This window comes from Ochotona curzoniae, unplaced genomic scaffold, assembly GCF_017591425.1.
Source record: "Ochotona curzoniae isolate NIBS_2020 unplaced genomic scaffold, NIBS_Ocur_1.0 patch433, whole genome shotgun sequence".
Taxonomy (NCBI): domain Eukaryota; kingdom Metazoa; phylum Chordata; class Mammalia; order Lagomorpha; family Ochotonidae; genus Ochotona; species Ochotona curzoniae.
This window is the reverse complement of record NW_024467010.1, coordinates 895081-1031895: the sequence shown is the minus strand read 5'-3', so window position 1 is coordinate 1031895 and position 136815 is coordinate 895081. Positions and strand designations below refer to the sequence as shown.

At 51.3% G+C, this 136815-nt stretch overlaps 11 protein-coding genes, 1 long non-coding RNA gene and 10 other non-coding genes across 31 annotated transcripts in view; 3 read left to right on the top strand and 19 right to left on the bottom strand.

Moving 5' to 3' along the window:
* The window catches only part of LOC121167854 (putative zinc finger protein 75C), a 27202-nt gene extending 8249 nt beyond the window's left edge, over positions 1-18953 (bottom strand). Inside the window, exons 1-10 of one of the 5 annotated variants that reach the window (XM_040997546.1) lie at positions 18776-18953; positions 12800-13321; positions 11617-11812; positions 10042-10133; positions 9148-9274; positions 7994-8085; positions 7591-7717; positions 5006-5140; positions 4215-4808; positions 3048-3118 (exon numbers count right to left, since the gene is read on the bottom strand). In XM_040997546.1, the coding sequence (XP_040853480.1) occupies positions 3048-3118; positions 4215-4808; positions 5006-5140; positions 7591-7717; positions 7994-8085; positions 9148-9274; positions 10042-10133; positions 11617-11812; positions 12800-13210 (1845 nt within the window). In that variant the 5' untranslated portion in view covers positions 13211-13321; positions 18776-18953. Of the gene's footprint in view, positions 1-2796; positions 4809-5005; positions 5141-7590; positions 7718-7993; positions 8151-9147; positions 9275-10041; positions 10134-11616; positions 11813-12799; positions 13322-16200; positions 16228-18775 lie in introns of those variants that run through there. The other 4 variants (XM_040997544.1, XM_040997545.1, XM_040997547.1 and 1 more) reach the window with 4 other exon arrangements.
* On the bottom strand, positions 10714-10942 carry LOC121167939. Its single transcript, XR_005885660.1, has one exon.
* A 939-nt stretch (positions 18954-19892) lies between the features above and the next one.
* LOC121167853 (zinc finger protein 263) lies at positions 19893-25891 on the bottom strand. 4 transcript variants are annotated; one of them, XM_040997539.1, is made up of 6 exons: positions 25214-25891; positions 24449-24629; positions 23977-24050; positions 23582-23708; positions 22398-22514; positions 19893-21895 (listed from the first exon to the last, which is right to left on the bottom strand). In XM_040997539.1, exons 1-6 carry the CDS (start codon positions 25598-25600, stop codon positions 20727-20729), a joined length of 2055 nt encoding a protein of 684 aa, XP_040853473.1. In that variant the 5' UTR covers positions 25601-25891; the 3' UTR covers positions 19893-20726. The 4 variants fall into 4 exon arrangements, with proteins under 4 accessions (XP_040853473.1, XP_040853474.1, XP_040853475.1 ...); XM_040997540.1 differs by having other exon boundaries at positions 23977-24011; XM_040997543.1 differs by lacking the exon at positions 19893-21895 and having other exon boundaries at positions 22423-22715.
* Positions 25892-35040: 9149 nt separating this feature from the next.
* Positions 35041-45962, top strand: LOC121167865 (pyrin-like). Its single transcript, XM_040997561.1, has 10 exons — positions 35041-35376; positions 37818-38537; positions 39099-39445; positions 39857-39952; positions 41135-41365; positions 41756-41778; positions 44268-44383; positions 44550-44582; positions 44857-44889; positions 45053-45962. The coding sequence occupies exons 1-10, from the start codon at positions 35100-35102 to the stop codon at positions 45601-45603; spliced, it is 2427 nt and encodes an 808-aa protein (XP_040853495.1). The 5' UTR covers positions 35041-35099; the 3' UTR covers positions 45604-45962.
* A 1690-nt stretch (positions 45963-47652) lies between these two features.
* Positions 47653-57014, top strand: LOC121167866 (zinc finger protein 200-like). Of its 3 annotated transcripts, none has more exons than XM_040997564.1 (5): positions 47653-47831; positions 48536-48862; positions 49475-49563; positions 49856-49982; positions 55666-57014. In XM_040997564.1, exons 2-5 carry the CDS (start codon positions 48616-48618, stop codon positions 56379-56381), a joined length of 1179 nt encoding a protein of 392 aa, XP_040853498.1. In that variant the 5' UTR covers positions 47653-47831; positions 48536-48615; the 3' UTR covers positions 56382-57014. The 3 variants fall into 3 exon arrangements, with proteins under 3 accessions (XP_040853498.1, XP_040853499.1, XP_040853497.1); XM_040997565.1 differs by lacking the exon at positions 47653-47831 and adding an exon at positions 53522-53524 and having other exon boundaries at positions 47949-48862; XM_040997563.1 differs by lacking the exon at positions 47653-47831 and having other exon boundaries at positions 47949-48862.
* Positions 57015-64447: 7433 nt separating this feature from the next.
* Positions 64448-65389, bottom strand: LOC121167867 (olfactory receptor 1361-like). Its single transcript, XM_040997566.1, has one exon. The coding sequence runs from the start codon at positions 65387-65389 to the stop codon at positions 64448-64450; it is 942 nt and encodes a 313-aa protein (XP_040853500.1).
* Positions 65390-72571: 7182 nt separating this feature from the next.
* Positions 72572-73510, bottom strand: LOC121167892 (olfactory receptor 1361-like). The gene has a single exon (XM_040997594.1). The coding sequence runs from the start codon at positions 73508-73510 to the stop codon at positions 72572-72574; it is 939 nt and encodes a 312-aa protein (XP_040853528.1).
* Positions 73511-82647: 9137 nt separating this feature from the next.
* On the bottom strand, positions 82648-83580 carry LOC121167890 (olfactory receptor 1F1-like). The gene has a single exon (XM_040997593.1). It carries the CDS (start codon positions 83578-83580, stop codon positions 82648-82650), a length of 933 nt encoding a protein of 310 aa, XP_040853527.1.
* Positions 83581-89334: 5754 nt separating this feature from the next.
* LOC121167850 (olfactory receptor 1F1-like) lies at positions 89335-90273 on the bottom strand. Its single transcript, XM_040997536.1, has one exon. It carries the CDS (start codon positions 90271-90273, stop codon positions 89335-89337), a length of 939 nt encoding a protein of 312 aa, XP_040853470.1.
* Positions 90274-93900: 3627 nt separating this feature from the next.
* TRNAR-CCU lies at positions 93901-93973 on the bottom strand. The gene has a single exon. It is a non-coding gene; the product is annotated as a tRNA-Arg (tRNA).
* Positions 93974-96144: 2171 nt separating this feature from the next.
* Positions 96145-96216, bottom strand: TRNAP-AGG. Its single transcript has one exon. It is a non-coding gene; the product is annotated as a tRNA-Pro (tRNA).
* A 2341-nt stretch (positions 96217-98557) lies between these two features.
* TRNAP-AGG lies at positions 98558-98629 on the bottom strand. The gene has a single exon. It is a non-coding gene; the product is annotated as a tRNA-Pro (tRNA).
* A 2620-nt stretch (positions 98630-101249) lies between these two features.
* TRNAP-CGG lies at positions 101250-101321 on the bottom strand. The gene has a single exon. It is a non-coding gene; the product is annotated as a tRNA-Pro (tRNA).
* Positions 101322-105370: 4049 nt separating this feature from the next.
* TRNAP-AGG lies at positions 105371-105442 on the bottom strand. Its single transcript has one exon. It is a non-coding gene; the product is annotated as a tRNA-Pro (tRNA).
* Positions 105443-106492: 1050 nt separating this feature from the next.
* On the bottom strand, positions 106493-106564 carry TRNAP-UGG. Its single transcript has one exon. It is a non-coding gene; the product is annotated as a tRNA-Pro (tRNA).
* Positions 106565-107142: 578 nt separating this feature from the next.
* TRNAR-CCU lies at positions 107143-107215 on the bottom strand. Its single transcript has one exon. It is a non-coding gene; the product is annotated as a tRNA-Arg (tRNA).
* Positions 107216-107600: 385 nt separating this feature from the next.
* On the top strand, positions 107601-107673 carry TRNAK-CUU. The gene has a single exon. It is a non-coding gene; the product is annotated as a tRNA-Lys (tRNA).
* Positions 107674-108450: 777 nt separating this feature from the next.
* TRNAR-CCG lies at positions 108451-108523 on the bottom strand. The gene has a single exon. It is a non-coding gene; the product is annotated as a tRNA-Arg (tRNA).
* Positions 108524-109053: 530 nt separating this feature from the next.
* On the bottom strand, positions 109054-111376 carry LOC121167889 (putative caspase-16). Its single transcript, XM_040997592.1, has 6 exons — positions 111109-111376; positions 110466-110688; positions 110171-110287; positions 109836-109910; positions 109453-109556; positions 109054-109167 (listed from the first exon to the last, which is right to left on the bottom strand). The coding sequence occupies exons 1-6, from the start codon at positions 111244-111246 to the stop codon at positions 109054-109056; spliced, it is 771 nt and encodes a 256-aa protein (XP_040853526.1). The 5' UTR covers positions 111247-111376.
* An 86-nt stretch (positions 111377-111462) lies between these two features.
* On the bottom strand, positions 111463-112135 carry LOC121167864. The gene is made up of 3 exons (XR_005885655.1): positions 112027-112135; positions 111842-111930; positions 111463-111501 (listed from the first exon to the last, which is right to left on the bottom strand). It is a non-coding gene; the product is annotated as an uncharacterized LOC121167864 (long non-coding RNA).
* A 1735-nt stretch (positions 112136-113870) lies between these two features.
* LOC121167888 (zinc finger protein 213-like) lies at positions 113871-117398 on the bottom strand. Its single transcript, XM_040997591.1, has 4 exons — positions 116871-117398; positions 116150-116264; positions 115611-115835; positions 113871-114759 (listed from the first exon to the last, which is right to left on the bottom strand). Exons 1-4 carry the CDS (start codon positions 117267-117269, stop codon positions 114110-114112), a joined length of 1389 nt encoding a protein of 462 aa, XP_040853525.1. The 5' UTR covers positions 117270-117398; the 3' UTR covers positions 113871-114109.
* Positions 117399-125652: 8254 nt separating this feature from the next.
* LOC121167915 (zinc finger protein 205-like) lies at positions 125653-130972 on the bottom strand. The gene is made up of 7 exons (XM_040997627.1): positions 130938-130972; positions 130429-130543; positions 129002-129188; positions 128649-128740; positions 128002-128122; positions 126960-127049; positions 125653-126769 (listed from the first exon to the last, which is right to left on the bottom strand). The coding sequence occupies exons 2-7, from the start codon at positions 130483-130485 to the stop codon at positions 125739-125741; spliced, it is 1578 nt and encodes a 525-aa protein (XP_040853561.1). The 5' UTR covers positions 130486-130543; positions 130938-130972; the 3' UTR covers positions 125653-125738.
* Between the last annotated feature and the right edge of the window lie 5843 nt (positions 130973-136815).

The following is a 136815-nucleotide window of genomic DNA, read 5'->3' as shown; positions in this document are numbered from 1 at the left end:
ATGCCAGCTTGAATGTCCATCTGCTCAATGGAATCTTCCATTCGGGTCTGGAATGGTCCCAGCACTGTGGCCCTTAGACCATGCAAGCAAATGGGAGGAGCTATGCACTGGGTGAATGAGAGGGTTCTCAGAAGCAATTCTGGAACAACTGCAAGGCTGCTATCAGAATATACTAAGATAAAACACAATCTGCTTTTCTAGAAATCATTTGGTTGTTTCTGGAGGGCATATCTGTGAGAACTTTAATACTAATATCTAAATGTAGGGCTGTGTCCTTCATTTGTAAACCATGCCAAATAGTCTATTTGTTAAACTTTGATCATTTTATCATCTTAGAAATGTTTTATATTAATTTTTTAATAATATATAAAGTAATCCTCATACTGTGCCGGAGCCTGTCCTTGGCAAGCACATATAAGAATCAGGTCTGGATCACCTCAGATGAAGTTTTTTTGGGGATCCCTTCAACTGAACTGCTGATCTCAGAACCCCAGCCATGAAGAGACTATGGCAGCCAGTGGATTCTGAACAGATTTCATCATGTTCGGAGTGGCAAGATTGGCAGCAACTCAGAACTGTTGAACTATCAAAACTGCTTGAGCAGGGCCCTGAGAGCGCGCCCCACGTCGGGGACCTGGGATGGGTGGGAGGCTGGGTGGGGCTTCTCCCTTTGTTTCTCCCCTGACCCCAGATACAGGGAAAAATTAATGTGGAAACAATGGTATTATCCACTTTCCTGTAGCCCTTGACCCTTTGTGCCCTAATCACCCACATAAAGATTATATTAAAAAAACATCATTTGTGACAAAACTGCACAAATCTATTTTTCCAATTTAGACCCCAAATCCCTAGCCCAAGATGCGGTGAGTCAGTGTGTTGATGGTTACTGGCTGTTACTGGAGTCAGCTGGCTCTCTTCTGCCTCTACTCCTCTCCAAGCCTCTCCTAGACCGTACTTCCTGGTCCAGCGAGAGCATCCACCTCCCCCTCTTCTGACCCTCACAAATCTGCTTGTCTTAGCTCTTACCTTCCAAGGTGCGACTCACAGAAGATAGGACAGAGTGGTTCCTGAACCTTTCTCTGAAGCCTCCCACACTCCTGAAGGGAAGGGCAGGCACCCTTTCCCTTCTCCCCAGTCCTTCCATCGCTTTCAGGGCCATCAGGCAAAGGGAAATGACGAATAAGGTAAGTGGGACAGGCTAGGTGGAGAGAAGAGTGGTTGCCTGTCCAGTTGACTTGTCCATCTACTACTCAAGAGCACTATGAGCTCCGAAATCTTCCTTCAGTGTTTCATCAGCTCGACTCTACACCTAGAGGAAAGCAGATCTCCCTGAGGCCCAAAGGCCAGGTGGAATGAAAGAGGAAAAGATCCCGAGCCTTGGTAGAACAGCCATTTCCCCGAAGTGCCATAGCAAGCTCCTTCAAGACAGCCAGGATTATCCGCAGAAACACAACAGCACCAACATCTCAACGGTTTAACACAACAGACATTTTATTTCTCATTCCTGCAAACATCCATGACAGATCCGGGGATTTGGGAAGAGATTTCCAGGTTCCTCCCATATACCTTCTGTGCAGGAAAGGAGAGTACTGGAATTCTGAACTAACAAATAAATGCTTCAGCCCACACCAATGGCCTAAACCATCTCATGACCCTTACCGTAGAAAGCAAAAACAATTTATTCTCCTTTACACTGCTTGCTGAAATACAAGAACCCTGAAGGCATGCGTTATCTCTTGCCCACTGTTATGTCTTCAGAGGCAAGCCAGTGCCTAGCATACCAGGCCCTCATTAAACTGTATGAATGCAAAGCCAAAAAGAAACCCCCACGTAAGTCCTGAAAAAAGAGGAAGAGTCCCAAGAGTCTAAGGCAAAGAAGTGTCAGCTAAGAAGTAGGCAGGGCCTGGTGCAGTGGCCTAGCAGCTAAGGTCCTCACCTTGCACATGCCAAGATCCCATATGGGCACTGGTTCTAATCCCAGTAGCCCCGCTTCCCATTCAGTTCCCTGCTTGTGGCCTAGGAAAGCAGTCGAGGATGGCCCAAAGCCTTGGGACCCTGCACCAGCGTGGGAGACCCAGAAGCAGCTCCTGGCTCCTGGCTTCGGATCGGCGCAACTCTGGCTGTTGCGGTCACTTAGGAAGTGAATCATCGAACAGAAGATCTTCCTCTCTGTCTCTCCTTCTCTCCGTATATTTGACTATCCAACAAAAATATATAAATCTTAAAAAAAATTTTTTTGAAGGAAATAATACTTGGTAGAATTCATTTCAGAGAATAAAAACCCTCTAAAAGCTACAGATGAATAGCTCTTGTGCCAAGCAATGTACAGCATGAAGCCAAAAAGCAAATCAACTCAGGGAACCACAAGGACTCAGCATCTGAATGGAGCTGGAATGGCCACAGAAGCATTTGCTTCTTTAATATAATCAATTAGCCCAACTTCTCACTGGGAGCAGGGGAGAAAGCACGTCCTGAACACGTACCTACTATGGGCCAGGCTCTTTCCCAGGTATTGTACATTCATCAGTCCATTGAATCTCTACAACAACCCTGAGTGTTATTTCTTATTTATACAGAAAATGGGAGACCTAAGAGGGCTTCAGTGACAAATCCACAAACACATTTTTAAGCTAGATTCAAAACAGCACCACCCAGGTTAGCTGTGCAAAGAAAACATCTATGTCCTGCTAAGGTGGCCTCCACACCTGCCCAATACAGCTGTGCGACAGCCATGGGCTTTCTAGTGATATGGTCGACTAAGTCCCTGTACTTCTTTTAAAAAAAAAAAAAAAATTAGATTTGGAAGAGATGATTTCTCTAACCTCTTTCCTGATACACCTAAAATCCCTAACAAGAACATACCTGAGTCACCGTTATAATGAAATAGATAGTGTAAGAAAATGCACAGGCAACAGACTTTCAGCAGCCCAGTAAAGTTATTTCACAAGCCTTCTGTTAAATGCTGTGCTGGAAAGGACACCTGGGCAGACCCTGGTACAGTAAAACTCAACAACAGACACGGGCTTGCCCTCCCTCACCCAACCAACCTTTCCTATCAGGAACCTGGTCTCCTCCCTGGATGCCCAGGTCTCCACAGCAAGAAGCCACAGAATCCTGCCTGCAGGATACACATATTACACTTTTCATTAAAACAAACAACCAAAAAAAAGCACTCATGTTCTTAATAACAAACAGAAGTCAAATTAAAAATGTAAATAAAAGCCTGAGATATTAATCTATCTTCTTTCAGGTTTTAGGAAGTGCTCATTTTTATGGCTGCTTTACCCTACTGACATTATGAGGTAAGTAAACAGTCTAATTTCACTTATTGTATCAAATTCTTTACATCTAATATAATATCCCATGGCTACAAGTTCCTACCCGTTTCAATATGTCCTCGTTAAAGGTGTTATCCAATTTTCAAACACCACCAATGAGAACCATAAAATAGTGCATTTTTAGTTCAGCTGGTAGATTCCCTAATGGTGAGATAAATAGATTTTCACCATAGTAAAAATTGTGTTAAGAGAATTTAAGAGCCAAAAGAGCTAAAAAGTTCAAGAAGAAATTCAAGTGAGTCCACCTTTGTCAACAGTGACTACAAGAGAAAAGAATAATTTTGTTCTTGGAACACTCGGCATTACAATTCATTTCTGCTCCATGAAATTCCTGAAACTGGTAAGCATGCTACCCTGAATAGTAAAACATACACAATGAACATACATATTAGTGCTTTTTGTTTTACAAGGCCAGCTACAAATGTTTCTATCATATGTGTTTAAGAGTGACCACAGAAGACAATAACTGCATCTGCTTCAAAACTGATTTTGCCAATTTTTCAGAGACATACTCCCCAAGCATCCTTTTCCCTTATTCAGAATGCTCTGGGAACACATCTCTGGATAAGTGACTTCTGACAGTTACAAGTAAAAGACAGCAAGCAGTACAACTATTCCCTGCATAGCCCACCTTGATTCCATTTGAGAATCATTATACCACATTTCTGAACAATGACAAGTCATTGATGCCTCACGAATCTACGTGTGTTTTACACACACACACACACACACACACCAGTGTCTCCATTTGGTGAATTTCTTTACATTGAGGACATAGGACAAGCTCCCTTTATTGGTGGAGCTTCTGGTGTCTAAGAAGGCTTGACCGCCTGCTGAAGTTCCTCTTGCACACGCCACAGGAATAAGGCTGCTCACCTGTGTGGGTTCTCCGGTGCTTAATAAGGTGGGAATTTTGACTAAATTTTTTTCCACATTCATGACAAGTAAAGGGCTTCTCTCCAGTATGAGTTCGTTGGTGTGTGTGCAGATTTGTATTTTGACTGAAGCTTTTCCCACACCATGAGCACTTATATGGCTTTATTCCTTGGTGTGTTGTTAAGTGCTTATTGAGATCAGAACTCCATCTAAACCTCTTTTCACACTGCTGACATTTGTAAGGTTTTTCCTCAGTGTGGATCCTTTGGTGCTTAATAAGATCAGAGCTAACTTTGAAGCTTTTCCCACATTCCTGACATTTAAAAGGCTTCTCTCCAGCACGGTTTTTCTTGTGAAGATTCATAAGCTTCAGTAGTTCTTGTTTCCAGGTGGAGCGTTTCTTTCTTTTCTTCACTGGAAATTCTCGCTGACACCTCCCCACGCTCTGTGCATCACCATGATTTTCTTTGCCTGTTATTTTCTGGACAACTTTCTCTCTGGCCTTCTTGGATGCCATGTTTCCTGGAGATGGTATTTGTAACTCAGAAAGACCTGGAGGCTGACAATTCTCAGTGTCATCTCTGAGTTTCAATCCTTTTGGAATAAGCAACAAATAAGTAAATAAATAAATAATTTTTTTTTTAAAAAACAAATCAGCTATCTGTATTCCAGAACAAGAAACTACAGAAGCAGAAAAATTCAGTAATAACTAAAACGCACACACTCCCCCCACATACCTCAAATCTTAAAATGTTAAGCTCTTGCAAAGATTTGCGACAAGACACAAATACCTCCTCTCCTCACGAGGTCTTTATCTGTAGGAGACTCCCCAAGACTTGGCTGGAACTCCAGGGCTCCTTGAACCCAGGGCTCCTCCCCGTGCTCCAAGCAGGAGATCACTTTCGGTTTAGGAAGCACAAATAAGGCTGTGAAATGGAGACAATGATGTCAAAGACTAACTAATATCAAACTCATTCATCAATTCCAGACTGTGTCAGGAAGAGTCAAGGACAGGTTTGTTTTTGTTTGCTTGGTTTTTTTTTTTTTTAAGAATGATTGATTTTTATTGGAAAGGCAAATTTATGGAGAGAAGAATCTTCTATCTGCTGGTTCACTCCCCAAGTGGCCACAACATCCGGAGCTGAGCTGATTCAAAGCCAAGAGCTTCTGGCCTCCCAGGGTCCCAAGGCTTTGGTTCATCCTCTACTGCTTTCCCAGCCCATGAGCATGGAGCTGGATGGGAAGTGGAGCAGCCGTGACATGAAACACCACCAATATGGGATCCCAGCATTTGCAAAGTAATTATTTAGTCAACTGAGCCATTGTGCCGGGCCCAAGGACAGTCTCAATACTGCATTTATGGGTTGCTATGAAAAACAGAGACTAAGAAACAAACCTGAAGTAGATCAATGGCAAGGAGCCAGGGAATGGGAATAAAGTGCACACTCCTCCTCTCCTGCCATAAAGATCATGTTTGACCCAGGGGAAACCAAATTCTGGAGTTTGCAGGGAATTTCAGCTGCTCTTTAAGAGGATTCAAGATGGATCAGATCATGTGTAAAGGTGCCAGGGTAAAAGACAGTGCATCAAGCACCACACACTCAAGTCACTGCTATCACATTGTACTCAACTTGCTTAGTTCTCCTTGATTTAGCCTAGGCCCGGCAGGACAGATCTATATAACCATGGGAACAAATCAAAATCACTTGGTGTACCTTTTCCAAACAGAAATTACTAAGAATGAAATGCATTCATTGCTCATGCACTGAATAAATATTTATTCAGTATAGTGTGCCAGTCACTACACTACAGGTGAGGTTACAGTGATGAATACAAAACTCCCTGATTTAATGATGCTTACATACTAATAAATAACACCAAGAAGTGATAAATGTTTTCAAGAAACTTAAAGAATGAGAAAAAGCATTTAAAAAAATTAGGTTTCATGGGAGAGCACTGTGGTACAGTAGACTAAGCTGCTGTTGATTCAAGTCCTGACTACCCCACTTCCATTGTGGGTCCCCACTAATGTGCCTGGGAAAGCAGCAGATGGCCCAGGTGACTGAGCCTCTCCCTGCCACTCACATATGAGACTCAGATGGAGCACTGGACTCCTTCAGTTCAGCCTGGCCCACCCCTGGCCATTGTCCATTTGGGGAGTGAAACCAGAGGATAGAAGTTCTCTCTTTACCTTTCAAATCAGTAATTAAATCTCAACAGACCAAATATGAAGGAGTTGGAATTGTGGCAAAACAGGTTTCAATGCTGTCATCCTATATCAGAATGCCAATTATGTCCCGGCTACTTTACTTCTAATTTGGCTTTCTGCTAATGCATCTGGGAAACCAGTAGGAGATGGGCCTAGTTCTTTGATCCATGCTTCCCACAAAAGGGAGCAGGATAGAGTTCCTGGCTCCTGGCTCTGATCTGACCCAGCACTGGCTATTGCAGTCAAACGGGGTGTTAACAAGTGGATGGAACATTTCTGTCTCCCTACCCACTCTTCACCTTCTCCCCCCCCCCAAAGAAAAAAACCTTAAAAAATCACACACACACACACACACACCAGGAAGCAAGCAACCTACAGATGTTGAGTTAGTTCAGGATAACACCAGTTTAGACAAGAATGAGAAGTGAGCGACACACTGACACATGATCGGACTCAGAATATAAAGCGAAAATGAAGCTAAGAATTGCATCAATGGGGGTGGGGTAGGGGTGACGCCTTGATATAGCAGGTTAAATCTAAGCCGATAGGGCTCGTATGCCATATGGCCTCTGACTTAAGTCCTGGCTGCTCTACTTCCCATCCAGCTCCCTGTTTGTGGCCTGGGAAAGCAGTGGAAGACAAGACCAAAGCCTTGGGACCTGCACCCATGAGGAAGATCTGGAAGAAGCTCCTAATTCCTGGTTTCGGATAGGCTCAGCTCTGACTATTGAGACCATCTGGGGAGTAAACCAGCAGATGGAAGATCTCTCTTTTTCTGTAATTTTGCCTTTTAAATAATTTAAACAATAATAATAATTTTCCAAAAAGAGGATTTGTGGGGTATGGCAGCAAAAGCAGAGTAAAGGATGACAAGTCAAGTTTCTGCCCTGAGAAATGGGTTACAGTGGTGTTCTACAATAAGATTTAAAGAAATGAAGAGCAGATTTGGGGAAGAAGGGATCAAAAAGTTTTTTCAGGTAAGAAATGAGTTTATACATTGGGCAAGAGCTCACCAGGGAATCTGGAAGCATCTTTCCTCTCCTTCATGTCATCCAGAGAACCATCAGCTAACAGAAGAAGGGATGCTCCCATAAGGGGTTATGCCCAGGAAGGTGAGAACAGAACAGATGACTCAACTTCTACATAAAGGGCAGGGACAATCTTTACCTACAGAGACGACAGCCTCATAGTTCTCCTGCATTACATCAACGTAAAGGGCCTTCTCAGTGGGTTCCAATAACTCCCATTCTTCCTGGGAAAAATACACGGCCACTTCTTCAAAACACAACAAGCTCTAGAGAAGAGAATGGACTCTGGCTCAGTACTTACCACTACAGCAGCAGCCTGACCACCTGGATAGAAAGTGAAGGAATTAATAGTATATGATTTTTCTTTAATGTGAGAAGGCAAAAAAGGAGGAGCCAGGAATTCCTGTTTGCTAGTTTTATTTGTCCAGGAGAGAACATCTGGATGATATACCTCAGGACATCTGCTGGGGAAGCTGGGTAGCGGGGATAGGTAGATGAAGCCAAGCTTGAGCAGCCCCTAAGGAGCTAAAAGCACAGCTCACCTGGGACTCTGGCAAGATGTGCTTGGGCGCCACTGTCCAGTGTTTGGTGTTTGTCTGCTCAGGAAAGGCTAGAATCTGTTGAGCAGGCACAGCTGTGGGTGGAAAAGAGCCAGAGGAGACGTCTCGTTGCCATCTACAAATAGCTCCGAGCTCATTTCTAAAACACAGAAGACCCTACTCTTTCAATAGTGACAAGATACCTTTACAAGGGTTTATGTGGCCCTTTTCCATTCTAAATCAAAGGGAAGCATCTATCAGCTCCCAGAAGTCAGTATCTTATGTGATAATCTCTCGTATGCACAAGTTCATAGAAAGATACCTGCTCTTTTTCCCTTAAGTGACATAAACAAACTGAATTGCATAAGACATAGAGATGTTTGAAAAGGAAGTGAGCAAGGAACTTAACGCGCCAAATAAAGCGAACAAAAGAACAACAATGTTTTTGGTTAGGGTCAAACATGGCAAGATCAGTGTTTCTTAAGAGGACACACAAACACTTAATGGCAGGAAATGTGAATAGAGATGAGTGTCAATCAATTCATGAAGGGCCCTAGGCTCTGAATATAAATAAGAAGCCATGCAGTGCTTTTAAAATGGGGAAACATAATGATTTCATCAAGGTTTTAGATAATTTTGACTGCCATGTAGGAAACAGACTGGTAGGCAAAAGCAGAAGCAGGAGGCATCATTAGGGAACCAACAATCGCATCTGACTGGCTCAGACCAGGATGTTAGCAGTGCAAGAGGCTGAGGCTCAACTGCACCCAAGCGATATTCTGACAGTGGAGTTGAGAGGAGTAGTGATACACTGGCTGGAAGGCATGATGGAACTATCACAGCGAAGGATGACCCCAAGTTATTCAGCCTGAAATATTGGGTAAATGGGGCCGCCCTTTACCAAAAGGAGAAAAGACATGAGCACAAATTTGCAGGAAGTAGGAGGAAGGGATAAAGAATGTTCGGACTCAGAAAAGAGGATGTGCAGTGGGCAAGAGCTCACCAGGGAATCTGGAAGCATCTTTCCTCTCCTTCATGTCATCCAGAGAACCATCAGCTAACAGAAGAAGGGATGCTCCCATAAGGGGTTATGCCCAGGAAGGTGAGAACAGAACAGATGACTCAACTTCTACATAAAGGGCAGGGACAATCTTTACCTACAGAGACGACAGCCTCATAGTTCTCCTGCATTACATCAACGTAAAGGGCCTTCTCAGTGGGTTCCAACGACTCCCATTCTTCCTGGGAAAAATACACGGCCACTTCTTCAAAACACAACAAGCTCTAGAGAAAGAGAATGGACTCTGGCTCAGTACTTACCACTACAGCAGCAGCCTGACCACCTGGATAGAAAGTGAAGGAATTAACAGTATATAATTACACTCATATGCTGCATATCAGTGCTTCAATCAATGGGAGACCACAAGCAAAACAAGGGTCCCCTCAGGTCATACTGAGCTGGACACTTTCTACTGCTTGTCGTTGTCACAGTATAATGTGTTAAGTATCTGTGGAGATGCTCTCCTGTCAGATGTACAGGAACACAACTACATAAGGTTCATGACATTTGATCATGAAAATGACTTCACTGATTCATTGCATTCACTATTGTCATTTATATTTCTAGTGATTTTTTAATTTAAAATATTGTTACAGCATATATTCTTTTTGCTAAGAAAAATTTATTCTAAGACAGTATGTCATATTAATCAATAGCAACCTTGTCTATCTATTGCTTACCCCGTTTCTTGATTCTTATCTAAAGACTTCATCAAGTTTTTTATCTCTATCAACTAAATGTGGCTCAGTGCACTCTACAACAATTGCACAATGAAAAATCACTCAGCAATTTGCTTTTCGGGACACATCTCCATCACTAAGCCCCACATGAATGTATTTGTAAAAATGAGGAGACATAAACAAAGCAATAGATTAGCAATCATCTTAGGCGGTGCTCATCTTCCCAGAGATGATCTGCAGTTCACGACCTGAGTCCCCCCTGGGCACTAGGAGTCACAGGCAGCAGAGGAAGGTGGCTAAGCACAGCTCACCTGGGACTCTGGCACGACGAGCTCGGGCGCCACTGGCCAGTCTTTAGTGTTTGTCTGCTCGGCAAAGGCTAGCATCTGCTGAGCAGGCGCAGCTGTGGGTGGAAAAGGGCCAGAGGAGACGTCTCATTTCTGTGAAACTTTTGAGCTCTTTTCTAACATAGAAATCCCCAGCCAGTCAGTATGGCTGTGACACCTTTACAAGTCTTGTGTGTGGTACTGGGAAGTGGCCTTTCCACAATTAATAACCAAGTATCTACCAGCTCCAGACCCATTTGCCATTGCCACAGTTGACTGTTCCTATCTGTTGGGAGAAAAAAAAAATTCTTTTATTCTCATCACAGCTTAGGAGCAGCTGGCATTGGGACACAGCACTTTAAGCCACCATATGTAACGCCAGTACCCATAATGGGTGCCAGTTCATGCCTGGGCTGCTTCGCTTCTGATCTAGCTCCCTCTAACATCCTGAAAAGCAGTGAAAAATGGCCAATGCATGTGGGCTCCTGCCACTATTGTAGGAGACTCCAACGTACCCGGTTCCTAGGTCTTGCCAGGCTAGGCCCTTGGGACATTTGGTGAATACCTAAGAGATGAAGCTCTTGCCTTTTATTCTCCTGGTATACAGCTGTCTTCACATTCTGAACAACACCCTCCCCTACTTTTTATTCTTTTTTCTTGTGTAGAGGTACTTAGTGTCCAAAACACTCCATCTGCTAAACAATATTTCAACTGCAAAACTTGTCTTACAGCTGGTGGATCAAGAGCAGGAGCTATCAGAGGAACACTGCACATGGAGCCTCTGGCCCTGAGCCTCTGGCCTCAGCTTCCTCTGGAAAATGCTGTTTCTGCAAGTCTGGGATGTACTGGGGACCTCTGACCCAGCACAGTGCCAGGACAGCAGATTTTCTTTCTTTCTTTCTTTCTTTCTTTTTAAAGATTTATTTATTTTTATTGGAAAGTCAGATATGTATAGAGAGAAGAGACAGAAATATCTTCCATCTGATGGTTTACTGCCCAAGTGACAGCAACAGCCGATGCTGTGGCGATCCAAAGCCAGGAACCAGGAGCTCTTCTGGGTCTCCCATGCGGGTGCAGGGTCCCAAGGCTTTGGGCCATCCTTGACTGCTTTTCCAGGCCACAAGCAGGAAGCTGGATGGGAAGTGGGGCTGCCGGGATTAGAACCGGGCACCCGTATGGAATCCAGCGTGTTCAAGGTGAGGACTTTAGCCGCTGGGCCACCACACTGGGCCCAATCATTTTTTTAAACACCTATTTCTGATCACAATTCCTTCTGTATTTCACATGGACAGTGTGGCTGCAAGCCTTCTTGTTTCCTTCCCTTTCTCTCAAGTTTCCAAACAAGCACCAGGTTCTGTGATTAGCGGCTTCTATCCTCTAGACAAACAGCACCTTCACCAATGGCTGCTACCTTCTCCCACTGCCTGGTGGGACATGCTGCCTGCTATCAGGCTGTGCAGCTCCCCAGAGCTGGGTACCTGGAGAATACCTATAAAATCCTGGCTGAAAAAAGTACTATCGTAGATCTCAGGAGAAGGAAGTTTTCACATAGCTCCTTACCTCTCTCAAAAACAGGTTCAGTTTCTTTCTCAGTAATCCTGCACAGCTGTTCTTGTTGACGCTGGTATGGATTCCAAGTTTCTCCATCTAGGGACTTGCTTACAGGTTGAGTCTCAGATGCCTCTGACTGGAAGGCTGAGACCTCAGCTGTTTCTCCCAAGGGTGCTGCCGCCTCTCCCAGCTCACCGACTGTAGCCTAGAAATGAATCCATCCTCGTTACTTCTGAGTCAGGTGAAGACAAAGGGAGACACAGTATGCAGCCCAGACTAGGAAGCGTGGCACACTGCACACAGTGACCAAAGAATTTGAACAAACTGGCCCACTAATGTCCCACAAAGAACTCTCCACCAATCTGGAGAAATCGAAAGGCAAAAGGCTGTAGCTACTGACCCTACAACACAGCATGCAACCCAGCTCAGGACAGCAGGAGCAGGCTGAAGAGGCAGGCCACCGAGGCTCATGCCACTCTGTCAGCCTTTCTCTTAAATCCCTGCCTTAGTACTTTTTCATCTGCTAACCTTCCCTAAAAATTAAGGAACTGAATAAAAAAGGTTTCCTGTTAGTCAGATCCCCACAGCCAAAGGTTTTCATGGAAAATGGGGACACAGCAGGAATAGGCAAAAAAGAAAAAAGAAGAGGACAATTGGCTTCCTGGGAGGCCTGGAGCCAGAAGGCAAGCTACCATCCCCCAGGCTCCCGCAAAAAGGACCCTTTCCCCAGCATCTCCCCACAGCTGCCTCTTTCCAAGCTTCCCCGTTCTCCACTTTGTCCCTACAGGCTTCCCTGGATGCTCACCTTTCCTTCTGGACTGTCCTTACTTTGGACTCTAGGTGCTCTCCCTTTCTTGCAGCCACCGCCCACCCCAATTTTTTATTGCCCTTATTTTTGCTTCTAAGATTCTGAATGTTGGTCAAGGCGGACTTGGCCCATCACCCTCATCCATCCTGCCTCCAAAAAGTATACACACAAAAACAAACAACTCTCTTTAAGGCCGATCTCTGCCAGGATCCCAGAAACCTAGAGTGACTTTAGCTGTGGGCCCATGAGTTCAGTCTCCCCTCAGCTGTCCTCTAGGACCAGAAAACAATGCCATGAGTCACCTTGTTTAGCAATGAACTACCCCACCTCTGTGTCTCCAACCTCATCCTGCCCGCTGCCCAGGTCAGTAGTGTGTCCTCTCACCGAGCTCCTCGCCTTTCCAGCCTCTCTCTGCAAGTGTTCCAGCAGGACCACAGCCTCCTCGAGGTCTTGCAGATGGTGCTTCTGCATCTGGGTCTGCATCTCTCTGGGTAGGATGGTCAACAGCTGCTCTAACACCAGCAGTTCCAAGATCTGCTCCTTGGAGTGGACGTCTGGCCTGAGCCACAGACGACATAATTCCTGAAGTCGGCTGACGGCCTCACGGGGTCCAGCTGCTTCCCGGTAGCGGAAGTTCCGGAAGTGCCAGCAAGAACTCTCAGGCCTGAGGCTGTCTTTCTGTGGAGCTGAGTCTTCCCTCTGACTGGAGCTCTTGGTCCCAGGCCCCCTGGTCTCCCACAGAGCTCTGATAACAGGATCAAGGTGCTCAGCCACCTTCACTTCTACCACCATCATTCTGCTTTAACAGTCTGGCTCTTGTGTCCAGCACACTGATGCCAGCCTTGACAATCGAAGCCTGTCTGGTCTGCTACAAAACTCAATGAAAGGATCTTTTTTCTAAGAGCACTGTGGGCAGAAAAAAAGGTATATCAATAATAAACTCACATGAACCTTATTGTTTTGTATTTATTTATGTAGATTTATTTTTATTGGAAAGGCAGATTTACAAAAGGTAGGAGAGTCAGAGAAAGATCTTCCATTTGCTGACTCACTCCCTAGATGGCCATAACAGCTGGAGCTGAGCTGATGCGGAGCCAGGAGCTTCTTCTGGGTCTCCCTCACGGGCACAGGGTCCCAAGGCTTTGGGCTGTCCTCTACTGCTTTCCCAGGGCACAAGCAGGGAGCTGGATGGGAAGTGGAGCAGCTGGGACATGAACCAACGCCTATATGGGATCCTGGCACTTGAAGGTGGAGGATTAGCCAATTGAGCCACTGCAACAGATCCCCACATCTTGTATTTATTGTGAAAGAAAAAATGTAAAAAAAAAAAAGCCTTCCCTCTAAAAATCAACTGCCAGTAGTGCCACAGGGAAGTAAGCCACTGTTTATGACAACAACATCCTATTTCAGAGTGTCAGTTCAAGACCCAGATACTCCACTTAAAATCTAGTGTCGTGCTAATACACCTGGGAAGCAGAGGGCAATGAATGAAGCACTGAGCTCCTGTTCCTCCATGTGGAGGACACAAAAGAAATCCCTGATATTTTACTTCAGTCTTATCCAGGCATTGGCAGAATAAGTCAACAGATCCAAGATCTTTCTGTCACTTTACCTTTCAAATAAATCAGTCTTTTAAAAAAATCAATTGGGGGCCTGGCATGGTGGTTTAGGATGTTAATTTTCCATCTGCAGTGCTGCCACCACACATAGGTACCAGTTCTAGACCCAGCTGCTCCACTTCCCATCCAGCTCCCTGCCTGTGGCCTGGGAAAGCAGTGGAGGACAGCCCAAAGCCTTGGGACCCTGCACCCACGTGGGAGACCTAGCTCCCAGTTTCAGACCAGCTCCTCTGGCTGTTGGAGCCAATGAGGAATGACTCAGCAGATGGAAGTATATCTGTTCCTCTGTCTTTCTAACTTTCAAGTAAAACATAAGTATCTTTTTAAAAGATTTATTTGTTTTTATTGGAAAATCAGATATACAGAGAGGAGGAGAGACAAAAAGGAAGATCTTCCATCGGATGGTTCATTCCCCAAGTGACAGCAACAGCCGGTGCTGTGTCAATCTGAAGCAGTCGCGGACGGCCCAAAGCCTTGGGACCCTGCACCTGTGTGGGAGGCCTGGAAGAAACTCCTGGCTCCTGGCTTTGGCTCAGCTCAGCTCTGACCATTGTGGTCACATGGAGAGTGATCATCAGATGGGAGATCTTCCTTTTTGTCTCTCCTCCTCTCTGTATATCTGACTTTGCAATAAAAAATAAGTATATCTGAAAAAAGAAAAAAAATCAACTGCCAGGCACTTTGTCTCTCTCTTGTATTACTCAGTTTAACTACAACAGGTAAGAGCAGTCAAGTGCTAGTCAATGACCTAACCTTGAAAATAAAGACCCAGGAGCCAGTATTGTGCTACAACAGCTAAGCCACACCTGCGAAGCTGGCATACTGCTTTGTGTTCCAGCTGGTCCACTTTGGACCCAGCTGCCCACTGACGTGCCTGGGAAAGCAGCAGATGACAGTGTAAATACTTACACCCTCTACCACACATGCAGAAACACTGGAACGTGTTCCAAGGCCCCCGGTTTTTGTCTGGCCAGCCCTGGCCACTGCAGTCACTTGGAGAAACAACCATGGAAGCACTCTCTCTTTGTGTCTCAATCTTTAAAGTAAAAATAAATACAACTAAAATTTGGGGGTTAGCGCAATGGCTGAGCTGGCTAATCCTCTACCTTCTAGTGCCAGTATCCCGTATGGGTACTGGTTTGCGTCCCCACTACTCCACTTCCTATCCAGCTCCCTGTTTGTGGCTTAGGAAAGCAGCGGACGATAGCTTGCGCTCACGTGGGAGACCCGGAAGAGCTCCTGGCTTCCGATTGGCTCAGCTCCAGCTGTTGCAGCCATCGGGAACGAACCAGCAGATGGAAGGTCTTCCTCTGAGTTTCTTCAACTTTCTGTAAATCTGCTTTTCCAATAAATAAATCCTTTCTTAAAAATCTACAACAAGCTGGTTAGAAGAGAAAATTTCAACCATTCGGGAATTTGGAGATCACCTAAAGACATAACCAGTGGGCTTACTATCTCATCTCCACTGTAAAGAAAATCTAGGAAGCAAGAATTAGAAGGACATGCCAAAATTTCCCTTAAATTTTCAGGCAGGGCACAGCACCATGGTTCAATTAGTCATTTCTCCACCTTCAAGGGCCAGCATCCTATATAGGCACAGGTTCAAGTTCCAGCTGCTCCAATTCCCATCCACCTCACTGCTTGTGGCCTGGGAAGGCAGTAGAGGACACCCAAAGCCCTGGGCCCCTGGACATGGCTGCCCATGTGCACTTGGGTTCACCTGCAACAGGCGCGCTGATGGCAGAGCACGCCAGCAGCCTCTCTCTAAGCACTTGGGCTTCTGCTGTGGCTCTGAATGTACCTGCGAGTGGGGTAAAAGATGGAGCCCAGCCAGTCCACTGGGCCCCACAGGTTCCTACCAGTCCCCAGAAACCGCGAAGCTGCTGGCTACGAATAACTGCAGCTGGTTCGAATCACGGCGGCCCCACTTTCGATCCAGCTCCCTGATAATGACGCGGGAAAGCAGTAGAGGATGGCTCAAGTGCTTGGGACGCTGCACCCTTGGGTGCAAGAGGAAGCGCCTGGCCCCTGGATTTGGACCAGCCCGGCCAGAGCTGCCCAAGAGGGAGTGGAGCAGTGGATGGAGGCTCTTCCTCCCTCCTTCTCTACCGCTCTGCTTTCCGAAGAAATCAAATAAACCAAAAGAGGAAGCCGCTCCCCGGTTACCTCGCTGAGGCATTTTCCCGCCGCCTCGGGCTCCGCCGCCAGCTGCCGCCCCGAGGAGCCCGCACCGCGCCGAGCGGCGTGAAGCCGGGCGCACCCCGCTCCCCGGCGACGCCTCCTGCTTCCGGATCCTGCCCGGAGACCCTCCTGGCGCCGGTCCGAGGCCCGCGCGCCCGCGGCCGGAAGCGGAAGTGGCGTGGGCCCGGGATCCCGCGCCGCCCCGTTGCGGTCCCCGGCCCCGCACCTGAGATCTCCGCTCAGAACCCCTGGCACGGGGTTCCGCGAATATTTATTAAGTCGCAACCAGCCGGGTGTTTCAGGCTGCCATTGATCTCATTATCGCCCTTTAGCAGTTGAGGAATTATTGAGTCAGCCACTTGCAGCCACTGTGACAGTAAGACATCATTGCGCTCAAATAGTCTGGTCAAAGAATTGAGGTAATTTCATGAATATCAATACCACAAGTTTGCTTAATAATAATATTATTATGAGGCCCAACGCAATGGTCTAATGGCTAACTCTTCACCTTGCACACCTTATGGGTGCCACTTTGTGTCCCAGCTGCTCCACTTCCCATCCAGCTCCCTGCTTGCGGGCTGGGAAGGCAGTGGAGGACACCCAGTGCGCTAGGACCTTGCATCCACTTGGGAGACCCAGCAGAGGCTCCTGGCTTTTGGCTTCGGATAGGCTCAGCTCTGGCCACTGTGGCTACTGGTGGAGTCAACCACAGGATGGAAGACATTTCTCTCTCCATAAAACTGACTTTCCAATAAAAATACACAAATAAATAAATAAATCTTTTAAAAGTTAGGAAAAATTATAAGAAGAAATTGGAGAGATTTGTCATAGCAGCCAAGCAGAACAAAGGGTGAGAGCAAATGCGAGCTGGAAAGACAAGAGGTGCGAATGTTATTTTTCACTATGTTGTGCTACACATTGAGAAAGTTTAAAAACTCACTAAAAAAAATGATGAAAGCCTCTACCAGAAATACAGCATCCCTCTGGAAACTTACTCATAATTTAAGTAAAGTTAATTTAGGAACAAACTTTCATTTCATTTTTTTCCATAGGAATTATAAATGTAATTTGCTCTTTAAGTTTTTTTAAAAAATATTATTGTGGTAAATGGCTTCCTTTTTTGTCTGTGTACATATACCTAATTATTCCTGAGATCTTTACCTTGTACATTAATTCAGTAGCTCTTTTCTACATATTGTTTCCAACAAAAATAAGTTAATCTTTTTAAAAAAATGTACAAAGCTTATGTCTTAAAACAGTGGAGAGTCTGCTCATTCCACCAGCTGCTACCTGTGTCCGTGGTAAACTCTTAGCAGGGTGCTGAACTTCAGACTGTACTGCTCAGACACCCAAACTCTTCCTCAATGCTTATCAGTCCCTACCCACCTGTGGCATGTCCTCTGGCCTATTACTTTAAGTTAAACTGTGCAGGCCCTTTTCACGTTGCCCAATGTGGTACTGATTCTGCCCTGAAGCCTTCCTCAGAGTATCCTGCGTCTCTGCTCGTGTGTGCCTGTGGCATTGTCAGTCTACATCTCCCGGGTCTCCTTTGTACCCAACATGGACTTATGGTGCCGGGGTCACTCTTTCTATCAGTTACCCTTTGACAGAAAAGGCCACTAAAACCTGTAGTGCTTTCTTTCATAGCTTCAGGGTAAAACTATCAATGTAAAAAGCAATTCCGTCTTATCCAAACAGGAATGTAAGAAGTGCTAGCAGTCATCCCACTGTGATCTCAGGGGAGTCTGGCAGATCTGCTGCTGGACAGGACTACGCAGGAAGATGTTCCAAAGCCTGCTCCCCACACTTCCCACCAGTACAGTGTCACACTGACTCCATGCCACAGAGGTTAGCCCACACTGGTACAGCAAGTACCGTCTATACGCTAGGCATAGTGCTACATGCAATATTTTATGTGACATAGCTCATTAAAAGGCTGAGAATAGGCAGCTGGCATTGTGGTGTGGCAGGTAATGCTACCACCTGTAATGCCAGCATCCCACATAGGTGTGGCTTTCTGTCCTAGCTGCTCTACTTCTGATCCAACTTCCCTGCAAGGAAAACCAGAAGACGGCACAAGTGTTTGGGCCCCTTCCACCCACATAGGAGACTGCCTCCTGGCTTCATCCTGGATATTTTGACTGTTATGGACATTGGGGAATGAGCCAGCAAACAGAAGACATTTATCTTTTGATTTTTATATACATTTCCACAGTAAAATAAAATAAAAATATAACTAAATAGAATCATGGCCGAGACCAGCTCTGCCCAGTTTGCTAAAGGGGAAGCCACACTGGGGATTGGGAGAAAGATCCCACCAGAAGACCTTTTCAGTTCCCAACATGATTTCCTGGTACGTCAGGGTAGGGAGAAGTTGGGCAGGTGTGGGGGGAGATCCTCACTGTTCTAGCTTCAAACTGCAACTCTCCAAGTAGGACCACCACCAGATGACCATGTTATAGAATCCGCTGAGGGGAATATTCAGGGGGAGGGGGACCTGGGATGGCAGTTAACCTGGGGCTTCACCTAGGTTGAAATTTAGTTCACTTAAGTTACTTACTATTTAGTGTCCAGCAGAAATATCCACTTCACCCCTCCACCCAACACCTGGCATCAGTCGCCACATCAGCTCTGCCTGCTCCACTGGCTCTCGGCCCTGCCTCCATCACTGATGATCCCAAACTCATCACTGCCCCTGTGAACGAGGTAAATAAGAAAAACATTTTTAAAAAATGGCTATATGAACTAAAGAGGGAAAAAATCACCCTAACCTGAGGCAAGCTTGAGAAGGCAAGGGAAGCAGGACATATCCAGGGTTCATCTCGCCACCTGAGCCCAGTGTTCGCCTGTTAGCAACACACTGCTGGATCTTTCCTCAGCACACTGCTCCAGGCTGTGGCCAGATGAATGTTCCTGGCATCAGACTCTACTCTTAGAACATTTCTGGTAGTCTCCCTCCCTTTCCCGATTCCTCATAACTTTGCTGTTGCCTGCAACAGTTGTCAGTACCATCTTAGACTGCTTGTCAATCAGAAAGAAACCCAGAAGAGACAGCTCTCTCAGCAACTACACAAGAACATTTTAACTAAAGCAAAAAACAATTTTAAAGATTTATTCATTTTTATTGGAAAGTTGGATATTCAGAGAGGAAGATCTTCTGTCCTCTAATTCATTCCCCAAGTGGCCGCAAAGCCTGGAGTTGAGCTGATCTGAAGCCAGGAGCCTCTTCTGGGTCTGCCATACAGCTGCAGGGTCCCAAGGCTTTGGGCCATCCTTGACTGCTTTCCCAGGCCACAAGCAGGGAGCTGGATGGGAAGTGGGGCTGCCAGGATACAAACCAGCACCCATACGGGATCCTGGCACGTGCAAGAAGAGGACTTTAACAACTAGGCTATGCGCTGGGCCCAGCAAAAATATTTTTACTGCTATAAATCAGACGGAAAGAATACTTTTGAGACCCTAACTCAACATCGCCCCGAGTTTCCATTTAGCTTGATTCTGTTATCACAGCCCCAGCCAGCCGACATCCCGCCTCAGCCCAGCTATTGCCACCTTTGTCAGAGCATTCCTCATCAATCTAGCAGGTCTACAAAGAGAAAGCAGGTGCTGGGAGCACGGTAGAGGAGAGGCAGATTAGCCACAGGGTGCAAACCAGTGAAACATCACACACATCCTTGTTTCCTGGAGATGTTTATTTACCATTCAAACATTTTCTACAAGGAAGGACACAGTCACTAATTTTCCTAGGAGCCCCATTTCCAAAGTTTCCCAGGGAATTCACCTTTCAGAGAACACTGCCCAGGAGTAAGGCTCCAAAGCTCTGTTGATCACTTGTGACAAAGGTGGGGGAGCGAACCTTTGCCAAAGGAAGAGGAACCAGACCACAAACTCCACTGCCAATTTCTTGAAAAGCTGTAAGTCCCATAGGTCCCTGCTTGTCTGAGGTAACATCTACATGTGTGGTGTGCTTGTGGGCCCTTGCGGGGTGTGGTGGCTGACCTATGCAGCCCACGGCCTCTGGGAACACTGCAACTCACAAGCAGTCTCCTGTTGAGCTCTACGAGACCTGGCCCCTCTTCACCGGCTTCCCAGTCCCCAGGGGCCCAAATACTCCTACTCAATGTCCCAAATCAGAAAGTAGTAACAGAAAGATGTGTTTCCACAGCTTTTGGGACAAACATCAGACACAATAAGGTAGGTACCCAAATCACATCTTGGCAAAATACACCAGGAGAGGCAGCACACCTTGGGACAGGCCAGACACACAGCGACCTCTGCTTCGAGCAGGTTCCCTCAGACTTCCGTCTTTAGCAGCGCAGACACAGCTGCTTCAGTTCCATACCAATCCTTTGCAGCCTCTGTGCCTCTCTCACACTACACTCCCCATTGATGTTAATCACCTGGAAAATGCAGAAGTGCACGTCTGGGTGGCTGAGCAAGGAATCCCAGCTTTAGACAACAGGCCCTTCTGAACATGCCACCGAATGGGGCAAAGAGAAACACCTCTCTACCTAGCCGGTGTGAGTCCTCTGATGACTCATGAGGCGTGAACTCCGAGAGAAGCTCTCTCCACATTCAGAACATTTATAGGGTCTTTCTCCTGTGTGGGTTCTCAGATGCCGAATCCGGTTGGAACTGTGAGAGAAGCTGTCTCCACATTCATGACAGGTGTATGGCTTCTCTCCTGTGTGAATCCTCTGGTGCCTGATTAGGTTAGACCTGTGAGAGAAGTTCTCCCCACAAAGGGTACATTTGTATGGTTTCTCTCCTGTGTGTGTCCTCTGATGTCTTGTGAGGTGCATACCCTGCCGGAAGCTTTTCCCACAGGTTAAACACTCAAACAGTTTCTTCTCTGCCTTGGGGGTCCCGTGGTTCGTAAGAAAAGGGGTGCTATCATTCCTGGCTTCCCCACACTCGGTGAAGGGGTAAAGTCTCTCTCTCTCATGAGTTCTTTCATGAATGACAAGGTGTGAACTCCTGGAGAAACTTTTCCCACACTCAGTACACTTATAGGGTCTCTCTCCTGTATGAATTCTCTGGTGCCGAAGGAGGTTAGAGCTATGGGCAAAGATCTCCCCGCACTCAGGACACTTGTACGGCTTTTCCCCGGTGTGTGTTCTCTGGTGCCTGTGGAGGTTGGAGTTGCACGAGAAGCTTTTTCCACAGATGTTACACTGATAAGGTTTCTCACCTGTGTGGGTACGCTGATGGCGGGTCAAGTGAGTATTCTGACTAAAGCATTTGCCACATTCGAGGCACTTATGGGCCTCCTCCCCAAGGTGTGCCCACTGCAGGGACAGGAAGTGAGGGTTCCCAGCATAAACTTCACCACAGTCCACACCCACACATAGTCTTTCCGCAGCATGAATTCGCTGGTGCCTAATTAGGTTTGAGTTGTTGGAGAAGTTCTTCCCACACAAGGGACACAAATGGAGCTTCTTCGGCTGTGCTTCCTTGGATTGCCCCAGTTCTCTGTAACTTGTGGTTCCCACCAACGCCTGTTCCGCTGTGGCCTCTGAGGGAGGCTCCCAGCGCCAGTCTGCCCTGTCATGAGGTCTTCCTTGCTCAGGACTCCAGGGCACCTCACTTCTGGCCTGGCCTGGCAGCAGCGCCTGAGGGTGTGTGTTCTCAGGGGAATTAAACTGAGTACTTTCTTCTGGCTTCTCAAATTTCTCCTCCCCTGCAGCCAAAAAGAAACCAAAGTCATACATTGTTCGACACTGCAGAAAATAAAGTCAGGATGAACTGCCAAGGCATGTCAGGCCAGAATCCCAGAAAAGCTAGTTCTGCCTCAGTCTCCCATCCTCCCTTAAGGTAAGATGCTCCGGAGGCCTCCAGGTGAGGCACGGGGGCATCTTTCAAGACTTAGAGCTCAAACAGTCTTGGAATTCTCTCCCTGGTGCGTCCATGGCCCTTGCTACTAAGCCTCTGACTTCTACCCCACACAATGGGTAGGGTGGAGCAGGGCTGAGAACAGTATGAGGCAAGTAGTCCCCAAAGAGCAAGCCTCCTTGCAGCCTGCAGTCTGTGCCTCACCTGCCTTGCTGGACAGCACAGGCAGTGGCCACACAGGATTCATGGGCCTCACTGGCAGAGGTGGAGGGCTGGTCCTGCACCCACGCTCAAATGCCTCTCTCTCGGCCTCAGAGGCCCTGCAGGGCCTGCTGAGCTGAGTGCCTTACCTGGAGCTGGGCTTCGGGGGCCCAGGGCCTCCTTGCATGCCTGGATGCCGGGGTCCCGTGGCTTTCTTCCCTGGTCCACCTGGGTGCCTAGGGCTTCCTGACTGGGAATGTGTGACTCTGTTCATAAGGAAAGAAACAGATTTTCTGTGTCACCACTTTCCTATACCAAGCAAGGAAAACAGAGAGAGTCTTGTCCCATGTCGGCAGTGCAAAGATACGGAATGCTCAGGAAGCCTAGCAATGTTTCTTGGAAATATATGTACACTATTCTTAGCAGTTGTGCCAAGTGAGTCTGGCTGGCATTCTCGTTGCACAAACCTGAAAGAGGAAAACAGAGTGCAGTGTGACTTTCCACAGGTGTGTGCCTCAGCCTACGCTACTGCGTGCATTTAACCACAATGCACAGCTGGCTCTCTGTCATGTTTTCACTTTCTCCCACTTTCATTGTGACGATGTTCATACATACTAAAGGCTGAGAGCTATTCAATAAATTTTTGTCTTTATATGCCCACTGTTCAAACTTAATTATCTATTTTGTCATTTATTTAAATATTTTTTAATTGGAAAGGCAAAGTCCTCCTGTAAGGCGAGGACTTTAGCCATTAGGCTACCACGCCAGGCCCCAGCCTGTTCGTCATGTTTTACAGGCATCATTGTTAATCTCTGCATAATACTTCAACAAACAGATGCTTTCTAATGTATGTTTGGCCTATTCTGGGCAAAAAATAGCATTTCAAAACTTCTACAAGGGTTTCCTGAATTCAACATCAAACTGACTATTCCTCTAGGACTACAGGATCACCCTTTCTGAATGTCTATGGCTCTGACAACTGCTAAATTTGAAGGTTGGTGGCTGTGCCCCTGAAAGTTTTCTCCTTATGGAATATACTGGAAATGCTAATGAAGCACAGGAAACAGAAGAGAGTTCAGAGAGGGTCATACAACTGCGAGGAAGGAAAAGGAGAGGTCTAGGCATCCTGAGACTCGGAGCGCCTGCCCCCAACGCTGGAGGCCAGAGGGAGCTCCTGACTCCTGCCTTTGGCATGGCCCAGGCCTTGAGCTTGCATCCATCCAGGGAAAGAACCAGTCAACGGAAGACGTATCTTTCCCTGTCTCTCTGCATTTCAAGCAAAAAGATAGAAGAAAAGAATGAAAGAAAGAAAAAGAGAGAGAAGAATCCTTACCCAGTGAATTCACCACCTTACAATTCTCCTGCACCAGGTCCCTGGAGAAGGCGCTCTTACTAGGATCCCGATGTCCCCATTCCTCCGGGGACATGAACACTGCCACATTCTCTAAGCTCTCAGGCAACTGAAACAGCACAAGATTTCTTTTAGCCCCGAATGCAACAAGAACAATTCAAGCTGAGTCATGGTTAAAGGGACAAACCCCAGGGGTACCAAGGACACATATTTTGGGGAAGAGGGGTGCCAGGCTTACAAGTGAGTAGTGGAAAAGACACAGAAGGCAGGGAGACACTTTTGAGGGAAAGTGGGCCCTCCAAGTGGCAGAAGGGCCCTACCCACCCAAGGGAAGGAAGAAGGGTGCTGGGAGAAGACAATGGGAACTTCCACATCACCTGGGGCCCAGTCACAGCCTTGTCTTCCAGGTTCCCTTCAGGAGGAAAGAGAGAAAGCCAGGGAGCAGATAATGCTGAAGGTGACAGAAATCACAATGAGAATGGCGATCCTAACTCTTGGCCACCCAATGGTTATTGTAGCACAGTATCTCAGCGATGGCAACAGAGGCGTAGTACTGATACCCAAAGCCAGCACTCTTCCTAGCTGGCTGGCCAACAGCACTCCACAGCCCTGGCATTTATCTGGCTCTGAATATCTTCTGTTCTGCATACAAATGGGGCTTGATCAAGATCTTCCCCTTCCCAATTCCCCCCAAAACCCCACACCACCACTTCTGGGTCTTGCACTCCAGCTCTAAGGACTTCAAATTCACAAAGTCCTTCTCCTTGGCACCTGTGCTACACCCTTCCAGTGTCAGGGGCAACCCCAAGCCCCTCCTCCCTCCCATTCGCCCAAATAACTGTTCCTCACCCCTCTCCTTTACAGCCTGGGGGTCCCCTGTGGGGCTGGGACCTAGCAGCTCCTGCAGCCTGGGGCCAGGGCTTCGCTCAGTCTCCAGGGGCTCCAACTTGAAGCTCGGTGACTCTCGGGCTGTTTCCAGAGGCAAAGGCTCCTCCAAAAGTACTTCTGTTCCCCGCCCACGGTTTGTGACCTGGGAACCAACCCACATCACTTATCATCACAACAGGGCCAGAGGGAAGGGAACCAGTACAGGGCGCTGAGAGCAAGCCTTCTGCTGAGGACCCAGTGAGACCCAAGACGCTGACCCCACGTGGGTCTGTGAGAACCCAGCGGGCTGCTCCGGTCAGAGGGAAGGCTCACTCCCGAGGGGCACACCTACCCGCGCAGCTCTTCCAACACACCTCATTCTCTCTGGCTCTCCTCCACCTTTTCTACACACTTTTATTGCTATTTGGCGACACTAGGGTGATCCTTAGGGGGTCTCACTACCATGCTTTCCCAAAGTTCAGTTCTGCAGAAAGCATTTTGATCCTAAAATAACGGCTAAAGATTATTAATTACAAGTACCTCGCCAAAATCACAAAGCGCCAGAGAGGACTTAACCCTGGTGATTCAGAGACGTACTGCCTCTGCATGGAAACAGGGCCCCACTCCTACTCCCTCTGCTCATTGGGGACAAAATCTAGGGAATGAGGATTCCAGAATTAACCACACAAAGGTCCATTCCAACGGTAAGACTCAGGGGAACCAGGTAAACTTGCTCGGGGATCTCACCTGGTGCCTCAGCCTCCCGAGCTCTCTCTGCATGTCCTCCACCAGGGTCACGGCTTCTTCCCCGCTCTCCGGGTGTAACTCCTGCACGCGGGCCTGGATCTCCCGGGGCAGGATGGTCAGAAACTGCTCGAGCACCAGCAGCTCCAGGATCTGCTCCTTGGTGCGCAGCTCCGGTCGCAGCCAGCCGTGGCACAGCTCCTGGAGCCGGCTGAGGGCTTCCCGGGGGCCGGCAGCCTCCTGGAAACGGAAGCCTCTGAAACGCAGGTGGGAGGCCTCTGGGCTGGGCGCCGGGTCAGCGGGGGGCAGCTCCTGGCTCCAGGCGCAGTCCTCCTCCAGCTTCACGATCAGCAGCCCTTCCCGTTCCTGAGAGATCGTGTCCGAAGCCATCGTCAGGACCCCGGGCAGCTGGGCCCTCTGGACCGGCTGTGCCCGCTCCGGCCGCTACCGAGGGTGGACAGCCTAGGCAGGAGCGTCCGGGCCAGGGGCTCCGAGTCCCGGCACAGGACCCCGGGCGCGGCAGCGGCGCGGCTAGCTCCAGCGCTTCGACCTCGGCCTGTCCTGGGAGCCGCCGCCCAGCCCCTCGACCTGCCTTGGCCAGACCTTCCTGAGGTAAAACTCGAAGAATGTGTTCCTCATCAAGTGCCGGACACTCTCCAGCCTCGGCCCTCGAGCCGGAAGTTCCTGCCTGTGTCCAAAAGCTAACAGACCCTCCTCCGGCCCAACTTCCGGGTCACTCCAGCGCCCATTGGATCAGGTCTCGCTGCGGACGCACCGACGACTAATAAGAAGGGAAGACCTGCCGAAGGGGCGGGACGAACGAGGGGCCAATTGTAGGCAAGAGGCGGGGCCGTGAGGCGAGTACTGGAAGTCCTGGGATGGAAGACTGTGAGGAGACGGACCGGGCCGCCGATCCCCACATGGGCTAGAGGGAGGGAGGGAAGGAAGCTGTGGCCGGAGGATGACAGGGATCAGGAGTCCCAAACAAAAGCTTATTAAAATGACCGTCCTCAGTTCACTGCGTCAGCGCATCGGGGTGGAGGGAATCCGGACCCCCGAGTGGTTATGCGCCGCTGGCCAGTTCTCCATGGCAGTCCCCATGGAAGTCCCTGACAGTTTCCGTCCACTCCGGGGCCGCGCCCGGCCTCACCCCGCTGGGCACAGGGGGAGGCAGCCGGGTGTGCCACGGGGCCAGCGACTCCTGCCGGGAAAGGGTCCTGGCCGGCATCACTTGTTCTCCAAAGTCCCTTTAATGTTAGACTATTGATGCGTGCTTACTTGGATAGATGAACTTTCAGGATTATCCCAGAGTACTGCATTTCATTTCATTTTTTACTTTTTGGAGGCTGGTCTACCCATATCCGGGTGACACAATAGCTGGCATTTGGTTGTAATTTCAGGCTAGTAGCAGATCTACGTGGATTCATGAAGGTCTAGGGATCTTAGCCTGAGAACGCTGGACTTTTAGCGCAGGCACTGTCCAGAAGAACTGCATGACGGTGGCTACTGAGCACTCAAAATGGAGTTAGTGCTGGAGACCATCGTAGCCAGCACAGAGCCAAAGTTTCTGTGGATAGATTTGGAGATGACAGAAGCTCTTGAAAATCGTACACTACATTGCGGAAGGTCTGTGTTTCTAGAAAGTGGGTTAGGACCTTGCATGATTTCTCCAAACAACTGTTCCCTTACAGCACTGGTGAAAACCGTGCCTTCTTGTGACCGCTATTGGTACTGCCTTTTATTTACAATTTATTTTTATTGGAAAGGCAGATCTACGGAGGAGAGAGAGAAAAATCTTCCGCCCATGGTTCCCTCCCAAATGGCTGCAACAACTAGAGCTGAGCCTATCCAAAGCCAGGAGTCAGGAGCTTCTTCTGGATCTCCCAAATGGGTGCAAGGAGTCAGGACTTGGGGCCACAAGCTGGGAGCTGGATCAAAATGGAGCAGCCAGGACACAAACTGACATATTAGATGCCAGCATTTGCAGGTGGTTGGATTAGCTTGCTTAGCCACAGTGCCAGCCCCCTGGTTCTCTGACAGGGAACCCCAGGTCTCCTGGTTACTAAAAGAGGCTGCTTTCAGTCTTTACATCTTGCCACTTCATAGGTATCTGGCCTGGGGAGTGCCACAGTGAGCACACCCACCATTCTAGAAGCTTCCTTGGCGTCCTCCCTGCTGCTACCCTTTATCCCTCCCAAGGCTTAACCTCTGGTCTTCAGCCGGGGTGGCTGAGCTCTGAGGGTGGAGGTAGGATCTCTGGAGTCTAGGTTTGCACTCTTGTTTCCACCTATGTGAGACGCCGCCGCAGCCCCCGCAGTCGACGTGTGGGCTCCCTGTGCGGTTGCGAGCACCGCGAAGGCTGGCAATCGGATCAGCGGCCAGCGCCCTCCGGGAGACCCTGCCAAGCATTCGCCTCCAGTGGGTTCGGTGCTCCCCCGGGGGCCTCTGGGAGATGTGGTTCTGGGCTTTGTGACGCGAGTGGGCGGGCCGTTTCCCAGAAGCCAGTGGGCGTTGGGCAAGCCACAAGGCTTCCCCTTTTTCCATCGTCCTCTCCTGGCGGCTCTGCGGGCGCTGGCCCTGGGAGGTGCCGCGGGGGCGTGGGACCGAGTCCCGCCGCGGAGGCGGACCTGAGGGGGACGCTGTGCCGGGCGCGTCCTGCGCCCATCCTTGCAGAGGACCTAGGGGACACTGAGGGCTGCGCCGCTTTGGGGACCTTCTCCGATTTCCCCCAGGGAACCCTTCGACAGGCCGGAAACGGAAGCGGGAAGGTGGGAAACCCGCCCCTTTCTCACAGCTGCTGCCTCTGTCAATATCGTGTTTTCCGCCACTTCAGGCGGCTTCCACTCATAAACAAGTAGTTTCAAAATGCGGAGAAGCTTGGCAATTCTGGAGCACGGGGCGAGGACCGGGTGGCCAAAGGGGGACCTCCAAGAGTGGGGTGTCTCCCAGACGCTGAGCCGCTGGGGTTTGTAAGCTTGTGGGCAGTCGGCGAATGTATTCCCAAAAACCTAGAGATATTGATCCCCCCCACCAAAGAAACGTAAGAAAAAAATGAATAAAGTTGAGGGTCAAAAGAACCTGCACTTTTCCTGCGTGTCTAGGTATATTGGACAGTCTCCTGGATCGCATTTATGGAGCCTGCTGCATCTGTCACAATGTTGAAAAGGCGGGTCTCTTGTGGGCAGTGCCATGCGTGGGCAGAGACTCCTTCCTCCTGCGGAAACCATTATTTCTCTTCCCCTGCCTGAGTCAGATGAGTGCTTCACCCCAACTTTCCCAAGTCCCCTCACCTCAGTAAAAGACTGGGCGTCCTCTTGTTCTGACCCGGATATGCCCCGACCCCTGCCAACCACTCCTGCGGCCCCTCGCCGGCTGCCTCGCTTCCCAGACCCCAAGCAGACACCAGCCCTGGCTTCGCACTCTCGTCCGTAGAAGTCTGCTCAGTAAAGCAGTGGCCCCCTCTCCCAACAAGATCCTCCTCAAGTGCCCTATTTGAAAGACCAAACTATAAAATAAAATACCAAAGAGGGGGATAGCTGCCACTTCCAGCGCTGGTAACACTGTCACCTGAGTGCCAGTTTGCATCGTCTGCTCCCCTTCATATCCAGTTTCTTATTATCATTTCCATGGTAACTTCTACAGTATCTATACACCACCGCCCTTCTTAAAGAAGTGGTAGAGGATTTTTTTTTTAAGATTTACTTATATTTATTGGAAAGATATACAGAGGAGGAAAAACAGAGAGAAAGATCTTCCATCCATTGATTCACTCCCAAATGACCATAAGGGCTGGAACTATGCTGATCCAAAGCCAGGAGCCAGAAGCTTTTTCCCAGTCTCCCATGCGGGTACAGGTTCCCAAAGCTTTGGGCCGTCCTCTACTGCTTTCCCAGGCCACAAGCAGGAAGCTGGATGGAAGTGGAGCTGCTGGGATTAGCATGGGCACACATTTGGTATCCCTGCGCATTCAAGGCAAGGTAAGGAATTTGGTCACTAGATTACCGCGCTGGGCCCCATTCTGTTTAATTTTAAGAAAGAGGGCCCGGCGCGGTGGGGCAAGTGGTTAAGGTCCTTGCCTTGCACGCCCGGGGATCCCATATGGGCGCTGGTTCTATCCCGGCAGCCCCGCTTCCCTTCCAGCTCCCTGCCTGTGGCCTGGGAAAGCAGTCGAGGATGGCCCAAAGCTTTGGGACCCTGCACCCATGTGGGAGACCAGGAAGAGGCTCCTGGCTTCGGATCGGCATAGTATCAGCCGTTGCGGTCACTTGGGAAGTGAATCATCGGACGGAAGATCTTCCTCTCTGTCTCTCCTCTCTGTATATCTGCCTTTCCAATAAAAAAAAAAATAATAATTTTAAGAAAGAAATTTGAGAGCCTGATAAGGTAGCCTAGTAGTTAAATCCTCACTTTGCATGTGCTGCCATCCCATGTGGACACTGGTTCTAATCTCAGCTGCTCCACCTCCCATCCAGCTTCCTGCTGGTGCCCTGGGAAAGCAGTGGAGGATGGCCCAAAGCTTTGGGACCCTGCATCTACGTGGGAGACCCAGAAGAAGCTCCTGGCTCCTGGCTTCGGATCAGCTCAGCTCCAGTTTTTGTTGCCGCTTGGGGAGTGAACCAGCAGATAGAAGATCTTTCTCTCTTATCTGCCTTTTCAATAAAATTTTTAAAAAGAAAGAAATTTAATATTTTGAGAGGTGAACGATCATAGATTAATTTCTAGGCTCTACCACCAAATGCTTTGCCCAGAATTATGCAACAGCTGTCTGCGGGGTGAGCAGTGACCTGGTCATGTATAATTTATGCATCAGCTGGGATATGACCTCAACTTCAGTTTTCACTTGAGCATTTAAATTATGGCCTGCTCAGTATTGGGCAAGTCAAAACTTTAGATCCAAGAAGGTTAATGATTTTCTTTAACGGATGAAGTCTAATTTTTTTTTTTTTTTTTTTTTTTTTTTTTTTTTTGTGCCTAGGGGTTCTAGCAAGTCACAATGGGCAAGTATTTGGCCTAGTGGTCAGGCAGCATGTTGGGATGTCTGGGTCCTGCATTAGATGCCTGAGTTGAAGTCCTGGCTATGCTCCCACTGCAAGTTTCCTGCAGATCCACACCCAGGAATCAAGCAACCAGGCTCCAGTGTTTGGATTCCCGCCACTGATGTCAGAGAGCTGGGTAGTTTCTGGCTCCAACTTGAGTCCCTGGCTTGGCATTATTGCAGTCATTTGGGGAGTGAGTCAGTAGAGTAAGAGCTAGCTTGTTTTCTCTCTCTTTTGCTCTCTCTCATCGCATTCTCACTCTCACTCCACTTTCTACTTCTCATAAAGAAAGCTGAAAATATTGATGTGTCGAAACAGCTGTCTCATGGCTACCACAGTGGCCGGAGAACGGTGGGGTTTGCCTCCAACCAAACTCTGAATGGATGGCAGAATTCTGGTGGGCCCCTCAGGTGGTGAGACCACCACTGAACCAATGAGGGGCACAGACCCATACCCCGCCACCAATAAAGGCCGAGGCGACCCCCATCTTGACTTCCGTGCCAAGGAGAGTTTAAAAGGGCCCCTTCCCTGTCTCTTTCATGCTCTTCTTCCTCTGCAGCTCCACGTCTGTCTTTCCTGCGGCACGGGGAAGGGAAGCCCGTGACTGTGGCTCCCTGAAATAAAGGCCATCTAAATTCTTTTCACATATGTGGCTGAATTATTCTTTGCCTGGTGGCTGGCGAATTTAACATTTTGGCGAGTGGCAAATCTAACAGTGTCAAAATGGTGTAACAATCTGGTGGCCTTAAATTATTTATTTATCATGTGGGTCTGGTGAGGTAGTCTAGTGACAAAATCCTTGCCTTGCATGTGCCAGGATCCCATATGGGTGCTGGTTCTAATCCCAGTCTAATCCCAGTCCTGTTTCCCATCCAGCTCCCTGCTTGTGAACTAGGAAAGCAGTCAAGGATGGCCCAAAGCCTTGGGACCTTGCCACCCTCATGGAAGACCCAAAAGAAGTTCCTGGCTCCTGGCTTCAGATCAGTGTAGTTCTGGCCATTATGGTCACTTGGGGAGTGAATCATCAAACGGAAAATTTTCCTCTCTGTATATCTGTCTTTCTAATAAAAATAAATAAATCTTTTAAAAATTAAATAGAGTAGAAAAAATACAATGGAGGCAAGCAGGGGTAGGGAATGGAATCTGGGTCACGGAGAACAACTGGAACAACTCCAGATCAGCACAGGGAGTCTCCCACGAGCTTCCCCACAATTCTTCCCATTCCTTCAAAACCAGTGTCACATTCAAACACCACAAATCTCCTTCATCACAGTGGCTTTAGGGACTAGGGACTGACATCCCCTTGGAGCCTAAGCTAGTTACAAGACTTAAAAAAAAACCCTGTATTTTATTATAAAAGCAACATAATGCTCGTTTTTTGAAATATTTATTTAAAAGTCTGAGTTACAGAGAAAGGAAGAGACACAGAGATCTTTCATCCTTTGCTTCATTCTTCAGAAGGCCATAATGGCCATCAGCTGGGCAGGACACAAGCCAGGAGCTTCATCGGGGTCTCCTATGTGGGTAGCAGGGGACCAAGCATTTGGGTCAACTACTGATGCTTTTCCCAAGCCATTAGCAGGGAGTTGGAGCCCCAATACTCATTTTTTTAAAATGCCAAATGATGCAGAAAGAAATGCCATAGGCAGTGAAGCCATTGGTGAGCCAGAAGTGGAGTACAAATTGTGGTACTAGAACTGTGCATTACTGGGGAATAAGAAGGGAGTGGACACCTGCAGCTGCTGTGCTGACGTGGGTTTACAATGGAGCCCGCAAACAGGATCACTCAGCTTCTGGCAGAGCACAAGAGAGAGGAGCAGCCCCAGTGCATGCTTGCTGAAAACACAGCAGGAGGGAGACGCGCCTTGGCCACATGGGACACCCACGTCCTTCACTGGAGTGTCAGTTCCGTCCCAGCTTTGCCTCTGGTGCAGGCTTCCTGCAGATGTGCACCCTGGGAGGCAGCCTCAGGCATTTGTTGGGGCGGGGAGGAGATGTGCAACAATGGCTGGAGGATCATTCTCTCTCCTCTGACCCCTTCTTCCTCCCTACCACCTTTTAAATAAATAATCTAAATATTTTAAATAAATAATTTTCAACAAATATATCACAAAGGCTCTATGCTATTATCACGTTTTGATTTTAAAGAATCACTACAGCAGGGCCAGTGTGGTGGCATAGCATGCCAATTTGCCTATGGTATGGGCATCCTATATGGGTGCCAGTTAGAATCCCAGATGTTCCACTTCTGATCCAGCTCCATGCTTATGGTCTGGGAAGGCAATAGAGGATGGCCCAAGTGCTTGAGTTCCTGTACTCACGTGGGAGACGAGGAAGAAGCTCCTGGCTTCCAGCTTTGGAACAGCTCAGCTCAGTCCATTGTGGCCACTTAGGGAGTGAATCAGTGGATGAAAGACCTCTCTCTCTATCCCTCTCACCATAACTTTGGCTTCCAAATAAAATAACTCTTAAAAAATCATTACAGCACCAACAAATTAAAAAGTTGTGTAAGTTCGGTGAGCCCCTCTTGACTCAGACCTCCCAGAAGACCCTGTTGTGAAAGGTGCTACTGCCATTGCAGAATGTCCTGAGTCAGGAGGAAAGCTCCATTCCCAAGGCCATGCTGCCGACGGTGCTTTCGTCACGGCTCAGAGTAGCTTCCTGTGCAGTGGGGTTCTAAGAACTTGCCACAGCCACTCGCATCCCGGTCACTCTCATTTCTCTCTCCGGCGATGAGCAGCTGCCTGGGAGGCACTGGGTTTCTGCCCCTCGAGCCTGATGCCTACGATGGTCCCTGCAAGGCTAATCTGAGCAGTTCACGCTCCTGCTGTCTGCGCCACCAATGCGCACGTGGCCACACCCACGTTCTGAAAGGAGACTGTGTCTGGACACCTTCTTCTCACTGGGGCCCGGGAGACTGCATGTGGTCAGCTGCCAACCAAATCCACAGTGTGCCCGAATATTCGGTAAAATAGAAAACATGTGCAACAGGAAGGCAAATTCTACCAACCAAAAACTTACCAAAGCCTTCTCCTGAGGGTGGCCAGGCCCAGAGAGTCTCACATACAGGGCTGCTTGTCCAGCAAGGGGTCAGGGTGGTACCTGACCCGAGCCTCAATGGTAAAGAGGTGGCATCCAGGGACAGTGGGGCTGGCAGGCCGGGCCTGCGGCGGGCCTCAGAGGTGTGAGAGATGCTGCTCCTTGACCTGCTTGTTGTTTTCCTCCCCATTCCTGTTTTTCTGTTTTTATTTCTATTATTTGAAGGAGAGAGACTGAGAACAACCTTTTACAGCATTATTTCTGCATCATTTGAGAATTTAAAAGCATGGACTCCTCAATAATCAGAAAAAAAGCTTTTAAATATGCTTCATTGCTAGCTTGACCGTTAAGTCATATCAGTGGGCCCAGCGCCATGGCCTAGTAGCTGAAGTCCTCGCCTTGAACGTGCCAATATCCCATATGGGTGCTGGTTCTAATCCCATCAAGCTCCACTTCCCATCCAGCTCCCTGCTTGTGGCCTGGGGAAGCAGTTGAGGATGGCCCAAAGCTTTGGGACCCTGCATCCATGTGGGAGACATGGAAGAAATTCCTGGCTCCTAGCTTCGGATAGGTGCAGCACCAGCCATTGCGCTCACTTGAGGAGTTAATCATCAGATGGAAGATCTTCCTCACTGTCTCTCCTCCTCTCTGTATATCTGACTTTGTAATGAAAATAAAATAAATCTTTAAAAACAAAAAGAGGGATATCAGTGCTGTCTGCCCCTGGCTTCCTTGTGAAAGAGACTTACAGTGTTGAGAGAAAACAAAGAGCCAGTTGCAAGTTCTTGGGAAATTCCTATTTGCTCTGGAGTAGAGAACAACAGACTGCACTATGACACAAGCTCACCCTCCATCTGCCCCAATATGTTTACTTTTAAGAAAGAAATCCGAGACCTCCACTAGCTAATAATCATTGACCTAAACTTTTGGAATGAGAACAGATGTTCTGCCTGCAAAGATTCAGCAGCCTGATAAGTGTGCCCCTTGGGGTACATGGCTTGTCCAAGTCCTGGCCTCTGTCTGCTGTCTCACAGCTGCATGCCTGTGAAAGGGCTAGGCCAGGAAGGAGCCTTGCCAGGAACTCAATGCAGGTCTCACACTGGGGTGGTAGGAATCCAGTGACTCGAACTATTACCACTGCCTTCCAGGGCACACAGGAACTAAATCTGGAATCGGGAGCAGCGTCAGGCCTGACACGCACCCAAGCAGTCGGAGACAGGACACAGACCTCACAAGCAGCAGTTGAACCGCTCAGCCAGGTCTCGAGAGGCTCCAGCGCAGCCCCAGGGGTGACATCACAGCACGTGCCCTGGCAGTGCCCTGCCTCCCTGGTCAGGGAAGAGGGAAAGCTTGTGGGGCTGAGGGCACTGCTACCCCCTACCTCGCCCAACCGTTGGCTCGGAGGCTCCACAAAATCTCAAGTTTGCAGGAGGACATTGTGCTTTCTGGTGTGGAGACAGTATGCATCCATGAGGCAGTGGCAGTGGGTGTTCGATCTGAAATCCAATCGCAGAGCCTCCCTCACTTCTCCCTGGCTCAGTGTGGGCTAACAGCTGGGTTATAGGGAGGGGGCACATGCCTTGCAAGGCACAAAGCCTCCCCAGCTGGAAAACCCTCTGAGTCAGAAAATAGGAGCTGGTAGTGACACACCCTGAACGGTGTCTCAGCTCTAACCATAGCATCAAGCATTTCCTGTGTCTTTTCCGTTATTTCACAAGCTGCCTCTTATTGCCTGCCCTTGGGGCTGCTGGGACAGACGGGTTATTTTCCTGCCAGGAGGCAGCTGGCTGGCTCATACTCTCCTACTCACCACCATGGCCAGGACTCTGAGTGATCACCTGCTGAACACCCTGGAGGACCTGGTGCCCTATGACCTTGAGAAGTTCAAGTTTAAGCTGCAAAACATCAGCCTGGAAAAAGAGCACTCCCGGATTCCCCGGGGCCAGCTGCAGATGGCCAGGCCAGTGGAGCTGGCCACGCTGCTGGTCACCTACTACGGGAAGGAGTACGCTGTGCGGCTGACCCTGCAGGTCCTGCGGGCCATCAACCAGCGTCTCCTGGCAGAGGAGCTCCACAGAGTGACTGGCCCGGGTAAGGGACCTGGGGCTGCCTGCTGTCCGCTGCTGGGAGGGAAGACCATCAGGCTCAGACCTCGCATTTTCCCTTAGGGGGTTAGGAGTCCTAGGATCTCCTCTACCAGCAAGCCCGTTGGCCTCTCTCTAGCGTCTGGGTCGGTCAAGCTCCCCAGGTCTTAAAACAAGGCTGGGACCGACTGCAGCTCTGGATGGGGACTTGCAGGTGTTTGGTCTGGATGCTTGCTTTAGGATTCCTTGCTTTGTGATGAACACCACAATGCAGACAAGGGAGGGGTGCAGAGAGCGCCTGCAAATCAAACACACCAACAGGACTGAGGTGTAATCAGGGCCAGCCACTGGACTCCAGCTCCACAGCCCTTTTCAGCACAACTGCCAGTGTCCGTGGAGTTCTCCAAAGGACACAGTTCCTTCTTTCCTTCCTCCTCTCTCCCTTTCTTCCATCTGCTGCTGCTGCTGCTGCTATCCTTCTGCTTGATTCTGATTTAATTACAGTGTGCTCAATAAATCTGGCTATACAGTTTGTGTTTTTAAGACATCTTGAGGTCCTGAGTGGGCCTGAGATACTTTCTTTGATGTCTGAACCTTTCTATTATTTCTAGACTTTAAGGCTCTCTCAAAAATGCGTTTCATGTATTTCTACGACACAGAACTATTTAAGCTGCAAACAAGTCTTCCACTCTTGGAATATAACTTAACATAATCTGATGGGTAGAACATTTCAGTTTTTAACATTATATATTGACACATTTTATTTGAAAATCAGAGAGACACAGGCAGGCAGACACCTTTCGTCCTCTGGTTCACTTACCAAATGCCAGCGACAGTCAGGACACGGCCAGCAGGCAACCAGGTATCAGGAGCTCGGTCTGCGCCTTCTGCTAGGCAGGCATCCGGACACATGAGCCATCATCTGCTGCCTCCCAGGGTGGGCACCAGCTAGAAACTGGAATCAGAAGTAGAGTCGGGCACCAATCCATTCCCCTGCTAGGTGATGCAGGTGTCCCAGGCAGCAGCTTCACGCTGCTCTACTTCCCATCCAGCTCCCTGCCTGTGGCCTGGGAAAAGCAGTGGAGGATGGCCCAAAGCCTTGGGACCCTGCACCTGCGTGGGAGACCTGGAAGAAGCTCCTGGCTCAGTTCTGGTCATGGTGGTCACTTGGGGAATGAACCAGCAAATGGAAAATTTGTCTCTCCTTCTCTTTGTAGATCTGCTTTTCTAATAAAAACAAACAAATGTGAAAAAGAAATAGATGATCATAAATAAACACTAAAATATTAGAGGCCTCCAGTGTCTCTCCAGTGATGGCTCAGGTTGTACTTGAATTCTTTTCTATGTAGCCTTTCCTTTCTGTTAAAGCAGTAGCCTAAAACTGTTAAAAAAAAAAAAAAGGATATTCATTCATTTTGAAAATCAGTTAGGGAGAGAGGAAGAGATCTCCTATCAGCTGACTTACCCCCACACGGTCACAAAATCAGAGCTGAACCAGCCTGAAGCCAGGCTTCACTCAGCTCATCCACAGAGGTGCTGGTGCCCAAATGCCTGGCTCACCCTCTGCTGCCCGTGTGAGGTTATTAGTAGGAGCCGGACGGGAAGTGGAGCAGCTGGGACACTAACTGGTGGCCAGGTGGGACATGGGTATAACAGATGAAGGCCTTGTCATTTATGCCACACCACTGTTTTAATATCCCTATTACATGTGCTTGTCTGACTTAAAATATCCTTCAGGGCTTGGTGTAATAACCTAGTGGCTAAAGTCCTAGCCTTGCACATGCCAGGATCTCATATGGGCGCTGGTTCTAATCCCAGCTGCTCCACTTCCCATTCAGCTCCCTGCCTGTGGCCTCGGAAAGCAGTCGAGGACGGCCCAAAATCTTGGGACCCTACCTGTGTATGGGAGACCCAGAAGAAGCTCCAGGCTCTTGGCTTCGGATCAGCTCAGCTCCAGCTTTTGAAGCCGCTTGCAGAGAGAACCAGCAGATGGAGGATCTTTGTATTTCCTTCTTTCTGTATATTTGCCTGTACAATACAAAAAATAAATAAATCTTTTTTTAAAAATTCCTTCAACTCACACAATCAAAGGGAGGAAGTACAGGGATATTTTTTGAAGCTTTAACTAAGTTTTGTAATCTTCTAATTTTTGGTGTTGATCAAACACATTAACTATTCTTTGCTTTTAAGTGAATTTGCACCAGTTTTTATTTTACATTTTTGAGTTCTGTGTAAGATCTTAGTCAAAACAAATTCTCCTTTAAAAGCCTGGAAAGTAATGTTTGCTAAAAAATCCAGTGTTTTCACCTGGCACTAACTGCTAAGGTAGCCACTGCCAAGTTCTGGAATATTCTGAGCACAAATGTCCATGCACAGTGCCTGAGGGGTCTCTCTTCCCGTGCTCCACCCCTGGTGAAGCTCATGGTCTTGCCCTGCCTGTCATTACAGAGCCTGCGGAAAGCAGTTGGGAGGGCCCTGAGGCACCATCCTCAGCAGTGAAGACAGCCTGGAACCTTAAGGTGGCAGCCGGCCCGGACAGCAAGGGGGAGCCACAGGGCGGGGACAGCACGCCCAGCCTGTTGGCCAGCCAGCCGGAGGCCGGGAGGGGGTCCCAGAAGAAGCCTCAGGGCAAACGGAGGGACCCCAAGTGCCCCAGCCTGGATGCTCAGGGCAAGCTGCTGGGCAGGAGGAGCCCCGGGCTGTGCAAGCCCTCTGGGGGTAGGCCGGCTGAGGTGAGCGCCCAGCTCCGCAGGAACGTCAGCTCAGCAGGCCGGCTGCAGGGGCACTATGGTGTGCAGCTAGCCAGGAAGGAACAGAGGAAAGCCGACTTATACTTAGATTCAGGAAAGAAGCGACCAAAAAGCCTCGAATTTACCATTTCTTCAGAAGACAAGGAAGCCTCAAAACCAGGATCTCTTCTAGCTGGGGAGGAGATCGGGGCTGGGAACACCACTCGGATGAACGCTAGGAATCCTGAACAGTCCACGGTTCCACAGCGGGGACCATTCAGGAACACACCTCCCAGTGCATTGGTGACTACAGAAGAGGAATCTACAGCACCCTGGGGGGAAAAGGGAATTGAGGGTACAGAGACCCCCGACACCCAGGGAGCAGCAGCAGAAGATGCGCTCTGCCAGGCCTCAGATCCAGACGTCCAACTCTTCTCAGGTGAGAAAGAACTCAGAATATCCAGAAAACCTCATATCCATAGCAACTGTGGCCTGTAAAGCTGTTATTCCCAATCCCTTTTCTTCCCCGTTTCTATCAGTGGGATTTCTGGGTGCCCTGGCGGCCCTCTGAATCGTGTGCAGGTTGTGGACCCTGAAGAGACACCTGCACGCACCTGCTCACAAAGCACTGAGATACTCTGTTACTTTTGGGACCCTCCTATTCCTGGTGGGTCGGTCGGTCGGTCGTTACTGTTTTCTGAAGCCGCTGTGGTCCTCTTGAGGTGGACTTGCTCACAGCTGTCATGAGGGATGGTGTGTCCTTAGCCTCAGAAATCTCCCTCCTCAGCTTTCCTTTAATGCCGCCTGAACCTGGGGCATGTGCAGTGGCCCATCTGTTCATTCAGCGCTTGGCCCCCAGGACATGTTTGCTGCTTGCTGGGCAGAAGTCTGAGGACACGCTGGACAGGGTCTAGCCAAGGATCTATGTGGTCCTGTGGCCGACAGCCCTGTTTTAAGAACATCTTGGCTTTTCCACTCATTCCACTGTCATTGTCCCCAGGGAAGCCACAGGGCAAGGCTGCATGTTCCCTCTGCCACACCCAGAAAGGAGACCCAGTTGGTGGTATCTGCAGGCACGGCGTCTGCAGCTGCCCTCTTGTTCCCGGGCACCTCAGGGCCTCCAGCAACCACTTGCACGGCTGCCTGCAACGTCAGGCCTCCCTGGCATGGAAGAACTCCCCAGAGCTGAGCTCTCAGCCGCTGCCACAGTGTCAGCGCCACATGAAGCAGGTCCAGCTGCTCTTCTGCGAGGACCACAGGGAGCCCATTTGCCTCATCTGTAGGCTGAGTCAGGAGCACCAAGGCCACCGTGTGCGCCCACTGGAGGAGGTCGCCCTGGAGTACAGGGTAGGTGTCACCACCGGAAGGCCCACCCCAGCACACATCATGGGTGCTGGACATGTTTCCTGCACCATCTCTGGGATGTTGGTACACTAGCCAGAACTCCTAGGCTGTAAATGGCCATATCACAACACAGACTGCAGCAGCCAAGGGAGAATAGGCCGGTTGTAGCTTGGAGACCCCAGGGCTGCTGGTGGTGGGAGGTCACTGTGCTTTCAGATGTGCCTGAATTCTGGGGCTCCCAGGAGGTCGCGGGGTCTCCCTTTGTCTCTATGTCCCATGGTGATGGAACCCGTGGCCCTTTCTCCTCTGCACACAATACTGCCCCCTACTGCAGCGCCCTCAGCCTTGCCGCTAGGGGTGGATGTTGCTTGTCAGCTGACAATGACAGGAGCTCAACAAGCACCCCTTTCCCAGGAGCAGATTCAGCAGCAACTGGAACGTCTGAAGCAGCTGAGACAATCTGGAGAGCAGCAGGGGTCCCAGGGAGCTGAGCAGATGGAGAGCCTCCTGGTAAGGCATTCACACCTGCAGGAGGCAGGGAGGGGCCAGTGCCAGGCAGGGCTCTGATTCAAAGAAAGTCAATGCCGTGCCACTATGCCAGCCCCACATATTTTCACAACTGTGGTTCTTCAACACCACCAACTTCAGCAAACACCTTTACCTTCTGCTGTGCAGGACAGACAGGTAAGCTGCTCCTCTTTCTTCTTGAGAAGGAGATGCCGCCGCCCTAGGGCCTGGCCTTGCTCATGCATTTCCACTGGGCTGGGCCTGTCTCCCTCGCTGGTTCCTGTTTGTACCCACTTGTACTGGGTGGCTTTTCCTTACAACTAAAATAGAGATGGTCAACTTTACAGAGAAAGAATTTGGTTAGTTTACAGATTCAGAGGTTAGAATCCAAGACCACCGACTGCATCGGTTTGGGTGACAAGGGCCTTGGGTGGTGACAATACAGCCTATGCAGGGGAAGGACCACAGAGAATCTGAGAGCTAGTGCCCCGGGGATTGGTGCCTAGGGCCAGCTGGTATGGTGCCATAAAGAACAGCGGATTGGCAGAGAACACAATTTAAATCTAAAAGGTGCGAAGCTTACACAAGTGGGGTTAGGACCTAGGGGAAGCAGATATTTAAGGTGGCACCGGGTCTAAAATGGTGGGTTCACGTTAGGCTTCGGGGCCACTGTTCAAGTGGCTCCTTACAATGCCTACATACAGCTCGTCAAGCCAGAAGCACACCTGGAGGCCATGGCCTTCCATGCAGAACCCCAGGGCATGGGCATTCTAGCACCAGCTTTCCAGGGAGGCACACACACCAGGGCTCTCAGTTTCCCGTGGGTACTGTCACAAGCATCATGGGCTTAAGCCAAAGCAATTTGCTATCTCACACTCTTAAAGTCAAGGTTGCTTGGCAGCGCTGGCTCCTGAGGGTTGTGAGAGAAGCACCTGCCCCAGTACCCGACTTACGCCAGCCCCTCTTTTCCACGTCCTGGTGTTCCACAAGGCTCTCTCTGTCCAAATTTGCCATTTGGCAAGGGCCTCAGTCGGCTCTAGGAGGTTTCAATCTAGCTTGCTTGCTGCTGTGGAACCTAAGGCTCCCATCTGCCTTCTCCAGGAGGTGGGCTTCTGGGGACCCCCAGGATACACAGGGCCCATCTCATATTACTGACTCCTACTCTCTCTCTCCTATATTCCTCAGAAACAAACTGAAATCCAGAAACAGAGAATCCGGAGCCAGGTGGAGCAGCTTTTCAAGTTTCTGGAGCGTCAAGAGCAGCTGTTTGTGGCCTGGCTGGATGAGCTGGGCCAGACCATTGGCCAGGTCCGGGAGAAATATGGCACCCAAGTGTCCTGTGACATCGCCCTTCTGGATGAGCTGACTGGGGAGCTGGAAGCCCAGCAGTGCCAGCCAGAATGGGAGCTGGTGCAGGTGAGTGTGTCAGGGCAGGGCCTCCCTGTCCCCTAGACTTGCTAGTCTGGCTCAGGTTTCCAGCACTGCCCAAGCCCTGAGGGAGGCCTGAGGGGCGGGGACCTGGATGGCCCTTGATGTCTTCCGTGCCCAGACCCTTTGGATGAGGCGTGTCTTGAGACTGGTGGTCCCTGGCATTATCCAAAACAGGTGTGAGGGCTGGGTGCAGCTTCATGGCAGGCCCCAGCAGGGCAAATGCTCAGGTGATGAGAGGCAGACTTGAGGAGCAGTGCTGCAGTGGGGGGGGGGGGGGGGGGGGGGGATTCCTGGTAAGGGCAGGAGCCAGGGGGAGCGGGCAGGGCTCGGCCTCTGAAGGCTGGTGCTGGAAAGCTTCCCTCTTTTCTCTCCTAGGGCATCGGAGTCACCTTGCACAGGTAGAGAGCTCCTGTCATGACCCTCTGGGCGCCTCCCTCCCACCTAGGAGGGAGCCGCCCCCAAACCCCAGGTCTGTGACTGCAGACACTTACCCTGCCCGCAGCTTGCCTGGATTTATGCAGAGAGGGGCTGACAAGGCAGTGAATGCCCGGCAGAGCTGCCTGTGGCCTCGGGGAAGGCAGCACTTCCCAGGAGTCTCCGTGTGAGCTGGGCCGAGCCTGGCAGAGGGGCTGGGAGCAAAGGGAGGAGGCTGCACACAGGGCTGCTTGGGGAACTATACAAAACAGATGCCCATGCAACTGCACCAAGCCAGGGGACAGTGCTGCTGGGCTGCCACACTGTTACAACGCAGGGAGGACTTGCCTGTGCCCCCTGGCTAGATGGTGATTGGGGGTGGGGGTGGGGAGTTCCCAGTGGCCAGTGCTCATCAGCCTATAGGCAGTGAGCTAGTGAGATTTTAGAGCGTTCTGATTGAGGATGGAGGAGGCAGCACAGTGCTATTTTAACCATCTTCAGGTGTGCAGGTGAGCAGCAGGAAGGACACTCAGGCTGCTGCAGATTTACCGCCTCCAACCATCTCTAGCACTCCCTCTCTTCCCAAATGCATCCCCATCAAACACCAACTCCTCACTCGCACTCCCCGCCCCCGGCAACCACTACCCAGCGCTCTGTCTCTGGAACCATGGCCACTCGGGACTTCACCCGAGTGGACCAAGGCTATGTCTGTCCTGACCGTGACTCCTTCCACCCAGCACAGTGTCCCCAGTGTTCATTCTTGTTGTATTACATGTCAGAATTTTACTTCCTTTTACAGCTGAATAACATTCTATCGCATTTTTAAATCATGTTTCTATACCACATTTTGCTTATCCATTCATCAGCTGATGGACATTAAACTGTACCTTCTGCTATTGGGAATAACATTGCTTTTAAAATGGGCATTAAATACTCGACTGGAGAGCCTGCTTTCAGTTACTTAGAATATATGTCTGCAAGTGGAACTGCTGGATCAGACTGAAGTTCTGTTAAATTTTTTGAGGAACCACTATATAGTCTCCCACCATAGCTGTATCATTTCACAAGCCCACCAGCAATGCGGAGGATTCAAGTTCTCCACATCCTTGCCATTTTTATTTCTAGTCTAGCCAATCCATAGGGTGTAATTAGAATTTTACTATGATTTGTTTTCTCACTTATTTTTATTTCAAAAGAATCAAAGACAGGGCCCAATGTGGTAGCCTAGTGACTAAGTCCTCGCCTTGCACGTCTGGGATCACATATGGGTGCCAGTTCATATCCTGGCTGCTCTACTTCCCTTTCTGCTCTCTGCTTGTAGCCTAGGAAAGTTGCAGATGGCCCAAAGCCTTGGGACCCTGCACCCACACAGGAGACCCAGAAGGGGCTCCTGGCTTTGGATTGGCTCAGCACCAACCATTGCAACTACTTGGGGAGTGAACCAGCGGAAGGAAGGTCTTTTCCTCTGTCTCTCCTTTACTCTGAAAATCTGATTTTCCAATAAAAATAAATATATATATTTTAAAAGACTTATTTTTATTACGAAGTCAGATATACAGAGTGGAGGAGAGATAGTGAGGAAGATCTTCTGTCCGATGATTCCCTCCCCAAGTGAGTGCAATGGCCGATGCTGTGCCGATCTGAAGCTAGGAGCCAGGAACTTTTTCCATGTCTCCCACATGGATGCAGGGTCCCAAGACATTGGGAAATCCTTGACTGCTTTCCCAGGCCACAAGCAGGAAGCTGGATGGGAAGTGGAGCTGCTGGGATTAGAACTGGCGCCCATATGGGATCCTGGCACATTCAAGGCGAGGACTTTAGCCGCCAGGCCCTAAATATATCTTTAAAAGAAAGAATCAGGGCCCGGCGCGGTGGCGCAAGTGGTTAAGGTCCTCGCCTTGCACACCTGGGATCCCATATGGGCGCTGGTTCTATCCTGGCTGCCCCGCTTCCCTTCCAGCTCCCTGCCTGTGGCCTGAGAAAGCAGTCGAGGACGGCCCAAAGCTTTGGGACCCTGCACCCGCGTGGGAGACCCGGGAGAGGCTCCTGGCTTCGGATCGGCATAGTATCAGCTGTTGCGCTCACTTGGGGAGTGAATCATCGGACGGAAGATCTTCCTCTCTGTCTCTCCTCTCTGTATATCTGCCTTTCCAATAAAATATAATAAAAATAAATCTTAAAAAAAAAAGAAAGAATCAGACTGAACATATAATTAACTCCATATAGATAATTCCAATAGATAATATCAATACTACTTTAAGGCCATTATTAAACTCACAGAGGTTTGGTATCTATGGTTCTTGAAACTTCTCTTGAGACGCCCATGTGTGGCCAAAGTTGAGAAGCACTGCTCAGAATCTTGAGTTCAGAGAGGCTTTTGCTTTACGCAGCTCAGGTTGCACCTTTGCTCTGGTCATGGGAACTTGGCCACCGTCTTGCTCCGATTCTGTCTGGCTAACAGTCTCGTCCTTAGGGCCAAGGCCATGACTGCTCCTGAGCCATGGGTTACTCCTCCGGAGGTGAGAGAAAAGATTCACCTGCTCTACCAGAAGTCAGAGTTTATAGAGAAGAGCATGAAGCACTTCTCAGGTAGGTGGGCTTAGGGGGAATGAGAGCTGCCTTTCACTTCATCACTGAGCTCCACACAGCGCAGAGCCCCTCGCTTTCCTGCCTCATCTCAACTCTCACGTCTCCAGCTTCCCCCTCCGTACAGAGTTTGGTGGTATAACCTGAGCTTCCCTTTCTCCCCCTTTAGAAACACTGCGTTTGGAAATGGAAACATTCAATGGTGAGTGATGGCCAGGGTTCCTGTGACACGGCACTGGTTTCAGGGATCTATTTGGTCACAGAAGACCACACATGCTGTGCAGCCCTCTGTGCCACCTTGCTGGCTGCTACCTCTCTGGACAGGCCTGGGTGCCTGGGACGAACAAGGCTGTCCCAGTTACAAGCTGCAGGGTCCTCACAGAGGTATTCTTGTCTCTCTGTGCTGTGGGGGAGTGTCACTCAGCTCCCTGGACAGCAGGCCTCAGGACCTTCCCCCTGTTCTTTTTCTCCTCTAGTTCCAGAACTGATTGGTGCACAGGCATATGCTGGTAAGTGCCCCAATAAAGGCAAACAAGCTTGGTCTGCTGCACCCCTGAGTGTCCCCCACCACATTCTGGAACAGTGGTCCTGCCCCTGTGTCCTGGGGGTAGGAAAAACCTTGGGGTCATGCTGCTGGTGCACCCCAGCTTGTTTTCCTAACTTCCTCTGCAGTTAATATCATCCTGGATACAAAAACCTCACACCCCAACCTCATCTTCTCTGACAATTTGAAGAGCATGAGACTTGGAAACAAGTGGGACCAACTTCCAGAAGGCTCAGAGAGATTTGACAGCTGCATCATTGCTCTGGGCACCCCCAGCTTCCTCTCCGGCCGCCATTACTGGGAAGTGGAGGTCAGAGACAAGACAACATGGATGCTGGGGGTCTGCAAGGCATCCGTGAGCCGGAAGGGGAGCATGACTTTGTCACCTGAGAATGGCTACTGGGTGATGATGATGAAGCAGAATGAGTACCAGGTGTCTTCCTTCCCGCCGACCCGCCTGAAGATGAGGGAGCCGCCGAGGCGCGTGGGCATCTTCCTAGACTACATGACCAGAAACATCTCCTTCTACAACGTGACAGCCAGATCCCACATATACACGTTCACCAGTTTCTCTTCTTCTGGCCCCCTTCAGGCTATCTTCAGCCCCGGGGGACACGATGGGGGGAAGAACACAGGCCCTCTGACCATCTGTCCAGCGAATGGTCAGCGGCCTCACTGAGCGCCCCACCCGCGTGGCTCCCACCCGCGTGGCTCCGGGCTCTCGGCCTGGGTCATGGTTCATCCACCCACCAGTCCTCACCAGACACTACCTGGTGCTAGCTGACAGATGAAACATAATGAAACCAAAAAGCTTACCAGATTGTAGCAGAGGTCAGCAACTACTTGCCAATCAAGGATGAAAGTAGCACAGGTGCTGCAATGTGAAGTAGACTTCAGAGAAAGAAGTGCATGGCTATTGCGTGATAACCCCCCCACTGAATCTGCACTCCCAGATGCTCCTCGGGCCAAACATTCCGCCCTTGCTTTCCCTCGGAACTGTAGGCCAATGGTGTGTCCACATTCTTCTCTAACCACTTTGAAAATGTGGAGGGCCCAGTGGTGTGGCTTAGTGGCTAAAGTCCTTGCCCTCCTGAACGCGCCAGGATCCCTTCTGGGCGCCAGTTCTAATCCCGGCAGCACCTCTTCCCATCCAGCTCCCTGCTTGTGGCCTGAGAAAGCAGTCGAGGACGGCCCAAAGCCTTGGGACCCTGCACCCGTGTGGGAGATCTGGAGGAAGTTCCTGGCTCTTGGCTTTGGATCGGCGTAGCACCGGCCATTGCACTCACTTGGGGAATGAATCATCGGATGGAAGATCTTCCTCTCTGTCTCTCCTCCTCTCTGTATATCCGCCTTTTCAATAAAAACAAATCTTTAAGAAAAAAAATTTTAGTACTCTTTTCGTGCCGTACGATTGTTATGTTCTTTGTACCATTCGTCTTAAACCACGTTTCAGCAAGTCAGCTATGGTTTCGCTTTATACACATCCATGTTCGAATGTGTATGAAGGCGAAAGGCGATCTCTGCCCACAGGTTTTCCTAAGCCTCACTGACAGAGGAGTTAGACTGGGTAGTAGTAGTTAGGGTATTCTGGGTCCCTGAGTCATTTTTTCCCTCAAATATAAAGGTATTTTCCCCACATTCTTGGATTAACCAGAACAAGTATTTTAGTGCAGAACTCGCTTCCCCAAGAGACAAGGGCGACTTAACATACCAATTCCTCACATGAAGTGTCAGCCCATGGCCAAGGGGGAGGGCCTAAGACTGATCTCTTTTTAAAAAGGGACCAAGGAAGTTGGGTGGTGACACTTTTCTGGGCCTTTTGTCCCAGGGCCAGGTATTACAGAAACCAGGAATTCTCCTTTGTTCATGGAGAAATATCTTTGACATGAATCTTTAAAGGATTCTATCTCCACCGTTAACTTGGGTTTTTTTCCCTTCTTCCTCCTGCCATAGTGGCAGGAGGCACGGGTTCTGTAGCCTCCTCTCGTCACTAGGACAGGAGCCTCCTTCCTCAGCTTTTCTTTCCTGCGAGACAAGAATTGAGGTTGCTGCTGTACTCAGGGTCGAAACCCTACAACATCATCAGCTTCTCGCTGGAAAAATGAACCCACTACGGAAACAACGTTCCAAGTCCGAGTTCAGCTTCCAGCAGCCTGAACTGCAGCGCAAGCATGGAGACCTCCCGAGAGGCACAGCGACGATTCTTGAGGGATGAAGATGACAGGTCCAGACCGCAAACTGGCGAGACGGGGAAGGAGACTCTGCTCTGAACCAGGCCATGACCACCCGTTGGTCAACGTCGCCTTCGCTGTCCCATCTGCCAGCGTGCTCCCGAAGAAACCTCAGCGCCCAACATCGCCCTTCCGGTCCCGCGACGCGCCACTTCCTGTGGCGGATCAGGCCGGCCCCGCCGCTCCCTGGGTAGCTTGGAGTCGGACTACATTTCCCAGAAGGGTCCGCGGCTGAGCCGGCCGCCCCTGCAGCGGTGCCAGCCCGATCCAGAGGACCGGAGCCAGCCTCCTGCTCGCAGGGTCTGAGGTGGAGCGGCAGAAAGAGCGGATGCTGCCTGACTGATCTCCCCGGTCCCTGAGAGCGCCGCGGACTGGCCTCGAAACTCGCTCTTTCCAACGCAGACGGTCGCTCCGAGTGGGGAGACCATGCCTTAGGACCGGAAACGAGGCCTGACGTCACAGTGCCGGAGGCACCTCGCCTCCCAGTAGACACCACGTCCCCGCCGCCCTCTCGAGTGACGGCGGCTCGCACCCATGGTGGCCGACGGCCTGAGAGAACTCTCCGAAAGGCGAGGCCAGGGTTCGGTCACTCGCGCCAAGTGTCCCGGTGTTTCCCCGAGCCTGGGTCCCTGAGTCGGTCCCAGCGAGCGCCCCTTGGGTCGCAGAGCCCAAAGAGGTGAGGGATTCCGCGAGGGCGGGAACAGATCGCGATCTGTCGCTAGGGGAGCCGAGTAGAATCGGGGCACCTGGGTGCGCGCCCCAGGTAGCACCGACGGCTCTGCTTTGCGGTAAAAATGGCCCTTGGCCCTTAAGATAAAACGCAGGGTACGCCTGACCCAGTGGGTCCAGAAGGATGTCCTCTTGCGCTCTCAAAAAGGCTTTGACACTGGAGAGAAGTCAGCAGCCCCTGTATGGACAACTCTTGCCGTCTTTACATTACCTTGTAGAGTCATCAGCTGTCCCTACGAAGGGCACTTGAGACAGCTCCGATCCCGGGGTAGAAGAATGGCCAGATGCAGCAGTCAGTCTGCTTTTAAGTAGCTTGTCCTCGATATTTGTGCCCCTGAATCCTGTCATCCAGCCTGTTGCGCTTTTTGCAAACGTGAATGTAACGCTCTTCCCGATTGGTTTTGCGCTTCGGGTTTCCTCTGAAGATGGTCCTTAGCCTCCTGCTCAGCCATCTTTGCTCCCTTCCTTGGCCACTGAGTTTTGGTTTGCATCGTATCCTATTGAGGACCATCCTGGTTCAGTTGTGTCTCCACCCCGTCCCGGTCTCTTCCTTTCCTGATTTAGGACCATTTGTGGCCTTACTGCCCTAATCACATGTGCATTCCTGCTCTCCCTGGCTTTGTGGGTGATCCGTGGTTTCTCTGTCTGCAGCTTGGCTCTGGCAGATTTCCCTCTTTAAGAGTTGGCTGTGGAACCCCAGAAACGAGTGTGGTCTGTGGTCGCAAGGCACAATGGCTGCAAAAGTGGCTCCTATGCCCCCCAAATCAAAGCAGTCCTTTATATTGCAAGTTCCTACCAACTCCAAGCTGGGCCAAGACCTCCATCGAGATACCACGAGTGGGCCCAAGAGCATCCACCAGCTAGTGCTGGAGCACTTCCTTACCTTCTTGCCCAAGCCAAGTGTGGCCCAGCCCAGTCAGAAAGCTGTGGAGACCTTGGTTATCCTGAAGGATGTGAGCGCAAGCCTTCAGAGAAGAGGTGAGAAGCGTGTGTTTGTTGCACTGGCAGAGAAGGGGTTGGTGCCAGGATCTGAGATAGGCTTTTGTGGCAGTAAATAATTCGAGTTCAAATGATAGATTTTAGAGGGGGAGTTCTTTGTTCCGTTGAGCCATTGGGAAGAGGAAAATTTTCTTCCTGAGCTCCAGCCTGAGTGATTGGCTGGGTGTGTGTAAGGTTAAACACTGGGCGTCTTTCTGTAGTGCTGGTTTTACCCAAACATTTTAGAAGTTATATTGTTTTAGGAAAAGGAAATCAGATTATCAAGTTGCATTCAGTTTATGTGGGAATTTAGAAATTTCATATTTGCTCTAAACATCTTCACACTTGGTCTTTCCTAAAGCTCTGTTTTGGTAGCTCTCTGGGAAATTTTGCTTAAAAAAAATTTTTTTTTTCAGTAGCGAGGAGAAAGCTCATATAGATTCCAGGCCCTCAGGTTTATGGCGTGAACTCTGCAAGGGCTTGTAGGGAAAGCACAGGCTGCTCTCTGAGTTGCTGGTGCAGGAGCGAGGGCGGCCTGGCCTCAAGGCGCAGGCAGAGGCTCTGTTAGCATCACAGAGTTTCTCAATAACTAACAGCTTCCTCTCTTCCCAGTGCGTTCTCGACCCTTAGTGAAGCTTCTGCCCAGAGGAGTCGCACAGAAACAAGAGACTCTGTCTCTGTGTTTGAAAGCTGACCCGGAGGTGGGTTCGGTTTTCCCATTCACTGAGTGCACCACCCTCTCTGCTCCTGCAGCCTTCCCTGCTTGGCCAATCCATGTACACAAGCACATTCCTAGGAGTTGCCTCTTTGGGAATTTTTCTTCTGCTTTTCCCCTGGCTTTTCTCATCCTGGCTGTATTATCTATACCATACCTGGGTGGGATTAATAGGTTCCTTTCACTGTCTTTTCATCTTTGTGTCTTGGTCTTTCTTATCAGCAGAACTGTCAGAGAACTTCATTTATTAAGAGGAAAGGGACCTCTTGTTCTTCCAGGAACTGGTACTCTTTGAGGATTTGAATATATTTCACTCCCAAGAAGAATGTGTAAGCCTGGATCCTGCTCAGCACTCCACGTCAGAGAAGGAAGAGAATAGTAATGTTGGGGAGATGGTGTTACTAGGTAAGAAATCAAGTCCTTTGTGTTTTAGTTCTGTGTTATGAAGAGCACGTGCTTGGTCCCTTGGGCTTTTGAGGCACAGTTCACAGGGTGAAGCACCTGTGCACATTTGCATTATCCCATGTGGCAGAACCTCGGCAGCACTCCGGCTCTAAGTGGCTTTTTGTCCTTGTATGTTGGAGGTAGCAGAGGGAGTAGAGATAGAGGACCATTTTTAAGGGAAGTGATGGGTACCACAATAACCAGAGAAGGGCGGGGTTTGCCTCCAACCAAACTCTGAAAGGATGGCAGCATTCTGGCGGGCCCCTCAGGCTGTGAAACCACATGCTGCACCAATGAGGGGCACAGACCCTTATCCCCCCACCAAATAGGGGCCGAGGCGACCCATGTTTTGGCTTCCGTGTCAAGGAGAGTTTAAAAAGCCCCTTCCCCGTCTCTTCTGCGCTCTTCTTCCTCTGCAGCCCACGCCTTCCTGTCTGTCCTTTCTGCTGCATGGGGAAGGGAAGCCCGTGACCGTGGTTCCCTGAAATAAAGGCCATCTAAATTCTTTTCACATATGTGGCTGAGTTATTCTTTTCCTGGTGGTTGGCAAATCTAACATTTTGGCGAGCTGCAAATGTAACAACCTCTAGGCAGATTAAAGAGGCTGCTGTAGGGCAGTTTCTCTGTGACACTGAGGAGGTTTGTCAATTATTATTATTTGTTTTTTAAGATTATTTTTATTGTAAAGGCAGATGTACAGAGAGGAGGAGAGACAGAGACGAAGATCTTCCATCCAGTGGTTGATCCCCCCAAGTGGCCACAACTCCTGGAGCTGAGCCAATCCAAAGAGTGCAGGGTCCCAAAGCTTTGGACCGTCCTTGACTGCTTTCCCAGACCACAGGCAGGGACCTGGATGGGAAGTGGGGCTGCTGGGATTAGAACCAGCGTCCATATGGGATCCTGGCGTGTTCAAGGCAAGGATTTTAAGCACTACGCTATCGCACCGGGCCCAGGTTTGTCAGTTATTATTGATAAGTAGGTCAAATAAGTTTGTTCTTGGGCCCGGCGCGGTGGCGCAAGTGGTTAAGGTCCTCGCCTAGCACGCCCGGGATCCCATATGGGCGCCGGTTCTAATCCCGGCAGCCCCGCTTCCCTTCCAGCTCCCTGCCTGTGGCCCGGGAAAGCAGTCGAGGACGGCCCAAGGCTTTGGGACCCTGCACCTGCGTGGGAGACCCGGAGGAGGCTCCTGGCTTCGGATCGGCATAGTATCGGCCCGTTGCGCTCACTTGGGGAGTGAATCATCGGATGGAAGATCTTCCTCTCTGTCTCTCCTCTCTGTATATCTGCCTTTCCAAAGAGAAAATAATAAAAATAAATCTTAAAAAAAAAAAAAATAAGTTTGTTCTTGAATGGCAAGCATTTATAGAAATTCACTGACAAATCTTAAGACAGCCAGGAGGCAGAATGGCTCTGGACCATGACTGTAAACTCTCACACTAGATTCCCCTGCTCCAAATCCTTGCTCTGCTACTTAGAACTGTGTGACCTTCAGCAAATTTCCTAACTTCTTTTTTTTTTTTTTTTTTAAAAGATTTATTTTTATTATTTTCTCATTGGAAAGGCGGATATACAGAGAGGAGAGACAGAGAGGAAGATCTTCCATCCGATGATTCACTCCCCAAGTGAGCGCAACGGGCCGATACTATGCCGATCCGAAGCCAGGAGCCTCCTCCGGGCCTCCCACGCAGGTGCAGGGTCCCAAAGCCTTGGGCCGTCCTCGACTGCTTTCCCGGGCCACAGGCAGGGAGCTGGAAGGGAAGCGGGGCTGCCGGGATTAGAACCGGCGCCCATATGGGATCCCGGGCGTGCTAGGCGAGGACCTTAACCACTTGCGCCACCGCGCCGGGCCCATTTCCTAACTTCTTTTTGTCCCACCTTTTCATCTGTAAAGTAATGATAACTTTAAATTTTTCAAAAAAATATTTATTTTTATTGCAAAGTCAGATATACAGAGAGGAGAGACAGAGAGAAAGATCTTCCATGTGATGATTCACTCCCCAAGTGAGCACAATGACCAGTGCTATGCCTATCTGAAGCCAGAAGCCAGGAGCTTCCTCCGGGTCTCCCACATGGGTGTAGGGTCCCAAAGCTTTGGGCCGTCCTCGACTGCTTTCCCAGGCCACAGGCAGGGAGCTGAATGGGAAGTGGATCTGCCGGGATTAGAACCGGCTCCCATATGGGATCCCATTGTGTGTTCAAGGCAAGGACTTTAACCACTAGGATCACTGCACCGGGCCCACTAATTTTAAATTTTTAAGAAATTTGTATAAAGAAAACAAATTTCATTTCATATATACAATTGGAAGTACATGATACTTCCCACCCTTCCTCCCTCTTCCTTTCTTTTCTTTTAATTTTCTGCAATACTAATAATCATTTTATACTCACAGTAATATTTTAAGCAATGCATGAAGTAACAAATGCATACCAAATACTTGGACTATTGTCTAACACATCAGTATTCAGTAATTATTAGAAATTACTTTCATTAGAGTTAGGCTATACAGTCACCTATAGAAGAGTATTTCTAAAAGTTTGTGAAAGGCAGATTTAAAGGTAAGCAAATTTCTTTTGGTACCAAAAAAACCAAAAAATATACCCAAGCTTTTTTTTTCCCCATAACATGTATTTTCAAAGGAATTTTTGGTGATCTGTATCTACAATTTGAGAATTATTTTGGGTCAAAGGAAACTTATTGGTTAATTGCATTTTTCCATGAGCTTTTTTGAAGTTCCTCTGTACTAGGTTGGAGTCACATGCATTGAACATGAAATGAATGGGGAGGGAGGTCACTCAGAGTTAGTCTTATAACCAGTAAAAATACTACTTCAAAGGACATCCAGGCGTGAGCATATGAGCCAAACAGTGGGTTCAGAAATAGTATGCTCCCATTTTCTGTTTGTCTTCCGTTCGAGATTTGGTTGGGGGCAAACTCCGCCCTTCTCCGGTTATCATGGCAGCCATCAGAGGTGATTCAACTTTTTTCTAGAAAATGCACTATTACCCTCGAAGCTTGTGTGCTCACGAATGTCCTTCCTGAGCAGCTAAGGCTTTTTGCTTTGTCTGCAGGGCTGTGTGGGGCTGTTTACCTCTGAGCCAAAGTTGGACAGGCCTGGGGAGTGGCCTGGGACCACAGCACTGCACTGTGCCTGTGGAACTCCTAGCTCTATTATACTGTATTTTCAGAGTTACTGGTATATAATGAGCCTCATTAACTTCCCTTAATTTGCTCTTTGTAGTGGTTTTCTTTATTTTAGAGAAAAGTGTGAAAGGATCAGATTTGTTTCACTGGGCTTTCCTGGGTCTTGGCTAAAGCTAGTATTTATTTTGAGTGACTGCTTGGTGCGTATATCGCCCGTGCAGGAGTGTTTTGGACTTGCATCTTGGGCGCAGTAAACACAATCCTTGTGCTTACTTTGCTCATATCTGAAGCAGATTACTTTATTATTTAGCATTTCAATATGCTACTTGTCTTTCTCTTTAGGTAGGGGTGGATTCAGCAGGTGATAAGAGTATGAATTATTCTTCTTCGCTGACTCTAATCTTGCCTGTAAGATGAGTCAGTCACGTAAAACAGTGGGAAAGTGGTCTAGATACAAAAACTGTCACAAAGTTGAGATAGATTGGGATCTGGAGCAGTTTGAAAATAGATTTGATTTTAAATGAGATTAACTCCATGACAGAAAATGAGATGAGATTTTCCTCTGAGTCTCTGAAATCATGGCTGGAACCCCACAGATATATTATAGGTGGGCAGTGACTTCATGCTGACAAGGATCAAAGGTTGAGCCTTCACATAAGGGAACAGAGCAGGTGTGTCTCAGCCCACATCAAAATAAGGACAAAGGTAGAAACTATAAACATTCTCAGTAAGCTAGTTTCTATTTTATTTGCTCTAATGGTTGAGCCTATGCCTGTTCCAGAGTGTGGAAGGAACTGAGTACTTACACAATGCAATAGATACTTAGTAGATTCTAAAATATGGAAATAATCCATTAGGATCCACCACAATGCAATATGTCTAAAAAGAAAATTCAAAAATATAAATCCTTTAAGCTGGAATTTTCAAAACTCTTAACTTTCAGTTAGAGGAAGAAAATATAAATTAAGTTGGCATAATTTTTCTAGAGAATACTATACATCAGAATCCAGGGTATAACTTAAGTGATGCTTAAAGGGAAATTCGGTAGCTATAAACATGTATTAGGTTAAGCTTTCACTCGGGATTAGCAAGACAGTAGAGTAAGTGAAAAGTGAAAACTGAAAGAAGATGCTGATAAAATTGTAAATTAGTGAGTTAAAGGTTTTTTAAAGAACATGGAAATCTAAAAAGTATTAAAAATATATAAATGTAGATAAACCAGTTACCTTAGTCGATTGAAATTATTAAAAAAAAAAAAGACAAAACAAGAAAAAGTACCAGCCTAAGAGTTTCACTGAAAACATTTCCAACATTTGAAAATGTAGATCATGGGCCTGGTGCGATGGCACAGTGGTTAAGGTCCTCGCCTTGCACGCCCGGGATCCCATATGGGAGCCGGTTCTAATCCCGGCAGCTCGCTTCCCATCCAGCTCTCTGCCTGTGGCCCGGGAAAGCAGTCGAGGACGGCCCAAAGCCTTGGGATCCTGCACCCACGTGGGAGACCCGGAAGAGGCTCCTGGCTTCGGATCGGCATAGCATCGGCCCGTTGCACTCACTTGGGGAGTGAATCATCACATGGAAGATCTTCCTCTCTCTTTCTCCTCCTCTCTGTATATCCACCTTTCCAATAAAAATAAATAAATATTTTTTAAAAAAAATATCTTCCTTTCTAACTTTCCTTCTCTCTATATATATCTGACTTTACAATAAAAATAAATCTTTTTAAAAAGTTAATTAAGAAGATATCTTTTTTTTTTATTGGAAAGGTGGATATACAGAGAGGAGAGATAGAGAGGAAGATCTTCCATCTGATGATTCACTCCCTAAGTGAGTGCAACAGCCGGCACCCACATGGGATCCCGGGCGTGCAAGGCGAGGACCTTAACCACTGCGCCACCGCGCCGGGCCCTTAAGAAGATATCTTTCAACTGCTAAATCCAGCAGAGATTCACATTGCCACTTACGGTGTAGTTGAACCCTTTATTTTCATCTTATTGGTTCCAGTTATTTGTTATTTTTTAAAGTTTTTTTTATTTTTCTTGAAAGATCTAGAGACAGAGAGGAGATATTCCATCTGCTGGTTCACTCCCCAAATGGTTGCAGTGACTCAAGCTGAGCCTGTCCAAAACTGAAAGCCAAGAGCTTCTTCTGGGTCTCCCAGGCAGGTGCAGGGTCCCAAGGCCTTGGGCTGTCCTCGACTGCTTTCCTGCGCCACAGGCAGGGAGCTGGATGGGAAATGGGGAAGCTGGGACAGAAACTGGCACCCGTATATATGGATATATATATATCCACACTCATGCTAGTCAAGGATTAGGCAACTGTGCCAGGCCCATAATTCTTTTTAATAGCAAAATAATAAGAAAGGCAAAGGAATATAAATGGCCATTATCTGCCAGCTGTCACATTTCTGATTGAAAAGTTACATGAGAAATTAACTTGTCTTTCCTGTCTTATGTTGATACATTCCTCAGAAGTTACTGAGTTATCTCTCTCCTTCCTCAGTGGATGACAGTAGCCCTGAAGGTGAAGATCTTCAGAAGGAACCTGCAGAGAAGCAGCAGTGTGAAGAGTCTGGGGATTATGATGAAATAGATTGTTCTTTCGTCTCTAAGCAACCTCTAGATTGCTGTGAGGAAAGAACACTAAATACATTCATTCCACAGAGAAGGAAAGTGAGAAATCTTTTAGTTACTATTGAGAATGATACTCCACCAGAAGAACTCTCAAAATATGTGGATGTCAGTATTACTGCCCTGACTCAAAACCGCAAAACAAGGAGATGGTACACCTGTCCGCTGTGTGGGAGACAGTTTAATGAAAGTTCCTACCTTATTTCCCATCGGAGGACTCACACTGGAGAAAAACCTTATGACTGTAGCCACTGTGGGAAGAGCTTCAATCATAAAACAAACCTCAATAAACACGAGCGAATCCACACAGGGGAAAAACCGTATTCCTGTTCTCAGTGTGGGAAAAACTTTCGTCAGAATTCTCATCGGAGTCGCCATGAGGGAATCCACATAAGGGAGAAGATACTTAAGTGTCCAGAGTGCAGGAAAACCTTCCCCAAGAATGAAGAATTGCTGCTTCATCTACAGAGTCACAAGGCTCAGAAGCCATATGGTCGCAAAAAATGTGGGAGAAGATTCAGTCGGCTGTCAAACTGTACCCGACATGAGAGAACCTCCCCCACATGCAAGGCCAGGAAGCAGAAATGAGATCAAGAACGGGCCGACTGTTCCACCTGAGCCTGACAAGCATAAGCAGTTCTGGATTCGCCAGCTGCCAAAATGCGATACCGATACTGGAAAGCCTCATTGTAGCCAAAATTGGATAAATCCCCATCTTGGCTAAACTTCAGATTGTTGGGGAATTCGCAGGGAAGGAAACATCCTCAAGGGCTGTACCTCAGCATCAAGGCTTTGGGCTAAGCTTTCTTTCATGAAATTGTGCACATTGCATTGATTACAGATCCCCCTCCCAAGAAAGACTTCAAATGTTTCTCAAGGCTGCTAAGCTGTGTGTGAACAGAGTAACCTGTGTCTGTTCGAAGTATTGCCAGTCTTTTGTCACGGGGGAATTCACACAAAAAGAGAATGCAGAGGTCCTTGTCTGGAACTGTATTCCCCTGAAAGAACAAAACTACTGATTTGTAAGCTAGCAGCTTTTAGTAATGATTCATACAACCTCAGAACACCCTGTGAAGGCTTGGGTATTGAAAGGAGTTGTTTACTTAGAATATCAGAAAACTACGGCAGTTCAGTGTCAGAGGTCTCGTGTGTATGTAGTCTAAACTTAACATTTGCAGTTTGTGGTGAAAACTATTTTACAGAAATGCTTTCATAACATAATTGAAGTGTCTGTTGTGAGTTCTCTGTTACCCCTCAATAACTGTCTCTTGCCCAAAGAGGCTTGATGTGCCTGGATCTGGCAGTCTGGGATTCAGCCCCGCTCCTGACAAAACTTTTCAGATTCTTGTCGCTCTACTGAGGCAATGTCTTATCTGCTAAGAAGGAAACCCCGACAGCCTGAAGAGAAGTGATAGATCTGGAGGCAGGAAGACCTTAGCTAGGGCCGGGGCAGGTTAGGAACCTCACGACTTCATCATGTATCCCAGCTGCACAGCCGTCAGACCCTCGGCAGTGGGTGATCTACCTCGCACGAGTCCTGAGTGCGTAGCTTCCATTCCCCGCAGGGTACAGATTGCAGGTGTCTCCAGGGAGCAGATGCTCGCCATCTTTGACCTGCTGATGTCCAAGCTCCTATTCCCCGCATAGAAACCAGGCCGCCAGTGCCTTCACAGGACCAGTCCTGTGCCGTGACCAGGAACTAGTGGTTAGTTTTGGTTGTTTTAGGTTTCTGGGTATTTTCATTGCAATGCGTTTGTCCTATAAATTACTTGGGAAAATTTGTGAAGTTTACAGATTTTGTTTTTGAACCATAAACATTCTACTTTATATCTAAGTAAATTTTTCTAATTTTCACATTTTATATTGTTTTTTTCATTGTAATCATTTTTCCATCATGCTTTTCCTGCTTGGGGTTTTGTTTTTACATGGGACATTACTTATTTTTTTAATGTGTCAGTATTTTTAATGTTATATACATCAAATTGTAGCAAGGCAACAGACATAAGAATGCCGTTGTCATGATCAGCATTGAACTACAGTCAACCGAGTGTAGGGAGTGTTACTTTTTAATTGGTATCACCAGCCGCCTCACTGAATGCTCTTAAATTTTCATCAGTTTCTCATTTAGTTGTGAAATCACACCATATACAAATACTAGGTTTTTGGGTTTTTGTTCTCCCTTTCTGCCTATAGGTCAATTTTTTTTTTCTTTTCTGCTCTTGTGCTTTGCCGTTTTGATACAGAGTATCCTAAAAGGACATGCTATAACATAATTCAGCCCTGAATCATAATTGGAAAACCATAACAAAACATGGTGGGCATGTAGCTCAAAGGTAAGTACCACTTGAGACATTTGCAGCTCCTGTTGCAGTGCCACTTCTGCTTCTAGTCTGGCTTCTGCCAGCATGCCACTGGGAAGCAGCAGGTGGTGGCTGAAGCAACTGAGTGCCCGCCACCATGTGGAAGACCTGGGTAGAGTTCTGGCCTCAGCCTGGCCCGGCCCTGGCTACTGTAGGCATTTGGGGAATTAAACAACAGAAGAAAACCACAAGCCTTAGAAGTCCTATTTCAGGCCAACTGCCCTTTATAATTGGGCACAAAACTATGCCAGTCACTCCTTTGGTAGTCTGGCTAACTTGGGCAAGGATGGCCAGGAGACCTTTGTTGCCAGGGCCACCACCACACGGTTGTAGGAGGTCAAAAAGCTGCCTGCACACTCAGAAATGAAGTGGCCATGGATAGTGATGAACGGGGCAGTCAGGGCAACAGAGAGGAAAGGCCTTGAGACTGTCCTGTGCCCTGCCTGGGGTCGAGAGTTCACCAGCAGTCGCAAGGATACTAGTCCTAGATGAAGCATGAATGGTTGTTAACAGCACAACCCAAATATCCTTATGCTGGAGCGGTGGCTGTGAAAGCATAGGTTTCTCACGCACACACGTACGGGGGACAGTGAGGCCTGTGGGGGAGGTGGGGCAAGGAGCCTCTCAAACACCAGAGCCCTTGGGAAGCTGCAGGAGAACTAAGTGCCCCATTACAGGCCCCATCACCAATTGAATAGCAAGAAAATCAAGATTCTGCAGAAGCAGCAGCAAAAGTTAGGGGCTGGGGATCTCATCCTCCAGGGCTGGCTTTCACACAACAGCACAGATCCCTGGGGGACCTAAGAATCTAGGAAAAAAGTGGGACACTTGTAAAAGATTTCCAGGTTGTTTTAAGTCATTTTGAAATATGTGTATACTAACTGAGCCAAAATAATGCAAATAGAAGGCAAATTGTAGTTAGGAGTGATTAACAAATTGCTTTAAGATTTCAGAGGTAATTTAACAGTAAGTATCAATGCTTTACTTAGCTATAACAAAAAATGCAAAATTATCACCTTTAAAAAAACAAAAGCTGGCTAATCCTCTGCCTACAGTGCTGTCATCACTTAGGGTCACTGGTTTATGTCCCGACTGCTCCACTTCCCATCCAGCTGTTGATGCACCTGAGGAAGCAGTGGCCCAGGTGCTTGGACCCGGCCCCAGGTGGGAGGTCCAGAAGCAGCGTCAGACCCCTGGCATTGACGCCCAGCTCTGGCCTTGGCAGCCATTTGGGGAATAAACCAGTGGATGGATTATCTCTCAGTCTCTGTAATTTTTTTTTAAGATTGTTATTGGAAAGTCATACAGAGGAGGAGGAGATACAGAGGAAGATCTGTCTGATGGTTCACTCCCCAAGTGGCCACAGTTGGAGCTGTGCCAATCCGAAACCAGGAGCATGGAGCCTCTTCCAGGTCTCCCACATGGGTGCAGGGTCCCAAGGCTTTGGGCCGTCCTTGACTGCTTTCCCAGGCCCTAAGCAGGGAGCTGGATGGGAAGCGAGGCTGCTGGGATTAGGACAAGCGCCCATATGGGATCCCAGCACATTCAAGGCAAGGGAGGACTTCAGTAGCTAGGCTACTGCGCCAGGCCCAATCTGTCTTAATTTGAGATAGAACAAATTCTTAAAATAAGAGAAAACACACAAGACAAAAATCCAACTCTGACAGCAACTATAAATCAAAAACCTCCATCCCTTAAAGCTGCAGCTCTAGACACAGCCCACAGTGTTGGGGACAAGAGAAGTCAAACTCCCAAACATACTACAGTGACAGTGACTTCTGAGTTATGGGTTAATCTTCCTGAAAGGGCTCTGGGAGGTGGCATTGGAACCATTCAGACCAGAAAGATGGCCAGAACCGAGAACTTTGAGATAAAGAACAGTGAATGGCTGACAGACAAAAGACTTCCAGCTTACCAGTCGTGTAAGAATTATAGGTTCAACATGATGTCATTTTTCTCAGTGTGTTAAGTGTCCAATTTGGCAAAAGTGGGATGACATCGCTTGACACTGTGACCAAAATGTTTCCAAAAAATGTTATATTCTTTGACCCATCCATGTTTCCCATGCACAAAGATGTCAATTTTAAAAAATGGTAACAATAAAGAACAGTTCTAAGCAACTTGGAGAGCTGACTGAATATGAAGAAATTTTTAGACTTATTTCTTTTTGTTGGAAAGGCATATTTCCAGAAAGATAGGGTGAAATATCTGCTGATTCACTCCCCAAGTGGCTGCAATGGCTAGAGCTGGGCTGAGCCAAGCCAGGAGCTTCTTCTGGGTCTCCAGACCCAGGTGCAGGATGGGAAGTGGAGCAGCCGGACACAAACCAGTGCCCATATGAGATCCCAGCAAATGCAAAGCAAGGATTTAGCCACTGGGCTACCACATTGGGTCCCATATGATGGAATATTACAAAGCTAATATCTTGGGGCCCGGCGCGGTGGCGCAAGTGGTTAAGGTCCTTGCCTTGCACGCCCGGGATCCCATATGGGCACCACTTCTAATCCTGGCAGCCCCGCTTCCCTTCCAGCTCCCTGCCTGTGGCCCAGGAAAGCAGTTGAGGACGGCCCAAAGCTTTGGGACCCAGCACCCACGTGGGAGACCCAGAAGAGGCTCCTGGCTTCGGATCGGCATAGCATCGGTTGTTGCGCTCACTTGGGGAGTGAATCATCGGACGGAAGATCTTCCTCTCTGTCTCTCCTCTCTGTATATCCTCTCTGTATATCTGCCTTTCCAATAAAAAAAATAGTAAAAATAAATCTTAAAAAAAAAAAGCTAATATCTTGAATCTTAGTTGGCAGAGTGGTCTCCACTCTTTCCATCTCTCCTAAGTCCATCTGAGTTTCACTTTCAATCCCATCACTTCCCTAAACTTTTTATCAAGGTCTGCAATGGTCTCCAGTTTTATCAAGTCCAACATTCCAGTATCAGTTGACTTCTGTGGCCTTTGTTATCCATGATCACTCCCTTCATGCACAGCTTACCTGACTTATTCAGGTGTAGGTGTGTCATGCTCTCCTGCCTTCTCACTGCTTCATGGGCTGCTCCTACTTGGTCCTCTGTGTTGGGGTGTGATCCGGTGGTTCTTAGCCATGGCTAAATGGAATAAGGTGGAGAGAGTTGTTGTTGTTTCTTTTAAAGGACTCCACTAAAGAAAGTAACACGTAATAACTTCAATGATAAAAGCATGGTAGAAAAAAGACTAAAAGTATCATATTACACCACATGGAATGGTAGAGAAGAATTGAGTTCAATTCCAAATATAGTACAGAGTAGGGAGTCACAGCCAAGAAGAGGACAGAGTAAGCACAGCAAAGCATTGCAGGAAGGAAAACTCCAGTTATGCTAACATAACAGCAACCTTAAAGGGTTGGAGATAATGAGACTGGCACAGTGGTGTAATAGGCTAAACCTCCACCTGCAACGCCGGCATCCTTACGGGGATCGGTTCTTGTCCTGGCTGCTCCACTTCCCATTCAGCTCCCTGCTTGTGGCTTGGGAAAACAGAGAATGGCCCAAAGTCTTGGGACCCTGCACCCATGTGGGAGAGCTGGAAGAGGCTCCTGACTCCTGGCTTCAGGTCAGCTTAGCTCCAGCCATTGCAGTCACTTGTGGAGACAACCAGAAAATCTGTCTCTCCTCTTTGCAGACCCGCCTTTCCAAAAGAGATAAATATATAAAAACAAAAAGTCCATTTCATTTAAGTGATTAAATTTATGAGCAAATGGCCACAATATTTCTGTTATCCTTCTGTTGTCCATGGAGTCAGTAGTAATGTTCCCCGTTTCATTTCTGATAGTAGTGATTTGTATCTTGTTCTTTTTTGTTGATTAGACTGAATAAAAGTTTTATTGTTCTTTTCAAAGAATTAGCTATTTAGCTGATTTTTCCTATTGATTTTATGTTTTCAATTCACTTATTTCTTTTCTTTTGCCATGTAGGTTAAGCCTCCACTTGTGCTGCTGGCATTCCCTATGAGTGCCAGTTTTAGTACCAGTTCTCCGTTCCTAATCCAGCTTCCTGATAGTGTGCTTGGGAAAGCAGTGGGCCCAGTCCCTAGACCCCTGCGCCCATCTGGGACATCTAGATGAAGCTCCCAATTCTTGGCTTCAGCCAGTCCTGGCTTTGGTGGCTATTTGGGTAGTGAACCAACAGATGGAAGATTTCTCTATCTTCCTCCTCTCTCTGTAACTCTCACTTTCAAATATATATGTAATTCTTTTTTAAAAAGCAACTAATATAACCCATCGCACCCACGACCAACAAAGAAAACTCATATGATCCTATCTATGGAAGTAGAAAAAGCATTTGATAAAAATCCAACACTATTTATGACATAAATCCTAGGAGCCAAGAACTTGACAATTAACATGTACAATAGCTTATAATTCATATTATGCTTCATCAGAAATTAGATGCTTTCTCCCTAGCATCAAAAATAAGGAACAAGAATGTCTCCTGTCACCAGCCCTATTCCACATCACCCTGGGCTTCCGAAGTAACGCAATAGGACGAGAAAATGAAATAGGCTTCTAATGAGTTCAGGGCATGGCGGTAAGCATCAATAAAAAGCAAGCAACTGAAGAAAAGGAACAACCATACAGTTCATATTTTCCAGCTGAAGATCACATCTCCATGTGCGATGTGTCTTGTAAAAACACACACATACACACACACACACACACACACACACACACAAACTGCACTTCAGTCTGATCAAGCCTCTGATCCAAATTCCATTTAAAGGAAATATAGGGAACAGAGGAACATTTTAAATGACATGATGGAGATATGCTTATTAAAATGTAGGCTCGGGGTCAGCATGGTAGACTAGCAGCTAAAGTCCTAGCCTTTGCACATGCCAGGATCCCATATGGGCGTCAGTTCATGTCCTGGTGGCCCCGCTTCCCATCCAGCTCCCCGCCTGTGGCCTGGGAACGCAATCGAGGACGGCCCAAAGCTTTGGGACCCTACACCTGTGTGGGAGACCCGGAAGAGGCTCCTGGTTCCCAGCTTTGGATCGGCACAGCACCATTGCGCTCACTTGGGGAGTAAATCATCAGATGGAAGATCTTCCTCTCTGTCTCTCCTCCCTTCTTTGTATATCTGACTTTCTAAAAATATAGTAATAACAATAATACTGACTGGGGATATTATTAAGAGCAATAAATCCACACGGAAAGGGGAGGGCAGTATGAGGAGAGAACAGAAAACATGTTTGAAGAAATAATGCTAAAAATTTCTTACATTTATTATAAAAACTGATCATTATACATCCAGGAAACTCATTTAAATTCAAGTAGGAGAAATACAGCAGATCCAAAATCAGATATATAACAGATACATAACAGATATATAACAAGACAAAGATGAGGATCCCTGCACAGTAGCCTAGTGGTGAAGGTCCTCGCCTTGCATGTGCTGGGATCCCACTTGAGTGCCAGTTCATATACTGACTGCTTTAAAAACAATTAATTAATTAAAAAAAATTTTAAGATAAAAAACCAGGGCCCGGCACCGTGGCCTAACAGCTTATGTCCTCTCCTTGAACACACCAGGATCCCATATGGGCACCACTTCTAATCCCAGCAGCTCCACTTCCCATCCAGCTCCCTGCTTGTGGCCTGGGAAAGCAGCTGAGGACGGCCCAAAGGTTTGGGACCCTGCACCCGTGTGGGAGACCCAGAAGAGGTCCCTGGCTCCTGGCTGCGGATCCGCGCAGCACCGGCCATTGCGGTTACTTGGGGAGTTAATCATCAGACGAAGATCTTCCTCTCTGTCTCTCCTCCTCTCTGTATATCTAACTTTATAATGAAAATAAATTAATTTTTTAAAAAGATCAAAAACCAGATAAGGATAATATAATCAACTTCATATATTTGTCATTTTTTATTTTGTAGAGATTTATTTATATTTATTTGACAGATTTTACAGAGAAGGAGAAATAGAGAGACAGGGATCTTCCATGCATTGGTTCACTCCCTAAATGGCCACAACAGCCAGAGCCGAGCCAGTCGAAAAGCCAGGAGCCAGGAGTTCCCCTTTTGAAGAAGCTCGTATCACGCAAGCAGCCCTTCACCTGAGCATGTTATAGCGGGTTCTGCTGGAGGACACTGAAGACCGGAACAGTCACGCCACCAGACTGAGGGGGGCTCTTTCCATCTTTAGCCTGAGAAACTCGTATCAAGAGCTGTTTTCTCCCAAAATGGACAGGAGTTTTCTCTTACACAGACAAATGTGAAGCCATATACAGTAGAGAGACGTCTTTGAAGTAATAGTTCCCTCTGTACCACATCATTGAGGAAAAAGAAATTTCATGGTAATTAGTTTGCCAAGAGCACGTTTCATGTCTTTGTTCCTCCAACTGTAGACGAAAGGGTTCATCATGGGGGTCACCACTGCGAACATCACAGCAGATGCTATATCATTTTCCGCTGAATGTGAGGATGACGGGCTGAAGTACAGAAATATGATGGTGCCATAGAAGAGAAACACCACGGCCAGGTGGGAGCTGCAGGTGGAGAAGGCTTTCCACCTGCCCCCAACGGAGGGCACTCTCAGCACAGCACCAGCAATGAAGACATAGGACACCAGGATGCAGACAAAAGGGGCGATCATGACCAGCCCTGCTTCAAACAGAATCATCACCTCGTTGAGGTGTGTGTCCGAGCAGGAGAGTTTCAGGAGAGGAGTGACATCACAGAAGAAGTGGGGGATTGCATTGTCCCCACAAAACGAGAGTCGCGCCATCAGCAGGGTATGCAATAGCATGTCCATGTTCGACATGACCCATGACCCAGCAACCATCAGGACACAGAGCTGATGGGTCATCTTTGTTGTGTAATGCAGAGGGTGGCACACAGCCACAAAACGGTCATAGGCCATCACAGCCAGGAGGAAATTGTCCATGTCCACAAACAAGAAAACAAAATACATCTGAGTGAGACAGCCAGAGAAGGAGATGGCCTGAGTCCCAAGGACGTGATTGGCCAGCATCTTGGGGACGGTGGTGGAGGAGAAGCAGACATCCACGAAGGACAGGTTACTGAGGAAGAAGTACATGGGGGTGTGCAGGCGCGTGTCAGTGCTGATGGCCAGGAGGATGAGCAGGTTGCCCAGGACCGTGGCCAGGTACATGCTCAGGAAGAGCACGAACAGCAGCTGCTGCTGCTGCGGGTGCCGGGAGAGCCCCAGGAGGAGGAACTGGGAGACGCTGGACTGGTTGGCCCCGCTCATGGGGTTGGGCATGGATACACAGAACATAAAGAGAGGTCAGAAACGTAGACTATGGGGGTGTGAATGCCACCAATCAAGCTCCAGGTGTGGCCATGTACTAGAAAATGTGTACTGAAGTTGATCAGTCAGTATCTGCTCCTAGTCCATGCACCACCTCTCAACACCTGATCCTAGATGCCACCTACTTTTAGACCAGGCACGTGGATTGCCCTTCTCTTAAGCGCGCTGGCCTCCCAGCACTCTCAAACTTTCTCTCACTCCACAGTAAGGACAGGAGGAAGGTTAAACTCATCTTTATCCTAAACTCAAGCAGATGGGAGTCTAGGTTCTCACTACACCTCACTGAATGGGGAAGATTTGGGCGGTTCTTCCAAGAACATTCTCATTGGTAAAGAAATATTGACATTTCCACATTAAATCATACCTGGAGGTGTTTGTGAGATGGTCATTCCATACCCTCCCCCTCAGAAGATCTGGTCACTTTTCCTCTTTAGTCTAAGGATTGCAAAGCCTGCAGAGCACAGGCAGGTTTACAGCCTCTGCCCTCCGAGCCAGAAGATGTCTGGGGGAGTCAGACAGGTGTTTTCAGGAGTCTGCATGGCCGCTGGGACCAGACTCCCCCAGAGCCTTGTTAGTAACAAGCAGAAAGTACTTGTCCCATTTTCTGGTCCCTGTGGACTACATTGCTTATGTAAGTCTTGGGTCAGAACTTACAGAGATAGCAATCTGGATGGAAACAGCTTCAAGAGAAAACTCCCTCAAATTTCAAACTACACTGCCTTCCTGACCTTGACTTTATTTCTGTAGGTTTTGAATAGTCAGTTGTGAAAGGGTTGGGATCAGTGCAGGGTTATCTGAATGACCATCTCATTTTGTTCTCCTGTCTGGTCATCTCCTACGGAAAGACAGAGATCCTAGGGGCAGAGCATGGCAAAGTTATACTTAATTCCTTAAAGCACTGGGTGTAAAGAAAAAACATTTATAATGTTGCAAAAAGAGCAACTTCAAGCAGTACATAACACACCGCCATTGAGGAGACTGCTCCCCTTCAGTAGCCTTCCTTGAGGATGGCTTCCCATGTCACGTGCTACACTTTACTAAAAATAGGCCTCTGATCCACAGACCACCCAGGATGTCCATCAGCTCCTTCCAGGAACAAATTGTGATTGGACTATGGAACCTGGAACCGGCACTGAAGGGCGACAGGTCATCCTAAGTATAATAAAAATCCAGATGCAACATTCCATTGGCTATTGCACAGGTGAAGAAGCAAAAGTCTAAAGTAAGATTTAAAACATGAAACGACAGAGAGGAATAGAGGTGAGTAGAAGAAATGTGGAGAGCTGTCCAGTCCAGGGCTCCAATCACTTTCTGATGATTGGCTGAGTCATGGCATCCTTCACTGAGCAGCAAGTAGCAAGCAAGTCTTGCCGAGCCAAGCATAAAATAGTTCTGTGAAATTAGCAATGAGTGTTGTTTCAGACTCTTTTTTCCATCTTCTAACAGAATTCCACAGCCTGGATGATGTGTAAAGCACAGATTTATGTGACTCTCAGTTCTGAAAGGTGGTAACTAAACGGGAGCTGCATACAGTGAAGGTCTTTCTGAGGAAAGAAATTGCATGGCAAGAGAAAGTTAGCAAGGGAGAGACAGCAAGCAGTCTGTCGGCTGAATGAATTATTTTTATGAGAAACCCACCTCCAAGATAATGGTATTACTACATTCGTGACATAAGAACCCCTAGAACCTACTCATCTGGAAGGGGAAAACCCCTTCATACTGTCACATTGGTCATCAGGGCTCCAACTTAAGGATTTTGGAGGACATATTGAACTACAGCACATACCATTACACCACTGTGCCGCTGGAGAACCAGACCACACAGCAGGTGGGTGGCCCACACGGAGCCAAACACAGGTCTGATCGGCATACTGACACTGCTGCTACCTCCAAGCCTAAATGTTGCAGCTCAAGGCATGGACACAGCTTTACCAGACGTGGGCTGGTGAAGCCACTGCTAGTGCTGCCATGGCCAGGGAAAGATCACCCTGCCCTCCCCTTTTCTCAGTAAAAGAATCAAGGGTATCTGAGGTGCATTCACGTGTCCACATATTGGCTGCGAAAGCAGCTGGTATATAAGGCATCCAGGCTGCTTGTAGGGTGAGGCAGGCTCTCACCACAAGAATCATGAGGTTGACGGTTACCTAAGCTGAGCAAGGGGATGTGGAACTTGGGAAGCAAAGAAGCCTGAGGAATGACCACAGTATTCAACCCTGTACTGCACAACAACCTCCACACCCCTGCACAACGTGCTCCTCAGTGGGAAAGCAATCTGCCGGCCTGCCATAACGCAACCATCACCATCCTCACAGCAGGAACACGACTCACAATCCTACACGATACGGCGTCCAGGTACACAACCAGGATCGCCTCTGCTCCCATCATAATCCATCACGCTGGACTGGAACTTCTGAGACAAACCTAGAAACTAACCAGTAACTACACAGCCTGTGTATATGTCCACCACAGCGGGAGTCCAGGGAAACAGCTGACAATGGAAATCATGCACAAGGAGATGTCTAAAGGCACATGCTGAAAAAAGAATGTATACATTTCAAAATCCTGTGTCCCCAAATAGATTTTTAAAATCCATTTACCATAATCTTTTTTTTAAATTTTATTTATTTTTATAGAAAGTCAGATATACCAAGAGGAAGAGAGACAGATCTTCCATCTGCTGGCTCACTCCCCAAGTGGCTGAGCTGATCCAAAGCCAGGAGCCAGCAACCTCTTCCAGGTCTTCCACCCGGATACAAGGTCCCAAGCTTTTGGGCCGTTCTTGACTGTTTTCCCAGGCCACAAGCAGGGAGCTGGATAAGAGCTGCTAAGGACACAAACCAGCATCCATATGGGATCCCAGCAGGTGCAAGGCAAGGACTTTAGCTGCTAGGCTACTGCACTGGACCCTACCATAAACTTTTGAAGTAGCATTGAGTAGGAGTAGCTGGTAACACAGCAGGTCAAATATGAAAGGCAGCTACAAAATGAGTCACACAAAAAAACCATTTCACTATGTCCATAAGGTCAATTATTTGCAGGTATTATGTATAAATAAATACCAATGAATCCCTTAGATACCAGCCTTACCCTGTGCTATTAGTTACCCACACTTACCCTTGTTTCAGTTACCAAATTATTCCAAACCTGGATAATAGAAAACAGCAAACATCTATCACACAGACCGTGTGGTCAGGATGTTGGTCATGGTTTAGCTGAGTGGTTCCGGGTCAGGTTTCCACATGAGGCAGCAGGTAAGCTGGCTTCAGGGGCTCAGTCCTCGAGACTGGCTTGGGCTGCACCTCCAACTCCAAGAGAGCTCCTTCACTTCACAGCTGCTCCCCGGACCTCTCCACTGAGCTAATGTCCTCACACAGAAGAGCTGGTGTTCCCTCAGCCTTCATATTCATCCCCCGGGCAACACAGGAAGGGATTATACAAGGTCAGGTCCTAGGAAGCCACCTTGGCAACCAGCCGTCATGCCCGTTACTAGTGGGGACCTTCTTAGAGACCACGTTTGCAGGATGACAACTTAGTGAATAGAGCCACACACCCCTCACACACATTCTGTGACTCCTTCAACCTCACATTGGTTAAGCATCTCTTTCTGTCTACTAGCTGAACTTTCTTCACTTACATACACTCATGTATCCATGCTCACCACAGATTTTTCCACCAATGTCATCTTGTGCAAAGTGCTGCCTGGGATGTCATAAACCTGACACTGGGAGAGGCTTACCAGCCCACCACTTCTCAAATGCACTTACATTAAGAACCAAGCTTCCAGCACGTGAACCTGTAGGGGACAGAGCGGGGAGAAGTCAGAGCCTGTGCTCTGAGAGGGGCTGGATCCACGAGCACTGACTGGGGTTTGCACTGCCAGCCCCCCAGCCCATGTTACAGGACATCCACATTGCACATGAGACATTCAGCCCCTCCAGTCCTATCTCTGGAACCTCAGAAGTTCAAAATGGAGGGGCAGGTGGGTCAGGGCCTGGATAGTGAGGGACCCGGAAAATATCCATGGCTCAGGTTTGGTAAGCACCAACCCTGGGATACCTATTCCTGTATTGGACAGAAACGCCTGAGGCAGCAGCCACAGTGAAGAACAACAATCACGCCCGGGTCCCAACCTGCGGTACCTGTAGTAAAGACAGCAAGACAACTGCCAACCAAGGTCCCAACCTTGCCTATCTAACCAGATGCAACGGCATCAAACAGGAAAAAGGAGATCAGCACTAGCGCAGGTAAGCAACAACTGGGATGTCACCACCCTGACCCGGGGCACGTGCAGCACTCTAACAAGAAAAGCAGATTTGGAAGGGCTTCTAATAACAGATATAAAACCTTACACAGTAAATGTTAAACCCCCACAGGTAATCCAGCATTTTATATAGAATGTGATCAAATTTATAGATGAATAGATATAAGTACATTGATTATTGTGCAAAGGAGATTAACTGGATATAAATGCACAAAGTATTTATTGAGGTTTATTCAATGATGTGATTATTACAAATGTAGACTACCTTCATAATTTTTTATAATTTTCTAAAACATTCTATCACAAGGATGTATTTAAACTGTATAATAAAACTATATTCAGAATCGCTGTGAGGTGGACATCTTCCCAGGAGAGTCTGAGCTCCGAATGGTTTCTTAGTGGACACACAGAAAGTAAGCCATTCTAATGAAAAACCATCTGCAGCTGGCATTGTTGCACAGTGGGTAAAGCCTCCACCGACACCACCAACATCACATACAGGCAGCAGTTCTTGTCTAGGCTATTCATTTCTTGTTATTCTGTTTGTTTGTTTGTTTGTTTTATGCTATTCATTTCTGATCCAGATTCCTGCTAAAGACCTGAGACAGCAGCAAAAGACGACTCTGCCCTGCGTGTGGGGGCCCAGAGGAACCTCCTGGCCTGGCCCAGCACTGTCCGGAACGGCTGGCCCAGCACCAGCCATTACGACCACTTAAGGAGTAAACCAGCCAGAGAGAAAATCTCTCTCTATCCCTGCCCTGTGTGTGTGTGTGTATAACTTTCAAAACAAATGCTTAAAAAAGAAACCATCTCACGTTGAATATATAATCCTTTTCTTAATTCACACAACTAGTTAAAGATAACATCTGGTATTTAACCAGCAAACCCGCACCACAAATAAGCCCAATACATGGCTTTTATCACTGAACAATTAGGACAGGAGCTGACAAGGGATGGAAAGGGCAAAGGTAGCACACACACTATCCACAACAACACATGATCTTCTCACACCAGGGCGTGGCTGACACGCTGCAGCAGGGAGTTCTGGGGTGTTTCCTCAAGAAGCAGGACAGGTGGGATCTGTGGCAGAAAAGGCCAGAGTTACTGTGCAGAAAGAGGGACGTGATCAAAGGTTCCTGCTGCTGAAGGGACTCCCAGCAGTCGCCCATGGAAATGCTCCTGAGACAAAGCGGTGTGAGCCTGCTGGCGACTGTCGCATAGTCTACACTTGTAGTGAGTTTGCTCTGCTCAAGTTGGGGATCATCTAAATAAGGTATCATATGTCCATGTCATGAAATACCCTACAACTGTAAATATTACATTTCTAATGTATTGGATATCCTAGAAATAATAAGTAAAAAATCAGGATACAAAATTGCATAGATGCCTTGAGGTCAGCTTTACTTAAAATCACCTTCCTATGTGCAGTTTTAACTTATTTGAAAAACAGAAAGACTGAGAAAGGCAGTCGAATCGAAATCTTCATCTACTCCTCTGAATGCAACAGCCAGAGCTAAGAATGTAGTAATAATGAGACCTCGTTCCCCTCGAGGAGAAAAATACATAATGTAAAAACGTCCTGGGGGGCATCTGAGCAATATTCAATAACTCTCTGGATCAGTGTTGTGGTGCAGCACACTAAGCCACAGCATGCCATGCCAGTGTGCCAACTTCTGATCCAGCTCCCACCTAATGCTCTGGGAAAGCAATGGAAGATGAACCCTGCCACCAAGTGGGAAACCAGAACGGAATTCCTGGCTTCTAGCACAGCTACAGCCACTTGAGGAGTGGACTAGTAGATGGAAGACATTGTTCCTCTCTCTCTCTCTAACTATTTTAAAACAACTAAATAGCCTGCTGATGTGTGGCTCCACTGGTAAAATACTTGTCTAGCATGCTAGTGGTTGCAGGTTTGCTCCTGTGCTCCCTAGAACTGATTACAATGGAAGGAATTGGAAAGATGCCCAGGACACATTGGTAGCCAGTGCTCTCCATGAGAAATAACTAAATAAATCTTAAACAAAACAAAAACAATGAGTTTAAATAAATGGCAGGATCAGACCTGGATAAACCCCTCCTTTTTTGTCTTAGCAAGTCTGCTCTCTCATCAAACATTCTCACCCAAGTGTGTGCAGTGTGACAAAGCAGACAGCCCTGTTACTCAAGAGCTGAGCACGGACATTAAACTCTGCAGAGATGACACTGATTTTCACAGAATGTCAGGTTCAAAAAAAGGCCATTCGCTGACTGTGGTGGAGTCAGAAACAGCAATCACATTGAAGCTCAACACATGAATATCATCCCAGCCACAAACATGATCAAATATCCCTGAAAGCTGACCACATGAGCAGCCCTGCTTCTTTGCCAAAGACCTTTACCTAATCTTCTTTCATTCTAGATAAAAATATATTAAATTATTCAGTAAAAATTAGTGTTGCTATAAAGAGACTACTAATCCAGATCCAAAAGGCAGCTCCTAGTTCCTCAACAGCATCCACACACACAATCCTGAAATTCCTCGCAGGCATCTTCTTACTGAGATCCCTACTGTTCCACAACACAGTATGTTCTCACTTTTCTAGAGAAACAAACACAATACCCTGAATGGCCACGTTAGCCAGCTGCAATCTGGGTGTGCTGAGGTAGAAAGAGAAGAACAGAATCATCAAGCCATTTTATTAAAGTCGTTCTTTCCATCTCGAACCTAAATAATCTGTGCTAAGACCTTTATACTCTAAAGATGAATAGTATCAGTTTCCTTTACAAAATATAAACTTCCCACTTGAGAAAAATAAAAATGTAAATTTCTTAGTGATGAATTGTTTGCTTTCTCTGGATGATTTTCTTGGCCTATGACATTATTAAGTGAAGAAAAATCTCATGGTAACTACTTTTCCAAGAGCAATTTTTATATCTTTATTCCTCAGGCTGTAAATAAAAGGGTTCATCATGGGGGTCACCACTGCGAACATCACAGCAGATGCTATAACGTTCTCAGATGAGTGTGAAGATGACGGGCTGAAGTACAGAAATATGATGGTGCCATAGAAGAGAAACACCACGGCCAGGTGGGAGCTGCAGGTGGAGAAGGCTTTCCACCTGCCCCCAACGGAGGGCACTCTCAGCACAGCACCAGCAATGAAGACATAGGACACCAGGATGCAGACAAAAGGGGCGATCATGACCAGCCCTGCTTCAAACAGAATCATCACCTCGTTGAGGTGTGTGTCCGAGCAGGAGAGCTTCAGGAGAGCAGCGATTTCACAGAAGAAGTGGGGGATCGCATTGTCCCCACAAAACGAGAGTCGCGCCATCAGCAGGGTGTGCAATAGAGAATTAAGATTGGCCACAAACCATGACCCAGCAACCATCAGGACACAGAGCTGACGAGACATCTTTGTTGTGTAATGCAGAGGGTGGCACACAGCCACAAAACGGTCATAGGCCATCACAGCCAGGAGGAAATTGTCCATGTCAGCAAACACACAAAGAAAGTACATCTGAGTGAGACAGCCAGAGAAGGAGATGGCCTGAGTCCCAAGGACGTGATTGGCCAGCATCTTGGGGACGGTGGTGGAGGAGAAGCAGACATCCACAAAGGACAGGTTACTGAGGAAGAAGTACATGGGGGTGTGCAGGCGCGTGTCAGTGCTGATGGCCAGGAGGATGAGCAGGTTGCCCAGGACCGTGGCCAGGTACATGCTCAGGAAGAGCACGAACAGCAGCTGCTGCTGCTGCGGGTGCTGGGAGAGCCCCAGGAGGAGGAACCGGGAGACGCTGGACTGGTTGGCCCAGCTCATCCCACTGAGCATGGATGCAGAGAAGAGAAACACACGACAGTAAAGCTGAAGCTGAGGGACTCAATTCAGCAAGGCAAGATGCAGCCATGCACATGCTAGTGGATCCTGTATTTGAGCTGCTAAGTCAGAGTCCACCCCTGGTCCCTACAGCCTCCATCACCAACCCTCAGTCCTTGACCATGACGCTCCCTTTGCACTTGAGCTTTCCATGTTCTCAACGTTCACATGAAATCCACCAGCAGGCACACACACACAGTCCTGCTCTGCCACTGTGGAGGTCTCATACCATTACAAAGCTAAGTCTCACTGAACTTTCTCTCTGGCCTTAACAGCTCATAGAGAGAACAGACACAGCTGAGTGCCACTGTGCTCATATTGAGCTTCTTCTCTGGATTCAGAACTTTGACTACTGCTGCCTATATGGGGCAGATTCAGCAAGGGCCTTCCTCAAAGACCTGCACTCATTACAGCAAACACTGACATCCCCGCTGTGGATGCAGACACTGGCACCGGTGATGTCAAGCGCACGTCACCTTGGGGGAACTGGCCCACATTCCCCTTTGTTCTAAGGATGAAAAAGTCTTGCAAATACAGACAGCTGCTCCATGAGGGAAGAGATCTTCACAGCCTTCACCCTCGTGCAGGAAGGACGTTTTGGGGAGTCACAGGCAGGTGTTTACAGTAGCTTCGGTGGCCCCTGGGACCAGACTCCCTCAGAGCCTCATTACAGAAGAGCTCAGAGTAATTGTCCCACATCTCTGCCAATCCCTGTAGACTTGGCAATGATGGTAGAGTATGTGACCTAACTTCTGCATCAGAACTGGGATACAAAACAATATGGACAGACAAGTCCCAGGGAAAATTCCGTAAGACCTCATCCTGTTCCTCCAGGCCCATTTTTACAGGTTTTTAGTCAATTACACTTTTTATTGCTATCTTCTTAATACAAATATTCATTTAATCGTGTGTGTGTGTGTAGTTTGAAAGGCTGAGCAACTGAAGGGGAGAAAGAAATCTTCTATCCTCTGGTCACTCTCTAAATGGCTACAGCAGCCAACTCTGGTCAAACCAAAGCCAGGACCCAGAAACTCTATCCATTTATTCAACATTGAGAGCAGGGTCAAATCTGAGCCATCTTCCACTTTCCCATTTGCATCAGGCAGGAATTGGCTAACAGAGTAGCTGAGACTCAACCAGGACTCTGATATGGGATATTGCTGTCCCAAGCAGTGGTTAACCCAATTAGCCACACACTGGCCCTTATACCTTTGTAAGCTTAAACACCTTGGTTATTTCATCGTTATTTGAATGAATCTTTCAGTTTCTATCTGCCCATTTACAACACATAGCTAGGGATATATCTACAAATAAAGACGGCAGGGTACTTTTCGGAGCTTTGCTTGATCCTTTAGGCATCCCAGAGTGTGTCACTGAGGGATGGGTCCCTGAGCGAGTTCACAGCATGTTGGGCCCAGGCTCCCAGAGCGGACTTCTCTGGAGACGTCTTTCCAGATCTGAGAGGGGCCTCCAGTTCCTAGACCCCCAGAGACCCAAAATATAAATCTGTGAACACTGCTTCCACACAGCTCCTCTGGGTCAAAACTCTGGTAGTAGTTCAGCCAAGTGGTTTTGGGTCAGGCGGACGGCATCTAAGTGGGACGGCATCTAAGCGGGCAGCGGCGTTCAGACCGGAGGTTGACTCGGGCTGCACGAGCCTCCTCACAGAGCTACGCGAAGGGTCCTCACAGCTGCTGTCCCCAGAGCCAGTGGTTCAGCGACACTCGGAGGGAGCCACAAATGTCTCCAAAGTGTGTAACTGGCAGATGAAGTCTGAAACACTGTGTAGTAAAACAGGTGGAGGGATACCTAGAGGACTCACAGCAAGCCACGCAAGGAGGGTTCCTGGGACCTGCCAAACGCCCAAGTTTGGTGTTCTATACCTGCTTCTTGGCGGTAAAAACAACGCGCAGTTCAGCACCGTTCCTGCAGACCTTCTGAGGAGAGGCCGCGCCAGCGCCTCAGAGCCCTGCCGAATGAGCCCCGCCCCCTCCCGTCTAATTGGGTGGCAGAACACCAACCAAAAGAAAGAATCGCTATTATTGGATAAAGCGGAGAGGCGGGGCGAAGAAAGCCAGGCAACGCAACCTCTGATTGGTCCGTTTCCGGGAGGAAGTGACACTGGCATCTGGAGAGCTTCTGGGACTTGCGCTTGCGCGTGGTACATCCGCGGGAAACTGCTGCTGATCCAAGTCTCCCAGCAGCCCCGGGTAGCACCGAGACGCAGTGCAGAATTTAGCGAGTGTCAGAGAAGCGTAAGTAATAAAGTATGCTACTCGAGGGCCCGCGCTGTGGCATAGCATGTAAGGCCACCCCCTGCGACACAGGCATTCCATCTGGACACCTGTTCGAGGCCTGGAGGAAGCTCCTGGCTTCTTCCTAGACCAGACCTCACCCTTGCAGCCATCTATCTGGGAGTGAACCAGCATTTGGAAAATCTCTCTCAAATAAATAAATAATTTTAAATGAGAAAAATTATCAAAAATTTAAAGACAAAACCAATAAGATGCAAGTTCATATTATTTCAAACCTTTAATGCTGAAGGGAAGTCACTGAACGAGGCAATTCAGCTAAAACCAAGGCAGGACAAGAAGTGGATTTTGACAACAGTACTGAATTTTACTTTAACTAAAGCTGGGAAAGTAATATTTTAAAATTCTTGTTTACTGATAAATAAAATAATGTGAGTTTCAACACACCTACTATTTGTTTTTTAACAACCTTTAGTGGTCTGGAAAATTTAGTTAAAAATAGCGCAATGTGGGCCCGGCGTCATGGCCTAGCAGCTAAACGTGCTGGGATCCCATATGGACGCTGGTTCTAATCCCAGCAGCTCCACTTCCCATCCAGCTCCCTACTTGTGGCCTAGGAAAGCATTTGAGGACGGCCCAAAGCCTTGGGACCCTGCACCCGTGTGGGAGACCCAGAAGAAGTTCCTGGATCCTGGCTTTGGATCGGCATAGCATCGGCTGTTGTGCTCACTTAGGGAGTGAATCATCGGACGGAGGATCTTCCTCTCTGTCTCTCCTCCTCTCTGTATATCTGACTTTCCAATAAATAAATAAATCTTTTCAAAAAATAGTGCAATATGTGTATGGGGTAGATGCTTCTCCTTTTGCCTCAGGCTTCAGTGTGGCAGCTTTAATACTTGGTGACAGAACATGATGGGAGCTCTCCCCCTTCAGGATCTTCTCCATCATATTGATTCCTTTATATACTCACTTATTCATCCAAACAATCATTGTAGCAACTAGTACATCCTGGGTGATACTGATCAAACTGGGTATGCGTGTGCAGCTACAGCCTAGTTGAGGGGTGAGGGGAGGATAAGGAGAAAAACACAAGATAACATCTTCCAGATACTGAATCCCATTGCTGCTTTGTTGGTGGTGAACATCACACACTTTCCATCACCCAGACCCAGTGCCTCATATCTGTGGTAGAGCTTTGCACAGAGGGCCCAACACAATGCCTCAGTTGGCTAATCCTTCCCTTACTAGCGCTGGGATCCCATATGGGCACCACTTCGTGTCCTGGCAGCTCCACTTCCCATCCAGCTCCCTGCCTGTGGCCTGGGAAAGCAGTCGAGGACAGCCCAAAGCCTTGGGACCCTGCACCCCTGTGGGAGACCCAGAGGGAACTCCAGGCTCCTGGCTTAGGGTCAGCTCAACTCCAGTTGTGGCCATTTGGGAAGTGAACCAGGAGATAGAAAATCTTCCTGTCTCTCCTGCCTATAAATCTGATCTGTCTTTCCAATAAAAAAATAAGTCTGTTTTAAAAATCAACCTTTCCAACAAAAATAAATGTTCACAAAAATGATTGTGAAGTGGAGGCCAACTCTTCTTTCCAGCAGATCATTTGAGCTCTAACTTTTCTAACAGAATTAGACACAGCAAGAAAAATATTATAAAAAGTTAACATCTGAAACTGAAGACAAGAATCCTCTTCTCAAGCCACAGAATTCATTGAAGCGAGTACCAAGTATATAGCTAACAAGTCCACAGTACAAGTAGCCCAGGCAATGGCTTTTACTTGAGCAATTAGAATTTAGAATTTAATTTAATTTATAATTTAGCAATTAGAATTTTTTTTTTCTTTTTTTTTTTTTTTATTAATAAATTTTATTTTGACATTCTTTACATAGTTAATTAGGGTAAGAAGGTTCAAGGGCTACAGGAAAGTGGATAATACTAATATGTTTTCCATATTGTTACCTTCATGTTTAAAAGGGGGGTATTAAGGGAGAAGGCCCACCCAATTTCCCACCCTCCCCAAGTCCTGGATGTAGGGCATGCTCTGAGGTTCTTGCTCAAGTGGTTTTGATATTGCAACAGTTATGAATCGCTGTCAATCTTGCCGCTCCAAGCACTATGAGGTCTTTGAAAAATCCACTGATTGACATAGTCCATCATAGCTTAGATGGTTGGTTGACCCGTTCTGTCTTCTCTCTTTTCTTTGTTATGGTTCTGAGTCCAGCATTTAGATTAGGAAGATCTCCAAAGAAACTTCTTGTATGTGCTAACAAGTACAGGGCCTGGCACCGTCCATCGCTCCAATCAGCTGGTGGTTGCAATTCCTGGGTTGGTTCTGTTTTCACTCCCGTCTTCCACTGGAGCCAATGGGTGTTGCAGTCCAGTCTGGTTCTGCCCAGCACATACTTGGCCCTCACATAAACCAGTGGGAGCTGTAGCCTAGGTTGGAGCGACCCACAATAACCCCAACCAGGCCCACCCCTACCCTGGTTTGCCAGTAAGTGTAGCAGTAATCCAGTCTGTCCCACATCCCATTCCACCCCAGCCGCTGTCTTAGTTTTATGTCCTCCCGTGGAAGTGGTAACCCAAGAGGGATGAGCCCACTATTTCCCTCCCAAACCTCTCCCACTCCCAGATTCCAGTTGATGCTGCCCAAACAAACCTCGCCCACTTTAATTTTGTTTGCACCAGTAGGAATAATCCGCCCAGCCTGGCTTTTCCCTGATCTAGTCCACATGAGGCGCACAGGTGTGGTAGCTCTGCCTAGTCTGGTCTGCCCCCATCCCAGCCCATGCTCTCCTGCGGAAGTAGCTGTCCAGCAAAGGAACCCTCCCTTATTCCCCTGCCAGCTCTGCCCACTTCCTTGCTTGTTCTCAGGCTGGTTGGGCGCTGCGGTCCCTTCTGGTACAGGCAACCTCACCTCGGCATTCCATAATGTGCACTAGTCTTTGTTGCGACCGACCCTGGGTCGACCCACACTGGTGCCTGGATTTGCCAGTGGATGATGTGGACAGATTCAGCCTGGTCTTGCCCCCACGTCTGCCAACTGTATGCCAGTGGGTAGGTTTCCATGGCCTTTTCTGGGCTGTTTCCTATCATGTTTCTTGCGTTTACCTGCTGGGTCTGTGTCCTGCCAGAGGAGTTGCCCAGGCTCCTCCATCAGAACCTCTCCCAATGCCAGGTTTCACGCTTACCAGTGGGTCCATGAGCCAACCCTACTCAGTCCACCTCCTGTCATAGCAGGAACTGTGGCTTTTCCTGACTGGCCTTCAACCCAATCTGGTTCTTGCTGTTGGATGTTCCAGCCCAGCCATGGTTTGTCCATACCCACGTATGGCTCACACATGGCTCAGTAGGGGTTTGAGACCCTGCCTAGTCCATCCCACATCTGCCCTGGTCCTCCAGAACACCAGGGGAGTCGGGGTCCGGCCCAGTTCGGTGCATCCAATCCCAGTCCACACTTGTGCCAAGGGAGACTACAACTGTTTCCAGATCAGAACGCAGCCCCCTTCCAGGCCACGCGCCTCTTGGTGGGAACCTCAGCCCAGCTAGGGTTGTCCCCTTTGCTCCCCAACCGGGTCCGTTCCCAGGCATAGATCACATGCCTGCCAATGGATGCTCTGACTCAGCTTGGCACAACCCCTCCCCTGTCCCGAACTCTGCCTTAGACACTGTGGCTTAGCGTCCCAGGCTCCCACAGACCAGCAGGTACAAGAGCCTAGCTCGGCATGACCTCTGCTCCCTCCTGGTTTCTAGTTTTACTTGTGGGCTAAGGTTTGCTCAGTCGTGCCTAATCTACTCTGTTCCATTACCAGTTGACACATTGGCCAACTGTTGGAGCTACTTGTGCAGGGCAAGCCCCAAGCCATAGCTTCTGCATGACTGGTATTTGGTGCTCAGAATTATTAGTGATTACAAGTTTTGCTAAGGAAGAGTTACTGCCTCTTTCAGGTCCAAGAAGCACAATGGGTTCAACCTGGAGCTAATTAAGCAGCAACTCAAAGAACCAAATTCCCAGAGCTCCCCAGCCGGGCGGCCAGCAGGCGGAGCCTGGCACCAATGGCGCACTGGCTGCCCGGGGAGGACGGCTCACCATGTGCCCATGGCGGCCGTCCGGGATCCAGGCATGAGACGCCCCGTCCTGAGACCCACCAGCTGCCAGGATGCAGCTGGAGGTTTAAATAACCCAGGCCCAAGGTCGCGCCCCTCCCAAATCCCATTCACCGCCCCATGAAGGCGGCGGGTGGCCCCGGACCTGCCCAGTCCCGGAGGCCTCCCCCTCGGTCTACTCACCCCGAAGGAAGCGGCCCCCGAAACCCAGCAGGCCCGGGGAGGACGGCTCACCATGTGCCCATGGCGGCCGTCCGGGATCCAGGCATGAGACGCCCCGTCCTGAGACCCACCAGCTGCCAGGAGGCAGCTGGAGGTTTAAATAACCCAGGCCCAAGGTCGCGCCCCTCCCAAATCCCATTCACCGCCCCATGAAGGCGGCGGGTGGGCCCCGGACCTGCCCAGTCCCGGAGGCCTCCCCCCCTCGGTCTACTCACCCCGAAGGAAGCGGCCCCCGAAACCCAGCAGGCCCGGGGAGGACGGCTCACCATGTGCCCATGGCGGCCGTCCGGGATCCAGGCATGAGACGCCCGTCCTGAGACCCACCAGCTGCCAGGAGGCAGCTGGAGGTTTAAATAACCCAGGCCCAAGGTCGCGCCCCTCCCAAATCCCATTCACCGCCCCATGAAGGCGGCGGGTGGGCCCCGGACCTGCCCAGTCCCGGAGGCCTCCCCCCCTCGGTCTACTCACCCCGAAGGAAGCGGCCCCCGAAACCCAGCAGGCCCGGGGAGGACGGCTCACCATGTGCCCATGGCGGCCGTCCGGGATCCAGGCATGAGACGCCCCGTCCTGAGACCCACCAGCTGCCAGGATAGCAATTAGAATTTAAACCAAGAACAGATTGAAAGGGCAAAGGTGCCACATGCGCCACCCATGAATGAACACACGACCTGGTCGTTCCTGGGCCATGGCTGACACCACTGGAGTGAGCTTTGGAAACTTTCCACAAGTGGGAGAGGTGACTTCACCTCTTACTGAAAAAAGGAGTTGAACAAAGGAACAGGACCCAGTTCTTGTCCCTGTTGCTAAAGTGACACGCCAGTCACCCTGTGGAAATGTTCATGAAGTGGACAAAGCAATGTGAGCCTGGTGTCTGCTGCAATCAGATACAATCACACAAGGACTCTGCCAAAGTCCAACATTATCCCAATAAACTTAATACATCCATGTCATGTTATACCACACAATTGTAGATATCACATTTCTAACATAGTTAATACCATGGGAAACAGTAAATAGAAAAATCGATGTGTAAGATTGTATGCGTGCTTGCAGACCAGCTCTAGTTAAAATTTTTTTCCTATATTTTCAACTTCTTATTTATCTGTTGTATTTGAAAGGCAAAGAAACCGTTCGACAGACAAATCTTCCTCTGTTCTTTCTCTTGCCAAAATGCTTGCAATAGCCACAGCTGGGCCAGCATAAAGCCAAGAACCACAAACTCAATGCAAATCTCCACATGGGTATCAGGAACCCAGTGCTTGAGTGACCAGCTGCCACCTCCTGGATGCACAACAGCAGAAAACTGGAACTGAGGAAGAACTGAGTCAAAACTTGAGTACAGGCAGTCTGCTGTGGACATCCCAAGTGGCCACTCAACCGCTGTGCCAGAGTCCACCCCTCCTTTCAGATATTTAGCAGTGTTTTACAGGGGACTTTGACTTTCTTACATGGAATTTTTGACAGCATGTATTAGACCATTTTTGTTCACTGAACTAGTAGAAATGGGTTCACACACAGCTTGTTCAGGGGGCCTGGCTTTGCACAGGTCAGCCAAGGCACACAGTGCATGGCTGAGTCCCAAGCATCTCACACCAGTTAAGGGTCTTGAGGATGAAGCAGGAATGGAGATATGGAGAAGAAAGAACAGGCAAGCAGTTGGCTTCACGTGGATGATAAGTCCTAGAGGAGTTTTCTGAGAGAACCTGGGACAGGGACCATCAGTGTTAACTGACAAGAGTCAGCAGTCTCCACAGAGCAGGAGACCTGGGCCCGGGTCCTGAAGGCTAAGGGGGTGGAGGGACTTGCAATACAAGGAGACAACTCTTGCAAACCAGAGGTACCCTGACACTGCATAGGTCCACAAGGTGAGAGTCTTAGTGGATGAGGCCCCAGACAATCCTGAAGTATTCTTATGGTTCTGTATGGGAACCAGGCATCTGGATGAAGGACCAAGACACAGCCTTCTCAGCACAGCTTGTGGGCCCACAGAGAACGTCCAAGGCTTGTGCTTGCCAAAAGGGGCCTCAGTTTCTCTGAGCACTTTCATGGCAGTGCAGTTGGCACTAGGATGGTATATGTTAGAGCCTGCCAGGGAACCTTGAGAATAAAGGTCCGTTCCCAGCACGTCCGAGGTAACTGACTGGGATTTGCTCATGGTTCAAGGGTTCCTGGGTGGTGCAACCAACACATGCCCAGGAATGAACGCCACTGCTGGGATGCTAAGAGACTTTTCAGAAGTGAGGCACAGACATATTTAATGGGAGTCTGAGTGACGGCTCAGGACAGGCTTGGCTCTTGGGGAGAAAGGTAAAATGGAATAACTAACAAATACTATTACCTGTTTAAGGAGGTGGGGTTATCGGGCAGAGTTCCCTGTAATGTAAAGTTCCCAAGATAGAGCGTATTGCTTCTGAGTTCCTAAAGACACTTGTTGCATTTCAGTGAGCTGGAGAAAATATTTACTCCTGGGAATGCTATAAATCCATTGCACTGTCATCACAAACAGCAACGGCCGACCACCCTTCTGAGAGCCCCCTTCAAGTCCCGGTTCCTGAGGCTGTAGATGAAAGGATTCAGCAGAGGCGTCACCACCGTGTACAGCACAGTGGCTGCCGTGTCCCGCTCGGCTGAGTGCGAGGAGGAAGGGTTGAAATACACAGCAATGATGGTGCCATAGAAGAGGGAAACCACGGCCAGGTGGGAGCTGCAGGTGGAGAAGGCTTTCCACCTGCCCCCAACGGAGGGCACTCTCAGCACAGCACCAGCAATGAAGACATAGGACACCAGGATGCAGACAAAAGGGGCGATCATGACCAGGGCCCCCTCGGTAAGAATCATCACCTCGTTGAGGTGTGTGTCCGAGCAGGAGAGTTTCAGGAGAGGAGTGACATCACAGAAGAAGTGGGGGATCGCATTGTCCCCACAAAACGAGAGTCGCGCCATCAGCAGGGTGTGCAATAGAGAATTAAGATTGGCCACAAACCATGACCCAGCAACCATCAGGACACAGAGCTGATGAGTCATCTTTGTTGTGTAATGCAGAGGGTGGCACACAGCCACAAAACGGTCATAGGCCATCACAGCCAGGAGGAAATTGTCCATGTCAGTAAGATCAAAGAGGAAGTACATCTGAGTGAGACAGCCAGAGAAGGAGATGGCCTGAGTCCCAAGGACGTGATTGGCCAGCATCTTGGGGACGGTGGTGGAGGAGAAGCAGACATCCACGAAGGACAGGTTACTGAGGAAGAAGTACATGGGGGTGTGCAGGCGCGTGTCAGTGCTGATGGCCAGGAGGATGAGCAGGTTGCCCAGGACCGTGGCCAGGTACATGCTCAGGAAGAGCACGAACAGCAGCTGCTGCTGCTGCGGGTGCCGGGAGAGCCCCAGGAGGAGGAACTGGGAGACGCTCGACTGGTTGGCCCAGCTCATGGGGCTGGGCCCAGGTGAACAGCAAGCAGCAGATTTAGAAGCGTACACATGGGAGGTTGAGGTGTGTTCTGGCTCCAGGCAGGACCACGTCTGCAAGGTAGTTCTAAGACCTTCTAATCTGGACTTCCCACTCTCCATACACTCAGCTCTACTGTGTTTCCTGCTAGCCTCCTTGGCTCTCTTGTGTTTGACACTGGAAAGCACACTGACCCTCTCTGAGGGTCTCCAGTTGCACTTCTGCTCTACTCCCTCCCATCCAACTCCCCAGTGGCTCATAAAGAGGCAAGAGACATGGTTGATGATTATTGTTGGGTTCAAGGGACAAACAAGGAACTCGGGGCTCCCACTCGTGCTCACTGTATCTGGGAGAAGCACAAAATTTTTCAGTAGGACTCACGTCTTAACAAGCAAAGACTGACACCTCCACCTCCTAAAGCCGCCTCGGCCAGGCTGCTGCTGCTGCCTCCTTCCCCTTCCCCCAGCACACCTGGCCAGCATCAGTGTGGTTCTGGAAACACAGGCAGGTCCTGAGTGGTGAGGAGCGAGGCCTTATGCTCTCAGCCCTGCAAGCAGCCACAGTGCTTGGAGCAACACAGAGCAACCTTTACAGGAGTCCTCTCCACCCCTGGGAGCAGACTCCCCAAGCACCTCGTTAGAGATGAGAAGCAGAGACTTGCTTCCTCTCTCTGTCCCCTTTGGACCCACAATGAGGGCACAGACCATTACCTGTGGCTCTGGGCCTAAATGATAAGACATTAGACCTGAAGACACCTTGACATCAACATTCCCTGACTGAGTTCATAGGGCCTCTAACCTCATCGCTGGTTCTTCTGGGCCTGCGCCCACAGAGATGGAAACTCGGCTACTCCGTTCTCCTTCCTACTTCCTTGTTCAGTTCTCTGGCTTTTTCTGTGTTTCCCATGAAACCCTGAGCTCCTCTGTGCATCTGGAGAGAGGTTTAGAGGTGACATAGCCCCTCCAGTTGACAGGACACATGGCTTTAATCCATGACCGTATTGGCAATAAAGAGAATCTGGTTGGGAGAATCCAGCACCCTATGTGATCTCAGCATCAGGCCATTCAAGGATGCCTCAACCACTCAAAGGCTGGCTCCTTCCCCAGTGGCAACTCCTGAATCCACACAGGAGCCATGTATATACCACATCCCATCCTTTCACTGTAGCTGGTGGTACCAGGTGCTTTATAAGCAGGAAAGAGACAGTCAATCCCAAGTCACCATGTAGCTCAGCTAGAATATGAGCGCAACAGACTTCTGTCTGCTATATCTTCTTCCTGGGCTGAGCTGAGATGGGCTCAGGGCTAAGCCAGATGAAAGCCAGGAACCCAGAACTCCATCTGACTCCCACCATGGGTGACAGCAGCAGGAACCTGAATCAGAGTAGCAAGAAAGAGAGTAGTGGGCCCAGCACGATGGCTCTACTAACACTTAATCTTGATGAACCAGCATCCCATATGAGCACCAGTTCATGTCCTGAATAATCCAACTCCCTGCTAAAGGCCTGGGAAAGCAATGGAGGGTGATTTAAGTCCTAGGCCCCTGCACCTATGTGGAAGACCTGAAAGAAGCTCCCAGCTCCTGGCTTTGAATTGGCTCAGCTCCAGTCATTGTGGCTTTGGGGAGTGAATCAGCACATGCAAGATCTTTTTTTCTGTCTCTCTTTCTCTCTGTATATCTGACTTTCTAATAAAAATAAAGGAAGGCGGGCCCAGCACAATACCAATGGTTAAAGTCCTCTCCTTAAACGCACTGGGATTCCATATGGGCGCCGGTTCTAATCTCGGTGGGCCTACTTTCCATCCAGTTCCCTGCCTGTGGCCTGGAAAAGCAGTTGAGGATGGCCCAAAGCTTTGGGACCCTGCACCCGTGTGGGAGACCTGGGAGAGCTCCTGTCTCCTGGCTTCAGATTGGCTCAGCTCCAGCTGTTGCGGTTGCTTGGGGAGTGAACCATCGGAAGGAAGATCTTTCTCTCTGTCCCCCCACCTCTCTGTATATCTATCCAATAAAAATAAAATGAATCTTTTTTTTTGCATTGAAAGGCGGATATAAATGACACGATCATTTTTGCATAGATCCTTTTCTATGAAATGGGAAGACTAGTCAACTCCGTGAAGAAAGAGAGCAGACTGGTGTAGTCAGAAAGTAGCACAAGACTGCCTCCTGCAGGACAGAAGTCAGTGGACCCAAACCACAGCACCTACTGCCCCACTCCCAGGTCCACCCCAAGGATTCCCAACATGGCAAGCCTATCCAATCACACAAGTCAGTTCCCTGAAACTTAAACATCCTTAGAGGAAGAAAGGGGAAGACAAGAGAGGAAAGAGAGACAGGGGGACAGAGAAAGGAGGAGGGAGAGAGAGAGAAGAGAAGGAAAAGGAGAGGGGGAGGCAGAAAGCACTGACAGCCTTGGGTGCAGGCTTCCTGGGAAAGACCTATGGCCTGGAATTAAGTAAGACAACATCCTGACACTCCAGGGAGTGATAGCCTCTTCCAGGAACAGGCCCATCTGCCTGGGTGTAAGGCTTTCCCACTTGATAAGGGATCCAGCAGGCACCCCATGCTGCCCACTACAGCACTGCGTTCCAGACATAAAGGTACAGAAGGAGCTAAAGGGATCCTAGCAGTGGCAGGTGGCCTGTCCACACCGGACACGAGTGAGGAGGTGAGTGCATGAGACTGCTCCAGGCAAGGGGTGGCAAGTAGCACAATGAACAGCCTTTGCTTCACAGGAAGTAGCAAGGCCAGGGCTGGGATTAGGCTGGGAAGCAGAAACAAGCACAGAGCAGTTGAATGGGTGACCTTCTGTTGTCAGCTCAGCACCTCCTAGAGCGATGTCAGTAACTCCCCTCGCAAGAGTGCTTAACGGGGGGCTGACGCCCATGGGGAATGATCTCCCAACCAGCACACCTTAATTGCATACACACAGTTTCATCTTTAACAGGGAATGGAGTCAGAAAACCCATCAGAGAGTCTTCACAGAATAAGATCACACTAATTTTTCTCCACTGCCCACAGATTTTAAGTTTTTTTTTTAAGTTCTTTACATTTTTATTTGAAAGAGCTACAGAGAGAATTAGACACACAGAGAGAGCCCTTATATTCACTGTTTCATTCCCCCAAAGGCCACAATGGCCAGAGCTGAGCCAGCAGCCTCAGGGTCTCCCATGTATGTACAAAGGCCCAAGGACTTGAGTTGTCCTCTGCTCTCCCAGGACACAAGCAAGGAACCGGATCAGACATGGGGCAGCAGGGACACTACCCAATACCCATATTGGGCAGAAGCTTGCCTACAATGCCATGGTGCACCCCCCCCAGGAGTTTACTTTTTTTAAGACTTATTTATTTATATTTTTACTGGAAAGTCAGATTTACAGAGAGAAGGATACAGAAAGATTTCCCATCCACTGGTTCACTCCCTTAGTGGCCTCAACAGCAGAACTGAGCTCAATCCGAAGCCAGGAATTAGAAGCCAAGAGCCTCCTCTCTGTCCCCAACTCAGGTGCAGGGTCCCAAGGCTTTGGGCCATTCTCTGCCACAAACAGGGAGCTGTATTAGAAGTGGAGCAGCAGGGACACGAACCAACACTCACATGGGATTCTGCAAAGCGAGGGTTTAGTCTAGACCGTTGCTCCAGGACACCCAGCAGCTTTTTCACTCATATGGGATTCTGCAAAGTGAGGATTTAGTCTAGACCATTGCTCCGGGACACCCAGCAGCTTTTTTAATAAGAAGATCTGAAGTCAGGCTTAGTCACAGCAGTTGAAACATTTCTTTAAGCTGTTGGCATGCCACAGCTGAGTGCTGAGACTGAGTCCCGATTCTGTGTCTACATCAGCTTTCTGCTAACACATATCTAGGGAAGCAACAGAGGATGGCTCAAGGGCTTCCGTTCCTGCTGTCCACCTGGAGACCTGGATGAAGTTCCCAGCTGCCAGCTCTGGCTTCATCCAGCCCAGCAAACAGTGGACCAGCAGATGGGGGGCTCTAATTCTTCCCTTCCTCCTTTCACTGCTTTCCCTCCTCCCTCCCTCGTCTTCCCCCTACAAATACATAAGATCCTGACCCCCAAAAAAGTGAATCTTCATCCGAGAAAACTTGCAGAAAGTCTAGGAGAATGAGCAAACCTGTGTCAAAAGAATGTAGAGTAGCAATATGCATAGTAACCAAAGTGTGTATCAGGGGAAAAAAGGTTTAAACAGGACCAAGATCACTGTGCTCCCAGAGAGACACTGTGTAACATCCATGAGCCTCCACGTCCTCCATCCCTCCATCGTCTCCCCGCAAGTCAGGAGCCACAAGCTGTTCACAGGACGACAGGGAATGGACGGGCACAGAGGGCCAAGATGACGCCTGTGGCCAGCTGAGTCCTCTGCACTTCCCATGCAGCTCCCTGCTAATACACCTGAGAAAGCAGCAGAGTGGTTCAAGAACCTGGGTCACTAACACCCACGTGGGAGACCCCTGACTTGGGCCTAGACTGACCTCAACCACGGCGACCATTTGGAGAATAAATGCTTTTTATTATTTGCAATCTTTCAAATAAATGAATAAAATATTTTTAGAGATTTCAAATATTAACTATTAGACTTCATAAATTGAGTTTTACAATGAGAAAAATCAGTATCTGAATGCTATCAACTTCGTATACACCTGTTTGAATTCTATTTTAGAAATACAACAATACATAGTAGGGAAAATTTTTATTGGAGTTCATTGAACGTTAAAGTACCCCAAGGACCCAGAGGGGCTCTCAAAGGGAGAAGGGCACATCTGAGCTGGTGTTCCTGGGGAGCTCTGACCTGACACGGCGAGCTGGCAGCCACAGCAGGCATACCCTCCATGGTCCAGAGTCACTTCACTGAACAGCCACATGAACCTGAACACAGAAAACCTGTAACCCGAACCTCACAAGGGTCTCCAGGTCGTCCCCAAATAATATGGACCAAGGCAGCAAGGCTGCAGTAGATACACCATGAGCAGGCTTGAGGACTCTGCAGAGGCAGAGGGGACGTCTCCCTCAGTCCTTTCTATCTGTGAAAGGCAGAGGACCTTTGGCTTCATCCAGAGACAGGACAGGGACCTCCAGTCTGCTGGTCTACTCCCCAAGTATCCACCACAGGCAGGAGTGAGGAACTCAGAGTCTGCAGGAATGAGGCAGTGACCCAACCGTCATCACCTGCACCCCAGGGTCTGCATTAGCAGGAGACAGAGCCAGGACTCACCCAGGTACCAGAATGTGATGCACACAATTCCAGCAACAGTTTAAGGACTGTGACCATAAGATACGCCTTACCTCCTGAGCCAGGCTCTCATGTCCACCAGGCAGTCTCATTTGAATGAGAAAGCTCATCCACCATTCCTGGTATGATTCATTATACTGAATTTCTGGGGATTTTTGTGTGCCAACCTCTTGTCCACCTGACGCAGAGGGACACACTGGCAGTGTTTTCTGACCCAGTGCGATCTTACCACCACAGATGCTAATTCATTGTCCCCACAGCCCTGGGGACCAGACACAAGTGAATCACGAAAACTTCCTTGGTGACTGTACATCCTACAAACAAACCACTTACAAAGGAAACATTTGACCTGGCCGTACAAGTCAGAAATGACTCACTAAGCAGAAGCAACAGAGCTAGCTGTGAGTGAGGGATCAGCCCAGCTGGCTGCGTCCACCTTTGCTTCAATAACCGCTGCACTTAGCCTGACAGGGAGAGTCCATCTTGCATCTCTTGTCAGGCAGGAAATGGCTTCTGGCCGACCACCCTTCCGAGAGCCCCCTTCAAGTCCCGGTTCCTGAGGCTGTAGATGAAAGGATTCAGCAGAGGCGTCACCACCGTGTACAGCACAGTGGCTGCCGTGTCCCGCTCGGCTGAGTGCGAGGAGGAAGGGTTGAAATACACAGCAATGATGGTGCCATAGAAGAGGGAAACCACGGCCAGGTGGGAGCTGCAGGTGGAGAAGGCTTTCCACCTGCCCCCAACGGAGGGCACTCTCAGCACAGCACCAGCAATGAAGACATAGGACACCAGGATGCAGACAAAAGGGGCGATCATGACCAGGGCCCCCTCGGTAAGAATCATCACCTCGTTGAGGTGTGTGTCCGAGCAGGAGAGTTTCAGGAGAGGAGTGACATCACAGAAGAAGTGGGGGATCGCATTGTCCCCACAAAACGAGAGTCGCGCCATCAGCAGGGTGTGCAACAAGACATTTAAGTTGCCAACGACCCATGACCCAGCAACCATCAGGACACAGAGCTGACGGGTCATCTTTGTTGTGTAATGCAGAGGGTGGCATACAGCCACAAAACGGTCATAGGCCATCACAGCCAGGAGGAAATTGTCCATGTCCACAAACAAGAAAACAAAATACATCTGAGTGAGACAGCCAGAAAAGGAGATGGCCTGAGTCCCAAGGACGTGATTGGCCAGCATCTTGGGGACGGTGGTGGAGGTGAAGCAGACGTCCACCAAGGACAGGTTGGCGAGGAAGAAGTACATGGGCGTGTGGAGGCGCGGGTCAGAGAGGATGGCCAGGACGATGAGCAGGTTGCCCAGGACCGTGGCCAGGTACATGCTCAGGAAGAGCACGAACAGCAGCTGCTGCTGCTGCGGGTGCCGGGAGAGCCCCAGGAGGAGGAACTGGGAGACGCTGGACTGGTTGGCCCCGCTCATGGGGCTGGGTACCCGGTAGTCTTAGTTCAAAAACTTGAGTCAGGTAGGCCACATAGACAACCACAGGACATGAAAAAGATGTCAGGATTTTGCTCCTTGTGCATATTTGCCACCCATGTCTCCATGGGCTTCCACGCCTTCATTGGCAAATAAGGTTATCTGCCTAGGGTGATCACACAGAACCTCTCGAAGGACCCCCGAGATACTGACAGTGATTTTTCACTTAGATATGTAAATAAAATTGAGACTTTGCTGCTTGTAGTGAAGGCAAGCAAACACAACATCCAGCAGTTTTCAAAAGGACAAGTGGACTGTGCAAGGCTAACACAACACCCCCTGATGACCAGGGTCAGGAAATGTCCCTACCCCTCGCACCCAGGCACGTCTACTTTGGGGACTGTGTCCACAGTCAGCCAATAGCGCTCCCCAGTTCTTGGGTAGGGGATGTTGTGATTAACCTGTGGCAGCTGTCACAGTCTCCATTTTCCAGGCACCTTTCAGGGTTCAAATGGGGCCTCCTGAGGATGCTGCTGAGCACCCCGAGTCTCACTTGTGGAGCCAGCAGAACAACCAGAGGTGCAAGCAGAGACAGCCAGTCTGTGTCCCTGCCGGACGAGGCAGACTCTGGGAGTGACCAGGGGATGGCATTAAGCTGCTGTTGACTGCAGGGTTATCTCCAGGACTCAGTGTACAAGGCAGTGAGTTGTGGCTGCACAAACCTTTGCTGCTTGACAAACATGTATGAATGGATATCCTCGATGTCGCCACAGGTCCTGGGCATGCTCAACCTCTTCAGACACAGCCAGAGTCTGAGGGAGTGGGGTTGCCTTGAGGGTCACAAGTTGAGTCTGCACCCAGGAGGAGGTGGAGGACACCAACCGGGCTATTGATGCAGGAGAGCATTTGAGATAATCCCAGGACAAGCCACAGCCGCTAGGGTCATGTTCCCTGTGAGCCTCATTAGAGACAAGCAGAGAGCAATCGCCCTTCTCCTCCTTGGGGTCACCAGAGTCACCTGCTTCCTGCTTGAAGATGATGCAATGCTAGCGGTAACCATCTGCAAACATGAAGCCAAGGAGAAACCTTCTGCTGGAGTAAACACCCACTCTGTATTTCATCCCCACCCAAGCTAAGGGTGTCCTTGTTGAACCTGCCTAGGGATTAGGAAAATAATCTTTGGATTCCTGCATCTGCTACTGCCATTGTCTGACCCTGGGGAACTACCTACTGAGTCACAGGGTTTCATTGTTACTGTGGTGGAGAGTGTTAACACCGCCCAGCTGTGTTAGTTCTATGGGTTCATGATGGCTAACCTCCTCAGTGCTTCAGGCTAGGACCATGTCTACTCATGGGAGGCATGAGCTACAAAATGCTATTACATCTTTAATTCTGTCCCATCAAACCCCTATGCTGGATAAATACTATTTGTACATAGCATCCCATGCAGAGCTTCATGGGTCAATTGTTATTTTTATAACAGACTTTTTTAAAATGTGCTCTCTGCTCTGTGACGTCTTAGTCAATAGCGTCCACCTATTCCCTGTCACTCAAGACAAAAGCCTGAGGATTAAGGTGAGGGCACTTGCATCCTCATCCGACAGGAACTTGCCATCACATACATATTCCATCTCCTAAGCGAGCCAAAAGCCAACTCAAAACAAGCAACCCTTGAAGCTCCTTATGAAAGATATGGAGAGGGGAGAAGAATCATTGAATTATTATAAAGACATTATTTGCAGGAAACTGACTTATAGCATAAGGGCAATAGAATCTGGCAAAGTGTGTGTGTTTCCAGCAGGGCTTAGTTCCGGGATCTGAAAATATCAGTTGCCCCTACAGCAGGATGGATGGAATCCCTAAGTACACAGAGCAATTAGTCAACTCCTTTAATCACTTTTCCAGTGAACTGAAGAAAACCTTATGATCCATGATCATCTTAGCACCCAAAATGTGTTACTAAATATTGCATCACATGGCCGGCACTTGGTGCCAGGGCTCTGAGAATCCAATGATGTGGGGCTTCTAGACTGAGGAGCAAGACAATGCCCAGACAAACCCTAGCCTCTTGCAGTCCACCCGGCTACAGTATGGGGAAAGGTTCTGTAAATCGCTGGCACAGGACAATAAATAAGTGAAGACCTCAAGCTGAAAAGGAAACATAATGTGACTCAAAAGAAGCAGTCCAGTGATGCATCACTCTACACTCCCAAATCTGTACTGTGAGGTGTGTAAACTCAGTTTACCTTATATAAATAAAACACTTAAAAGGAAAAAAAAAAAAAAGCAGCCCAGGAGGTGAGTTGATGAAGATGCTTAGGTGTGTATGGCAACGCAGTAACAACAGCCAAGAAAGAGAAAATGGCAGAGTAGATCAAGGACTGTACTTACTCCCAGAGCCTATCAGACTGTGCCACATAATGCAACGTAGTTAAAGAAAAAAAAAAAGAACACACCCACAAAGACGCCTGTCTCTTACACAGAGTACAGGGGCAGACACCGCACGGGACACCTGCATCCATATCGGAGTGCCTGGGTTCCAGCCCCAATGCCAGCTCTCCACAGATGTGCATGCTGGCTGTAGCAAGCGATAGTCCAGGTGGCTGAGTTACTGCCACTGCTCTGGGAGACCTGGTCAGCCTTGGCCTGGTCCAGCCCAAGCCACCACGGACGTTTGAAGAACGAGTGGGAAGATGGGCCATCTCTTTCTCTGTGTCTGTTTTTCAATAACTTTTATTTTTAAATAAAAGTCATTTTTAAAAGGGGGGGAACCTGTATTTACAAAAGAGTTACAAGTGGGTGCAGACTCTCCTGAGAAATGGATTCCTTTGCTAGTGATGGATTCTCAGAGGGACCCAGCACCAGATCCCAGAACTAACACTTCCGCCCAGACATTCTTCCCTTGGTGAATTTACATTTTCCAAATCTCAGGTCAGGTAGGGGGCTGGGAGATAAGAAAAAGATTGTAGTTCCTCCTGATCATTTCAACAGCAAGACTGTACAGAGCCACATTGGACAGCAAGGAGGTGAACAGAGAGCCACTCCTTGTACTGAGAAAGTTGCGGAGGTCATCGATGCCACAGGCAGCAGCTGCATGTGGGAGCCCCAAACCTGAGTCCCTGGGATGGGGGGCACCCCATGCACCCTAGCCACATACCCAGGACTGCTGTGTCTCACTCTTGAGCCCCCACAATACTTTTAAAGGATATTGCGTTAAAAGTGAAAATTCAGTAGCACTATCACCCAGGATCAAAACACGGTCCCTCTCCTAAGCCTTCAAGGCTCCACCCCAGTTTCCGCAATTTCAGATAGATGGATGGATACATAGATATACATAGATATACATAGATATACAGATATCTGTTAAATAAACAAAGCCAAGACCTGTTGCTCAGGGGAAACTTGCTTCTTTGCACGTGGACTCACAGGAGTGTAATTGGTGGATCAAAGGTGCATACCATGACCAGGTCCTAAACAGTAAATGCAAACATTTTATGTTGAAGGAATTGTTCTGATACATCCTTTTGTCTCTTACTAAGTAGATGATGATTCACCCGGTGCCATATTTCAAAATGCGTCAACGATGGATGAACTCATCTAGTCTACTCATCTAGTGCCCATCATCGTCCCTACCCCAGGTGGGACTCGAACCCACAATCCCTGGCTTAGGAGGCCAGTGCCTTATCCATTAGGCCACTGGGGCAGATAGAAACCCTCCTCCAGGAGGAAGCTGGTGACTGGTGGCTGCGAAGCCACCTGAAGGCCGATTGGAGTATGCACTTGATGAAGAGACTGGGTTCCTCAGACGCGATGCCCTCTATTGCAGTCCCAGGGAACAAGGGACCAACCTCCGCCCGCCGCAGCTCCTGCGAGCTCCGCGCTGCCGGCAGGGGTGTCCCGGGCTGGCCCGCTCCCTCCACGAGCACCGCCAGAGACCCGGACGTCCAGACCGACAGGCCGGTGCTGCCGAGGTGGACCACGTCGCGCAGACAGCGCCCGGGGTGGCGTCCTCTGACGCTGAGCTACAGCCGAAGCCAGAGCTCGCCGCTGGACGCCAGCACGCCCTGGACCGGGGGCTGCCTGTGGTGTCCACCCCGGAGCACGCGGTTCCAGTCACGCGCCGAAAAGACCCTCCTTCCCCATTCCCCCACCCGGGCTTCCTTGCCGAAGCCACATTCTCCCCAGGGCGAGGTCACCTCCTTAGGAACTTTCCTCGCTATCCGCCCCTTTGCTCAAGAGTACTTCGGGGACTTCAGACACCCCTTGGCGCTCCCATTTACCCTTTTCCTCCGCGCTATGAGATGATCTCTCATGCGTCTCATACTACAATTTCCCCTCAAATAACGAATGCGTTTTGTGGCTTTAAAAAAGGACCGAACCGGGGACCGGTCTTCAATCTCCTCGAGGCCCGCCTGCCTGCAGGGGCCCGAGACTCCCTCACCCCGACGCCTCCGAAGGCACCCGGCAGGCAGCTCTCGTTCCGGGACGCGCGGGGTTCCAGGGCGCTGCAGGCGCAGCTCGGGTCCTGGCTGGCTCCGGCGCGCAGCCCCCACCCGCACCCCGAGCTCTCCTGTCCAGGCCCTGAAGACGAGAGACCTGCAGAAACAGGCTGAATGGAGCAGGGTTTCCCGGGTCAGACGACACAGAGCCACGCCTAACCCTGAATAGCAGACTGATCTGGCTCGGCTGCCTCGGAGAATGTTCCCCAGTCTGAATTTTTCTAGTTTTTCTTATATTTCATCCAGGTTAAAACATTTTTGCTAGAAAGGTAACGCAGTTGGGGTGAGTCCCACACCCCCTCAGACCTAAGGGAGGTCCTGGGTCCTGGCTAAGGTGCTCTCGGCAGGCCATGAGGCTCCCCCAGGTTTCTTAGAGCCATTCTCCAGCGCTCCTGCGGAGGAATCTACTGTAAGATCACCCGACAAGATTCTGAGAGCGGGAGTGGAGGTGGGCTTGGGGGAAGCCCTGGAGACACCCCTAGGGTCCCCACGTCTAGGACACCCACTTTACAGAGGCAGCTGAGCTGGAGACACTTGTGTTTTAGGGTCACAGATTCGAGAAGCCCTACCACCCCGACAAGTTCTCTCCTTTTTCCACATTGGTAAACGTTCTCCAAAAGCCTGTAACCTGGGGGCTCTGCCCGCACTCTCTGGGTACCACGCCCGAGGTTAATTTGGCCTCCTCACCATCCTGAAAGCTCCTCGCTGCTTTTAAGGGTTTTTTTTCCCCCCTTTTCTTTTCTTTTAAAAAAAATGTCTAGTATTATAGCAAGACAGCTGGTGCCAATCACCCCGCCTATTAGCGCTAACGCAAAACGAAGATGTCGGCTAGCGTATTTTCCTTAAAGCAGACTTTTTTTGTTTTTTAACCCAGAAAGCAAGTTAAAAAAATAATAATAATCTTAGGAAAGAAATGGTTATGCCAGGAACTGCTCGCTCTCTCACAGTCAGAGCCGGCGGGAAAGAGGAGACTCCAACGAGGGCGCGGAGGACCCAGGACCACCGCCCGTCACCGCGCAGCTCAGGGCGGTGGGGCCAGAGTCCAACGCCGAGCAAGGGCCTAGGGCAGCCGGGCCAGCCACGGGCCCACCGACCCCAAAACGCGCCGGCCCCGACCCAGGGTGGCGCCGGCTCCCCGCCTGAGTTAGGGCGGGACAACCGTGTGGTAATGGCCGCTCTGGAACGTCACCAACTCCCCTCCCTTCCGGAGATACCGCAGCCCACAGAACTTCTCACCCAGCTAAAACATTGACCTTGTACAGTCTGCGAGTTCCAAAGCTGTTTCCCTCATTTCCTCCTGCGCGACGGGATCTGCGGGACAGAATGTGGTCGCGCAGCGAGTCCCGAAAAGAAGAAGGTCTTGGTGTGAAAAGAAGGGCTCGTCCGGGATTTGAACCCGGGACCTCTCGCACCCTAAGCGAGAATCATACCCCTAGACCAACGAGCCACGTAGGTCAGGTTCTCCCACTGCGCTCTTGTGACCATCGGAACAACCCGAAGGCACTCGGCGCGTTCAGATTTCTCCTAAACAAGAAGGGAGCCACCCACGCCCCCTTTACGAAGAAGGCATCCTCCCCGGTGGCTCCAGTAGTCCTCGCAGGTCATCGCCTCTGGCCATCGGCCTCCGCACCCTTCGCTGCCTGGAGTGCGCAGGGAACAGACGTCGGCAGGAGGTTTCCCCCAGGAGCAAGCAGAGGCCAAGGCCGCCCCTCTTGGGCACGCGGCCACGCGTGGGTGCTCAGACAGGTGCCGAGATGTTCAGGATTCCAAAGCCCAAACCGAAGCAACCCAGGGCTGGAGTTCACGGCCGCCGGCGCTGCCGACAGAGCTGACGGGGCACACGGGGGCCGGTGGAGGTGTGGATATGGGAGAGGTGTCCCGAGCGCAAGGTGACAATCAGTTCGCCTCCTGAGCACAGCTTCCTAAGCCTGAGGGGGCTCCCCCTCGGGCTCCCCCACCCCACGCAGAGCCGGAGCCCGGGCGCCCCGCAAGCTGGGAGCGCCCGTCCAGCAGGCCCCTTCCCGGCATCTCCGCGTTGCCTAACCGCCTAACTGCGCCAAACAAGAGCCTGCGCAAGATCTGTCCGGCTCACACCCACCGAGTCCAGAGCTTGGGACAAACCGGCACCTGGCCCGGGCACTGGGGCAGCGCTGTGGAAACCAAAGCCACACTCTTCGCCAGTCCCTGTCCCGGCGGTGCCCACCAGGGAGCCAGCACAAGGCAAGTGCTTGTTAAAAGATACAGGCTTCTTGTTCTCTGGCCCAGTTTCTTCAAAACGAACCCTTAAAAAGAGGATGACCAAGAGGACTGGAATCATACCTGACACCCTGGAGGGAAGTCAGTGAGCTAGACTCACCTGGTGTGGTGAGCAGAGCTCTTACCAGGTTCCAACATGGCTCGAGTAGGGCCTGTGGCCCACACCCAAGCCCTTCACCCCTCCTCCTTCTGGAAGCCCCAACAGGTCCACTCCACCCAGGCTTGCTGGGCAGCAATGCCACATCCAGGGGGAGGACCTGAGGGGCCAGGGTGCAGGGAAGCCACTGTGAGGTGTAGAGATTGGGGAGGGGGAGGCTGTGGCACCCTGTCAGTCTGTGTGAATGTGGGGAACCCTTTAACCTTGAGCCCCCCCACTCTGGGACATTCAGGCAGCTGTTCCTCCTGCAAACCAGGAACTCGCTGTATCTCACATCACCCGAGACAAGGTGCCAGGGTCCTGGGGGGGAGGAAGAGTGCAGAGCCCCAGGTCTCCCCCTCAGGAGGTGAGCCCCAGGGACCTTCAACATGGGAGGGAACTGGTGAGGCAACTGGGTGGTCCCAGTTCCTGTGAAGGGGAAGATAGGGCCCTGAGCCAGGCACTTGCAGCGGCCTCCAGCACTGGTCCGCCCTCCTGGTCCCGAGGTCCTGCAGGAGGCCGACTGACTGTAAAACATCTGCCTCATGGGTCCAGCCTCTGGCTAGAGCCTGACAGTGGCCAAGCAGGAGCACAGGTGAGAGAGTGAGGCAACATCTTAAAACAGCAAGCCAGACAGCACATCTGGAGTCAGGCTCACGCTTGGCACAATCTGCTCTTTGTCAGTGAGTGATTCTGAGCCACTAACTTTTGCAGCAATTTGTTGGAGCATCAAAGAAACCACGAACACAACTGCCCTCCTCAGGCAGACCCTGACTCTCACTGATTCTCCCACGCGGGAAGCAGGGGCTCACATACTTGAGCCTTCACCTGCTGCCCCCCAGGATGCCTATCCGCAGGAAGCTGGACTTTCCAGAGGAACCCACGCACTCCGATGTGGAATGTGGGTGACCAGTGGCATCTTAGCTGTTGGCCCACAGCTACCCATTTGCATGGCATTCTAAAGCTCCTGTTGTTCTGTTCCAATATGCACCAGTACTTGATTCTTTTTTTTTTTTCTAATTTAGAAGATTATAAGAACGTTTAAATGGTGATAATGTCACAATTGTCCTCCATCTCTTTAGATACATAAGGATACTTGTGGTACAGTTTGTGTCTCACCATGCAAAAATCAATAAATCAGTGTGATCTCATTTTCAAAAAAAAAAAAAAAATCTGGTTTTTTCTGCCAGGAGCGCAAGGTCACATTAAGCCTTGTGGTGAATTTTACAGCTGGCCCTCAAGGACTAGAGATCAAGGTGATTCCGTATCCTCAGTTCACGGTACATTCGCAGAACCAGCACCGGTAATAAATCGAAAGACCTGGCTAAGACTGTGCGTCCTCAACCCTCGCAGTAAAGCAGAAGAGACACCAGCCACTGAGGCGGGTTGAAAAGAAGGGCTCGTCCGGGATTTGAACCCGGGACCTCTCGCACCCTAAGCGAGAATCATACCCCTAGACCAACGAGCCACTTTTATAAGACCCGCAGGTTTCTATTTGAGGCTGGGCCGTGTCTAGGGGTGGTGCCGGGTGGACACGGCCCAGTCACAAGAAGGCTGTTTTCAGACCTGCGGGCAAGGGTGGGACCCGGAGTGAATCCAAGCAAGGCATCCTCAGCCCCACCGTGCCAGCGCCGCACAAAGCGGGGAGCATCACCCGACCCCCAAGTGCGGTGGCTCCTCCCTGGCCTCCCGCGGCGGCCTCTTCGCGTGGAGCTGGCGGCCCACAAGTCTCAGAGCGCAGATCACTTCACGGTCGCTCCCCGCTGCCAGGAGCTCCGAGTCTGATCGAGCAGTGGGACCTTCCACCATCCGGGTCGAGACTAACTTTGGAGCCCCTTAACCACCGGACGCCCACTAGGAAAGGTCGCCAAGCACTCAGTAAGCGCCTGCTGCGTGCGTGCAGGACACCGGCCCCTCTCTGCCATGCCCCTGCCGGCTCCTCCCGTCCAACCCCGAAGAGGCCAGAGCAAGACCAGATCGGACGTGGGATCTCGGTGGCTTTGGCTCCACCGACCGCATAGTGCGCCGTGGCCTCGGGGGCCCAAGGACCGCCGCGTTTCTCTAAACGATGGCCAAGGAGGACGTCGGGCCAGGCCGCCTACCAGACCCGCGCCGGGGCCACCGGCAAACCGCTTCCCTTTCACACCCACCTCAGGACGAGGGAAGGGAGCTGGACCTGCCTTCACGCTGGCCTGTCGGTGTCCAGCTAGCGCCTCGCCGTCGCTGCGGGAGCACTTCATACAGAGAGAGGCCCAGGCGGGGGCCACTGGACGGGACTCGCCGAAGCGGACAGGGCTTTCTTTTCTCTGTTCTGCTGCAAATGCGGGAGGAAAAGGAAGGGGCTCCTCCGGATTTGAACCCGGGGCCTCCGGGAGCAACCGCAACCGCCTGGCCCACGGCTGTCCCCCAGGGGTCACCCTGGCAGCTCGGGTACTGCGAACTCACTTGGCAGTCGTGCCCCAAAATGCGTTCAGTATGTGCATCAAGCCCCCAGGTTAGAAACAGGAATTACAAGCTGGTAAGACCTACTCTCCAAAGAGCTTTCTAGTGAAATTCACAGATGAGTTTACTATTGTGACTATCAGGGGCCAGAGCACAAAGGGAAAGTGGATGTTAGCCATTAAAAAAAAATTACGAATGATGCTAAGCCTTTTCTAAATTCAGCCCAGGGGCCAAGTAGCAAGTTAAGCTGCCGCTGGCCACAAAAGTATCCCTGCAGTGTCACTCCCAGATCAGCTCCCTGTTAACGTGTCTGGGTAAGCAGTGGGGATGGCCCACGCACGAGGACTCCTGCAGCTCCCGGCCGGACCAGGCTGTTGGGTTATCTGGGGAGTGAGGCAGCAGATGGAAGAGGTCTCTCACCCTCGTCTCCCTCTCTTTCTCATTCTGCCTTTCAGAGAAATAAGTAAAAAAGTTTTTTAAATAAGTAAATCCTAAGCAAAATTAAAGTTCAGTCCAGGGTAAGGCTTGAACCCCAAGATGCCACTAGCCAAGCCCTTGACCACCTGTCATGGACTGGCTCGTCCCCAACCTACCACAGCAGTCCCAAAATGGGATCCAGAGCTGAACCCCCTGTTGTGCTCCCCAGCAGGCTACTGGAAACCCCAGAAAACGTCCTGAACAGCCCAGGGAGAGAGCATGGGGACTCTGGCCAGCTCGGGACAACAGCACACTACTTTCTAGAGGACCCACGACCACCAAGCAACCTTGTGGTTCACAGACCCCGACAAGCAGTCAAGGTTCCTGACCTTCGAATTATGAAATTTTACTAAACTGATTTGAGCACTCACAGAATGCCCCAGAACTCCTCTGGGTTTTTTCCCCAGGATGCTTACGGTGCCTGCTGCCACTCCCACATTTAACAGATGGCAGAACCTCTCAGAGGGTAGGAAGGAAACAACGGCCGGCCCAGCCGAGGGTCTCCCAAATGAGGGGAACTTTATTAGGGGCCATCAGCATCTGGGCCAGGCCCTCTGTCCCCCACATGATGGTCATGTCCCCAGCCCAGCAAAATCCGTTCTTGCCCTTCCCAAGCGTGTACCACGGCTGCCAGTTAACATGGCCTGATGGGTGCATTTTTAAAAAGGAAATAAACAGGTATGATTTCTTAAAATCAGGCATCTCACTCAACCACATGTATTCAACATGTTTCCAACAAGCAGTGACACACGCGACCCCGGCCATAGGGCGCTCGTGATCGCCGCCCGGGGTCCTGCACACCCACCTTGGCGCGGGTCGCACGATCTACAGCTGCGCCTGCGCAGACGGTGGTTAAGGGGTCGGCGAGCGGAGTGCGCGGATGGAGGGGTTTGAGGGCTCCCCTTCACAGAGAGACTGGTGCAGCGGGGCGGCCCCCCAGGAACACTCCAGGGGCCAGGAACAGCCGGCGTGCACGGAGCTACCCCGCCCAGGATTCCTTCCTAACCCGCACGTTTGTAACAGAACTGGGTGGATCCGAGGCACAGCATGACGCCGAGGGTGTGTGCGCCCTGTGCTTTCCCTGCTTTCTAAGATCAGAAAGCTCGGTATTCATTTATCTTCAAGAAAAGTCGGGATATTTTAAATAAGTAAAATAAGCAAACCCCCTTGGGCTCGTCCGGGATTTGAACCCGGGACCTCTCGCACCCGAAGCGAGAATCATACCCCTAGACCAACGAGCCACCCACGTGAGATGTTGACCACTAATCCTCTATCGGGTAATTACTGAGTTTGTAGTCTAACTGGTGGATTGGACACCTGTTCTAAGCTAGGCTCTGGCTGGGGTCCGGCTGGACTTGAGGTCCTTGTGGGGAGTGGGCGCAGAGCTGCTCAGTCTCTGGAAGAGAGCTCTGTGATTCCAGGAAGGAGAGGGGGCCAGCAGCAGGATGGGATCAGCCGTGAGTGCTGAAAGGCATGCCGTGGAGGCAGGAGCCACAGGCCCTGGGGTGCCAGGGCTGTGTCCCACCTTCCTCAGTCCCTCCCCCATCCTGCAGCACTAGGTCTGGGAGAGCGGGGCCTAGGAATCTGAGCGGTCAGCCTTGCAGCCCTGCTGCCCATCCCTGAGGACCGAGTGAACGTCATGGGCTCACAGCTGGGGAGGTCAAGGGTTGGCAATGAGTGTGTGGGCTACAGGAGAGAGGGGGCAGTGGCAGGGGAGCTAGAGAGAAGCTGATGGTCTCACTGACTCCAAAAGCCTGCAACTGCGGCTGGACAACGGGGGGACTGTGCACTGTCCCCAGGTGAACTGTGCCCAGGCAGCTGGCTCCAGGGTCCCTCTCCAGAATCACAATCACTTTTTTTATATATATATAATATCCCCCATTGCTGCTATAACTTTGAGGATCCTAAATAGTTAGTTGTAACCCAGCTGCACTTTCCTGTCTAGCTCAGTTGATAGACTCTTAGATCTCCATGGTAACGGCTCAAGCCCCCTATTGCAAGAGCTTAGAATAACCGCTTGATTTTGCTTCTGTATATTGCTTTTTGCTGAGCAAGAGTAGAGCCATGTTAGAATAAATGTAGAGAAGTCATTTCATGAAGCAAGTAAAAGTTTCAGTTTCCCAGACATGAACAAGGCAGCTGCAAGAATGGAGAAGATAAGGAAGCAAGGCCAATGCAGCAAGGCCAATGCAAGAATATAAAAAAGAAAGTGAGGCATAACAGTCTGAGAAAGTGCAGACTGTTATGCAAAGCCAAGGGAGCCCTGGGGCTGTCTAATCTTAAAGTAAAAATGCCAGCTGTTATGCAAAGTTTGCGGTTTTGTCCTTTAAAAAGGTGCTTTAACCTGCTTGGGGCGCGCAGAGTCCTGGGTGCCTCCAGAGACTCTGTTGCCCATTCGCGAATGTTCAATAAAATCCTCATGCTTATTGCAGCCTCTGCGTTTGACTTGTTTTGCCAATGACGGTGCGGCTCCCCTCCACGGGGTTGGACTCTCCCCGAGTCTAACACTATTGGGCTCCTGATTTTGCTGTGAGGAACTGAGATTAAGGTTAGGGTGTTAATTCCAAGGAAAGCTCTAGGGGTTTAACTTTCAAATCATCTACTGTAGATGCTGTAGTGTGTCCAGCCCTGTCAGAAAACTGAGCACTTTGCAGAGATGACTTTTTCTTAATTAAAAAATTAAAAAAAATTTTTTTTCTTTTTGCAGAAATGTAAAAGGAAACGGAATGCCTGGCACCCACAGTGCTCCCTGTGAAGTATCAGCTCGGTCGTTCAAATTCCAACGATGCTGTGTTTTGCAGAACTGAGTTTTTGCGGTTTCTGTGGTAGAAGACAAACACGGCAGCAATGTTTTGGTGGAACAGGAAGCGAGAGTGACTGTCCATGTTCACTCTGAGCCCAAGACAAACACACATATTCATCCTAACTGTGGTGGTTTAAAACCAAAATGAAAATACTGTGTTATCCAGCAGCTACTCAGCGGGGTTGAACAGCCCTCTCCCCCAAACTCCAAAGCCTAGGGTCTCTGCAGGTGTAACTAGCTGAAATGGGTTCAGCTGGAGTAAGGAGACCCTGTTATCAGCAGCCCGGGGCTGATGCAGACACAGGGCTGTACAGAGAGAGGAAGGCCTTTCAGCGGTGGGCCAGGGACAGGCAAAGACACCATTGACTGTGGAAGCTACCAGAAGCTGGGGGGGGGGGTTGCGGAGGCTCACCCCTAGCCCGCCAAGAGGTGTGGTCCTGCTGGCGCTGAGCTCAGAATTCTAGCCCCTGGAACCCTGAAAGAGTGCAAGATGGACTTGAAACCAAGAAGGTGCCTTTATTGAAAAAGTGAGTAGCAACCTGCCCGTCTTGCAGCATGAACCATGAGCCACACTCTTCCTCGTGAAAAGGGTGTGTCAATCTCACCAGCCTTGAGATGGCCTGGCCCAGGTGTCCGTTCTGCGTTTCTGAGACAAGAGGCAGCTAATGAATTATTCTTCTTTGTCAAAACAGTAGTGCTTGAACCACGACTCTAAGATTAAGAGCCTCACAGTCTACTAAGCTAGTCAGACAGCTGTGCACAGATAACTGGATGGGTGAAGACAGATCACACCTGGCTATTCAGAATCTTCAAGGTTGGAGCGAGGGGAAATAAGAAAAGGGAGAGACGGTTTCAGTTCTGCAGAGTGACCCTGGGCCAGCGCCTGGGCGCAGTCGTTGCCAAGGACTCCCTACACATGGGAGCTTGACACCACAGCTGTTTGTGGGATGCGAATCCTTTGCCCTGGAGGTATCAGATGGAGCCTGCAGCCAGTAGAGCTTGTAGCAAGCAAGCACTGGCTAAGCCCTTGGATGGGGACCTTTCGCTGTGGAAGAGGAGAGGCCCTCGTCAGAGGATGCCCCTGCGGCCAGCATAAATCCAACATTCAGCCTTCTGCCTTCAAATCATTTAAAACGACCCAAGGAATCACCCTCCTGGCCCCTGCCAATCAGGGTGGGCACGATCCGAAGTCGCCGCCAGGTTCGGAGCCGCAGTGCGGCTGCGCGATCGCCCGGGCACGGGGCGGGAGGTCTGCAAAGGCTGTCCCGGGCGGGCCTGCCTGCCGGCGTCCCGAACCTGGGGCTGGGCAGGCAGGGAGGACTCTGAATTCATCGGCCTTGACCGCCCTTTGGGGTCGTGGAGCAGCCACCCGGTCCCCGATCCCAGCGCTTCAAGCCCAGCGCCTGGTGCCGGCAAAAGCACTTCGAGTCCATCTCTGAGACGGGATTCACCGGCGCCTTGCCCAGCGGCTGAGCGCGGGAAATGCGGGTGCTGGGGTCAGAAGGTGAAACAGCCCCAGAATCTGCCAGCGCAGATCCTTGGTGCTGGATGGGGTAGGAAGCCGGCCTGGGTGTGCCGTGACCTTGCTTGCCCCAGCCATGTGCTAGCTCCGTCAGAAGGACTAGATGACCCCCGAGCTCCGACCGGAGCCGGGTTGAAAGGGGTTTGCAGGCTCCGAGGCACTCAGACACCCGTGGGCCCTCCCAGGCTGGTTTGGCCACCGCTGCAGCTGCCCTCTAGCCTAGCCCTTTCTTTGGCCACTGGCCTGGACTGCTCCTCCCACGGGCCGCAGGGGACTGACCCTAGGGCGCTGGAGCAGAGCCCACCTCACAGGAGGGTCTCCCGGGTTTTTTTCCTAAGCACCCCTCTCCCTTCCAAACAGCCGGTTGGGAACTATAGGGCCCCAAATCTGATGCAGGGTCCGGCCCTTTTCTCTTACTTAGGTAGCCCGCAAGGAATGCAGCCCCTCAAGCCAGGCTGCCGGAGTGTCTGGAGGGGAACGTGGGGATGGCTGTGTCCCCCAGGACTCGTGTATGGAGTCACAGAGGATCAACAGGTGGGGGGGGGAGGGAGGACAGCTCCTTGTGGGGATCCCGGCTATCTCAATCAATAGAGCATGAGGTTCTTGGTCGTGGGTTCGAGTTCCATGTTGAGCATTCTTTTTAACTCAGTACTGTTAGTGATCTCAATAATCACCGTGGGAGAACGGGACGGTGCGTCCTCTGTCATCACCGTCCTCCTCCCTCTGACAGCACGTCGGGAAAACCTCAATACCTGGGTGCTGCAAACGCAGCAAACCGCCCGTCCGTGCTGCCCGGCGACCAGACCTTTTCAGCAGCCCCTTCTGAGCAGGGAATTCCACTCACAACTACCACTGGACCTAAGAATCTATAAAGTACCACATAAAATCTAACCACAATCCTATCCAGTCATTTAGGATGCCCCAACCACCACAAAGCCGACGCACACATCCTAAAATAACCTATTGGGCTCGTCCGGGATTTGAACCCGGGACCTCTCGCACCCTAAGCGAGAATCATACCCCTAGACCAACGAGCCATTGTGCAGAATTTGTAATTGTGATCGTAGTTAAACTCCATTAATTTTACTCTGGCAGAAACTATCCCATAGGTTGACCATCTTGAAGAAATAATATCCAGTTGCGATAACTTTAGAAAAAGCTTCGCTGGGAGCCTGGTGACCCTGCTTGTCCCCGGAGGGTCTCAGGGTCACGAAGGGCCTCTCAGGGCAACGCAGCAGGCCTGGGGGCTCCCTGTGGGCTCCTCCTATGGGCCCACCCTAACCAACACCACAGTCTAGACATTGCTTCCTTGCAAAGACAATCATCTCACGTGTTGGTCTCACCACCCCATGCCAGGAGAGCACCCACGGAACCAGGAGGCCCTGTATATCGCTTGGGCACACCCCATTCCATCCGGGGCGTGCTGGGGGCACAGGCCCTCCCCACCACTGGGGTCCTGTGGTTGCCCTCACCCAGCTGCGGGCCCCTGGCAGTCCCTCAAGAAGGAACTGGGTTCTGTGGATGTTCTGAGAGTTCGTGTGAAGTTACAGCTGCGGTCACCAGAGCCTAGCAGAGCAGTGCTCGGGCCAGCCGAGCCAGTCACGTGGGCAGGGAGAGGGTCTGAGGATGAAGCACCAAGGAGACCAGTGATGGCAGAAATCTCTCCAAAGTCTGTTTACTGCTCCTTCACCTCTCCTTATGTATTCCCCAACCCCCACCCCGTCCTAATTTAGCCAGGAAATTGGATACAGATGAGTCCAATTAGTCTAGGTGTTTTTAGCCACGAGCCCAGTTCCTGTTCCTGCCCAGCTTTACAAGTGCTATTAGTTTCTTAGCCCACAAAGGGGTGACGGGTGCCGCACAGTCACAAGGCAAGGACAGACCCTCACATTGGGTTACACACAAAGAACCGAGGGAGGAGCTGGTGCAAATGAGCAATGGAAAAACTAGAGCCCTGGTATGAGGCTGTATGCAAAAGTGGAGGTGTTGGACCAGGGACCACAGGCGCTAATCACAAGATTTCAATGCGTTGCGCCCGGCATCCTGAGCTGGCCTGGCACGAGACTCTCCACGAAATTAAAACAGAAGGGCTCGTCCGGGATTTGAACCCGGGACCTCTCGCACCCAAAGCGAGAATCATACCCCTAGACCAACGAGCCGACGGGACCGGGTTCTGCTGTGAAGTCTTCGGAGATCCGACCGGCGGTTCCACCCTCTGCCTCCGGTCCCGCCCCGGAGTGTGTGGTCTGAGTGCGGTCTCCCCTGCAGAGGCGCAGCGCCGCAGGCCTGACTTTGCGGACGCTCGCCCTTTCCTCAGGCGCTGCGGCCTCGGCCCCGGGCTCCCGACGCTCGAGCTCCGGTGGCGGGTGACAAGAGGCTGCAGCCCACCGGGGAGGGTCGGGTAAGCCTGTGAGAGTGCGGGGTTCTCTCCCAGGGACCCCAACTCAGGACCCTGACAAGGAGACCTGGCCCCTGAATTGGGGGTTGGGGGCGTCAGATTTCTGTCCTTTCGGTATATGTGTCTTTCCAATAAAAATAAATTTAAAAATAATACTAAAACAGGGATACCATCCCCAGCGCTTTGCTCAAAGAGGCCGCCGTTCAGCAGATTTGCAACATCTGGCTTCAGTCAGAAGCTGACCGTGGAGCGTTCCGACACAGTGTGGAACAGAACCGGCCTTGGTTACATACTTCCGCCCCCTGTGCACTTTTGCTAGTGTCTAAAACGCTAGCTCTCTACCCCGAGTGGGACTCGAACCCACAATCCCTGGCTTAGGAGGCCAATGCCTTATCCATTAGGCCACCGGGGCCGACAAGAGGCGCTCTCGAAGGAGCCGTGGACGACTCTGCTTCCCGCGCAGGGTCCCCGGCAGCAGGCCTCCGGGTCCCGGCCACGGGGCCCGCTCGCGCCCCCCGCCTCGGGCAGCCCCCCAGGAGCGGCTGGGCCTGACGCGAGCGCTCAGCCCGGCCGGGCTCCCGACTTAGGGCGCGGGCTCCCCGGCGTGTCCGGGATCAGCGGAGAGGTGACGTTCCTGACGGCGCCGGCAGGGCCTCCTGGACGCGGACGTGGGCGAGCGGAGGCCACTCTGCTCTCTCCCCGCCGCCGGCGCCCCAGAGCGCGTCCCGGGGAGCACCGGATTCCGAGGGGGCAGAGCCCCGTGGGCCCTAACCTCATGACCTCCAGGCTCCCACAGCGCCCGGCTAGCTCAGTCGGTAGAGCATGAGACTCTTAATCTCAGGGTCGTGGGTTCGAGCCCCACGTTGGGCGAATGCTTTTTCTTTCCTCTTGACTCGCTCTAGTGAGCCCCTGAAACGCGACCGACGGCGGAGTCGGAAGGCGCCACTCACCGCTGGGGACCCCGCTTTTCCTCTCCTCAGCTGCCGTCCTCACCGCGCCTCTGCTTCGCGGCGGTTCTCTCCCCAGCCTCGGCTCTGCGCCCGCGCTCCGCCTCAGGTAGCCGTCTCCTTCACCTCAGCCCTCACTCAGCCGGGACCCGCGACCCTCACTCAGCCCTCCTCAGCCGGGTCCCTCACTCAGCCCTCCTCAGCCGGGTCCCTCACTCAGCCAGCCCTCACTCAGCCCCCCTCACTCAGCCCTCCTCAGCCCCGGCTCTCTGCTCCGAGGCTCCCGAGGCGGGAACGCCGGCCGAGCCCTCACCACGGAGCACGCACGTTCAACAAACACGCAAACGCTTCAGGGCCCACGCACAACTACCGGTCTTTCAAGGGTTGCGTTCCCATGGCAAGAAGTCTAAATCACCTGTTAGATTTCGGTTTGCATTTTTTAAAACTGTGGGTAATACAGTTAGGAAGAAAGGTTCTGGGGCATCTAAGGCAACCGTCATCACCTCATCGCCAGCATCCGCTGGATTTTTTACAATACAGCTCCGTCCAGACTGCAGCGCTGGGTTCTGAGTTCGTTGCCTCACCCCGACTCGCATAGCCCAGGGTTCACCGAGCGGGTATGGGGACTGAGGAGTGCCCGGGTGGTAGAAGGTACAGCCTTGCAAGAAAGAAAATTTTCCGCGAAAATACAACCCTGCAGCGACCACGAAGGGACTCGAACCCTCAATCTTCTGATCCGGAATCAGACGCCTTATCCATTAGGCCACGCGGCCCTACAGGAACGGTGATTCCAGTTTTTCCTATAAAGCCTTCTTAGAGGCGTCTGCGCTTCCTACTCCAGTGCGCATGCCCTGCCTGGAGCACCGCCCCGCCCCTCGCGGCTCCGAGCTCCTCCCCACGCGAGTGGGCTGCTCGGCCGCAACTCCCGTGCCTGTTGGAGTACCAGGCGGTCCTCCCGCCGCGGGGCACCTGCAACAACCTATTTTGGGGCCTTCGAGGCGCAGGCTGACCTCCGACCGTGTCTCCGGAGGAAGCGGAGACCAGAGGCATGACCCGGTCCCCCGTGGACGTGAGGACATCTCGCCCCGCCTGGCTGTGTTCCTTGGGACCCTCGACGCCCACTCGGACCCCAGGGCTGCCTTTCGTTCCCCACTGTTTCGTTCCAGGTGCTTCATCCCGATATCTCATTTATGTCACAGATCCCCGAGAGCCACGGTGGTCATTCACAGTTTATTGCAGCCGAGCACCCGGCCTAGGTGGCCACAGGCAGGCGAGGCGGGCTGGATGGGGCAAGCCGCTAACATCAGCCCCGCAGGCAGAGCCGGCCCCGCAGCGAGCTCCGGATCTCCAGGCAGGCCTTGCGCGGCTCGTCGCTGTCGGGCCCCAGCACGTCCAGCTCACACACGCGCCTGTTCACCTGCGGGGCCCCAGCCCATCAGGTCCTCCAGTGGAAGTGCTGCCTTCACATCTTTCAGCCCCAAGGCGCCAATGGCTGCTCTATTCTCCCCCACCTGCTCCCTGCCCTCCTCTGCCCCTCACAATCCCCTCCCCCTCCCTTCAAGAGAAGAACCGCCCCTCACCCCCACCCCCACCCCGCTGCTTCCCTGGTGGTCTCAGCTGTGGAAGGCATTGGAGGGTCATCAGAACACTGGGGCCAGGGAGAAGGGCCAGCCTAGCCCCACCCACACCCCACCCAACACACCTCAGTCAGCAGTTCCAGGAGGTCTCTCCTGGGGTCCGCCCTGAGGACATCCACCAGCGTCTGGATGAAGTCAGAGCCCTTCTCATCCCGATAGGCCACACAGCCTACACCAAAGGACCCAGAATCGGGATCAGGCCAGGCCTCCTACCTTCGCCTTCCAGAGTTCCCAAGGGCCGACTGGTGGTGGAAGCTGAGGAGGGGGCAGTCCTGGGTCAGTGCCAACAACTGGACTCCCAAGACTAGGGGAACAGGTGCCCACTAGAGAAGTCAGCACTGAACACGGGCTCACCATCACTGCCAGGGCAAATGTAGGGTGGGGGAGGCTGCATTGTAGCTGGCACCCCAAGCCCAGCTGCCTCTGTGGCCAGAGGCTGCGTCCTCACCCTCAGAGGCTGCGTAGACCATCAGCACGTCTGCTTGGCTGCAGCTCCCTGAAGTGGGACCCCTGAGACAGCCGCCTGCAGACAGTGACCTCCAGGACGCCTCCATCCCACAGTGCCCCGCATCTGGCTCCAGGGCAGACGAGACAAGCATGAGAGCTCAGGGGAGCCAGTTCGCCCTGCTGACTCCAGCTTTGGTACGAGGCCTTCCCAGAGAGAGGCCCCGGGGTTCTAGGAAGGCTTTTCCTTCCCATTGTCTCGGCAGCAGCATCTCTGCAGACACCCCTGGAATGGTCTCCGGAGGTTTCTGAGCCTGGGCTCTGCAAGACGGGACCCACCTTGAGCATCAGCATGGACCTGGAGAACATCTGCATGGGAGGGGAGGGCGGGGGGTGCCCACAGCCAGCGCCGGTACCAGGGCAGAGCCCTCAAACTCCTGCCAGCATCCCTGTTCCCTGGGAGGAGGAGAGAGAGGTGGACAGCAGCCTGCAGAGGGGGCCGGGCACGCCCATCACTCTGGAGGATTTAGGGCTTTGTTCATGGGGCAGGGACAGGTGGTCAAGATTTCCCAACAGCAAAGCTGGCAGCTGACCAGAGCAGGAGGAGACCAGCAGAAGGCCGAGTGCCACTCACCCCCACGGCACGCCTGAACCAGGATGATCTTGGGACAGCTCCGCAGCGTCGGGCAGCAGCACAGCTCCTGCACTAGCGCCTCTGGCTGTACCTCCTGCTCATCAGCCCCCAGCAGCTGCCCCCGTGGCCCACCATGGGCCATCAGGGCCATAAGCACACAACTCACAGGGCCCTGGTGGGAGTCCAGCTGCTCCTGGAACCGGGCTAGCTCCTCCCAAAAGGCCTAGAGTGAGGGTGAGGTTAGGGTGAGGGCCAGGCCGAGGGCCAGGAAGGCTTCCTCAGCCCCACTCACTGGGACTCCACATGCCAGGCTGAGTCCAGGGAGCAAGCCCAGCAGGGTTGTGGCAATGTGGAGGTCGGCCCATTCTTCTAGAGCTGGGGCTCTTGGTCTGTCAGGGAAGCTCCAGAAGGAAGTTACATGGCCCGAGGAGAAGACAAGTGCTGATGAGAGACCCTTGCAGGGAAAGCTCTGACCCAGGAAAGAGACCCAGGTGATCATACAGGCCATGACAGCAGAAGGGCAGTAATGACTGCAGATTAGACTCAAGAATGCACTTCCTGTGAAGGGTAAGTTGCCCACAGTCCTCCCCGTCCTGGGGCATCCCTTCAGAGCCTCCACCACATGTTCTGGGCTTCCCCTCACCTGGACCGTGGGGTCTATCCTCAAGGTGGTCTGGAAGCCCAGGGTCCGACACAGGCCCCCTAGAGCCTCCACATCACGCGCGGCTCCCGGCCGGCCTTGGGTCACAGCCAGGAGGAGGGCAGCTCTGGCCCCGGACATGTCGTACTGAGCACTGGGAATGGGTTCTGCCTATGGAGAGGTGCGTAGACTCATCCACATGGCCTCAGGGGACTCAGCCCTTCACCGTCTTCTGTGTCCTGTGGGCCGCTGCAGGCACATGAAGGATCACACCTTGCCCCTCACCTCCGGCCTCCAGGACTCCTCGCTTCCCAGGCACAGTGCCCCTCTCAAAGAGCTCCGGAAGACTGGGCAGCACACATTCCCCCCAGACTCATCAGTCACCCTGCAGAACAGCTGGGAGGGTACAGCCCAGGCCACGTCAGAGGGGCTGCCCCTCACTTCCCGGTCATCTAGGGACTCCTCAGCCACCCCCAAGACTGTCAGACCTTGCCCCAGCACCATGGGTCCTACAGATGTCGACTGCCAGTGTGGGTGCTGAAGTGGGCAGCAAGAGAAGCCAGAGTATACACAAGGAAGGCAAGGAGGGCACCATTGACAGCCTGGGAGGGACTGCACAGACTGGCTGGTGCTCAGGGGGTGAGGGGGGACAAGGCTTGGAAGCTGATACCACGTGGGCAGAGCGAATAGGTGGGAAAGCACCTGCCAACCAATGTAATGGGCCCAATGCCCCCACCTCTGTCAACAGCTGCAGCAGTGACCAGTGAGGACAGCGGCCACAGAGCTCCCGGAGGCTGGTAAGGAAGGGCCCAGATTCCGGGGCGGCTGGATGGAGAAGCACCAGTCTACAGTGAAGCTCTGGCCGACCCCCACCCCCCCTCTGCCCACCCCAAAGCCAGGTACCCCGCCCTGGCCACTCACCCTCAGGGCCACTTGAAAGCAGCAGGAAGACTTTGGGACAGCCCTGGAGGACCTCACAACAGCTCAGCTCCCAGATCAGCCTCTGGGGCTGCCTGAGCTGCCCACGTGGGGCCACCAAGGCCACGAGGGCACAGCCCACAGGACCTCCGAGGGCATCCAGGTGCTTCCTGAATGAAGCTAGCTGCTGCAGGAAGTTCTGGTACAGAGTAAAGGCTGGCTGAGACCTGGAGGCCACAGTGGGAATGAGGGACTGGGGTGGAGGGGAGGAGCGAGGGCTCACCTGGACCAAGGCCTCCGTCCTCTGGCAGCTTTCAAAGCCCAGGGCCCGGAACACACCCTCCAGGGCAGCGATTGTAGCGGCAGACACCCCAGGACTACTGAGTACCAGGGCCACCCTCGGGCCCTGCATGCTGTACTTCCCCTGGGGAGGGAGACAAAGCCACAGGTGGGCAGGGCAAGGCCAGGCTCAGGTGGCAGTCAGAAGCAGGTTGGGCCAGGATGTCCTTCCTGCTACCTTTCTGCCCAAGCTGTCGCGAGTGTCTGCCAGTAGTGCGGCTGCCTGCAGGGTCCCGGCCACTAGGAAAGCCATGGGGGCAGGTGGGGCTTCCTCTGCACATTGAGCTTTCCTGTGCCTCCTCCTCCACCAGCCGCCACGGCTATCAGCTTGCTTTATGATCTGAGCTGGACTTCGTCCCCTTCTGGAACCCTGGGTCCTGGGCCTGGCAGGTCACTTCCTGACTGGGGCCAAGCCTTTCCCTGAGCTAAGAACCAGTGCCAAGTCCTATTCTTAGCTCCTAGCCCACGTTCCTATCTGATCTTGTTACACCTGAGCAGCTCTCTGAGGAGCCAGCCCCCAGCTCCGAAGAAGTCCTTGTACTGGCCCTGCCACTGCCCCAACCCCAGCCCCACCCAGATGGACATGTCAGCACCAAGCCCTGGAGGGAAAAAGCCACCAGGGAAATCAGTGCCAGATACAAAAGGAGACCCACAGGAACTGTGACAAGGATCATGCAATATGTTAGATGGCGGCAAGGGGTCTGGCTCACAGAGCAGGCACCAAGTGACGTTGTGTGTCTGCCAGGGCCCCTGAAGGCCACCATCAGGTAAGCAGGAAGGACTCAGTCAGGTGGCAAGCAGGGGCCCTTCCTCTGTGAGCACCAGCAGCCAGGGCCAGCCAGAGGGCAGGCTGTGGGGAGCAGGGACAGGGCCTCCAGCAGACTGTAGCTCTGGATCCACAGAGAGCAGCCTAGGGGTCCCCACTCCCAAAGGCCACATCTCTGAGTCCCTTTTCCTCATTTCAGGGGCCAAGTCCTGCCTGGGAGTGAAGTGGGCACAGGAGCCGGTGCCCCAGGTTTCCCACCGCTCTTTGGGATCCAGTCCATAGGACCACGGTGCCAGGCAGACAATTCTGGGTCCTCAGGAGCTCATGGCAGTGATGGGAAGGACACAGCAGTGGGAGGCAAGTCTCCCTGTTTATTCCACACCCTCTGGTGGAGGGCCTACAGTTGGCCTCTGCTCATGGAAACCAGCCTGCAGACTGGAATACAAAAGAGCAGATGGAGTGCTAATGTTAAAGTACAAGCCTTGCCCCCATGGCAGCTGGCCTTGATTGAACTGTTCGTCTCCAGGGTTGAGCCCACCACTGCACGCACTGGCCAGTGGTGGCTCTGAGGCTCATGTGCGACAGAGAACAAGACAGCCCACACCCTCACAGCCAGGACATAACAGAGAGTGGCTGTGACCTGGAGCTGGAGGGGTAGGGGCCATCGGTCTGGCAGCCCCCTGAGACGGGGCCAATCTGCACAAGCTGGCAGAATTGAGAGCCTGGCCAGGGAGCCCTTGCACATAAGCAGTAGCTAAGAGTGCTGGCATGAGGCTCCCATAGGGTCCTCACGCTCTCCAGCTGTCTTGGGCCTGGGAAACAAGCACAGGGAGAAGGCCGAAGAGGCAGCAAGATTACAGGGAAGTGCGGGGGGTCTCCAGGAGCAGTCCTGGGGTCATCCTCCATGACCCCCAGGTCCATGGACAGGCCCGTTGTGTGGAGGATCAGGCTGCACTGTGGCGCGGGGCCTCCCAGGGCCGCTCACCCCACGGGCTGAGCCATCTTGGCGTGCAGGCTCTGGTGGGTGATGAGGTGCGCACGCTGCTTAAAGCTCTTGTCGCATTCGCTGCAGCTGAAGGGCCGCTCGCCGGTGTGCACACGCCGGTGGTCCAGCAGGTAGGAGCGCAGCGAGAAGCTCTTGCCGCAGTCGCTGCAGCCAAAGGGCTTTTCGCCCGTGTGGATGCGCTGGTGGTCGGCCAGGTAGGCACTGCGGCTGAAACTCTTGCCGCATGCGGAGCATGAGAAGGGCTTCTCACCCGTGTGCACGCCCTGGTGCCGCACCAGGTCCGAGGAGCTGCGGAAGCTCTTGTCACACTCGGCGCACTTGTGCGGCTTCTCGCCTGTGTGCGTGCGCTGGTGCCGCACCAGGTCCGAGCCCCAGCGGAAGCGCTTCCCGCACTGCCCGCAGCTGTGAGGCTTCTCTGTCGCCAGGTCCTGGAACTGCAGCCGGCTCGTGGGAGGCCGACGCCGCCGCGCCCCCGCCAACCCGCCCAACGTCACTCCGGGCCGGTTCTCGCTCTCCCAGGCTACGGCCTCCTCGGAGTCCCAGGACAGAGCCCCGCAGCTACCCGCCTGGCCCCGCACAGCTGCCTCTAGCTGCGACCTCTTGCCGGGCCTCTGGAGCCCTGGACCTGCAAGGAGAGAGCAGGGCAGTGTCCTGAGCCCCATCGGCACAGGCTGGGGTAAGGGGGAACCCCAGCCTCAAGTTCAGAACCCCTGGACCCAGAGAGCCAGCAGAGCATTAGCATGGTGATAAAATGCAATTCCAAGCAACTCCCGGCGGCTCCTGGAGTCCACCTCAGCTGACCCTGCTCAGGGAGGCACACGCTAGCTAATTCTGCGCCTACAAGTCTGTCTAAGCTGAAGGGCTCACACTGCAGCTAGCTCAGACCCCAGCTCTGACTACACCCAGGCCAACCTGATACCTGCTGGCTGCAGAGGGACCCATCAGGGTTGGCTGACCTGATTCCCTCAAAGGCTCCAGTGAGCTCATTTCTGGAACATTCCTCCTATTTGGACCTGGAGGAGCCCTGGATATGGCCAACCCATATCAGTGAAAGATCTCCTAATCGTGTTGAGAGAGGGCTCTGCCTGAGCGAGGGGCGGGCCCTGTGGCAAAGACCAGGCTTGATGGGCACCCCTACTCCTGCTGAGGTAACCTCCCCACCATGTCTGATCAGTTACAGCCCTGACCCTCTCTGATCTCTCTTCATCTCAGCTTCCTTATCTGTGAAATGGGGACGACACTTCAACGCACCAGGAGTGAGAACCAAAGATAAAAACTCCCTTAAGCGTGCCCACACCATCACACCTTACACATACACCCCCCTGGCCCCACCAGCACAAGAGAAACTGTACAGGAAAGTCCCCTTTGGAACTGGCTGAGGGTTTGTAGCAGGGAAGACTAAGGGATTTCCCAAGGGGAAGCGAGCTGCCTCACCTCACCCCACTGCGTCAGGGCCCCAGTCCTACACATACTCACCCAGGGTGGCGTTCTGGGAGTTCTCACGCTTGATGTCCCAGAAGAGATCCCTTTGAGCGGGGTCTAGGGAGCCCCATTCCTCCCGAGAGAAATAGAAAGGAATGTCTCCCAACACCACAGGTCCCTGGAACAAGATGAGAGGGCCTGGATCGAGCTGCCTTGCTCCGGGCTCCCAGGAGGAGGCCAGAGACAGAGGAGGCAGGGCCAGCGGTGGTGATGGTGCTGCTGGTGGTGGTGGTGGTAGTGATGGTGGTGATGGTGACGGTGTCACAGAAAGAAACTCACAGAGACCCCAGAGGCCAGGCCGGCATCCGTCCTCTCTCTGGTACTCGCCTCTCTGAGACACGCAGGAAGTTGGGCTACAGGCAAAGAACAATTCAGAGAAGCCACCCAGGCCCAGGACCCATACCTCACAGCCTCCCCGCAGCTGCACACAGGGCCCGAGCCTCACCAAACAGAATTGTCCTTGCAGCAGTGCTGGGGAAGGGACCAGGTCCCTGCCTGGCCACCAGCACCTGCCAGAATGGAGGCTTACTCACCACCACAGCTGTCCCGCTCCTGGGGCACGTTCTGTGCCCCTGCCATCGGAGGAGGCCCCTCGTCCCGAGACCCCTGGCCCAACACCTCAGATTCCACCTCCTCAGAGGGCACATCCTGTGCGGGAACCACAACATGCCGGTCAGCACCGAGACCAGATGGAGACAGAATTCTAACCCCTGGGAAGGAGACACAGGACACGTCTTTCAGGATGCTGGGGCATGCGGCAAGCCATTGTCAAGCATTGAGCAGAACCTTCCCCCACAGACCAGGAGTCACAGGCACTCAGCAAGGAAGGAGGAGGGCAATACTCCTGCCGAGCACAGAGTCTCACAACCCCTCTGCTCTCAAGCATCACCCCAAAATGCTCCTGCAGTGAAGGGCCCAGCACCCTGCAAGGCATCAGGGTGCCCACGAACCACTCTGCCTGCCTTCCTACTCATGCTTGGGCATGGGGTGCACACCTCTGGCCTAGAGCATAACCCATGTGGAACTGAAACCTCCCTGCTGGATGGAATATGTCCACTTTGTTCTATGAAACAGCCCTCCTGTACCCTGGAGGGCGCCTCTCAGCACCTCATGCCATGCTACCTCATGCTTGTGCACACGCTCCCTCTGGCTCAGTGTCTCCCCTGGCCCAGGAGTGTCCTGGAGACTTGTCTCCATGGAGACGACCCCTTGTCTTCAGCCCACTCTTCTCTGGACACGGGAGGGGCCCCTCACCTGCAGCCAGGCTTTCACCGGCTGCTTCTGCAGATCCTCCACCAAGGCGACAGCCTCCTCGCCACTCCCTGGGCACTGTTCCTGCACCCAGCTCTGGATGTGCCCTGGCAGCACCGTCAGGAACTGCTCGAGCACCAGCAGCTCCAGGATCTGCTCCTTGGTGCGCAGCTCCGGTCGCAGCCAGCGGCAGCACAGCTCCCAGAGGCGGCTGAAGGCCTCATGAGGCCGTCCTACTTCCCTGTAACAGAACTGTCGAAAACGCTGGCGGCATGCCTCCACATGCCTGCTGTCTGCTTGCTGGACAGACTCTTGCTCCCAGGAGGGATCTTCTACCTTCACGATGAGAAGCCCTTCCCGCTCCCCAGGAGCCTGCTCCAGGAGCTCCGAGGGGGCTGCCATGCTCCCCAGCTGAGGTTCAGGGCTGGCCAGCCTCAACCTGGCCCTGGAGGTTACCCTTTTAGTCTCCCACAGGGATCACCCTTGATGGCCAGGTTGGCATCTGAACACTCCTGGGGAAAGAAGAGTAGGACAGGGGGTGGTGTGGAATGGGGGTGGTACAGAATGGAGGCGATGTGGAATGAGAGTGCGAAATTCATTGAAAACACATACTATGAAAACATTGCCAGCATCTTGGTGCAGTGGATTAAATCGCCACCTGTGATGCTGGCATCCCATGACTGCCTGCTCCAGTTCCAGATGCTCCACTTACAATCCAGCTTCCTGAGGGGGAGCCTGGGAAAGCAATGCAAGATGGACCATGTGATTGAACCCCTACCACCCAAGTTGGAGACCTGGATGGAGCAGCAGATTCCTGGCTTTGGCCTGGCCCAGTCCCGGCTATTATGACCACTTGGGGAATGAACTAAAAGATAGAAGACATCTCTAACTGCCTTACAAGTAAACAAATAAAATGTTTTTTAAAAGAAAAAGTTATGTATGGAATTTTAAAAACCGTTTGTAACAAGATAAAAAACTTCTAATTCAATTTTTCCACCAATTTTTTTAGTTAACCCAAGGCTGCAAGCATCCCAGTCTCCAACCTCTGACATCCACAGGGGCTTCCCTCCTTACTAACCATTACTATAGAACCTTGCTCCCACGATTCCCCCAGCCTACCAGCCCAATTTCTATGGTAGCAACACCTAACCTCACTCAGGGTGCTGCCACACCACCAAACCCATGGCCGGACTGACAACTGACGGACTATAGTTACATCCCGCAGACCCCACTTCAGGTGATACAAACAGTAACACCTGCAAAACTACTTGGAAAATACCACAGAGCTGTAGTCACAGTACAATTTTCAGCACATACGGTATATTAAGTTAAAAATGCTATGAATGTATCTGATGGTTGAATGGTGCCCTCAATTCCTCTGGAGATTTTATCTTATAGATCACATGAGCCTGTAGTGTCTTGCTCAAATTCTGAAAACTGTATTCCAAAATTCATCTGCCAGAGATGGGCTCACAGAAACTACCCCAAGCCATTTAGCCACAACTGGATTTGGATGTACCATACGTTGTCATCTTTGGTCATGTTCTTTACAAGTCTTCTAGAAACTGTATGTTGGAGTTTTAACTAGAAAAAAAGATTAAAGATTTTGATTGGACTCAGCTATATGTGGGCAGTGAAAATCTGGACAAACGGAGACTCTATGATGGACTGTGTCAATCAGTGGATTCTTCAACGACCATCATGCTTGGAGTGGCAAGATTGGCAGCGATTCATTACTGGTGAACTATCAAAACCACCTGAGCAAGAATCTCAGAGCATGCCCCACATCCGGGACCTGGGGTAGGTAGGAGTCTGGGTGGGGCTTCTCCCTCAATATCCCCCTTTACCTCAGATACATGAAGGAAACAATATGGAAATGATGGTCGAACCCACTTTCCTTTTTACCCTAATTGACTATGTAAAGATTGTCAAAAATATAATTAAAAAATGGAAAAAAAAAAAAGATAAGATTTTGATTGGAAAAGCCAGGAGCCTCCTCCAGGTCTCTTCTCCCATGCAGGTGCAGGGTTCCAAGGTTTTAGGCTATCCTCTACTGCTTTCCCAGGATATAAGTAAGGAGCTGGATGGAAGTGGAGCAGCTGGGATACAAACCAACGCCCACATAGTATGTCAACACTAAAGATTAGCCTATGAGCCAAAGTGACACGCGCCATTGCCGTTAAGAGGGTAAGAGGTATATTTAGACAACATTCCTCCTCAACGGAGTCCTCCGTCCCTGTCACCAGTGTGACCCACGACGTGCGCGTGGACCTTTCTGTGCAGTTTTCCCAAAACGGTATTCACAGGCGTGGGCGGGGGAGTGTGCTGGATGTGGGCTTGGACGCCAGCGAGAGTTCCCTGCACGTGCAGCTTCGCTCTCTGCACCAAGCCTCGTCGGGCTTGCGTCCACTTTACTTCACACCAAGGACTTAGTTTCCTGCTCCTCACAAAACCCCGGGAGGGTGCCGCGCGCCATTCTCTCCTCTGAAGAGTCCCTTCAGAGAGGGCCAGGGACTCACCAGGGTCGCTCGGCGGGAGGCGACCGGGGCTGAGAGGGCAGGTGGCGGGTCTGCCCTGGAGCGGGGAGCGCGCTGAGGGTGCGGGGCCGGCCCGGGCGGACGCGGAGCACGCCCCCTCAGGTCTCCGGTCTCCGCCCGGACCTAGAAACCAAGCTGCCTCAGCCCGCCAGGCCCAGCCCCCGGACACACACCTCCCACAGGAGCCGGAAGTCCGCGCGAGGCTAATCGGGAGACCAGGCGGGACGTCAAGGCTTTAAAACTACAGCTCCCAGAAGGCCGTTCACTCGCGACTTGTCGTTCCCCCAGCCCGTAGCCAATGAACAGCGAGAATTCTCAGAGCCAACAAATCAGCAGAAAGCGATGCTGTGAGCGTCTATTACCAGGCGCCTATGATGAAAGGCCAGGATTTGTGGCTGGACGTGCTCCGTCGTCTGTGCTCTTCCACGTTTCACTGAGTGGTAAAGAGGGATCCAGGGCCGGGATTCTCATGTTACATCAAAGTTTATTGAGGAGGGAGGTAAACCAGCTGGTTGGGGTCAGCTCTCCTTTCCTTCAGAGAGTGACCCCAAGGTAAGAGTTAGATGGGTTTTTATACAAAAATGAGTTATACACCCATAGGAACTAGGTGAGTTGGACAGCCACGAGAGGCCGCCATGGGGTAATGGGTGAGCTCAGGCAACCACAGGAGACAGTTATAGGAACAGTGAGTGAATAAACCATGCAGTATTGTTTCCTGGAACTAAGGGTTGCTAGCAGGGCATGCTGGCCTAAGTGATCTGGCCCCAAAAGCAGGAAACAGACAAAACATATTTTCAGAAGCACAAAGAACAGGTTAGGTGAAGGCAGTGCGTGAAGCTTCGCCGCTGCCCACAGTCCGTTGGCTGCAGCTTGGGCACGTGTACACCGCCTAGGTTTCTCCAGCTGCAGTACCACGCGCCCAACCCTGCCACACTCAGCAGCCGCCACTTGAACAAATTTCCCTTTTCCAGAAGCCAATTTGTTCTTTAAGCAGATAATCGATATCTTTGTGTGTGTGTGTGTGTGTGTGTGTGTGTGTGTGCGCGCGCGCAAGTGCACTTGCATGCTTGCTTAGGACATCCCACCACTTTCAAAGAGCCCCAATAAAATCCTCTGGAGACCCTACCTGGGAGCTGCCTGTCCTACTCCCCGTAAGAAAAAAGAAAAAAAAAAAAATTAGCAGTCCTCACCTTGAACGTGCAGCTCCCAGCTTGTGGCCTGGGGAAGCAGTTGAGTGCAGCCCAAAGCCTTGGGACCCTGTACCCGTGTGGGAGACCCCAAGGCTTTGGGCCGTCCTTGACTGTCTTCCCAGGCCACAGGCAGGGAGCTGAATGGGAAGCAGGACCGCCAGGATTAGAACCAGTGCCCATATGGGATCTTGGCCCGCCCAAGGCGAGGACTTTAACCGCTATGCTATCACTCTGGGCCCCAGCTACTGCTTTTTTAAAGACTTATTTATTTGAAAGAGTTACAGAGAGGGCAAGACAGAGAGATCTTCCATCTACTGGTTCACTCCCCACGTGGCACAAGGCCTTGTGATAATATCAGAATTCACAAAGACACAATACTTGAAGGGGATAGGAAGTACCAAGCATGTGGCTGCGGCCTGTGGTCAATGCAGCAGTAATTACAGACTCGAGAGCAGGAGACAGTGCTGTGAGGGCACTTGAATGTCTACTGTGAGAGTTTATATCCCTCCACTCAGCTCATGATGCAGGCTGAGTCCCAGAAACCCTCACGGACAGCTGGAAGAAGTGCTTGCCTCTGCCTTCCATACCTGGTTGGCCCTGGCAGCAGGGCCACTGGACAGTAACCCGGGAACTCTGCTATAAGTTGTAATTGTGAGGTCACCGTGTTGCAGTGACCACTTAGTTCAGAGCCTCCACGAAGATGTCACACCAAAATTATGGCACTGTTTAGTTAAGAAGGAGGCCTGAAACATGCCATGGAGACACCTGGCAAGCAGAGGGAGCAGCCCAGCTACCCAGGGTGGTGGCCGCTACCCAAGGCCTGTAGGACATGGGTCTGGTTCCACTCATTCTCGAGGTGCACCTCCTCCCCCTGAGCCAGGTTGATGGAAATTTAGGGGACAAGGCTGACCACAACCAGTGAGACCCATTACTTTCCCCCTCCTGTAGAAGTCCCCCTGCTGCTAACCTGCAAACTAAGAGCAGACACTTAGCTCCAGAGGACACCTGTCTTCCCCGGGAGCCCCTGAATAACCCTGCTCCCTGGAGTCAGCTTTCATCTCTGGTCATCCAGCAGTGGGCAGCCTGGGTTTAATTGTGATGGCCTCAGGAGGACCTTTTGAACCTTTGAAAGGTTTGACAGTTTAGTTTCTGCTCACTTCGTGGCAGGCCTGCTAGTGCAGAAGAGAAACAGTCCTCCCAGAGACCTCGGCCAGGCCCGCCTGACCCCAAGTCCTCGAGACAGAGAGGCCTTCCAGCCCCACCCCATTTCCCATCATCCATAGGCCAAAGCCCCAGATGGGTCCCACTGCTCCAGCAGCCATACCCTGGATGTCATTTCAGCTCCGTGGTCACCCATGTGCTCCTGCAGGTAGGGCTTTAATGTGCCCTAGTCCCTTTACTTGAAGAGTTTTCAAGTAACGAACATGGGTTTCATGGTGACCTGTCACCCTTCAGGTGAACTATCCCTTCCTCACAGGGACCTTGGCCACCAGGGATCCCTATGATCCTCTGCCTCTTCCCCTATTCTTCTATCGGGTGTGTCATTCAGCCCTTGCAACCTGGGAGTCCACAAGAGAGACCACCTTGTCCGGCTTTCTCTCACTTATGCCATCATTTAGCCAAGGACCTGGAATGCAAGTGAAAAAATGGACACAGTAGAGCCCTACATGTGAGGTCCACTGGACCCCTCTCGCTTAGCAACCCCCATAACCTCCTTCACAGCCTGTCTCAGTTTACCCTGCAGACTCCTCCCTGGACGTTTCCCCCACGGCTGTGGCCAAACCCACGCCAGCCTCTCGTCCAACAGTCCCAGCTGCCTGCTGCTAGGAGCCAAGAAGACCCGAGCGGGAATGCCAGGGTCCCCCTGAGCTCCCAGCGGCCTCCAGGGCCTCTAGCAGGGGCTCGGATGTGGTTGTGAAGAACTTAGGTCTTTCCTGCTTTTGTGATTTCTGCCTTACTTGCTTGGCTAGGGGCTGTGTGAACTCCAGGCCTGAAGCCTACTACGTGACACCTGGCAGGACACCTGGCAGGTCACGTAGGCAGAGCACTCCTCAGGAAGGAGGTCCCTGGTGTTAGATAAGACCCACTGCCCTATAGCCCATCAGTTTGTACCTTTTGAAAGTTGCTTGCTTCAAACCCACCAATAGAAGCCTGCCAACTTGCTCTTTTTGAAAGTTAACAGTTAAAACTGACCAATCATGACTGTATAATTATATGGAATTGTCCTGAAATGTATAAGAACCCTGTGCTGTTGAACCTCGGCCCTTCTCTCTTTCTGCCCTGCTGTTCCTGCTGCAGCCTCGGGTGGCTGGGAGAACCAAGTTAACCTGAATAAACCGCCTTTATCCCTTACCACAGACTTCAGACTCGATGATTTTCTGGGGATCTCAGAAATCTGGCACAACATTCGCCTTCTGCCAGAGGGAGGAGGCTCGGCGGTTCAGAGGAAGCCCCACAAAGGCTACCTTGGCGTGGTGGATTCATGCTGTGAGGAGTTTCTAGTGGTAAGCCCAGAGCAGTTACCTGGGCAACCGTAAGGCTTGGAGCGTGGAAGGACCTAGGAGCACAAATGTCAACCATGATTGGCCAGTTCTGCCAGATCCGTCCCCTCACTGCATCACGATGCCTGATTGGCTGGGGATGGCTGGAAGAACAAGGCTTGAGGGATGCAGTCTAGTGCAATGGCTGATCCGGTCCTGCTGGGCAGCTAGGCAAGCTCCAAGCCAGGGCCCTCACAGGCTGCAGGGAAGGGAGTGGGAGCAGGGATGGAGGCACACCGTTCCCTCCTCCTCCCCTCTTGCCGACAGCACAGGTGCACGGTAACTCAGTATGGTCAGGCTCACGCAGAGGCCAAGAAGCAGGGTGTAAAGTGGGAGCAGGACCCCGTGGCAGGCCAAGGCAAACCCCTGAGCCTCGTCCCAGAGGTGCCATGATGGTGTGCTTCTGCTCTCTGAACCCCTCCACCCAGCAGCAGGCAAGCACTGCCCGGTCCGACAGCGAGGCCTTTCCACAACACAACTCCATGAGCTCTTGTCCAGTGTCTGTCAGGTTGCCCGGTTCTGATCTTAACAAATGCTTCCCACCAGATCTGTCCCAGAATAGTAATTTCTGGAAGGGTACCTAAGCACAGGCGGTCGGGGGAGGGTGACCTGTGGGCATAGCTAATGCAGCCAGGCGCCTGTGGACTCTGCTGAGGCAGGACAAACTTTCTGGATAATTTGATCTCTGAGCTCCCTGGAGACAGTGAGGGCGGTCTATAGCTCCCTGGGTCATCTTTCAGACCTCTGAATGCTTCAAGTCCTGCCACTTGACTGGCAACACAGCCAGAAAGCAAAAATATCCCTGGTGCAAGTTTGTACTCTGCGGTGCCTGGTAGCATTTCACAAGTCTCCATTACTCCCAGGTATGTTAGTTACAGTAGGAAAAAAGGCTGAGGGCCCAGCACCATGGCCTAGCAGCTAAAGTCCTCACCCTGAATGCACCAGGATCCCATATGGCTGCCAGTTCTAATCCCAGCAGCCCTGCTTCCCATCCAGCTCCCTGCTTGTGGCTTGGGAAAGCAGGACACCCCTAAGCCTTGGGACCCTACACCCATGCAAGACACCTGGAAGAAGTTCCTGGCTCCTGGCTTCTGATCGGCACAGCACCAGATATTGCAGTCACTTGGGGAGTGAAACATTGGCTGGAAGATCTTCCTCTCCATCTCGCCTCTTCTCTGTATATCTCACTTTACAATAAAAATAAAATAAATCTTAAAAAAAAAAAAAAAAGGCCGAGAGTCCAGTGGGGAAAGTCCAACTATGGCTGAACCACTGGGGCCATGCAAAGGCAGCATCTATTTCCTTTCTGGATTACTCAAAAAATAACTAGCAAAGCAGCCAGCGAGCCCTCTCAGACACCCCACATCCTGCCCTTCCCCCTACAGCCAGCGACCCAACACCTCACATTCTGCCTGTCCCCCTTCAGCAGGTCCTGAGCCCCCTCACACATCCTGTCTGCCCCCACCTGGCAGCAGGTCCCTGGTGCCCAGCTATCTCCATGCCCCTCCCCTCACTAGGTAACAGGCCCAGTGTCCCAGGGACACTGTGCCCGCATGTGGGTCAAAGGTCAAAGGTGTTTCACATTGGGCAGGGTCTTGGGCTCCTCTCTGGGCTTCCCCTTGCTAACCTCTCTACTGGTCAGAGCCAGAGCCGTGCAGAGCAGAGATGCCATCTAGACCAGCTCTGTCCCCCTGCCTAGCAGCTGTAACTGTGGTTCTGTCTGACATCTGCCGACTTCGAGCCATGGCACAGTTGGGAGCAGCTGGGGCTATGGCTGCCCAGGCGCCCTGGGATCCAGGAGCTGGATGGGCTATCCAGCCTCCCTGATGCAGTCCAGCGGTCAGCTGGTGGCAGGCTGAATGTCCTCTTAGAGACTGAGCCCATCCCTTGGGGAGGTGGGGAATGTGAAATAAGATTGGGATATGGGAACCAGAGAAGGTAAAAGCCAGTGGAAGACCAGGAATAAAACAGCCAGGAAGGACAGGCGGGGCAAATTAGGAAGGGCATATGCCAAGGTGCCAAGAAGGTGTCAGGCAGCAGAGAGGAGGCGGTGGCTGCAAAATGGACCAGAACTCTGAGATAGTACCTGAGATGGGGAAATATGGGCCCTTCCCTACTCCTGGTGCCCAGAGAGGGCCGAGTCCAGGTGTGCCCCTTGGAACCAGCATCAACAAGAGCCCAACGGTGGCCCCTGATCTCAAAAGTGGCCAGCAGGATGTGCACTTCTGAACCCGGGTACTTAAGCCTGTTGGTAGACTTGTGGCCCCAGCACTCTGAGACCAGCCTTAGTTAAGTAAAGGCACCCAAACCCTAGAAGATTCAGGGGACAATTCAGGGTCTGTGGAGCTTAGCCCAGAAGCCCCCTGTCCTGCAGGGCTCAACGAGACAGCTGTGGCCATCGCAGGAATTCCAAGGCCTTTAATGTACACCACCAGGGCCTGCTGCACCTCACTCCACTTTCGTCTCCATGCCCCACCCCATGGCCCGTTCCTCCCCAGCTCCCAGCCCATGCCCCTGTCCACCAGGTGTCAAGGCCCTCACTCCTCTCTGGACCTTAACTCCAATTGGGCAGTCCCAGGTCCCCCCAGTCCCTGTCTTGGCCTCTTAGGTGGGGGCAGGCAGAGGTGCAGCCAGTGCCCCTGCCGCTGCAGCACCCAGCATCAGCATGGCCAGGGCCTTGGGCCCCGTGGTGTGGATCTTCTCGTGCCGGTGCAGGTTGGAGCGCCGGCTGAAGCTCTTGCCACACAATGGGCAGGAGTAAGGCCGCACACCACGGTGCGTGCGCTGATGGGCGGTGAGGTGCGAGCTGTGGCTGAAGCTCTTGCCACAATCAAGGCAGTGGTAGGGCTTCTCACCCGTGTGTGTGCGGTTGTGGGCAATGAGATTGGAGCGCTGGCTGAAGCACTTGCCACACTCGGGGCACGGGTAGGGCTTGACCCCTGTGTGGGTGCGCTGGTGGGTGACCAGCGCCGAGCTCTGTGTAAAGCACTTGCCACAGATGGGGCACTTGTGCGGCTTGGCACCCGTGTGAGTGCCTTGGTGGGTGACCAGGTCTGAACGGCGCGTGAAGCGCTTGGCGCAGCAGTCGCACACATAGGGCTTCTCGCCGGTGTGGATGCGCTGGTGCTGGATGAGGGTTGAGTGGTGGCTGAAGCTCTTCCAGCAGGCTGGGCAGGTGTAGGGCTTCTCGCCGGTGTGGATGATCTGGTGCTGGATGAGGTGTGAGCTGCGGCCGAAGCGCTTGCCGCAGTCTGTGCAGGCGTAGGGCTTCTCGCCAGTGTGCGTGCGCCGGTGGGTCACCAGGTGTGAGTGCCAGCTGAAGCCCTTGCCGCACTGCTCACACCTGTAGGTTTTTTTGCCCAGCTCACTGTCAGGACCCAGCTCATCCTCGCCACTCTCTGAGATGCCTTTCTCCTCGCTGGGTTTCTCGTGGATATGGCCTTCCTGGGGCTTCTGGCCTGGCTTTGGCTGTGTCTCTTCAAGGGGACCAGGCTCCGCGGCACCTGGACCACCAGTTGCTTTGTGCCCGCCCTGCAGGATGCCCCCTGGGGCTGCCACTCTGCTCCGGAAGGGCTTCACGTCGCCAGGGGCTGCCGCAAAGGGGGCAAAAGCCTCCTGCCCTGCCTCCAGGGGTTCTGGAGAAACAGAGGGTGTCGCAGAAGGACTGGCAGGGATATGAGGTGCAGGGCTAAAGGTGAGAACAGGATGCTGGGAGAGGAGGGGCAGGACCCTGAGGGAGACCCTGGAAGCAAGACTTGTCTACAGAAGAGGGGTCTGGAGTGGGTTTGCACCCTCAGAACAAGCCAAGGATTCAGGAGCTCTCACCTGCACATGTGTCTCTCTCCTCTCCAGAGCTGGAGGCCTCGCCTTTCCTCTGCACGTGGGCAGCGCAGAAAGGCCTGCAGAAGGAAAAGCCTGCGAAACACAGGCTGCACTCAGGCTGAACCATCCCAGATGAAAGAGGGGGGCAGCTCCCGGAGCCAGTGGGCAAAGTGGGCTCCAAACTCCCCCTGGACCCAGGGTCTCAGCCAGAGGATGGGCTCATGCTTCTGTCTGTCTCAACACAGGGGAGCTGGGCCAGGTCAGGGGAAGACAGCTCCCTCTGGCAACAGCACCAGGTGGTGGGCCCAGCAAGGGCAGGGACAGGACGGGACAGGGCAGGCAGGCAAACAGGCCAAAAACCTGACAACCAGGAAGTCAGGGACCAAGGCCCCATGTGAGCACTGCGGGGAGCTGTGGCCAGGTCAGGAAGACAGCAGCAGACCTCCAAGACCCATGGGGAGGAAAGGAAGGCTTTGGGCCCAGAGTGGTTCCTGCACCTGGACACATGTACCAAGTCCCCCAGCTGATCTCCTGGGACATGCCTGGACATGCCCCTCAGTCCTGGGGAGCATTAGCAAATTGGTGAAAAAACCAGGGAAAATTAAAGGGCTGGGTGGGGCAGATGGTATGATCCAGCAGGGGACTGGAGGTTGCCAGGGTGGCTACAGGCAGAACTGCCAGGCCCTTGGCGGTTCTGTGTGGACGCACAGATGTGCCTGGCTGAATACTGAATCAAGGCCTGGATGCCAACACTGGTTTCTGTTTTGTTTCAACATAAGTCTTCACAACAAGCTGCCCAGAAAATGAATCTAAAAGGGAATCAAAAGGCCTAGGACTTCAACGCTTACCCTCAGAGGAACCTACCGTGGCAGCCACACGTGGCAGCTAGACTGGAGTCTGAGCTGCTCTGGCCACACCTTAGGAGCTCCACAGGCACACTGGGCTAGCAGCTCCCATGCCCACACAGACACTGTAGAAAGTTCTGGAGAGTAATGCAGGAGATGGGGAAGGGGCAGGAGGGAGCAACCCCAGGACAAGCCCTTACCCAAGGCCATCCCATTCCTCTTCTGTCGCACATCCCTGTAGAAGTCCTGCTGTGTGTTGTCCAGTTGACCCCACTCCTCCCGGGACAGGTACAGGGCCACGTCCTCAAAAGTCACTGGCATCTGAACACAAAATGGCCACCCTACAGGACACGCTGTGGAGGGGCACAGCGGGGCCCAGACACGGCAAGACCCACCACCCAACCCTGCTGTCCCCAGTAAGGCCTGCCCCTTGGTTTGCCTGCTGAGGTGGGGAGCCATCCACTCAATCTGGCTTTTTAGGGGTCAAGTGGGGAGGGGGACAAAGCGGAATTTCAGGGACCACAGCCAAAGCACAGGAGCTCCACATTCAGCTCAGACCCCAGAGTCACAGTGGGAGACCCTCAAAAAATCTGCATTTACGCATTTCCTACAGCCTGCCCTGGTCTGACTGGGCCTTGAGCCAGGACAGGGGAGTTCCAGCATGGCCACCAGAGCACGGGCTGCGCCTCCAAGCCATGGGTGGGGCCGAGGGGAACCGGGAAATTTGATAGGGACCCGCTTTACAAATAGGGCCAGTGCTGCAGGAGGCGCTGGGCACCACTTAGGGGCCAAGATCAGTGCCCTGCCTGGTCCCTGGAGTAAATGGGAGACAGTGGTGGTTGCTCACCTGGGACCAGGCGGTGAGGAGTGCGGCGGCCATTTGCCGGTCTCTGGTCCTCCCCTCACGGGAGAGCACGGGGAGCAGGGGGGAGGGCAGGGCTGCAGGAGGAAGGCGTCCACAGAGAGCATCACTGCTGCCTTTAATCCCACCCCGGCCCCACCCAGGAAGAGGCCAAGCGCTCTAGGCTGTGGAGGACATGGTGGACAGTCAGGTGGGCAGACCTGGGCTTGTCTCAGTCTGCCCGGCTCCCCTGACTACAGCGAGAGGCCCCCTTCCCTCCAAGGTAAGGACCTTTAGCCTCCCCTGGGCTCAGCCACAGTTGCCTTCCCGGGGAACGCCTTCTCTGGGCCCTCGCCTACCTGCACCAGGCAGAAACAGGGCTTTCTCCTGAGAGCCACGGCTCAGAGGCACCCAGCCCTGCATGCCCTCCTTGGAGGCCTCCTCAGGACACAACTCTTCAGGCTCCACCTTGATGTGTGGCGACTCCCCAGTGGCTCCCAAAGGTACTGTTTCCTCTGGCCCAGACTGCATTTGTTGATTGAGCTCCTAGCAATGATAGTCCCCGTAAGTACTGGAGCGAGAGTGGGTGAAACCCCTGGAGCTGCAAAGCCCAGAGGCTGCAGGGGTAGATCCCCTGCCTGGTGGACATACCTCAAAACACAAGGCTCATGCCAGGCCACCATAAGGCAAGGCCAAGGCATCCCCAGGCAGTGGAGGTTGGCCCCAGCACCTGGGTCCCCATCATCCACAAGAGAGACTGGGACGAAGTTCCTGCATCTTGATCTGGACCTGGCCTGGGCCCCATCCTGGCTGTTATAGGCACTTGGGGAAGTGAACCAGCAATCAATTCTCTCTCATTGCTTTTCTTTCTTTCCTTTTTTTTTTTTTTAAGATTTATTTTTATTGGAAAGGCAGATATACAGAGAGGAGGAGAGACAGGAAGATCTCCCTTCCGATGATTCACTCCCCAAGTGACCACAACAGCCAGTGCTGCGCCGATCCAAAGCCAGGAGCCAGGAACTTCTTCCTGGTCTCCCACATGGGTGCAGGGTCCCAAGGCTTTGGGCTGTCCTCAATTGCTTTCCTATTGTTGTGGGTGTTCTCATTCCTTGTATCAGTCACAGCCCATCACGGGCTGTTGCTCACAGCCTCTTGGACCCAGTCCTTTCCTTCAGGCTCCTTAAGGACCTGGCCAGGCAGGTGGGCAGCAGGTGCATGGCCCACATCTCACAGATGACATACCTGGCCCGCAGCTGACTCAGATTCCTGGCTCTAAGATTGCAGACCTGGGTTCCCTCTGCAGGCGGTAATTACACACACACACACACACACACACTCCCTGAAGGTGGTACACACACACACACACACACACACACACACACTCCCTGAAGGTGGTAATTACACACACACACACACAGCCATGGTGCAGGAAGGACTGAGAGCTCACACTGCAAGACATGAGGCGATAGATACAGTCCCAGGTAACAGGGACTAGGGAGGTGGCATGAGGCCTCTCTGTGTGCCCTGGGCACTATTCAGACAGACATGCCTACCCATCAGATCGCCAGGGAGCCCCCGTGCTGTCCTCCAGGCCACTGAAGACAGAATTCAACAAGTCAAGCTAAACAGCTGTATGGCAAATTCCAGCCCATCAAGTAGTTCCCATCATGCCACCTCCTGGTCAGTGCCAACCACAGCAAGTCTTCCTCTCCCAGGGTGCACACAGCCTGCCCTGACCGCCCCCCTTCCGCGGCATGTGCCCCCCTCACCAGAGCCCCCGTCATACCTGCTGGGACCCCTCCAGGTCCCAGGCAGCCTGGCTGCCGCCACCATCTGCAGACATCTTTGCTGTCAGATCAGGAAAATCAAATGAGGTGTTTCTTCCACAGTTTCACTACCTCCTGTGGGAAGATCCCTGTTTTGTATGACCGCCCCCCCCCCCACTGAAGCAAGAGCCCCACATCTCAGCATAGCCCGTAGGGAAAGCTGGGATTACACAGCAAACAGCAATTCTTGCAGGCAATGCTTTCGAAGGGTGCTGGGAGGGAGGGCCACCTGTCCCAGGTCCACTCACATGACTCTGCGCCCCATGTGGGATCCACTCCCAGCAACTGCCTCCCTGGCACTGCACCCCCACCTCCCTCACTCAGGCGGGAGTGTCCTTCCCAAACCCAGCTTCAGGCTCCCTTCTCTCCCGCCAGCCTGAAGCTTCCACCTTAGACCCCGTTCCCCTTGCACGCAGGTTGCTGTGGCAGTCTCAACATCCAGGGTCCCTCCCCAGCATCCTCTGCTCACCAGAGTGGAGGCAGAGCCGGAACCTGGGGCAGCAGGGAGCCCCTCCCCTGGGAAGGCAGTCTCCGCAGCCTGCAGGGGTGGGTGGGGGAGCCGGGTGGAAACTGGGATTAGGGACAACAGGAAGTCCCTCCCTGATCCCATTCCCCCGTGCAGCTGCAGCCCAATAGGGTTCCTGGCTTTGAGGGTTCCGGGCCTGGGGTCCTCAGTAGAGGTTGCACCGGCTCTGGATGACAAACTGACCCTCAGGTCTGCGAAACAGGCTCATGCCCGTGGCTATACTTAGCACACACTCAATGATCCCAGTAAAACAGGAAAAGGAAGAGATGCATGCTGTGGAAAGATACTGTAACTTTATGGCATGGCTTTCACCCCACAGGAGAATGGGCATTTTAGCTGGGGGCAATGGACAGGACCAGTGTCTATGGGATGTAAGGCCTCCCTGCAGGGACCTGGCATTCATTTACCAGCCAAGACCTGGATCCCCTTAAAGCCGGAGAATGCTCTCTCAAGAAGGAACAGGGGAAACGGGCTAGGGGATCCTGGAGCCCAATCCTCAGAGATGGGTACATCGGCCGGCCGGACCCTCTCAGCTCAGGGGCAGAGGGGCGGAGAGGCAGGCAGCCCTCCACAGGCTCTCAGATCCTCAGCAGCTCCATCCGCTCAGGCCCAAGGTGGGCAGGTGGGAGACTGCACCTCACTTACCAGTGTGCCATGGGGTTGAGTGTAAGGGAGTGAACTCAGCAGAGTCAGGTCCTGGAAGGTGTGTTCAGGAAACACTGCCAGCTACTGCCTGTGGAAGTCACTGCCCTGTGGGCACCTCTCCATCTGGCAAGCCAGGCACACTGTGCACCAGGGTCCTTGCATGGGCTTATTATTATTATTTTTTTTTAACAAAAGCTTAGTTGCTTTTCCTCTCTGGAAATCTGACTTTCCAATAAAAATAAATCTTTAAAAAAATTATTATTTTCCTTTTAGTTGTAAGACGGAAACAAACACAAAGATCTTCCATCCACTGGGTAACACCAGAACTCAGGAGCCAGTTCAATCCCTGGTCCCTCATGCGAGTGGCAGGGGCAAAGGACTTGACCCAACTGCTGCTTTCTCAGGGCATCAGCAGGCGGCTGCACTGGGAGGCGGGGCCTGGGGAGGCAGCACTGCAGGCTGAGGACTAGCTGATGCGCCTCCGCAACAGCCCCCGCCCCCACAAAATAAATCCTTATTAGAATAATTTTTTTAAAAGATTTATTTACTTTTTTTTTCCAGAGGAAGGAGGAAGCTTTATTTTATTTTATTGTTCTTTGATGCGGTCATGTTTGTTTCATGCTTTTCACTATTTTTTTAAAAGGATCAACATTAACATCCATCATATATAACAGCTGAATACAAACTTAACATCAAAGTTTCTATGCAGTTACATCTTAATTTATTTAAAGATTTATTTATTTTTATTACAAAGTCAGATATACAGAGAGGAGGAGAGACAGAGAGGAAGATCTTTCATCCAATGATTCACTCCCCAAGTGACCACAACGGCTGGTGCTGCACAGATCCAAAGCCAGGAGCCAGGAGCCAGGAACATCCTCCAGGTCTCCCATACGGGTGCAGGGTCCCAAGGCTTTGGGCCGTCCTCAACTGCTTTCCCAGGCCACCAGCAGGGAGCTGGATGGGAAGTGGAGCTGCTGGGATTAGAACTAGCGCCCATATGGGATCCCAGCATGTTCAAGGTGAGGACTTTAACCGCTAGGTCACGGCGCCAGGCCCAAAAATAAAATAATTTTTTTTTAATTAACAGCTAAACTGACCAACCATGACTGTGTAATAGTGTGGAATTAGCCAGAAATGTGTAAAAAAATCCTGTGCTGTCCAACCTTGGTCCTTCTTCTGCCCCTTCTGCTTCTGCAGCAGCCCCCCAGTCCTCCTGCGCTGGGGTGATGGCTGGGAGCCTAGTCTGGCCTAAATAAACTACCCTTACGCATTTGCATCGACTTCAGACTCCTGACGTGACATGCACATACTGGTAACATGCATGAAGTAACATTAATGGGCAAAAATTAAACTTCACCATTAAAATCAATTTCCCCTGTTTCCTGTGTCCTTCTGAACAAAGGTTATCAGAACATTTTAGATTATAGCAGTGGGCAACAAGATATTTCCAAAGGAAATTCTCAAGACGCTGGTGCCTCATCCCCACTCAGTAACAAGGAGGCAATGGTGATTTTCTGAGGAGAAATGATGCAGGTCACCTGCAGCTGGACCCTGGAGGGCTGCGCCCACCGGGTCCTAGGTCAAACCCAGCCTGCCCCGGCCAGGCCAGATGCTGCCAATACCCCAACCTCAGCAAACATCAGTGCCCCTATTGTCCCACAGGTTCCACCAAGCACCTAGAAGCCGCTGGAGTTGCTGCCCAGTCCTCCAGCGTGTGGAGAGCTGTTTCTTTGGTTTCTGAACTGGACCCCAGGGATGCTCTGCCATCTCCTCCCTTCCTCCTCTCAGGTCGTTAGACACAGGGCCTGCAGCTCGCAGCCCAGCTGCCCCAGCTTCCAAGGAATCAGATATCTGGCCATGTTTTCTGCCTGGGGGACTGGCAGGGGTCCGAGCCAGGCATGGATGCGTAGCAACGCACAGGTGCGAGTCTAGCCTGGACGAGGGGCCGGAGGGCCAGGGGACCACCCGCTCCACCCATTTCCCATCCCTCCACAAGCATGCTGAGGAGCAGCCGGGCCCCCTCCCTACGACGGAGCTTGGGAGAGGATGGGCTGGCGGTCCTCAGACCCACAGATGCTCTCCCAGAGCCGTCCACCCACGTCCCTGGCGGTGGAAGCCACGCCCCCGCACATTGGACCCGCCTCCCTCGGGGCGGGGAGGAATCTCGTGGTGGAAGTAGCATATTGGTGGGCGGAGTTTCGTGATGCGGGAGGCTCATGGCCCAAAGTGCCTCGCTTCCCCCACCGCAAAAAGTAGGCATGCCTGAGCCGCTCCCCTTCATCCTGGTTGTCCGTCCGGGCGCGGAGGACACAGAAGGAACGGGAACAGCCTTCCCTGCAGATAACGTTAAAATCAAGGAACAAGATAGATGCGGCTACCTGCACTAGGACCCTGGCCCTGACACAGAGGCCGGACAGACTCGGAGGTCTCGGTGCTTCAGAAGTGGGGCGAGGCGGGGTGCGCGCCCGGGATCCCCAAGGAGAGCAGCCTCCAGGCTACCGCCGTAGACACAAAGGAAAGGACTTGATTTTACGTTTTACCTATTAGGAAGGCAGTTACAGAGAGGGAGAAGGCGATCTTCATGTGCTGGTCCACTCCCCAAATGCCTGCAACAGCCAGGGCTGGATCTCCCGTGTGGGTGGCAAGCACCCAAGCACTTACTTGGGCCATCACCTGCTGTCTCTCAAACATACTAATGAGCAGGCGGTGGGACTCCATCTCAGGCGCCTGAAAGTGGGGTGAGGGTGCTCCAAGGCCGAGGGTCTGACCTCTGAGTTGGTATGTCAAGTCCCCTCCTTTCTTTGATTAAGCTGGGACCTGTTTAAAGCCACTCCCAGGACTTGGGAGGGTGCCTGTTGGACCAACACCTCACTTCTCCATCAGGCCTTCCAGTTCTTTGCACCAGTACCCAGGCCTTCCTTCCCCTCCTGTAGCACCTGTAAGGGAACCCGGCACGTGGAACAAACAGGTGAGCAAGGATTCGGGCTTTGAACAGGCATTCTCTAAGTGGCAACTCTCCTGGGGGTACAAACCCCTGAGGGCACGGGGGTTGTGGATGTGTGTATGGGGAGGGAGGACAGGCCCTGGCAACTACTAGGATTGGAATCCAGATTCATCCCTTTGTCTTCCTCTGGCCCCACCCTCTACAAAGCAGGGCAGTTAAGGGTTAACTCTAGGGAGCCCCGCACACCTGGAGTCTGGGGTTGGGAACTTCCTGTCCCATTTCCCAGGAGTCTTTCCCAAGGCTGCAGAGTCCAGCTCTGGCCCTGGAATCCCCTGAGTTCCCCGCAACACCTCTGCCTCTGCCTTGGGAATCCTGAGTGGTGAGTTGGAGGTGAGCCTGGCTTGCAGTAGCTGGGAGAGCCTACGGAGAGGGGACGCAAGGTCTTGGTGGGGTAGGGACTGCAGCAACCGTGGAAGGGTTGCGGGTCTGTGCTGAGAATCCTGGTGCCAGCCGACTCACTAGACGGCGACGTGGCTGGCATCAAGAGGGCCCAGGACTTTGCCTTGGCTTGGGAGAAGGATGCAGGCTCCATGTGCCTCTGGGTGGAGTGGCCAGCCTCTTGCGCTGAGCCCTGCCCTAGGAGGGCAGCAAAAGCTACCAAGATGGGGTAAATCTGCCATCTGCCTCTGGGGGCAAGGAGAAAGAGGCGTCTGCATTTTGCCCCTTCCCCGGGTATGGGCTCTCATGTGGGTGAAGTGGACCTCAGGGCTGAGCCTCCCCCTCAAAACTGGACCCTCTGTTGACCACATTTCTCTCGGCTCCAAACACGACTGGTTTAGTGTGGGGTGGGGGCTGTGGAATCCTCCCTGCCCCCAGGCCGCCCCCTGCAGAGGTGTATGTTAATGGAGCTTTTGTCCTGGAAACCTGGAGTGGGGGAGGGACTGGCTGTAGGTGGCCGAGCCACCCCAGTTCCACCTGTTTAAAACCTTGTTCCAGCCTCTGTGTGTGGCTAGGCCTGAGGGTTGGAATTTGCAATCTTCCTTCTTTTTTCCGGACTCACCCTGTGTTCTAAGGACTGCCAGCAGCAATTTGCATAGTGGTCCAGAACTACTTTCTTATTCATCAAATCTTGGCTCCACTTAGTGTGACCTTGCTTAAGTCATCCATCATCTCAGCTTGATCTTTGTACTTATCAAATAAAGAAATTACACTTGGGCACCTAGGCTGCGCCAGCCTCACCTCTAGCATGGGTGGGTGAGGCTGGCAGGTGATTGAGGGTTAGTACAAGAATGCTTTGCAATCGCTACTTAAAAAAACAAACAATGAAACAGAACTCCAACAACCTTGAGAAGGCCGTTATGGCCGTGTTGTAGCTCTGCTCACAAGCACTGAATTCATTTCAGGTGCTGTGGCGAGCTGCCCTGCTCTTCTCCTAATGCCCACTAGCAGGCCGGGTGGGGGTGTGGTGAGCCACCACTGCCAGTGCTCCCTGCTGGGGGAAAGACTGGATCCTGGGGAGGCACCTGTTGCTGGTAGCAACAGGAAAGCCTGGGAAGGGAGGGAAACAAGCAGCTGGACTTGCTGTGGAGGGGGGAAGGGAGACAGCACCAGAGGGGTTAGGAGAGGGTTCCACTTACGGTTGGGAGACCAGGTCACCTCCTGGGGCCAGCACATGTATCCTTGAGCCTTAGCACAGTCAGCTGAGGAATGGATCAGTGATGCAGACACTACTGTGGCCCCTGGCTGTATGGGAACGGGAGCATGGGTCCAGGGCACCTGCATACCGGAAGGGTTATATCAGGCCTTCAACCCCTGCCTGCGCTGGAGTACAGAACAGGTATGAGCCTGTTTGGAAAAAGCCACGGTGATGATGGAGCAATTGGTGAACAGGATGTTGTTCTTGTCCCTGGATGCTCCCTGGCTGCCCAAAGCAGGAGTTAGGGTTGCCAGCATGGGCTGGGCAGTGTCACCAGTAAGGACGAGGGGAGAATCTGGTAGTCCTGATCGCTTCGTTGCTGGTCGGTTTCTTAGTTTGGGGCACCCCAAAAGGGGTGATGGTGGACATTGGGGGAAATCTGAAAATAATTTTAAAAATAAGAAAATCTTAAAAATTAAAGCAAGAAAGAAAAGGAAATGATGGGCTCACCCACCCTCCCCCCAGCTCCCACAATTGTGCCCATGTGTGGCTCTAGGGCTGGGCCAGGCCGTGCCTTGGAGACTGGCCTATCC

Coding starts and splice junctions, on each gene's coding strand:
- LOC121167853 (XM_040997539.1), bottom strand. CDS start 25,600: ATGGCTTCGGACACGATCTCTCAGGAACGGGAAGGGCTGCTGATCGTG. Junction 23,709..23,976: donor AGGCTGTGACTGGGCCCCAG/GTGATGTGGAAG, acceptor GTGCTGTTTCAG/TTGCCTGAGAGCTTAGAGAA. Junction 21,896..22,397: donor CCCCCGAAGCCCAGCTCCAG/GTAAGGCACTCA, acceptor TTTTGGCTGCAG/GGGAGGAGAAATTTGAGAAG.
- LOC121167892 (XM_040997594.1), bottom strand. CDS start 73,510: ATGAGCTGGGCCAACCAGTCCAGCGTCTCCCGGTTCCTCCTCCTGGGG.
- LOC121167890 (XM_040997593.1), bottom strand. CDS start 83,580: ATGAGCTGGGCCAACCAGTCGAGCGTCTCCCAGTTCCTCCTCCTGGGG.
- LOC121167865 (XM_040997561.1), top strand. CDS start 35,100: ATGGCCAGGACTCTGAGTGATCACCTGCTGAACACCCTGGAGGACCTG. Junction 39,446..39,856: donor AGGTCGCCCTGGAGTACAGG/GTAGGTGTCACC, acceptor CCCCTTTCCCAG/GAGCAGATTCAGCAGCAACT. Junction 41,779..44,267: donor ATCGGAGTCACCTTGCACAG/GTAGAGAGCTCC, acceptor TCTCGTCCTTAG/GGCCAAGGCCATGACTGCTC.
- LOC121167866 (XM_040997565.1), top strand. CDS start 48,616: ATGGCTGCAAAAGTGGCTCCTATGCCCCCCAAATCAAAGCAGTCCTTT. Junction 48,863..49,474: donor CGCAAGCCTTCAGAGAAGAG/GTGAGAAGCGTG, acceptor CTCTCTTCCCAG/TGCGTTCTCGACCCTTAGTG. Junction 49,564..49,855: donor GTTTGAAAGCTGACCCGGAG/GTGGGTTCGGTT, acceptor TTGTTCTTCCAG/GAACTGGTACTCTTTGAGGA.
- LOC121167867 (XM_040997566.1), bottom strand. CDS start 65,389: ATGAGCGGGGCCAACCAGTCCAGCGTCTCCCAGTTCCTCCTCCTGGGG.
- LOC121167889 (XM_040997592.1), bottom strand. CDS start 111,246: ATGTCCGGGGCCAGAGCTGCCCTCCTCCTGGCTGTGACCCAAGGCCGG. Junction 110,689..111,108: donor GGATAGACCCCACGGTCCAG/GTGAGGGGAAGC, acceptor CCCTCACTCTAG/GCCTTTTGGGAGGAGCTAGC. Junction 109,557..109,835: donor GGTCTACGCAGCCTCTGAGG/GTGAGGACGCAG, acceptor CCTTTGGTGTAG/GCTGTGTGGCCTATCGGGAT.
- LOC121167888 (XM_040997591.1), bottom strand. CDS start 117,269: ATGGCAGCCCCCTCGGAGCTCCTGGAGCAGGCTCCTGGGGAGCGGGAA. Junction 116,265..116,870: donor CGGTGAAAGCCTGGCTGCAG/GTGAGGGGCCCC, acceptor GTTCCCGCACAG/GATGTGCCCTCTGAGGAGGT. Junction 114,760..115,610: donor CTCCCAGAACGCCACCCTGG/GTGAGTATGTGT, acceptor CTCTCCTTGCAG/GTCCAGGGCTCCAGAGGCCC.
- LOC121167915 (XM_040997627.1), bottom strand. CDS start 130,485: ATGTCTGCAGATGGTGGCGGCAGCCAGGCTGCCTGGGACCTGGAGGGG. Junction 128,741..129,001: donor CCTGTTTCTGCCTGGTGCAG/GTAGGCGAGGGC, acceptor TTCCTCCTGCAG/CCCTGCCCTCCCCCCTGCTC. Junction 126,770..126,959: donor GGAGAGAGACACATGTGCAG/GTGAGAGCTCCT, acceptor CTGTTTCTCCAG/AACCCCTGGAGGCAGGGCAG.
- LOC121167850 (XM_040997536.1), bottom strand. CDS start 90,273: ATGAGCGGGGCCAACCAGTCCAGCGTCTCCCAGTTCCTCCTCCTGGGG.